The sequence below is a fragment of the Pteropus medius genome, unplaced genomic scaffold (assembly GCF_902729225.1).
Source record: "Pteropus medius unplaced genomic scaffold, Ma_sr-lr_union100, whole genome shotgun sequence".
Classification (NCBI taxonomy): Eukaryota; Metazoa; Chordata; class Mammalia; order Chiroptera; family Pteropodidae; genus Pteropus; species Pteropus medius.
The window spans coordinates 20,676,991-20,821,169 of NW_024349519.1; the positions used below are offsets into that span (position 1 = coordinate 20,676,991).

The 144,179-nt window shown below is 34.3% G+C and overlaps 1 protein-coding gene and 1 pseudogene across 1 annotated transcript; both read right to left on the minus strand.

Annotated features, from left to right (window-relative positions):
- Window positions 1-16,807: 16,807 nt before the first annotated feature.
- VEGFC (vascular endothelial growth factor C) lies at window positions 16,808-116,719 on the minus strand. Its single transcript, XM_039882593.1, has 7 exons — window positions 116,066-116,719; window positions 46,272-46,485; window positions 44,648-44,838; window positions 34,343-34,494; window positions 20,812-20,918; window positions 20,166-20,499; window positions 16,808-17,313 (listed from the first exon to the last, which is right to left on the minus strand). Exons 1-7 carry the CDS (start codon window positions 116,213-116,215, stop codon window positions 17,199-17,201), a joined length of 1,263 nt encoding a protein of 420 aa, XP_039738527.1. The 5' UTR covers window positions 116,216-116,719; the 3' UTR covers window positions 16,808-17,198.
- Window positions 116,720-135,287: 18,568 nt separating this feature from the next.
- Window positions 135,288-135,406, minus strand: LOC120618684 (uncharacterized; annotated as a pseudogene).
- Between the last annotated feature and the right edge of the window lie 8,773 nt (window positions 135,407-144,179).

Genomic DNA, 144,179 nt, shown 5'->3' on the forward strand with positions numbered 1-144,179 from the left:
ATAAATGGAGTGGATATTTGAAATGTATTTTGTTGATAATACCAACAAAAATAAGAGAAAAAATAACAATATAAATTAAATAATTAAGTAAGGTAGAAAAATAAAACAAATTATATCAGATATTAAAGAAAATGTGAATAAATCAAACTCATATTAGAAGACAAAACCTATATGTTGTTTTAAAGAAACAAGCTTAAAAAGGTGGATCAAGAAATATTGAAAACAAAGAGACAATTGCAAACTAAATGAAAAGAGTGGAGATATTAATATCAGACAATGTGATTCTTTAAGATTAAAAGTGCCTAATAGAAGAAAGAGGATATGGTATAAAACATGTCTATTTCAGTTTGACATACAAGCACATCACTCTAATGGAAAGAAATAAGTATATTCTTCATAATTAAACAAGTAGTTGAATCAGAGTCATTAACTTGTATGCTGATCATGTACACAAATGGGTGCTAGATACTTCTGTTCAAATTGTAATCATTTTGGAAAAGTTCTGATCCTAAGCAGGCTGATATTCTGGTGTCACGTTCTTCAACTTGGTAGATGGCTTTCAGTATAATATTTTCTATATAGAAATAGATGAATACTTAGAAGCAATATTTCTATTTATTTAATGCTATAAGTGATAAAAACTATACTGAATTTCCTTATTTGTCAATTGCTTGGTTTTTGAATAGTGCCTTAAATTAACTGTCAGTCCAACAAAGGTCTTGTACATTGATGCAAGACATTTCCAACATCCCAAATAAGAATGCTGTCCACTCTTTTTATTTGTTTTTTCTTTTATTTTTTTAAATTAAATTTATTGGGGTGACATTAGTTAATAAAATTATATAGGTTTCAAGTGTATAATTCAATAATACATTACATATGTGTTTCATTGTGTGTTCACCACCCAAATTTAAATTTTCTTCCCGTCACCATATATTTGACTCCCTTTACCCTTATCTACCTCTGGTAACCACTAACCTGTTGTTTGTGTCTATGAGTTTTTCTTTGTTTGTCTTGTCCATTTGTTGCTTTTAGTTTTATATCCCATTTATGAGTGAAATCATATGGTTTTCAACTTTTTCTGTTTGACTTATTTTGCTTAGCATGATAATCTTAAGATCCATCCACGTTGTCGCAAATGGCAGCATTTCACCTTTTTATGGCTAAGTAATATTCCATTGTAAATATGTACCACCTCTTTTATGGCTAAGTAATATTCCATTGTAAATATGTACCACCAATCATCTATCAAAGCTTTTTAGTTTGATATAGTCCCATTCATTTATTTTTGCCTTTACTTCCCTTACTTTTGAGATCAAATTAATAAAATCCTCTCTAAATCCAAAGTCCATGAGGTGAGTACCTATATTTTCTTCTATGCAATTTATTGTTTCAGGTCTTATATTTAGATCTTTGATCAATTTTGAGTTAATTTTGGTATATGATATCAGGTGCAGACTAGTTTTATTCTTTTGCTTATGGCTTTCCAATTTTCCCAGCACCATTTATTAGAGGCATTTTTCCCTTCATTGTATGTTTTTGGTTCCTTTGTTGAAAACTATTTGCCCATATATGTAGGTTTATTTATGGGGTCTCAATTCTGCTCCATTGGTCTGTGTGTCTGTTTTTCTACCAATACCATGCTGTTTTGATTAGTTTCGCTTTGTAGTACAATTTGAAGTCAGGCAGAGTGATACCTCCACCCTTGTTCTTTTTTCTCAGGATTGCTTTGGCTATTCAGGGTCTTTTGTTATTCCATACAAATCTGATAATTTTTTGTTCTATTTCTTTAATAAAAACCATTGGCATTTTGATAGGGATTACATTAAATCTGTATGTTGCATTAGGTGCTATGGCCATTTTAACTATGTTAATTCTTCCAATTCACAATCACGGAATACCTTTCCATTTCTTTGTGTCTTCTTCAATTTCTTTTAATAATGTCTTGTAGTTTTCAGTGTATAAGTCCTTCACATCCTTTGTTAAATTTATTCCTAGGAATTTTATTCTTTTTGTTTTAATTACAAAATTTTTTAAAGTTCTTTTTCTGAAAGTTCATTGTTAATGTATAGAAATGCAATAGGTTTTTGTTCAATAGCTTTTTGGTGGAGTCTTTAGGGTTTCCTATATAAAGAATGATGTTGTTTGCAAAAGTGACAACTTGACTTCTTTTTTCAGTAGTTCAACTGTTTTGTACTTTTTTCTATGGCCTGAGCCGAAATTCAATTGTGACAATTTAATTTCTAATTGAATCAGACTTTGTGTTATAGTTCTCTCAGGCAATATATTGAAAAAAGGAAATATTTAAATAAAACCCATGTTTTTAGTCTGAGGCAGCTGGGATTTTCTTTTTCGATATGATCTCAAAAAGTAACTTGTTGAGTTTACTTGGCTATGGAGAAAACATTGCAGACACTATGAAATTACATGGAAATGTTTGGCTTAATATAAACAGAACTATGTGGCACAGAAGCTCATGAGCCTATGGGGAATTTAAAGGTATTTTGTTATTGAAAAGCAGACTACGTCAACAGTCTGCACATACGAAAAAACAGTCAGTCAGAAAATATGAAGATTGACAACCTGTAGATATCCTTGCAGTACTTGACAGGGCACTAGACAAAGAAGGTGCTGTCTCAAGTACTGAAAGCACGGCATTTCATTTGCAATAAACGTATGGGCAGAAAAATAATCAGATTTCTTTGGTGATAAAGAAAAAACTAGTGTACTATATTAAATATTTTTCAATAAATAAATAAACTAACTGAATATTTTAGTTTTTCTTAGAGATGACAAACAAAAAAATGGTTAGAGATTTATTAAAAATTGTATAGAAACAAGCTTGACAGCTTAAGACTACTTAAAGAAAATAGCTTCGTAGCAAATGGACACATTCTGAGGTTAGATGTCTCAAAAGTTTTCTCAGAAGATCAAAATACTAAAAGGAAGATAACAAGGCAAGATAGAAAAATAAACTTGGAGATTATTTCTGCTATGGTCCTTGCTTTCAAATATAACTATTGTTCATAACGACATTATGGGAGAAAAATTACACTGTTGCCTACAGCTTATTCAACTTGTGTTTGGAAAATGTAAATGGCTTTATAACTGGAAAGGCAATTTCATGGTTCAAAGAGGTGAGAGGTTACATTCCTGTTTATTTATTATTTTTTATCCCTAGTAGCATAAGCTTTTAACAGACATCATTCAGCTTCCAACCAGACACATTATTTTGAAGTCTCCTAGGGGTAAGCTTAGAGCTGCTACTTAAAGGTTGAGCGGGGAGAGTGTGTTTTCAGGAAGTAGAAAAAAAGACTAGGTAATTTAAAGTTTCAGAGAAACTTTTAAGCCTGTTAATCTTGAGCATGAACAGCAAAGTTACTGAAAAGATATAAAGTGAGAAAATACAGAAAAGATCACTAGCACTTACACTTTTACTCATACTTACACTATTAGTTTCCTGTTCTATATTTGCAAACATTTGACTTGGTGTTTTTGTTTTTAAATATCTGATGAAAGTCTTGAAAAGTGAGAGTAAGTTTTCGAAACATCATAGATCATAGTTTGAAACTTTTAATAATGCATGCATCTATTTAAGTTACAAAAATAATTGGTTTTTTTTTCAAGCTTATGGAATTATATGACACAAACTTGGTCATTTTCACATTGTAAGTTACTATGTGAGATGAATAAATGTATATGTATTTAATGACTTCTATTAGAAATAACAATACCATATGGAAAAAAAAATAACATGAACTCTAAGAAAACTGATTAAATGCTTTGGAAAATCTCAGTCAAAACGAATCATTTTAAAAAATGTTGTTAGATCTGGGCAGCCAACTATTAATGTTTGGGGTAAATATAATTGACCACAGAATTTTTTTTTCATATTGCTTTGTAAGTGACTTTAATTTTTCAATCCCTTTTAATAAAATAAAAACTCCAAAACAGACAAAGCATTGAAGGTATTGTATATGCAAGAAAATCAATATTCATCTCCAAAGAAAAGGTCTTGTTCCTACAACAAAAGTCTAGTGAATCAGTAAACATGCATATAAAGAATAAAATTATATTTAAAGCATGATTATATTATGCTTAGTGATCCTCACTTTGACTTCTTAAATTAATCAAGCACCAACTATGAGTTCAGATTATCTGTGATAAATCCCTTCCATTCTGATTGATTTTAATCTTTCGACACAAATTGCATCACAAATAGACTCTAAAGACGCTCATTATTTTAATGTCTTTAATTTTGGACAATGAAAGTCAAGTACCTCATACATTCCATACCTATGAAAATTAATGCCAAGGGCATGTTTCATTTGACAAAGAATCTCAACTGAGACCACGTTAACACCATCATTCAGAGAGTACCATTTACTCCTTTTAACTCTGCTTTCACCAAAATTATTTTTGACTTTAACAGATTTTATATTTTTATCTGAAGATCAATAACCCAAAATTCCATTAAAGAGAAAGAAGTAATCTTATATTTTTTTTAGTAGAAACATCATAAGGATTTCTCAAAGTTACTTGAGTCGTGACTGACAAGTGCTGGTCTCAGTTCTGCAACCATATTTGAGCATCCCTACCATGCATAAGTTGTAAAGACCACTGCCAAGTTAAATCATGCTTATCCTCCACATATTGAAAGGCAAATTGTAAGATGTGACTTCTTTCAATAACTGTGTTTCATGAACATTACACAGTCTTAAGAGGCAGTGGGACTTGGGGATAAAACACCACCTTCCCTGGCTGGCATTTCATCACTCACTCCTCTCAACTTATGAACATCACCCAAAACTGACACATGATAAGTAATGTCTAGGAGGAGTTTACCAAAGGGAGAGGGTCGAAATGGTTAGATTTTTTTTTAAAGGCTGCTGTTGGACCCAGTCTTTTGCCTTCTGAAATAAAACAATAATCAGGTGAACCTGAACAAAATTGAAAGTCACAGTGTGACAGTTGACTGGACAGATCACCAAGGGACAAGGCATCTCTCTTCTTTTGTCTTAGTGTAATTTTGAGGTGACTAGGCTGATGTTCTTCCCTTTCTTCATCTTTCTACATCATTTGGAGATTATAATTTCCAGAAAATGCCTGTCAGGCAGTTGGTGGAATGATTAATAGTAAGTCTTAAGAGAGAATCCCTGTGACTTTCAGGAGCCAAGAAAATTAAAAATTAAAAATGATTCAGACTAAAATATCACAGAAGTGATGAAGAATCAAAAATAGATTGATAAAAAAGAGTAGATGGTCTTGGAAGCAACCAAGAATACATACGAAATAATACATAATAACAGATATATAGAATAAGACACACACACAGAAAGAAATAATTACTTAAAAGTATTGGTAGGGAAATTGACTAAATGATTTGGGCAAAAGTCAAATTAAACTATACACTAAAATAAATTTTTATTGGTTTAAAGAGTTAAATTTAATTAATGTGACCATTAAAGAATCACGTAGTTGTTTTATAAAAAGATTTTTTTTAAGACAAAATTATTGACATTTTAAGTCACAGATTCTCTGGCAAATTTATTTTTAAGTTTGTGTACTCCTCTGGATAGTTTTACTGTCTATACTAAATATTCTACTATTTTAGGAATTTCATATTCTAGAAACAATGAATGTCCAGTGAAATTATCATTGGTGTTACAATTTAAAGAAGCATCCAAATATGCCCACCAGGAACATCAAATGCCATTCTCGTAGGACCATGGAAGAAAAAGAGTCAAGAAAGATTTGCCTCAGGAGCATCCTGCTCATTGAGAAGAGAGCACAGGTTTGATTCACATCATAACCTCGGTCTCCTGGTGCCTTGAAGATGTTCCTTTGTGATTAATGACACCATTTTCTGCAACATTTTCATAATTGTGAAATATCTTCTAACTACTGCAAAGAGAAAGAGGCTAAACATAAATAGAATGAAAAATAGCAAATAGAAGAAAAAAACACAATTTGACTTCATAAAATGTTTGTACCTAGTTAGAGACAACATGAACTACATTACCAGGTCAAGAGCAAATAAAGAAAAAACATATGTGAACAGTAGAAAATCAAAATTTAAAAAGTATTATTGTTTTAAGAGTTTTTTAAAAATATTGATAAGTAGAGCAACTGAATAAGAATTGATAAAGACTGAATAGGATTGTCACAGAAAAAATTGTTAATATTTGAAAGCATATTCTCTCTCACTATGGATCAAAAGAATTAAAAATGAAAACAATTTAAGATTTATTTTTCAGTCATAAATTAACTGAAAAAAATTTAAAGATAGTAGTCAAGCTGCAATGAAACTTGAAGCTCTCTCCAAATGATAGTGAGAGTACCAAAGGCCACAATCTTTCTAGAAGGTAATATTGGGATTATGTATCAAGTTCCCTAAAAGATTAACAACTTTTACCCACAGAGCTTACAAATAGAAACTTTTTTTGAAAGACACTTTAATTTTTATCATCTATCTATCTATCTATCTATCTATCTATCTATCTATCTATCTGTCATCTATCATCTATGTATACAGATGTTTGAATTTCTACTATAAATGTATTTTTTCAGAAATAATACTTTAAAAAATACAGTATATAAAATAAATGATAAGTTATAATATATTTTTAATAAAATTTTTTTCATGTTATCTATAGTCTTGTATCTTCTATCTTGTGAAATAAGATTGGCTCCTTAAAATTTAGAGTTTGTGATTTTATCTCTTCTTCCCATCCTGCTACTTTTGCTCCCAATTGTACCTACCTAAAGCAAGTACAGGTTAATTCTGAAAAGGAATAGCTCATGAATCTGACTAATTTAATTAATCTTTCTGCAAAGGAGTAAACAAATATGGGGGGGTGAAATAGATTATCACATTATGACATGCCTAATTCTAAAACACATATATACAATGAATGAGGTATTGAAGAAATGTTTACTGAGTGTCTTTTACTGTAAAATCTTCTGTTGTGGCCTTTATGTACACTGTTGCACTGAATCTGAACAACAATGAAATCAATGTGGATTAAGGAATTGAGATTTAGAGACGTCCAGTGATCCTACCGTACAGCTTTGAGGAGAATCAGGAACCAAACTGTGCTCTTCCTACTACACCAGATGAATTTCTTTACAACAGTTGATTTTGGTCCATCTATTCTTTTATGCACTTTATGCTGACAAAATGAGATATGTGAAATTGATTGGGGATTACTGAACTCTAGTTTAAAAATATTGCTGTCCCTACATGTAGGCATTTTCCCAAGTGATAAGATCACTTAGAATTTTTGAATATACAGCCACATTCAAACTTTGAAATACAGTCTGCAAGATTTTTGTGATAGTCTAATCAAATTTGTGTGGATGAATATTTTATTTCAAGACCAACTTATTTCACTCATGTGTGCAGAGTGAGTCATTATAGAAGAGTATTATATAGTTAGGATAAAATAAAAGTATCATCTGAAAGTTGAATTTATTAATAACATTTAGGCTGACTTGGGATTTGCAATATGGAGGATGGTCTATATTTTTTATTAACATTATAGTAGAGTCTTGTTTTACCTTTCATTTGCCTATTAGAATTTTAAAATTATATATATACATACTTTTTGGCCTGGAGATTTTTATAGTTTTATTTTTAAATTATTACCTTCCCTCCTTCAAGCTCTCATAATTCTAAACTTTAACCTTTAACCCTTTCCAACAAACTATGCTTTGAACCACATTGACTGAGCCTTCTGTTGTCCATCTTTTAGAAAATGTACTCCATGTTTCAGAAGATCTCTATAATAATATTTTTTCTTTTGAGGAAGAAAAGAGTAAAAAAAATCAAATTTAAATCTGCTAGGAATGGATGAGAATTCCTAACATAGCTATTTCTCAGTTATGGTATATTTTCTCCACCAGCTATTTAAATAGTAGTATCTGATCTTATAAGCAAGTTATATATTAAGGACATAGTGTTGCCTCCTGTGTTCAGTTGGAAACACAGGAACAATGTGCATCGGTGGTGACATTTTCCAGATCATGTTGCTTTTAAAAAATGCAGTAAGAATTCTCTCATAGTTAATGTTTGAAAAGTGCTGCCTTAAACTGAATTACTAAGGCTTATGAGTAAAGTGCATTTTATTAGAAATGAAGGAAATCCTTCCTAAATGATATAATTGCTTAATCAAGTAGAAATTTGAATACAAAATTTATTTCTAACTTAATGTCATTAATATTCAATGCTTTTAATTTTTTCACACTGGCTTTCTTTTTCTGTCTGTATTCTTTACAAAAAAAAAATTATTACGTTAAAACTGCCCCTTATTATCTGAATATCTACCTTAATCTTTTATACCTAGCCTCTTTGTGTGCCTCTTTTTTACATATTAAAGGACAAAGAGTTGGCATTAATATCTTTAAGGACAAAGCTGCATGACCTAATTTGACAGAAAGTGTGACTGAATTCTAAAATGTATTACAGCATTGTTTTATATAATCACAGTGGTAGTAAATTCAGATTCTAAAATTTGATACTTGGCTGAATAACTGAAATTTACTCAAGTGTGTGTTCTCTCAGAACTTTGTTGCAATTTGTAAATAAGTTTGAATTTCTAGACACTTTAATTCTGGTTAAAAAGAGAATTTGGCATTTGAAAGTATCAAAGATTATAGAAATTACTTCTTGAGGGCTTATTGTGGATCAAAGACTATTCTAAACATGGACATATTTGCCAATTTTGCAATTAGTAACCAAGGAATTAAAGACTCTCTTTGAAGTCAACGTGGTGGCTTTGATTCTTGGTCACCTATAGAATGCCAATGCTGAGTGGGTTCATCAGTTTGCATCTTTTGCTTGGAAAATCCTAGATTGTTATGGTTATCTCTGGAATTCCTTCTGCCAATTTAATGACTATTTGTAAAGTCTGAAAGCATCAGGCAGTTGTTCAATATAAGCTCATTACAATATGAGGTATCTTGATGTACCAACCACAGAGGCAGATAAATTTAAGACTCAATTGAGAGCAAAACCCAGCTTGTATATGTAGTATCTCATCGTTTTTACTTACAGTACAGTTAAGCTATTTTTCAACCAGCTCTCTCAGGTGGAGTTTCAGGTATGACTTGAATGTTCTTGAATCAGTTATTCTTTCTGAAAATCTCTCTCACTTTTTCTTTAATCCAGCACTCAACACTCTTCAGGTACACTATCTGCCTTGAAATGAAGACTTTCTTTGGCCTCAAAATGTTTGATTCACATTCAACTCTTTCTTGATAATATTTGAATATAAAAGAGGAAACTGCTATGGACTGAATTGTGTCCTCTTGAATCAATATGTCGAAGCAATCTCTAACCCCCAATTTTACTGAATTTAGAGATAGATTTGGGTAACTAAAGTTAAATGAGGCCATAAGTGTAGGACTCTGATCCTACGGGCTGGTGTCCTTATATGAAGAGGAAGGGTCACCAGAGGAAAGACCATGCAAGGACTCAGAAAGGAGACAAGGCAGTCATCTACAAGCCAGGAAGAGAGGTTTCACTAGAAACCAACTCAGATGGCAACTTGATCAGGGGTTTCTAGCCTCCAGAACTGTGAGGAAATAAACTTCTGTAGTTTAAGCCCCTCAGTTTGTGGTATTCTGTTATGGCATCTGACCAGATGAAGACAGGGCACAAGTGTGTTTAAAAATAAGCTGAGTTCATACCAGCCTTCTGACAAATATCAGGGGTGTCTAGATGAGGGCAGCTTCTGTTTGTTTGCAGATTCTAAGTCCTTAGTTAAAAACGACTTCCCATAAGGGAAGAGAAAATTTGGTTTAAGAATAATGTCTCGTGGTTTATGGGGGAAGGGTTGGTTATAAATCCAGCCCAGTGGATGCTTCAGCCCAGTTCATGCCAACGCCTGTGAAATAAGTGTAATTTTTTAAAAACATGAATTAAAACCTATCTGGGTTTTCCTATACATTCTCCATTAAGCATTGTTTAGGCTGGGGCACCAGGCATGGAGGTCAAGGACTCTTCCTCTCCCGATGAGAGCACAGTGACCTTGGCTTGCTGTCAGCAACATGATGGTTCCCTGGTCAAGAAGAGGTGATCAGTGCTACAGGATTTTGGCACAACTGCAGCCATAGTTGCACCTATTGGAGATGATGGCTTTAGCAGAGAGCAACGGGTTGTTAAAGAAATTCAGTAAGGTAGATGTCACATTTTAGAGCATTCGAAAAAAGCAAAGGACCTTTTTAAAAATAAAATATTTGCCCCCAATATCTTGACACAAAACAGATAAAATTAGGGCTGCTTGGGTGGAATGAGGCATGAAGGTCTAGTGCCCAGCTTAGGACTCTGCAGAATTCACACTGGTCGTTATTGTAGAAGTGGAAAGAATATTCCACTAACGACCACTTGCCCTGGGTTTTCATATGGACTCCACCACTCCACTTCCTATCTCAGAATAAATCTTTAATAGCTCAGGGCTGCATATACTTTATTTGTAAAAATGAGAGGTCTAGTTCTATAATTGCTAGAAATCTCTTTTAGGTCTAACTGAAATTCATGGAATTATCTTAGATATAGAGAAGAGACTGGATTGTTCAAGAGAATTCTGTGACCTCCAATATCTCTTCCTTTAGCTTGAAGCTCTAGGTTCCCCAGAGCAGTGGGAATGGGCAAACCCACACCATCTGGATGAAGTGAGACTTCTCATTCTCATGTGTCCTGTGGGGTGAAGCACGACTGCTCACCCAAATATGACAGGGGGAACAGAGCTTGCCATCTCACACACACAGGCCCAAACAGTCATATAACTTGTTAGAAAAAAGATCAATGAAATTCTCACGTGATCTGAAATTCCATGTGAAAACATCTGCTTTAAATCAACAGATGGGGAAATTCTTTGTTTCCCCAGTACCTTCTCAAAAGCAATTCACCATTATGTGAATAATGGTGAATGATGTGGCATTCAGAGTGTGCACAAGTAGGGTGAAGTCATTTCATGTCAAATATCTTTTAGTGTCTTACTCTAGACTTTCACCATAGAAAACTTCAAATAACTGTCATTTATCTCATTTATCTCATTTACTTGGTAAATATCGTAATCCCATTCAAGTGCTGCTCAACAGATAATATAATTTTTGCCTTTGCCATCTTTGTTCACAAATTACAGAATTTTTTCCTGTACATTTCCAGAATTTACCACACCTTACTCATTCCTGTCCCCATAGATCATGTGACATCTTCATTTTTTTCCTTAAAATTCTAGCGCGTCTGCTTTTTCTCTCTTATTTCTCTTTCTGTCATTTTCATGTTTTTTCTGTTCTTTACTGTTTTTTCATTTTCTTCCTCTCTTCCTTTTTCTTCTCTCTTATTAGCAATCCCAAATGCTAGTCTAAATCCTTATTTACTGTGTGCCGTATCAGGAATGTGAGCTTCAAAAATATCACCAAAATTAAGAGATCCTATCTTAAAATGGAAATCAGTTTATCAGTCCAAAGCCTGGGACAGAATCCGAGGAAGTTGCGAGTGTTTGATCTAACTTTCCCAATCCTATCTGCTTCCTGTGTGCGTCTCCTTCCTGTGAGAGCATATTATTGAGCAGCGATTGCCAAAAATATTATGGAGCAGAATCATCAGAGGATGGGAATAAGGAAAGAAACAATCGGGGGTTAAAGGTCATTAAAATGAGTAAGAGATAAAGAGAAAAAAGCAGTGTCTTGGAAAAAAAAAAACTGTCAGAGAAAGGAGATATGAGGTATAAAGAATGAGGCATACTAGAGGATTCATTTGTTACACATTAGCAAGGGATCTGTGAAATCTCCACAGCAAGTATTTAAATATATGACGTTCATACTGAGGAAGAGTTTTTCTTTTTCTTTTTTAAACTGAATGACCATGTCAGCTACACAGTTACATTTGTGGAGATATAATAATAATCTCAAAAAAGGATTTCTACTTAATATAAATATGTACATTTGAATGAGAAAAATTAATTTCTAAAAAGATTAAGAAAATTCGCAGCTGCCTTAAAGTGATGAAAAAAATTGAATGACTTTAACAACACACTGCCAATATTGTTATAAAGTCACATAAAGTAGTGTGTGTTAAATATACATAATTTTTTTCTCCTTTTAAAACTATTTATACATTTGTAAAATTAAATATTTCTGATTAGGACGATTTCAAATTCTTTCTTATCCAGCCAGTCATTATTTTGTAGATTTAAAAGAAGTTTTCAATGATGTCTCACAATCATTTCTATCAAATCAAAACAGTTATTGCTGTCTGTGTGTACAGTCATATCTCATCAGATCTGATACATCACCTACCCTGCTGGGTGAGTTCGTGGGCAGCATCCGGCATTTTGACCTGTGTTCACAAATAATGCAGACGCTAAGCCCAATACCCAGTCAAGTCTGATCATCAGAACTCCAGATGACAATAGCATTAGGAGTCAATTTATGCTTCAATGGCCTTTTCTGGATGAAATACAGTATATATGCATCTGACTGAGGTTTGAAAGCAGTTCCTGGAAGTCTTAATTTTTGCTTTTTTATGAAAGTTTTTAGTTTTGTTTTTTCAAAATATTCAACAAAAGTTGAAAGAAATTTTCCAAAGCTTGTATGATCCCCTTTAATATGATTTTGATGCTTCGAGCTATCTAAATTTTTTAGAACTTAAGAAGTAGAATTAGAATTATAGTATATGAGAGACAGATTTTTTTTACTCATAATTTGTTACATGAAATGTTTTTAAAAGATCACTATTTCCTCTTAATGGGGTCACTAATCTCAAGAATGGGGCTTTTCTGAAGTTCTTTAAAATGTTCCTTTTTTTTCTTTTCCCTTCGTATGTAGTTTAGTACACACTTTGTAATGTCACAGGTGGGTCTTCAACATAATTTTAATTCAACTCCTTCCTTTCACAGATAAAGAAGTTGAGCCTCAGAGGTTTTTGGTAATTTGCTCAGATACAGCAGAAAAATCAGGATTAAGAGCCTGGTTTATAATTCCGAACATAGTGCTCCTTCTGTTATAGTATGCTTTTTATAGTTCTGAGTTGTTAGCCCTGGAATGAAGAGAAACTTTGAAACTTTGGTTTAAATTTTTTTCAAACTGTCAAGCTCTACTTATACAAGATAACACAGAGTTATTTCCCACTTAAAAATTACCCAATATACTAAAAATTCAAACGTGAACCAACATACCAGTAATTACTTTACAAAGTATGTATCACTGACTTCCTTCAACAGTTCTCTGGGTGTATTATATGCATTTTTTGAATACAATAATTGGATGTATTCAGAACTTTCTAGAATTCATCTATATAAAAATTAGATGTCAATGCTCTCTTCTTCTGTAGCAGAGTGAAATGTTATTTTTATATCATTCTCATTTTCAGTTCAAAAGGTAAAGTCTCTAAAAAGCATCCTTTGACAAACCTGCTAATGAAAGCTCAGTTCTTGGGGCGGGGTGAGTGTGTGTGTGGAGGAGCTGGGGAGGCGGAAGGGGCAGTATGGGACAGCACAGTAATGTTGTTAAAGTATGGGCCAAGAGACCTTGTCCAGCTTGTCGCCCCAGCACTTCCTAGGTAGGTGAACATGGGACCTTAACCATGTAAGGAGTTTCATGAACTTTGGCAATATGCTAAAACAATTGTGGCCATGTGACCTCTCTCACCCTGTTGTATCTGCTTCTTTTCTCTCACCCATTGAGTAAAATTCCTTCAGAAGAGGATGTCCCCGGAGAAAGACCGGAGTGCATGGAGAAGTGCATGATCCTTTCTCCTTTCCTTAGAGAAGTGCATTCTGGGTATGCCAGTGAATGCCGTATACAATCACCACTCAAACTTCTGTTTTGAGTTTATATGAATGTGGAGAACAAAAGTTATTTTTACAAATTCTGATACTGGCATCTGTGTCACTCAATCAGTTAGCCAATGTCAAAACGCTCTTCTTAAAAAAAAAAATCTGGGAAGCTACATCTTATACAACTGCTTACTTACCAAAATATTTTTTTCCTTGAATCTTTTTAACTGAGTATACAATACTAGGTTTCTAGACATAAAATTATATTCACAAAATTTCCAAGCTTCCACTATATTAACTGGTGCTACAAACTTCCAGTGTTTTCTCATCTTTATCCTTCAGATTGACTGGATTAGCATTTTGAGACTCTTGGAGAGTTTATGAACATTTTCACTGTGCTTTTTAGCTTTTAGCTGAATCAATTTTGCTAATACTCTAAGTAATTGTTTAGTTTTATCTCTAGTCCATCTTCTTAACTGGCACCACAAAAATCTAAATTATTATAATGGAGTGAAGTAAGATTTTTATGGTCCATATAAAATTGTCTGCAAGTATCTCTGGCAATGTATTGTCTTTGTTCATGTTACTTTTACTTTTGATCAAAATTATTACATCTCCAGGGACAAATTAAATGTTATTTTTCTGGCATGCTTCATGCTTTAATTTTTGGCCTAGTGATTTTTTTTTGGCTTACCCGTATATTCTGAGAAACTAATTGTCAACACATAGTTCAGATTATTTTAAAGCTGATAACATAACAGTTGTTGCATCAGGTTCTAATATTCCTTACATGACCTCATGGGGCTCATTCAAAACAAAAAATATATATTTTAAATTAGCTAAAAAATTAATATATTTAAATGTATCAAAACTAAAAATGATTGACCAGAAAATAGATTACACAATGTATTTCTGCTAACATTCTTGGTTCAAATATGATGAAAAATGATTGAGTTGAATCTAGCTCAATTTCATGGACGGTGACCATTATGCACCAGGATTTTGCCTCCCCTTGAGGTGGAACAATGTTATTTATTTTGACTCCATTTTTCCTTTTGTAAACCATCCCTGAATTTGTTCTACTGGAGAAATTTTGATAAAACTGTAGCTGTTTTCATATTTATTTATCTTTTCCTTTTGCTGTTTATTATTTATTATTATTATTATTACTATTATTATTATTATTATCACTGTTTGAAAATTACGTAGACCGTAGCTGGCACATAGAATGAACAATGCATGTTTTCTGCATAAAGGCTCAAGAGTCATCTTTACCAAAAAATAGGAAGATGGTGCATAAACGTAAAATGAGAGAATTTCAGAAGATTACTTTTTTCTCCAATATATGGAAAAAAATCTTACTTTATGGACTAGATGTTAAAGTTGTGCAGAGCACATAACTGGAATTTAGAAAACATTACATTGTTTTACAAGTCAGTATTGAAAATACTTAGTATATTTTTTGGGCATCAACCTTCTAATTAAATATTTTTAAAGAAAACAAACTATTTTATAGCAAAACGTATAGACACTAATATTTTATAGTGTACCAAGTAGTCACTTATACCATTTAAAAACGTTTTTGTTATACTAAATTTGCCAGCTTTAAGACAGGGGTCTCCAATCCCCAGTATTGGTCCGTGACCTGTTAGGAACAGGGCTGCACAGCAGGAGGTGAATGGCAGGCGAGCTAGCTAGCGAAGCTCCATCTGTATTTGCAGCCGCTCCCCAGCGCTAGCATCACTGCCTCAGCTCCACTTCAAATCATCAGGCATTAGATTCTCATAGGAATGCAAACAAACCCTGTGGTGAAGTGCCCATGCAAGGGATCTAGGCTGCATGCTCCTTATGAGAATCTAATGCCTGATGATTTGAAGTGGAGCTGAGGCGGTGATGCTAGCGCGGGGGAGTGGCTGAAATACAGATTAACATTAGCAAAGAGGTTTGACTAAACAGAGACCATAATAAATCAATTGCTTGCAGGCTCATATCAAAACCCTATCAGTGAGTAGCAAGTGACAATTAAGCTGCATCTGGTGGCAGGCTTTATAGTGGCAAGTGAGTTGATGTACTTCAGTTGTACAGCTGCATTTGGTGGCATCTGATTCTGCGTTATAGTGAATTGTATAATTATTTCATTATATATTACAATGTAATAATAATAGAAATAAAGTGCACAATAAATGTAATGCACTTGAATCACCTCCAACCTTCCCCCACCCCCAGGCCATGGAAAAATTGTCTTCTGGGAAACTGGTCCCTGTGCCAAAAATGTTGGGAACCACTGCTTTAAGAGATTTATCTTTACATAACTATAAACTTTGTTTTCTCTTTTCAGCACTAATAATTTTTATGTATTTGCTAGTAGCTATGTCACACTGGCAAACAATCAATTCTTTGTCAACAAGCATACCACTTACTGGATTGTATTTATGCAGGCAAAATATTTGTTCCCAGAATAAAGCATGCCTTTTTAAAAATGAGACAAGCACTGCAATCGTGTGACTGAAATGTTTCTTTTTTAACATGTGTGGGCACTTAAATGTTATTTCGTTTATTTTACATGTGTTCACAAAAAGACTTTAGCTTGTCAGAAAAAGCTAAATATTTGGAAAAGATTGTTTTTGATTGAAATATTTTAAAGCCATTTTCATACATACTGAGGGATATTATACCCAGTTAAAAGTCTGAATGCTCCCAGCGCACTGAATAACTTTCAGTCATATGGACGTGCTAAGCAGACCATCTTATAAGATGGTACAATCTATATTGATTCATTTGGTTTTAGATTCAAAAGTGTCATATAATAAAGTGTTTATAATCATTAAATACATTAAGAGATGAATTTAAATGAAATGTAGTAGTGACTGTAATCCCTGTGAAACTTTCTTTCACAGGATCACACATTTTCATAGCAATCGCAATCTGACATTTGGTTAGAGAAAAGGAGCAGGGGGAGATGAATGTTTCATAATATCAAGTTTGCTTACAGTGTAAGATGGTAATGGATTGAACTTAGCAGGTTATAATACAATTTTCATTTTATTTTAAACATATTTTGCATTATATAAAAATATTGATCACAGTGAGCTTTACCAATTGTTATTGCTATAAAAATGAATGCAGAAACAATATTTTTAGTGGAAATAAATTATATAGTCATTATTTTTTTCTTTTAAATCACAACAAAAAAACCTCGGCTGTTTGGTCATTGGCAGAAACCCAGTCTTTACAAGAGGTCTTTTGCAGATGAGCTCCAGTCTCTTTCTGTAAAGTTATCCACATGGTTCAGGAAACGCCGACTTTTGTCTTTGTTACCATGGTCCCACAAGGTCTCTCTGTTCATAGACAGTTCTAAAGTGGCAACACAGTTTTCCATGACAGAAAAATGACGAACTGGAAAATAGAACAATCTCAGTTCATATGTGGTCTTTTCCAATATGAAGGGACACAGCGACATACTTCTTCACTAAATGACAGTCCCTGCTCACAATGCTTCAGTCGATTTGTACATGGTCGTCTGTAACAACTAGGAATATAGAGAGAAACACACTTTTGTTAAACATTAATATATGAACTTATGCTATAGACACACTTTTGAGTTATTCTAAATTTTAAATTAGAACAGTTACTCATTTTGTCATAAAATTGTTCTCGGGTTTATAGGTTTGTAAATTGTTAAAGTTCATGCTTACAATTATAAAATTTGAGAGGAATGGAAAAACCTGAAAAAAAAAAAAAGTGTCTTGGTTACTAAAATAACAAATGGAAGAATGAGATATCAGCATTAGTTTGAAGTGCTTTCTGCTTCGTGGATGAAAGTAACATAAAACAGAAATTTTGGAAGTAACTATTTGGTCTGACAATTTAGTGTGGTCACGTAGACATGGCAGAACTCACTAGAGTCTGAGACTTGTACGGAACTCAGAGCTTGAAGCCATTAAACCCAGCCATTTTGGCAGGCCCATGGTCCTCAGCAAGCAGCCCCACCCTTGCTCCTGTGTCCCCGCTGGGCAAGCAGCTAGCTGTGATGGCGGTTCACTCTCTCTTCTCCATCTGGGCTCCAATGCTGTCTGCCGGAAGGGAAGGAGAGGGGCAATATCATCGTGGGGGTCCCTCTCCTACTGCCCTAGACATCTAGTTTCTAGTAGTGGTAAAAGGACAAATGATCAAGTAGTCAATAACATCTGAAGCACTGTTGCCCTGATGAATGGGAGTTATCTTTGAAAAAGTTTCTGAAGTGTGAGTATGCTTACTATATGGGAATGGAAATGGGTGTCCAGGGAAAAAAAAATACAAGATGACCTGACATGGATATCAAAAGTGCACCTCAGAAAAACTACAGATGTGATTTCGAAATTTCATTTTTGTACTCTAGGAAAGAAAGTACATCTAGTTAAAATGTTATTATTGTTAATTTTGCTTATAAATACAAATGCATTACTATAAGACCTCTGGTATTCCTTTACTAAAGAGGTACAATTCTCAATGACCAATGAAACTTGCTTATTAAGGCAGTGGACTAAAGTCTGCCCACCACACTTTTGGAATAAATATTAAGAGAAAATAAGGAGTATAAATATTTTCAAAATGTAAATTATCTTTTTTTTTTTTGCTTCAATATATGCACGAAAATTGGAATTACACACTTAGAAAAACGAACATGGGGGAGTTTCGGTAAATAGAAAGTCTTTATAAAACAATGTATACTATTAAGAGAAATACAATGATAGAAATCTTTTCTGCTAAGTTAATGTAAGAATTCTGGAGAAAAATATGGTGGCTGATTTATCTATGCAAGCATCAAAATTTTAAGTTTCTCAATATATACGAAGTTCACTCAGAAGGATTTAATATACAAAAAGGTTTAGTAATCTTTACTAAGATTTAATATTTATATGTGTATTTTTGTAATATCCTGGTAATTAGAGATATGCAAGTAAAACTGCAACACAGTTATTGCTCAAAATATTCTAAAGAGGAGTATTATAGAGTATTCTGAAATACTAATGGAAAAAAGTCATCAATGATATACATAGATTCAATGAAATCTCCTTATGCAGTAGCTAGTGGGGACAGATCATCAGAAATATAAATTAAAATGAGACTGCAAAACTCTTCAGAATCAAAAAGATGGATACTTTATATACTGAGGAAAAAAGGAATGACAAACATTAATGCAGATATAAAATTGTAAATAAATGAAATGTAAGGTTTGAGTCATTTAAAGTCATTTGATGAAAGAGAAGAAAGCCCAGTGAAGGTGATAAAGAAAAAATGTATGAAAACTGAAAGGACACTAGGAGAGCACGATTTATGTCAGCCAAAAAAAGAGGAGAGCTTAAAGAAAAGCTACAGAAAGGACAGCTTTGGTCTTACATAAAGACCCAATTGACCATTGGATTTAGCAAGTAAGAGTCTGAAGCTTATCAGGGAATTTTAGGGCATAAATCCCATTACAGTTGGTTGAATAAATGACAGATGAAAGAGGTGAATGAAAACGTCAAAGGCCTAAACTTGGAGCAAATTTGAAGAGAAGGACAGAACTTGGTTGCTAAAGTAGGCTCAACATCACGGGGAGATGCTAACAAAATAGAAGAAATTCAGGAACTTTTATAAATTGAGAGGAAAGGACAACAGAGTTAAGATGTTAAAGGTATGGAAGAGAGAAGACATGACTGGTGGAGCGATGTTGAAGGAACGTGGGGAGAAATGTCAAAAGTCAGATCTGGCTTAAATAGTAGCTCTCCTTATTCTCAGACTGTAGAGGAAAAAGTTCAGAGACTCACACTTAAAAGGTTTCAGTCCAAGAGATTCATTCTTTTCTTGGTGAAAAAGTTTTGAAGAATGAGTCTTGAGTAACCTTTAACAACATATTATGTCTCTAATTCCGTTAAATAGTTAGCATAAATATTTTTATTTCTAGATATAATTCTACAGTAAATGGTACTATCCTATCCTTTTAAGATTTTGCACATTTTCTGCACTTAGAACAGTTGTCCTACATCTGATGGCATCGTGGTTTTGGTGGGGGCAGGTGTGCACTGCCTGGTGTACTTTGAAAATGCTCCACAGATGATTGTCCGATGCACCTGTCCCCCAACCTGTGTTGACAGCCACGACCTTGTCCCCTGGGTAAAGGACTCAGAGTGTAACCTGAGTTTGTATCTGGTTTGGGTTCCCAGGGCTCCTTTCTTGCCCTTTGGTGAGGAAACAGTCTCACACAAGTTTGGCATTAGTTAAAAAATATCAGAATTTGTCTTTCAGATCTTACCAGTTTCATGCTAATAAACGACTGTTATTTTGATTGAGAAAACTGCTTTTAGCTGAGAAAACTATTTCCAGTAAGAGAAATAAACACAATTTATGAAGATTTCCTACCTGCATGTTTGATGTTGAAATTTCTTTCCTTTTAAGAAGCATTTCTGTGGATTTTCTGTACATTCACAGGCACACTTCCCAGGGTTGAGGGGCTGATTTCTTGGGCAGGTCCTTTTACATACGCACTGGCATGTGTTTTCATCAAATTCTCTGTTGGTCCCACATGAGTTGGGGAAAAGTTTGTTTTTACAGACGCACTGGCATGAGTCTCTGTCTAGTTCTTTGTGGGGCCCGCAGCTGGAAGGCTGAAGCCCCCCTTTGCAGACACATTGACAGGTCTCTTCGTCCAGTTCCTTGTTGGGTCCACAGATATCATGGAATCCATCTGCCACGTCTAGACAAATACAGGCAGGACAACCTTACTATACCTTACTTGGTCCCTGGTGTGGTGTGAAACAATTAAAAGCACTGAAAAACATCTTCCTTTTTATGTTTTTCATTACAGGGCTGTGCGTAAACATGGGCATGTACCTTTATAAAGAAGTTCAAAATAATACCAATAAGAAACAAAAAAGGTCCTATTTTGTAGTGACCCATTAAAAAGTGTGATAATCTGAATATTGGACATATGATTTTAATATTAAAGTATTTGTTAATCAAATTAGAGACCCTTGGTATTTAGTCTTAAAAACATCATTCTGCTTACCGTCTTCAGCACTAGAGGTAAAAATAAAATCCTGCTGAGTGAGGCATCTGCAGACTTGACTATTCCATGTGTAATTTGTGGGGCAAGTCTTGTTGGCAGCCTGGCATCTTGGGGAGACACAGATGGGTTAAGCATTAGTATAATTGGAACATAGAAGGGATCATCCCTTTTCTTACCTATGTAGTACACAATCAATACATGCTTATAAAAAATGCTCTAAAATAATGGAGTATATATGAAATGAAATATGAAAGTTTCCTCTCAAACTACTTCTACCTACATGCGCTGTCAAATTCTAATCACAGAGGTGACCACTGTTAGTGGTATAGTCTTATTTCACTCCAGATGTCTACCTTTTTAAGGCAAATACGATTATTTGTATAATCACATAGTGTTCTAGTTTTTGTGAACATAGGATAAAGCCTTTTATATTACTCTGAAATTTACTTTTCCATTAAACAATACATCATGGAGATCTTTGTATGTCATTTCATAAAGTTCCACTCCGTTACTTTTCATGGTTGCATAGTAGTCCATTAAGTGGATGTATTACTATTTATTTTATTAATCTCCTACTGGTAGCTATTAAAGTTGCTTCCAATTGGCTTTTTCAAACAGTTCTACATAAAACACCCTTATACATGTAACTTCACTGACTTATTTCTGAGGAGCAGATGCCTATAACTGTCAAGGGTCCATTAATACAAAATTCCCACTCTACACTCTACCAGAAAGGTATCAAAGAGCTGTGTTTTTGCTGTTGTTCTAGTTTTCCCTCCCTCCTTCCCACCCTTCCTCTCTCCTTCTCTCCTTTCCTTCATTTCAGTAAAAATTAAACAGCATGCTCTTCCTTTTCTTAGCTTTTGGTTTATGGCTTTAGTGTTTCTTTTTGCAAATAAAAGAAAATATGTATGTATACATTTTAGCTCATTCTGTTACACAGAAGATAGCATCCTTTAGATGCGGTTCTAAACCTTGCTTTTTTATTTAACAATATTTCCTGGAGAACATTATACCTTCCTAATAATTTTAGGTATTCTCAAGAGCAAGTCTCTACACATTAGTATTTTTGTTATTATTTTCTTGGCTAATCATAAATTAACATCAATCCACATAAAATTTAGACAGTGTATAAATTTTCTAAAATAATATCACTGTTTCTTTAAATTTACCTCCTATCTAAAATGTTAGTATTCTATCCAACAATATGAAATTGTTTAGTTATATAATAGCAATACAATTGATCCTGGTTGAATGAAACTCATATCATTTCATTTACAGAAACTCATACTTTCTGTAAATGAAAGTAAATCCATTTTGTCTATGTTGCCGCAATATTGACGTGGGTTAAGTAACATATTCCCAGGTTGATAAAGGTGGACACAATGTTGTGGCGGTCCTATTAGAAAGGCATCATTCATTTAGCTGATATGTGATTTATAGTGCCATCACCTAAGCCATTGTTTTTTTCCAGTCGTTAGTTGTAACACATTAGTGGATCAAAAAATCAACTACACGAGTTGGGAAATGCATTTTTAATGTAAAAACTGGCATGTAATAAAATACAAACTATTAGAGTGCATGTGATAAAGACTGTTTTCTGAAATTTTATTTCAATTATATATATGCATGTAAATATTTTAAAATAAGTAATATACATATACAAATGTGTACGTGCAAATATGAATATACAACCCCTCACACACAACCCCTCCTTCTTCCACGTGTAGTGTGTGTGTATGTGTGTTTATGGTTGCAATGTCAAGTGTATTTGTCTTTACTTGCATTCAGAAAAGTTGACAAAACACATCTCTAAGCTATTCAAATGGCAAAAAAAAAAGTGTCACAAATAATCTTAGTCCCTAGCCTAACTGAGATGGTGAATGATGACATTTCCAACTGCAGGAATATGTATAATGTGTCTGTGCTTAAGTTTAAAAATGTATACAAAGTTGTTCATCCTAAATAGATATGAAAACAAAAACAATTTCCTATCATCTAGTAAGGAAAAAATAGATTTTTCTAATATTTCGACATCTTCAAAAATATAAATTCAAAAGCATGTACTGTGTGTAGAAACAAATGTAGAAATAAATGTAGAAATATATTTCTGGAAATGTTATACAAAATAAGCTTTCCAGGTTTATAGAATTAAATAATGATTTCATATAATGTGGCTAAACTAACTCTTTAGTTTTTGCATATTCATGTTGAGTAAAAATATAATCTTCAGAATAACATTCTCGGTTATGTTATACCTCAAAGGTTGTACCCACATAAACGTTATATTAACTGACTAATTATGGTTTGCTCAAGGTGAACTAAGTATTTTAATTTCTAATATTCTTAAAACTTAAATTTATAGAAAAATATGACTTTAGAAGATGCTCTGTATTCCATTAAGATAACAAATGATGAAATTTAACTACATTTAATTTTTTTGATAAATATCAAAATAGAATTTTGATTTCCTAAATGCCAATGGTTGATGTCATCTAAATTTCACCCACTATGATAAAACTACTCAAACCTATTTTAGGGAAGAATATCGATCCAGACCATTTTTGCTCAAGATTGTTGTCAGAATAACAGCTGGAAGGGTACTGTATTCTTTCATTATCAGAGCCACAGAGCCCCAGGAAAAAATGTTTCAACAGTTTTATTCTAAAAGTCTTTGAATTGTTTTGTTCACATTGAGTTCATCGTGTATGGCCCTTGAATATTCTTGACAATCTAGACAGATGTTGATATGCTTACAGTTTTGCAAGAGTGGTTAAGTAAAAATGTCCTTGATATTCAATGTCATTAACTTCTTTAATACTATGTATAGAAATCAGAACTGCATTCATTTTTAAGGCTTTATATAAATTGTCTAAAATAAAAAGGAACACATTTAACAGAGATATACCTGAATAAAATGTATATACTCATCTTCCCTTATATTGATTTTTATTGACTTCACACTAATTTGTGTTCATATCTGTGCATGTTATTGTTTGCTTATGTTCCATTAGTCTACTGACTGGCAGAACAGTGGACAGGGGTTGGGGTTTGTTAGGGTATAAAAGGAACAGATGAAAATTCCATGGTTTCACCATTATTTCAGACTTAATAATTAATAGGCTAATTAAATAGTTGCATTAATATAAAAAATGGGCTTATACATCTAATTTTCACTCCTTGTGCAAATATAAACTTGTTATTTACGAAAGCTCAGTCACCTTCTGAAACTTGGATATAAAATAAGAGTCGCGCTGTTTGTTCACCAGTTGGCTAGCCAAGTACAGAACTGTTTGTTTTTGAGTGAGATGCCACCAGAACAGGGGCATAGAAGCACTGGAGAACAGATAAGTCTAGAAGCCTATGTTTTCCTGTTTTTATTTTTTGAATTTCCCTGCTTGGATAGGTTGGGAGACAAGGTTGAAAGAAGTATGGTAGGTTAAAATGATGGAAATCTAGTAGTTACTGTATTTATCAGCTTGTCAGTTTTTATTTCTATATTTAATTTGAATTAACAATTAGAACAGAGAATAGATAAGGGTAAGTAATCAAGAACTCAGTAAAAATGTCCTTTAATCATAGCCACTGGTCTCATTATCTCCTAACAGCCACAATACATTAACAGAAAAACAAAACAAAACAAAATAAAACAACAAAAAGAACGTGTTTTGAGGGTATTAGAGAGTTGATATGACAACAAAATGACTGGCTGATGCCAGGGATTGGGGGGAGGGAGAAGGGCTGAATAGGTAGGTAGAGTATGCAGGATTTGGGCATGGTGAAACATTCTGTATGATACTGTAATTATACATTTCCTTACACATTTGTCAAAATCCAAGTAATTTACAAAAAAATCCTAATGTAAACTATGGATTTTAGTTAATAACATATCAATATTGACTCATCAATTGTTAAAAATGTAATTCGAGATATTAATAATAAGGGAAACTAGGTGAGGATGTTGAGGACAGAATGAGAACTCTGTACTTTCTGCTCAGTTTTTCTATAAAAGTAAAACTGCTAACAAGTCTATTAAAATTTTTTAGAAAATGACTGGTGGATTTGGTCTAATTATATGGGAATTAATTGATAACAATCACCAATGTGTTCTGGTTGAACTTGACATTAAGCCTCACAAAATCTTTGACCTAACAGTTTCCACTTCTAGGTAACATTACTGACATGACCCCAGCGCAGAGGATGTACTAATAAAATCTTCTCAGCCATACACGCTTTGCTGTAATTTCTACCAGTCAATCAGTGAGCCATTAGAATGCTGCTTTCAGTTATTATCTTTTAGAAGGCACAAATCAGAAAGTCCAAAGGTAGGTACACTGTATAGCACAGTCACCTTCCTTTTAGATAAAAAATATGCTTCGGAGTCTATAACCTCTTAACTGAGTTTGATGGTAAACCGATTCTTATCGATAGGTGCTCATATGAAGGTGTTAAACAATATTTAGATAAAGAACTTTATAAAAAAGAGGATGAACAGACATATGAATTAAGATTTCAACAATAAATGTATATTAACATAATGGTTTTAAGCTTGCAAAGAGGATATTTTCAGGGCAGAATGCAGGTGCATGTTTTCGAATACTGGAAAAAACAAGTAGTTTCTGATCAACTGGCACAAGACCATCCCAATTTAATTGGAAGACATATTATCTCGATATTTCTGTTCTGATATAGTTTGTTAAATTAATCATGTTATTGTTTATCTTTATTTCTGGTAAAGTACATATTTGGTATACTTTTAAAATTAAAGGGAAAGAATGAAAAAATAAAATGGAAAAAAATCTTCATGGATAGTCAAGCTTCTAAGCATTCAGACTGAGGATCTGTTACATATTAAAGTTTAAAGACACTGAGCATTGAAGTTCTAAATCAAAAGTTGCCAGGACTATAAATCCACTTTGTTTCTTGGAGAAGAGATGAGTTCTCACAAGAATGAAATATTCCTTAATAAACCCGAATAAACGTAACTTCTTAGAAGCAAAAATTTTTATTTAATTTCTTAGTGAACAATATTAACCTTTTCGTAAAAGAAATGGAAAATAATAAACAAACAAAAACATATATCAGCCCCGAGGCTAGATTTATCCATTTTTTTTAATCTCTTCTTTTCCAGTCTTTCTCATGATGTGACTCTCCCCAAAAGACTGTGATACAGCCTCTTTATCAGGCTTAAATAATATATAGCCTCTATTTTTATTATCCATTAAAAATTCAAGCTATGTTGGTTATGCTGAACATTGTAATGTCACTCCTCTACCTCTAAACTCTCTATGCTACTCCACTAGCTCTACAGAAAAGGTGAAACTCCCAGGCTGGTGCTCAAAGCTTCCAAGGCACTGCCTTAAGCACTGCTTCTTCAAGGCACTTGTCTCTCAAATATGACATCTCTCTCCTTTGATTTTTCTCTCTTCCTAATATACAGTATATTGCCTCCCCTATAGTATATTATCACAGAATAAGCACGGACATTCTATTTGTTTATGTATTTATTTATATATACAATGAAATACTAAATACACAGTTATTTTTAAGTGGACATGAAATGACAGTAACATCTTATTTATTAGTAATACACAGCTATTTAATGAACAAAGTAGGCCAACAGACATCAATGTGATTAAATCTCTAAAACAAGCTGCTGAGAGAAAAAAACTGTCACCACTTAAACATAAAACTTTTAAATACTCAAAATGTTTAACATACCATAATTTCTTGTGGTATGTTAATATATCCATATGCCATAAAAATAGAAAACAAGAGTAAAAGTAATACAATTTCATAGTAGCAGTTACCTCTGGGGACAGGGGATGAAGAACGGTGACTGGGACTTTGGGTTGTATCTTAAATAAATATGAAAAAATATATTTGTTAAATTTTGCAATCTGTCAGTTTCGTTTTCATTGTCCTTTAGTATATGTTTGAGAGTTTGTTTTTATTTAAATAAGTTAAAAATGCAGTAATGGCTGTACCTCCAAAAGAATGAACTGGCTCCAAATTTAGTTTGAATCTCTGATTTGCAACATTTTCAGTTGTGTGATGCTGGAAAACGTTACTAAATCCCTCTGATTCAGTTTCTTGCACGTAATTGAGAATTTCTCTCTCTCATTCTGTTTCCTTCTTTCTCAAACACACTCTCTCCCTCTCTGTCAAGTGCATGGCAGATTATTAATAAATGAGATGTTACTTTCATTTCATGTCCTTCAGCTAATGGAGTCAGTCCTTGTCATTCTTGAGCTTTTTCTAATATTTGATCATCAAACCACTTCATCTTCCCTTGAACTCTCATTGGCTTTTGTAATATCTTCTGAATTTTGTAATATCATTCTCTCCCAGTTTTTATCTCTATTCTTTCTGAGTGTTCTTTATCAATCTCTTGCACAAAGAATTGTTTCTCTAAGTTTACTAAATATTGATATTTCACATGGTGTCATCTGCTGCTCCTCTTCTCTGATTAAGTCCTATATTTTCCTATATCTTCCAATTGCTGTAACTTCCAATTATATGCTGGTAGCTACCAAATGAGCATGCCCTTCGCTTTGCCAGTGTCGTCCCAGCTCCACATTCAAATACCTACCAAATGTTTCACTTTGATTTCTTACAGGTATCACAAATATTCAAACTACCTGTGTAAAAACTAAATTCTCTTCTTCAAATCCACATTCCTGTTTTCTTGAGTATTATCCATGCAGTTTCACCCTCACCTTCTCCCTCTTTGTTAACCCACACACGTAGTTCCCAAGTCAAATACTTTCTTCTCTTTCAAATGTCTTTCGATGTCCATTTCTCTTTCGTTTTCCATTTCCACTGCCTCAGTTCTCGCCCTTATTATTTCTCCATTGGATTATTTCAGAACCTTCCTCTCCAATTTTCTCACCTCCTGTTTGTTCCTTTAAGCCAATACTACATTACTATCAGGCTGTTCTTTCTATAATATAAAAGGTAAATATCACACCCCTAAATGAATCTTTTAGTGGTTCCTGGGAGATGAAGAAAAAGTCAATCCTTGGCATGACATGTGGCCTCATGTGGATTCTCTCCCCATCACACTGCTCCAGTCATGCATCCAGCATTCTCCTCTACCACACCAACTCCAGTCCTGTGTTACAGGTTTGACTCGCTCATGTGATTCTTCTAGAGTAGTGATTTTATCTATCTTTCTATTTCTACAGCCTAGCACAATAGTAGTACTTAGTAGGCACATAATCACTCTTTGTTGAATGACTTAATGAAGCAGAGCACAGTGTTTTACACATGTATTCTGTCATAAATATTTGTTTGTTTATATGCTGCACATGAGTTGCTTTAGTTCAGGAATTATATTATCCATTTAAAAAATATCCCATATTTCCTAATACTACACACATAAAAAAACCCAATATAAATATCTCATAAATGAATAAAGCCTACTTTGACTAAGTAAAAAAATTCTAGGGCATCACTTCTTAATCATACATGGCTCTTCATAAGAGGAGAGCCTCTACTATAGAGGCCACAGAAATTAATGGAGTTCAAGCAGAAGGAAAATATAAGAGAAAATAATTGGAAAGAAAATAATCTGTGAGAACATCCAAATGAATAGTGATAAATAACCACTTCTGCTAGAGGTACTCTCTCCAACATCTGGAATTTATGACATATTTTGGTGCTACTGATATTGAAATTTTCAAGTATTTTTATAAATACTAGAAATGCTATATGATATTGGGGAAAAGCATGGGATGAAGAGAAAGATTTGAATTTTTATCTTTTTCTGGTACTTATATTTTTAGCTGTTTAGCTTTGTACATGCTAATTAGACTCAATTATTTCATTAGTAAAATGTTAAGAAAAAAATTGCAGCCAAGACTGAATGTTTACTTTGTGTCAGGCAGTATGCTAATTTTTAATGTGAATTACTGATTATGACCATCACTGCATCACTATGAGTTTGGTGCTATTATTATCATCATTATTATTCTATTATCCTATTGACCAATACTAGGTTAACATATAATATAGTATTAGATTGTGAGAATTAAGGTCCAGATGTTATACTGTATCATGTTACCTGTAACATTTTTAATTTATATGTATTTTTATAGATGAAATGAGGAAAATGAGTCACAAAAAGTTTAAAGAACTTAGAAAAATTCAAAGAGCTAATAAGTGGAGAATGAATTTTCAAACCAGGAAGCTGCCTGCAGTGTGCACACTTCTTAACTAGTGTCTGTAATCTCTATCATCAGTACAGCCACCTGGCAGAACCAGTATGAGCATGAGACAATGTGTGGCAGATGCTTGGTGCACAGTAATATTTAGGAAAATGAAATAGTAATAATCTAAATACAACGCGTTGACGTCCTCTTTGACCTTGAATGATCTGAGTGCTGTGAGATCATGGGCAGCCAAACTCATCTTTGTCTTCTCTCATAGGATCTAGAAACATTCTTTGTCCATTTTCGAGACTCAACAATTATTTTATGAATGATTTCTTTAATTAGTGACTTATACTTCTTCATAAATAATGTAAAACGAATGGTCTGCTACTTATTGAACTTCATAACAATGTAAATATAATGCCATGCATTTGAAAAAAAAGGCATGCTTTGTCTTCCTCTACAATCTGAATAAAATTTCAAACTCTATATAAAGGAGTGCTGGGAAGCCCTCCCCAGTAAGGAATCATAAGAATCTTAAAGATTTGACTTAAAGTGTCACCATAAAGAGTTCAAGTAATCTACTGTTTTAAACCCAAACTACTTTCAAAATTATAGTAAATTAAAGGGTTTTTCTTCTTTTGGCTTTTCAAAAATCAATTTTATTGGGGAATAACTTGCATGTAGTAAAATGCTATTTTAAATTCATTGTCTTTTGACAAATTTATGTATTCATGCAACTATCATAATAAAATGATTTCCATCACCCCAAAAACTTTTCTTTGCTCCGTTCCAATAAATTCCTTCCACTCATATTTTCAGGCAATGACTGAATTGCTTTTTCTCGATCTAAATTATATTTGTCTTTTCTAGGGTTTCATGTAAATTGAATCATACACTATGTGTTCTTTTTAGCCTAGCTTCTTCATTCAGTTTAATGTTTTTGAGATCCATTCCTATTGTGTGTATCAATAGTTGATTCTTTTCATATTGCTCAGTAATGTTCCACTGTATGAATAGAATATACTACATTTGTTTATCCATTCACCTTTGATGGACATTTGAATTGTTTCCAGTTATTGGCTAATAGAGGTTACATAAACATTTGTGTACAAGTAATTGTGTGGAATTATTTCTCTTGAGTAAACACTTAGGAGGAAAAGTTATGGAGCACATTGTAAGTGTGTATTTAAGTTCATAAGCCTCAGCCAAAGTGTTTTGTAAAGTAGTTGTACCATCTCACATTTCCACCAGTGATATCTGAGAATTCCAGTTGCACCACAACCTCTCCAACATTTGAATTTTTCAGTCTTTTTAATTTTAGCCCTTGTGATGGCTATTCCTCTTAACTCTTAACAAAAGTAATGATTTGGTAACACAGCTATGTGTTTATCATATATGCATTATCATTATAGGAAATTTTTATTAAATTATGGGTCACAATTAGCAATAGGTTGAGGTCAACATTTAAAAAAGAGACACAGAATAGAAAAAAGTATTAGAGTGCCTCACATGTAATAAGGCATGCATTCATATTGGAAACAATATTATCTGTAAGTGGGTAAAAATGGGGTACTGGGGAGGAGAAATCTTAGATTTTACAATGGTTTTTGGCCCTCCAAAATCCATCAAAATCTTATTCCACAGTTTTTAATTTGTATTGGGCTTTGCTGGCTATTGCACGAGCAGCACTGGCACTGACAGATATCCAAAGTGTGTGCAAGATAAAGGCTATAAAATTATGGTGAATAAATAGCTGTGACTGGAGGACTTTCTCTTGGCCAACTGCTTGATCTCAAAGTCATACACTGAGAGGGTCCTGTGTGTGCCTGTGGGGTGCCTGTGGCTGTGACTTTTGCTTGGTCCCTGGTGCTTTTGCATCTGACTCGAGCTTTGAGAATTAAGTAGAAATAGATTATATTTATTTTATTCTTTAATTCTACAAATTTATTCAAATCATAAGTATGTCATATACTGAGAAGAAAAAATGTTGACATTAAAGATTATCTAGTATTTATACAGGTTAAACATTGTATTCTCATTTGAAGCGAAAGTTTAAAAAAATTATTATTTTAAAATTATTTTACTTTTGCTGGAAAAATTATCATTTTGTATGTTTTTAAATAATATATTTGAAAAATATTTAAAATGTATTTATATGTAAATAGAAAATTATATTAAATACAAATATATTTATGTATTTATATAAATTGCTACTTTCCATATGAAATTTGATATAGAGTACCAATTATATACGTAAATTACCTTAACTGCTTTTCAGCAAATAGTCATAAAATTATGTTCAATGTTAACATCTTTTATTTAATTATACTATATAACTATATAAATTTTACTTTGTCATTTTAAATCCTACATTGAATGAAAAGATAAGCTTTCTACTTCCTTTTTTGCATATAAATTCCAGAAATACATAAGACACATAATGGGATATAAATATGTCTGTGGGATTAAAATGTCGTCGGGGTGGTGATAAGAAAAAATGCGTATGTAAGGATTCTTAGTAGGGGCAATAATGGAAAAAGGTTGAGCAGCACTACAATGAGAAAACATTTTAAAATAATACTTTGTTTTGCTTTCATAGTTATATACGACTATACACCTACATTTAAAGTTATATAGTTATCTACTTTAAAACTATATTATTACACACAAATAGTTGTGTGTGTACTGGCTTGGAATATACAATACCTTTCTTATTGTAGCTAGTGGTAAAAAACACTGAAAAACACAGAGACAAGGAGAAGAATATTCAGAAATGAAGCTTAATGATAACAAATCTGCTTTTTAATGTCAATCTCTTAGATGCCAGACATGGTGCTTAGCACTATATGAGCATTCAGTATTTAGTTCAATCTTCTTTAAGTCTTTACATTTTATATATAAGCAAATGGAGGTTCAGAGACATGAAATACCCAATCTTTAAAAGCTAATTAGTGGCGGACCTCATTTCAGGTTGATATCTGTCTTCCTCTAAGGCCCAGGCTCTTTTTGCTGTTTTTGTGTCTTCTTAACCTCAAACAGTGTATAGTATAGTGAATAAGTAATGATGAAAACAAGAGTAAAATATGCAAATGACATGCAATATATACAGATAAATATGTTATTTTATTTAGCAAGCATTTGTTGATCAGTGTAGTATATTGTTTAGCTCTTAACTCTGCTTCACCTGTATAATAGGATAGTACTATTACAAACTTCATAGATGACTTTTGTGATGATTAAATGTGTAACAATGTATTTAAAGGGATGAAAGTGTAGTAACAGCTCAATTATTTTTAAGTGTTATTAGCTGGATATTATGGAGGATATAAACCTACCTGAAATAGTCTCATAGTTCAGTTTCACATGTCACATTTACAGACTCCTATAAATCCATGTGAGAACAAAATAAAAGCAGTAATAGCTATGAGTATTCAAGAAGCAAAGGTGGTTGTGGTATTTGGACAAGACAACTGTAGGAGAAAGACCTTTACCTGAACCCTGAGAGTGGATTGGATTTTTGGAAAGGAAGAAAAGAAAGGACCAGGGCCATAACAGAAACAAGATATGGAGCAGGAAATGAGCTTGGTGTTCAGGGTATTAGACTTTGTGAAACACAAACTTAGTGAATAAGAGGAAACAATAGACTAAAGAAAGGCCGATACCAGAATAGAGAGGTGAGAAATCTGTGCTTAATTCTTTGAGCAGTTGAAAGTCACTGCCAGTTTTTTGTCAGACGAATAAAATGCTGCCTTTTAAAGCTTACTTGTGACATTATACAGAAGTTGGAGAAATATCTGATACAAGAAAACTATTATTGACACCACTGCATTAGATCAGAAATACATGCAGAATGAAGTGGATGAGTATGGCAGTGATGGAAATGAAATATAAGTATAGGTTGGAGCAGATATCCCCTCTCCCCCCAAATAATCAAGTTTTCAGGATGATATAAGAAAAATAAGTAATTAATGACAACTGTGAGTTTAAGGCCTCAAAGGACATGAGAGAATATTACAATGAATAATGTAGAAGTAAATGAAGGAATTTAAAAAATCTTTGATTTTGTATATATTATATCTAATATAATTATAAACAGCAATATAAGATAGATTTAGATAAAATATTAAATCAATAATATGGCCAGGTCTTGAACTGTAATTCTGGGAACCATCAGCACAAAGATAATGACTGAAGTTCTTAGAATAAATGAGTTACCAAGGGAGACAGGTGAATAGACCTCTCAGAGCTACATGGATGACATCTCATATACGATAGCTTCAGGTAGTGGCTGTCTCTGAATGCATCAGCATGAATTTATTCACAGATGCCTGTAAGATCTTTTCTTTCTCATGTCAAGGAAGACAGATCTGTGTCACTCAAATTAGGCTATTGAGTTTTTCCTAAAGTGTTCCTGAAAGAGATAAGGCCTCCTATCTGTAACATTAAGTAAAGCAGTACAAAGAGATTCAATGGGGAAAAACTGCTATTTAGTGTATCACGTTTATTGCTGAATCCTGAGATGCAAGTTTTTTTTTTTTTAATTTGTAATATATACGTTTGCCCATCACTTTTTTTTATACTTTTGTTACAAATGCTGCAGTTTCATTCACATACACATTCCTTATGCACTGGATGTCCTTAAAGAATGAAGAGCTGCATCCTCTTTTTGGGGGCAGAAAGCAAAAAGTTGCTAGATCCCAAATACATAATGATTCACTACAAACTACTGGCAGAGTCAATACCTGATGCTTTATCCAGGTCATTATATATGATCAAATAAAGCATTTACCAAACCAAAATATAAGATGCAAAGGAAATTTAAATAACACATTACTTTGAATGTTAATCTGAAGTAATAGTAAGAGAAAATTCTTTCTAGCAATTAATCAATATTCAGTCCTTGCTGAAATAAAAATATGAAAAGATATATAGAGAAAAATAACTGAGATTTAAGAAAGGCAATGAATGCTAATAGATATAAAATAATTTATTTATACTTACTTTTTGTCTCAGACCAAAATCTTATCAATGTTTAAATGTTTTTAGCTTTAACATAATGTATGAGTTTGCACACCTGATTTCATGAATGTTATATATTAATAAGGCTAAATTAGAGATAGCATAAATATTGGTGGAAAGTATATTATTCCACAGAAATACTTCTTTTATTTTGTGAACTATTGTGTCTATATAGCGGGCTTCCTTGTTTCAGTTTTTTATTTTTCTGGTGCCCTATTAAATTTGTTTTCTTTTGTATTTGATGTAAAGCATTTAATAGCAAATTTCACAAAAGTCATTTTAATAAATGGTGTTCACTTGAACATAATTTTATATTAGTAGAGGATGCAGAGAAAATAGATTTAATTCATACTCACTGTGGCAGGGCTGCTGGCAGGGAACGTCTAATAATTGAGTGAACTTGTCTGTAAACATCCAGTTTAGACATGCACCGGCAGGAAGTGTGATTGGCAAAACTGATTGTTACTGGTTTGGGGCCTTGAGAGAGAGGCACTGTAATTTCAAACAACTACAAAGAAGGGACAAAAAGAAGAAAAAATTATATAGATGCTATTAAGCATTTTTATGGTAAATATTGGAGTCCCAAAAGAGTGAGATTAACTCTTTATGTTCTGTATAATATATTCAGGACATAAAGTTTTTACATTTACAACGTAAAAACTGTTTGTTTCTAATTAATATCCTTTATCAGAATACTAAATAGTTCATGTGCTTCTTTCATGTCACTATTATAAAGCATATTAGAATTCTGATAACCAGCTAATGATTATAGAGCAGAGGTGTAACAGACCAATGTGTTCAAGGAAAAATAATTATTTCAGAATTCTAGGTTATTCCAGGGTTTAAAAAGTGGCAAGGATATAAATTTCTTTGTGATATAAGAGCAAATCTACAGGCCACACAAGCTAGAAACATTTGGTTAAGTCCTATTTTACGTAAACTGAATAACAGACATAAAATACATAGGTATAAAACTTTCATTCCAAATTAAATTTCTACCTCGAAGTAGTTTTATATTTATATGAGATCTCTTATGAATTTATGCATAATAGAAAAAAACATTCATTATTTAATAGATAAAGCTTTGTGTCTGCAAATTTGACAGAGGTATTAGAAAAATAATTAAGCTTAAAATAAGGTAGGACATTTTACATGAATGTGGATTAGAGTCTCAAAATTTAGTTTCTCATTCTGAATGCCTTATTTGTGGAGAACTGCAGTTCTCTTCTTCCTTCCTCCAAAACAATGTTTAAAAACATTTAAATGAAAATTTAAATTAAATGTACAAATAGTTAGTATTTGTACATTCATTGAATTCCTAAGGCTCTTAAAATCTAAATTATTATCAGTAATAAAAGTAAAATCCTGGCCATTGCCTGCTGGATAAGATCGGTCTGTAGTAATGTAACTACAATTGAACCACGTGTTATTTGGTACTTTTATGGCAATCTGAGCAGTGCTAAAATGATGACATTCTCCAGAGCCTTGTGATTTGGCCCCTTGCTGTAATTTCATATCAACAGTTGAAGATCATTGGAAATATTTAGGGAATAGAATTAGTTGCCATTTGTCCATACTAAAGGGAGATTTATTGAGACGAATTTTGAAGAACGAAATGCAGAATTATGTAAATTATAAAATACACACTTTCTTCATTTGGAATGTATTTATTATATATTCATTTAAAAGTTCAGCTACTTTCTCAGTGTAAATGCCTTAGGAGGAGTGGACACAGGATCTCACCCTCGGGCACTTTCATTAGCAACCCCACTTATAAGTTTTGTGAACTTGGAAAAGTTGTTTAACTTCTCTAAGCTGTATATTTCTTTAAAAATCAGTAAGCTGAGGATAAGATTTGACTTATTCAGGGGACTAGTATAAAAATTACATAAGCTAAGGTATGCAAAAGTGATATGAATATTGATTACTATACAGATGTGTGTTTTAGTATTTGCATATATTCTCAAGATTCTAGGTCTTCTCCAAATACTGTCCATTCTATATAGATAACCTCAACATATGATTTCAACATATCCCAATATTATGATTTTGACCAGTTTCTTCTCTAAAAGACATTTGTTCACTCAGTTTGGATGAAATCTTTTATTAGGTGAAATGTCACACTGGCAGAAACCCATTGCACTATGTATAACTATTTTTAAAAAGCTATTCTGCAATGTCTATAAACACTATAGTTTTTCTACTTCTTAAGACATCTATGGACCCTACATTAAGAACCAGCATTACAGAAGAAACAAAGTGGCTTAGGAAATAGCAATTTTTAATATGCTGCTTATTTAATTTTTATGTTAAATAATTTACAAATTACTTATTTAAGTTCTGCAATAGTGGAAATAGTAGGAAGATGTATAGGTCAGCTTACAAACATCTAAGAATTTATGTCTTAGCAGTTAGATATCTTGTAATTAGATATAGATTATAACTGTTGATATGAAATCAGCAGTTAGATATATGTGCCTAAAGGTTAGAAGAGCCATTTGAAAGTCATCAATCTTAAAGCTGTAATTGAAGTCTCGGGCATTGATGAGATTTCTTGGTGAGATCATTCTGAACAAAAAGAGAAAATGTCTAATAATAGAACCCGGGGGAACAGGGACATTTAAGGGGTGAAAAAAGGCAAATGAACTGGTAAATATATCTGAGAAGTGTGACATGTAGAAAACTAGGAAGAGGTACCATTAAGCAAAAAAGAAAGCACAGAATGACAGGAGAGCTTCAAAAAGTTGTGTGTGTGGTCACAGGGTCAAACGTCTCAAGGAAACCAAGTATGGTAAGGATTGAGGAGACAAGTGGGTACCAGCAGTGGCTCTCAGTGGCAGGGCAGCAGCTGTAAGGACAGGAGCAGCGGTGAGAATGAAGAAATAAGAGGGACCCAATATGACCAGAGGGAAAGGGCCCAGATAACTCTGGCCACAAGGAACACTTTTGCTTATAGACTGCAAGCAATCACTTCAGGATTTGTCCTTGTCTCAAGTGACACAAGGCTGATCAGAGCCTGAGAGTGAAGGATAAGGCACTATTTAAGATAACGGCTATTGTTATTGTAGAAAAGTTAAGGATTTTTTCCCACCCTTAAGCCTCAGCAACATCATTCCTACTCTCAGTGATCACTGCCATTCCAGATTCCACCCTGGCATGCTTTCCAAAGAAGGAAGAGATCACAGTGAGCATTTCAGTAAACATGACTAGATTCAGTCATTCCTGGGTGGATAATGTCCACAATCAGGGCCTGCCCATAAGTATCACGTGTGTATTCAGGAACTGGGGCTGTGAAGAATGCTCTAGTCAGGAGGGGATGAGTTAAATGCCCATTAAGAAAGCATCTTTCTGCGTAAATAAGCCTGACTCTATACTTACAAAAGGTAGAAGAGATTTGTGTTGGTAAATACGCTCCTTAAAGAATAAAGGGACATGAGGCATTTAAAAAGTCACCATTTAGAGCAGTATTTTTTTTCTATAGGTTGAAGACATCATGTGTGTTAAAACTACAGTATAGTTTGGGAGAAAAATTACTTAGAGTTTAACTAATTAAATAAAAGAAAATAAAATTTTAATTATTGATGTTTTATTTCCCTTGTTGGAGTTTATGTAGGGAACTGGCCAATTGAGTTCAGTTAATTTCATCAAAAGGAATAAATAGACTGAAAAATTAAAAAAAATAAAATAAAACCTTTATTCCCCTGAAATACTTCTTTCACCTTCAAATTGTGAACTGTGTTTTTCAGACAGTTTCCTTAATTCTCTACTTGACTGTGTCAGTGTGGAAAAATTTTAAGGGTCCAGACAAAGATGTCTTTGACCAATAATAAAAGTAGAAATATTCTTAATAATTGAGTTTTATTTATCTATAATTTCAGAAAATTAGGAACATCTACTGAGAGTATGTTGTATGTGTGCATTAAGACATAATTGTACCTATGCTAGTTCTTGTCACACATTAAAGGGGCCTCTTCTATTTTCCAGTTTATTTCTGCACTAGTCTTAAATGAGTACATTGACTTTTTTTCATCTAAAATGATTAAATCATATTTCTACTACCTTTTTAATAAACCCAGTAAATTCTGTTTTCTTTATAGAACTGTGAATTTTGTATAGCTATACTTAATCACTGTTACTAACAGAGTGCATTAAAAATAACTTTATAATATGCATATTGTATACAACATGTTATATAAAATAACCTACAACATATATAATATATAATGATACTGTTAAATTTTAAAAGTATCAAATAACCTACAATATATATAATATATAATGATACTGTTAAATTTTAAAAATATCAAAAAAAATTTACCACAAATGCTGTTAGTGAGCAAGCACCTACAGTTTAACTTTCTTATGAAATTTGTGCTTGCTATTATATAAAGATCTGAATCAACACAACCATCATTTTCTCTAAAGAGTCAAGGTCTACCCAAACACATTAGTGTCTGAGACAACAGATTCTTTACATTTTAATAAAATAAGAATCTTTATATGATTTTTCAGACTATTTTGTGCTTTAATGTGTGTACGACAGAATTTTCTATTTTAGATTTAAAGCCAGAGTGCAAAAGTTATGTAGTATGTGCAGCATTAGCTAATAATTCCATGTATATATGTCTATTTGGTCAATACTGATGGACAATCATGACAATTATAATTTGACATTTTGAACATAATTTTCTTAAAATAGTTTTATGCTATAAAATGAATTACTCTTGAATGATAAGGTGATATTAGCTTGTATCTAATTTAGGATCTAAATAACAAAATTCATTATGACGATTGATGCTATACTATCAGCATATGCCTATTAAAAAGAATTGCTGGTTTTAAAGATCTGAAGGACTTATATAAAGAAGGCATTTAAACAAGGCTGTAAATTGAAAAAAATTCCAATTGTGTATTTTGTAAAACTGTAATAAACGAAAGGAAATGGCAATCATTTCCAACTGAGAGGTTCCCCATTGCTATCAACTGGAATTTTTTAAAAAGAATATTTAATAGTCAATTCTCACCAGCAAGAATGAACTTCAAATAAAGCAACATTTTGAAACAATAGGTTGTTTACATCAGCATAGCAACAGTTGTAAAGCAACAATTCCTATTTCTACTTATCTAGCAGGATATTCAAGAAAAAGGTGTAGAACTTCCTTACTGAGAGACCCTGGATTAACTAAATCTAAAGGAATGTTTGCGTGCATACAAATAGGAAACAAAAAATGCCTTCTTTTATAATAGCTTTACACCCAAAAATATAACTGGTTTCTCTTCAGTGCATAATATATGACCATATTTAATTTAAATATTCCAGCCTTGAGTCCAGTAATTAAGTATGGAAACAGTCTGGAGACTGTGATAAATAATTGTAAAGTCAGATAGAAACACTATGCAATATTTAAAGACATAATCCCTGAAAATGAGAAAAGAAGAAATTGAGGGTTCATTGTTGGCATTTCAACTGTGCATACCAACCACATAGCCAGCCATCTAGGGCCTATGGAACTTAAATTAGGTCTGGGAAGAACTCAAGACAGCAGATCCTAACAGATTTATATCTGGCACTGAATTAATTTTAGCGTATTATTATATATAAAATGTATATACAGTGCTATGATAATAAAAACTTCAATTCAAGAATACTGAATTATAAATACTGAACAAAATTTGTAGACATGATCACTACCCTGAATTGAAAAAAAAAAGTGGTATTTTTAATAGATGCATTAATTTTTTTCTTAAGGCAAATGTTATCCTTAAAGAAACTTCTGATAACTGGTATTGGTGTAGAGTTCTTTTTCCACATCTGGTTAAAATCTGATTTCCAACAACTGTGCATGCCATATATTAATTAACAAAACATTAAAAACAAATCAAATTCTGCTTGTTGAATACATATGAATGTCGTAAACTAATCTTTCAGATTGCTGCAGTGTTCTGTTTAATTACTCGGAGAACTATATCTGCAGTGAAAAATAACATCTCTAAGTTTCGTTCAATAGTTGCACATTTTATTTAGGTTTAAAAATTTTTTCTGTAAAAGAAAATTGTATGAGATACTCCATTTAACTTGTATAATCTGGAGTGCTTTTGCTAACATATATACCTACATTATTCCTTTATAAAATAATTTTTAAAAAGAATAGCTATTTCTTTTAAAGATGGCAATACGGATTTTTAACTAATGCTGTCCAGGATATCAGAATAAGCTAGAAGAGACCTGGCTGCCAGGCTGAGCTGGCTTCCTGAGCACTAATGAACATAGCAAAGGGGCTCCAGTTTCTTGAGCTCTAACCCTAAGATTACCAAGAAAGCCCCAGGGATTTAGAAGTTCTCTTTCATTCCTATCTTCGGTAAAAATATATTAGGTAAACACTAACATTTAAAGAACTTTTTACTCTAAATGTTTGGCTCAAAGGCAGATGACTTTCTTCTGCTTCTACTTTGGTCGTGAAATAATTGATGTTCTGCAAAATATACATACTACTTTTTGGTTATACCTCTTAAATACATATACAACTTCCCATAAGAAAATACACTTAAAGGATATGTTTATGAAAGAGGTCAAAAAGACATCCAATCAACTTAACTTTTCAAAGCGACTTAGGTATTAGCTACGGAGGACTTTGAAGCAGTTGTTATCGATTAGTTCACTTTGGAATGCTTGGTGCATATGGTTTTACTTTTCAACTAACGGCTGGCTTCCTCACACGTTCTGATAACACGCCCTTCATTGAGCCCCATAAAAGAATTTCTATGAAGCTTCCATAAAACTCGTAGGTTTTACATTACTTAAGGTACTTTGTCCTTACAATTTACATGATTCCAATTGGTTACTTTTGCTGCTAAAAGATGTGTCTGGAACTCCTTTAACAAAATAAAAATTCCTTTTTTTTCCTTCAGAAAATACAGCAGTAAGTTCCTTTTATGTTCAAAAGAAATCATCACACGTTCCCATTTATTGAAACTACATTGAAAATATCATAAAATAAACTTAGGAAAAGGTGTTACTTGAGTACAAGCTTTAACAAGCTGCAACAATAGTAAAAATGTTAAACACAAATGAGCACACTGCCTTCGGGAATTTCATTCTCTCCCTCAGTTTATAACATTCTTGATGTGTATTTTCATAAACCTTTGCACTTCTCTTTCCAACACTTTGACTACCTTTAATTACTTCATGAATGTTGCTTTTCTCTGCCAAATTGTAAGCTCCATTAGTGCAGGGTCCACACATCACTGTATACCCATTATACAGCCGAGTATGAAGTGTGCTTCACCACACTTGCTTGATTGAATTTAAATTAAAATTATCCTTTTGCTATAATAAAAATTTTGAGTGCATTCTTCAAGGGGGAGAAGGGTATGATATTATAAAATTAAAGGGAGAAACGGATGGGGCTATTGATGATGACTGAATACTGATGTTCCCCTGGCATTGGTTTTCCCTCTTCTCTCCTGATCCATGAATCCTCTAAGAGGCAACAACCACACCAGGGCCTCCAAACATTTATCAAACATTTATCCTCCCAAATCTGTGGCTAAAGATCCAAACACCACTGCAGAATTCTAGAATTTTATGCCCAAGCATTTGGTATCTCCACCTAAATACCACTCAGATTCTTCCAAATTAGCATACTCAAGACTCTAATTTTGATACCAAATGTGTTCTCACTTAAATATTCATTCTATTTAATGCCAAGTGTTTACTATGTGGCAACTACCGTGCTATGTCCTAGGGTGATAACCAAACACAAGCTTTGCTTTCATGGAGTTTAGAGCTTACGGACTAAAACCATCTGATAGACATAGAAGGTAATGATGCTAAAATGTCACCAAAATGATGCTATTGGAGCATACAACATGAGTGGAAGTGACATTTATGTCTAAGCCTAAGGATGAGTAGAAATTAGCTAGATAAGTGGAAATATGAGATGTTCCAAACATGGGGCACAGCATTGTAGTAATTTGGAAATAAGAGATATTGGCATAATTTAAGTAGTAAAAAAATTTGGGTCCTGGTGGAAAGTACTATTTGACGGGAAGAGTAGTGAAAACTGAGGGTGCAGATTTAGGCATTAGCCAGGCCATGGAGAGCCCTGTAAACCATGTTGAAGGATTTAACCTAAAGAGGAATGCCATTCAAAATACTCAGCAATTTTGAATATTTGCACCAACCTATCAGAATGATTGCCATCCTGAACAATCCAATTAGAAAAGACCAGTTTATCAATACACTAGCTGAATGCTGGCTTAGTCCCAAGAATACAAATTTTACTGAAGAGTTTTGAGCAGTATGTGATTTATTATTTAGAAAAGAAAAAATTCTCACTGCTAAAATGTGGTAAATGCATTGTAGGGAAATAAGAATGGAGGTTTGAGACCAGTTATTAGGCCGGTCCCGGTGAGTAATGAATGGCCTAGACCAGAGTGGGATCAGCAGGATGAAGACTCAGGATGGATTCCAGAGATGTTAGAAGGTAGATTTAACTGGAATTATTGATTAGGCTTTTAGTGAAAGGAAGAATAACTTGGATCGATCGACTAAATGAATGGTGTCATTTATTGAGACAGAATACTGGAAAAAGAAGATTTTTTTACTTGCTTGTTTATTTGTGAGGGTGGAGTGGGGATGGGGGAAAAAATGGTCATAACTCCAGTCTGACACTGATCAACTATGATGTCTGAGAGAAAGCCAAGTTACAGGTTGAGTAGGTAGTAGGGAAACCACAAGAGAAGTCTGAGCCGGGGATAAAGATTTAGGAATAAATCACCATGAAGAGCAGAAGAGTAGGTGGGGAAACCTGGAGTACACAGAGTCAGAGAAGAAGGTGTCTTGGGACAGAACCCTGAAAACTAAGTACCTTGTTTTCAATTAACATCAAAATTTTAATTCCAAATATCTGCAAATCTTTAAAAAAACTGCAATGCTAAAATGAAAACTACTCAGCTGTTATAATGATATATACATTTAAGAACACAATGCAAAAATTATTTGAAATAAAAGATCAAAACAAAACTGGACAACATAAACCAACAACAAAAGATAGACTTTGAACATTTTATAGGTAAATTTTGATTTTTCACATGAGTAGATGATTGAGAGGAAGCGGGTAACATTAACATGATAAATTATAAGAGTAATCCCAAATTCTATGAAGCCTGGAGGTAAAAGAAGATGAAATATAGTGAGAACTGATTCCATGTGATATAAAGGAGGCAATTTTCTTATAGAAAAAATAACATATTTGATGTTTAAGTACTGAAGATGCTGGACCAAATTCTGTTTCAGCTACGTGTACCTGAAACTTAGCACTAAATGCTTTTTAGCCCTGACACTTTATAACTTTGAAAGCCTAAACTCCTCTGTGCCTTCAACCTGACAAAGCAGTTTGTATACTGTGTGTATACACACTTGTCTCTGAATAATTTCACCCCAAAACCAATTAGGCGAATATGGGACCTAATTAGACAAATGTAGGGAATAAATATGCAGTGGTCACAGAAAAACCATTTGTGGTTACCAGAGGCAAAGTTTATTTGTTTTGTTTCTGACAATGTACTAATGTTCTGTTTTCCAAGTGTAGAGTCTACCTAAGGCACTCTTGTTGTCTATTTGGCACATAAAACATATATTTAGTAAACCAATAGTAAGAGGAATACAATGTTGACTTTTGCTCCTATAAACTACAAATGGAAGAAAAGAGAAGAGACTGTTCTCTTATTTGTTAAATCTATCAACACATTTTTGAAATATTTTCAGTTTTCATTCTAAAGGTCAAATGCCAGTTCCGAATGGAGCCAGATTACCTATGCTATTCCAACTCTCAAAATAGATTGGAAAAGCCTTTCAAGCAACCATGGTTTTGTCTTTCAGGAAGGAGTTTGCATCCGCAAGCTCAGAGCTGCAGGCTGGGCTTCTCCAAACACGTGCAGAGGCCAATGTCACACATCATTTTAAACAACACTCCATGGTGGGTCATCAGCACCGAGACGTGGCCTCTGACAGCCAGCCTCCTCTTCCACCAAAGGATTGCAGGTCTGTACGTCTGCTGTGAAAATCCTGCTTCCAAACTGAACCATAAGGGAAGTTTCTTGGTTATTTATTAGGAGCTTTACAGTTTGTTCAAAATACCCAAGATTTGGTGTCAGAATATATCCTTTGCTTTCTAAATGAACACAATAAATATGCTCAATGTGATGGCTTATGTCAATACTATTCCACTGTTTCATAGATCACATACTTGTAATTATATATATTGAATATGTAATGTGTACTGTGTCTCTATAATTAGAAGTCTTAATCATTTAAAAGTAATTTATTGACAAATGAAAATGTTTATCCTCAAAGATCAACATATGTGTGTGTAAATGTATGTGCGTGTATGTGCATGGATGTGCATACACACATTCATATGTATATTTACTATTTCCTTCACTTGGCTTTGATACCATGTATCAAAAGAGTTCATAAAGCATCATTTACTTCCTTTGTCATGTCATCAAAACCACAAAATTAAAAACTTAATTTCCCAAAGAAAATACAAGAAACTCCGAATTAAACTGTTACTTTAAAGGGACCAGAGTTTAAGCATATCACTTCCAGAGTCAAGGGCTCTGTTTGAGAGGCCTCCTGAGGAAGCTGAAACACCTACCGTTTTGCTGAGGTAGCCTGTGCTGGTGTTCATGCACTGTAGCCCCTCACTGTTGCAGCAGCCCCCACATCTGTAGACGGACACACATGGAGGTTTAAAGAAGGTGTTTGTAGCTGCTCCAAACTCCTTCCCCACATCTATACACACCTCACGTGGCATGCATTGAGTCTTTCTCCACTCATTATCAATACCTGTCGAGTCATAGGGAAGGCCAGAAGTTACACAGAAGCCACGAAGAGGGAAACAGCCCACAGCAGTTGGAAGTTGCTCACATTTGATTTTAGATTTTAAGATTAAAGTGTTACGCATAACTTTAAAAAAATAATTGACAGGATCCTAAATTGCCCGGGAATTGGAATACCATATAATATTTAACAGAGCAGCTAAGGATATTTTCTAAAATATCTAATTTCTACAACCATGAAACAAGTTGAATTACGACTATGCAGAATATTATGCCAATATTCTGCAGCACTTATGTTTGGTTTTCTTTACTCAAGAAAATGAAAATTTATATATAGATGTTTATAAGACCTGCGAAGATGAGTCATGCTCATTTGCTATAGTATGTACTCTTTTTGTGGTCTCAAAGCAAATATAAACAACATGATTTAATTTTTCTTTTAAAACTTAGATGTAAATGAGAACATGACTATAGTTTTGGACTCAATTCAAAATCACTTTCAGACAGGCTATTTGGCAATTTTGGGTAAAGTCATGGTGGTAGCTACTTGAAATGCAAGGATATTTTCCATCAACTGGGACACCTATCTTAAACTAAGTTTTTTCAGGAAAGTCAAAATTTCCTGTTTCTTTCATGTTCTCTTGGAATTCTAATTGGTTTACTTAGAGCACTGCTGACTCTTTGAATACTGCATTACAAATGATGTACTTCCTAAATGTTCTAGTTTATATATCTCACATTTCCCCTAAAATAAGAATATTGGAGAAAAGGACATAAACTATTGGTTATTCAACCACGAAGCCATTTTGTTTGGTTGGTTTTGTTCTCAAAATACTTTGCAATCTCAAACCTTCATAAAAATTAATATCTAATAACTGAAGGGAATTACTTTTTAAAAATAACCCACCAACTTATACTATGGTGGGCATTTTATGCAACATCATAATTTTTTTGTGACACTTTATGCCAGGTCTCTCAGGGCTTTATCAAAATCTAGCTCTTAAGCCAGTTACCTATGAAGCAACAAGGCAACAAGTAGTATTTGAAAAGATGATCTGGCATGGTTTAGAAATTAAGCATTTCTAAATCTACATCAGAAAGAAAATTTATGTGCAGTTATTTTGTAAGATATGGAATGTTTACATGATTAAACTGACAATGTGTAAAATATATCTATATATTTTAAAATTTTTCGATGGGATAGCACCTCAAAAAAATTAAAGTGTCGATATGCATGTATCTTTCTCTCTTTATATTTCGAGAAATTATCTTAACTACTCACAGTGAAATCACAAAATGCTATATTTTGAAAATGACATTTTCTTTACTTCCGGCCCTTAAAGCTGTTCGGTGGTACAAATACTGAAATTAAAGAACCAGGCTGGTAACTCACTGTGTTGATATATGAAGCTTATTATATATTTTCTTCCCCATACTTACTTTTTAAGATCTCTGCATTATAATGTGCTGCAGCAAATTTTATAGTGTCTTCTGTTCTTGTTTTGACATTGGGTTGTTCTTTATTTTGTTGCCAGCCTCCTTTCCGTAACTGACACTTGTACATTTTCCAGTATTCTGGGTAGAGTACAGTCATGAGTTCATCTACACTAGACACCGACCGCAACTGGTCCTCCAGATCTTTTCCTGCATAAGCCTGTCAAAGAAACATGCAAGATCAATTACTTATCAGATTGAGGGATCTGGAAACAGATGCATTGAAAAACTTTTAGGTCTAATGTTATATATGCTGGATCCCTATTAAAAATATTATTAATTATCCCTGAATTATTTAATTTTTCATGGTAAAGTATTCTTATTTTAATTTGAATATCATAATCAAAATGAAATTGAATCCCACCATTAAAATGTAATATTTAGTTTTCAAGATAAGAATTTTGTGGGATATAATATTAAAAATAATTTTGAAGTAGCTTATTTTATTTATAATTATTTTATATAAATGGTGAATTTCTAAGTTCAAAAATTTATTCAAGCTTGTATTATCCTACAAAATAAATAAAATTAAAGTGAAATCCACTCTCATGCTTTGTTTCATTTTAAGTTATCAACATTGACAAAATATAATTAAGCAGGATGCTTAAAATAAGGTCGTTTTACTGAAGCTATTTAAGAATCGATAATCACATGAAGAAAGGGATTTAAACAGCATCACAGCAAGGTTTATATATTGCAGAACCTCCAGTATTTCCAAAAAAATTGATCATAAAGATTTATTCTGGTATAAAAAAGACATGGAATAGATCACAGAGCATTAATTCTGCTTACAAATAGTTAACTGTCTATATTAGTGCATCCAATTAAGTAAAACATTCCAAATTATATTCAAGTAGTTATCATACTTAAGAAAAATATATTTTTTTCTAAATTATATGTTGTAATTATGGAAAAATGTGGCCCATTGTTTAACTTTATCTGAAATGTGAAATACAACCCCAAGTGTTGTTTTATGTTGTCATGATTATCCCAGTTTCAAAGGCTGAATATATAAGTAAATACTTGCTCCAGACCAGAGAGCTGTTAATAACGCAGGTAACTGCCCCTTACATCCCCCCATCAGGTTTCTTGAATGGAAAGCAAGAAACTTCGTTTTAATGTTTTTTTTTGAAGTACAAAGTCAATATATTTGCTTTACAAATTGAAATGCTATTTAATACAGTCTTTCACCAATTTTTGAAGTACAAAGTCAATATATTTGCTTTGCAAATTGAACGCTAATTAATAGAAAGTCTTTCACCACCACTTTTAATAATCAAGATATTCTGAAATAGATGATTTTTGTACTACATTTTGAGAGACATAATTTAATGTAGTTTTCTTATGTTATTACAAAACTTCCTACTAGATAATAAAAATGGCTATAAATTTTGGGGTTTCCCCTTTCTTCATTTATTGTGTGAATTGAGCTGATCACTTAATCTCTTTAGGTCTTGTTATGAAAATATAGTTTTAATCCATTGCCTTCTGGAATATATAGAGTGATTTTTGATATGCCATACAGCTATACAAAATATAATTCTTTTGAATAGATGGAGGGTGGGGATGGAGAGATCTTAGCTAAAATGAAAGTGACAAAAAACTCTCACAGAGTTTTCCAATTAAATGTTTATGAACTATTTGTCTCAGAAAAATCTCACATATGACACAACATTCAAGAGTAAAAAATGTTACAGAATCTAAAAGGATGATTACTGGAGAGAAAGATGATACAAGTGCACAGGTATATCTGCGGTGAGTGCTACCTGAAGGGATACATTATAAATGGCTTTTGTTTGTCTCTGTTTGCTTGACTCACCCTTGAACACAAGGAGCAACACTGGACTGTGTGATCTGTGGGTCTCTGTGGTTCTTTCCCCTGTAACTTAGCCACAATTAAAGTCAGTCAGGTTGTGACCTAAGCTGACTGCAAGAATCTCACATGAAACCGGCATGAGTGTTCGCTCTAACAGGAGGAGATGCAATACAACACACCAGTGTTATACACTGCACAATGAAAGATATGCATCAAACTTCTAAGAAAAAAGATTGTGATAAAGAGGGACTTTCAATTAAGTGTTACTTGAAGTCTTAAAGCAAATCACTTTTGCACTTTAAAATTTAGAAATAAAAAATAACTATAACAATAATTACGTATGTAAGAGCAAACATTAAGTTACCTAAAAGATCAGTAGGAGAAACATACAGCATACGATTCACAATAAAGAAAATGCAATATTAAAAAATGAACAAAACATGTTAGTAGAAAATAAAAGTTATTATATTTATATTTATAGGCTGGAAAAAGGCCTTTATAAAAGTGAATGTAAAAATAAAATATAAACTATCTGTAAGGTAGAAAACACTGTAAACAAAATAAAAGACAAATAGTAAAGTTGGAAAACTATTTGCAGTATAGATGACAGATGAAAAAGGACTAACATTTTAAAAATATTGTATTAACATGTTATTGCGAAAAAATAAGCAGGTACTTCAATGAAGAAATGGGCAAAGAACTTGAACTGAATATTCACAAAGAATAAATATATTAAAATATATATTCAGTGATGGAAAAAGTGAAGAAAACTGTAATTCCTTTCAATCATGGTGGGAATGTAAATTTGCACAGCTATTTATGAAAAATGTGCTATTTCAAGTTGAAGGGCCTTAAAAACAACCTCCATTTTAGACAGCAAATTCACTTTGGCATTAAATTTCCTATCCAATTGAAGTAATAATGTAATTATACCAGATATATGTTCAAATTCATCACAAGGCTGCTAAAATAGTGCATAATAATTGATTAAATAATATACAGTGCAAACAGAAATTAGCATGGAAAGTAATGTAATGACACTCTACGATGCTACAATGTATAATTTAGACATGAAAAGAAGTTCATAATATATTCTATGAAAAAGTAGACAATTTATACACAGTATACACAATGTTCTTAACTGTAGTACGATCTTTTCACAGAACGAAATTTATATCTGAATAGATTGTATACATGTGAGTATATAGTCTTATAAGCAGCAAAAACAATAGTTAACTTCTCCAAATTTCAGAATTAAGGCAATTATTATGTTCTTTTTTATACATTTCTGTATTTTAAATTTTAAATAATAAACATATTAACTTTTTATTACCAAAATAAAAATTGAAGAGTAATGATCTCTAAGTACATTGGCAGGCTGTACATTGTATATGCTCTCAATTCAGCTTTTGATTTACTTTACTGTTGTTGCTGCATAAAGTATAACTTTATTATGTAATTTATAACAATCACTAGCAAAAGCTATCACAGACAAACGTAAAAAAATACCAAGCAATTTACCTATTCCTACTAGACTTTAATTATCATATTTGTGTGGAAGTAAAATGAGCTTTAGTATCAAAAGTTCCATTTTTATAGACCTTATTAATAGAGTAGCATTAGATTTCATTTCTTTAAACGTCATTTTACTCTGCAAAATTAAAATATAGTTGACTTTTGAACAACATGGAGTGGGGCTTGGGGTACTGACCCCATACAGCTGAAAATCCGCACATAATTTTTGAAACTTAGTTTTCCCTCAGCATCCCCAGGGAGTTGGTTCTAGGGCTCCCCTAAATACCAGAATCTGTGGATGTGCCAGTTCCCTACATAAAGTGACAAAGAACAATGCATACCGCAAATTTAAAACAATATAGGCATTTATTGGAAAAAATCAGTGTAGAAGTAGACCCACACAGTTCAAATCCACATTGTTTAAGGGTCAACTATAATAACATTTTATTCAAAGTTTTTGGATGATTCAAATGGATATTTGCTATAAAAGCATATTATAAATTTTTTAGTCAAGGGTGGGTTTACTTGTCATTATAACATCCTGAGGGAGCAAAAGCACAGTACAAACATTGGTTTTTAGATAAATTGAAATTTTACACAATTTTGAACTATAACTTTGAGTACTGTAACAGTTCTGGGGCAGTATTTCTTTAGATCTGTCTTCTGCATTTTTGTTCTAAATGAGCATCAATCTAGAAATTGAGCATTGTCAGCCAAGAAATAAGGCTGCTCTGTGAATCCAGAGAAAGCCAAAATCTTGGGGACAGTATGTGCCAGCTAACCATGGCACATTCACATTCAAATTCTACTTCTGAAGAATTTTAAGAGGTCCCAGTAACCTAGAAATGAATTCTGAACCAGGGACACACCAAAATCTTTCAAGTGGAAGTGCTATCCACATGAAAGTCAGGTTCTTTCTCATTCTTTCTGAAGTCTTTATATTTTAACCAATGTTTTCCAGAATGTAGAGATCATTTGCTTGATTATTAATATATTCCTTTTATTTTCCAAAGAGATTTGATATGTCTTAAAACAGAAAGTGTCTTATAAATAGATATCCAACTGTAATCAAAAGCTTCAAGTATTCTAAAAATGAATCTAATTTTGCATTTTACCTTGAGGGGAACAATTAGGAGGTTCCAGTAATTACTCTTATTTAACTTCTAGTATGTGCATTTGCAAACAGCAACCTACATGACATTCAGGGCAGGATTTTGAGATGCTATGGAAGACAAAGCTGAGTGTGTAATGTCAAAGGCAAGAAGCTACAATCGGGAATAAACCCCTTCCTTGATAATTCACAAACCTAACATACATTCCCTTCTTACTCTAACAGGAGAAAGATGAAGCAGGATCTCTGATTCCAGAAGTTAGATGATGAGAAAGAGCTCTGGGGTTTCAGCTGTACTCAGTAATTTTCTCTACTCATGAAAAATCATAACATGAAATGAACACTGGAGGCATCATTGACGGTGGCCCCCAATCAACTTTACATTTTACATACATAGCTTACAAAACCTAGATTTTCTTTTGTTGCTCTGTATTGTCTGTGGTTCAGATGCCTGTTAGGGAGAAAGCACAGGTGCATGCAGGTTGTCCTTCCTCTCAAGAACTGTGATTACCCAGAGTCAATGACTACTGGGAAGCAGTAGCAGTCAATAAGGTTAAACATTAGTAATGGTCCTGGATTTGCCAATGAGTGAAAATGAGCTTTTAAAAAACAAGTCCAATGTCAACAGTCCCTTCAAACAATCTTAATTGCTGTGCTATATATAAAATTGACACTCATTTATTAGTTTTAGGAAGTTGAAAATTCATGGGGAAATGAATATGGTTGGATCATGGGAAATTTCCTCTTACCTAAAAAAAGTATATACTCTTATCAAATACTCATAACCAGAACTGAAAGAATGGGCAAAATTCATTCAAAGAAAAGGTTTGATCACACTACTGTACTTCCATGAAGTGGCCAAAAAGGCCCACAGGTAAATCTGATTATGTTCAATATATCTATATTTGGGGGGAGGAAGTGAAAAAACTTAATGTTTAAGAGGAAAATAAGGGATGTTTACATTTTTCTTAAACCGTCCATACATTATCCTTAAAAGTCTGGCTCAAGTAATATTTTATATTTAAAAATGATGAACATTGTCATGGATAATTTCACAAAATCAAGCAGAGGGAATATTATTTGGCCAAATTATCAGTTTAATAAGATATTTACTAAAAGTTTTAATAGGAAATATTTGTTGTATTATTTATCAAATATATTATCTCTTTGTCCTAAAACAAACAAACAAACAAACGAATCCTCAGTAGAAATCAATCTGTCGTAAAGAAGTAAAGTTACCAAGGTCAATAACTTTACACTACTGTTAGGTTTTCTTTCTCCTTTGAAAATAGGGTCATATTCAATCGTTAGCATAAGAGGTTGCCAAGGTTATTCTTCCCTTACAATAGCAAAGGAACTTGCTCATTCATCCCTTCTTGCTGATGAATGGAAGATGTACAACAGATGAGCTTGTGGGTCGTTCTGTTTCCTTCAGCTAACTATTCATGCTGGGTAAATTTGTAAATTTTAAAAGTATATTCTAATTGTTTTTAAATGTCCCTTTAAAGAAAAGTTTGGGCTGGTTTTGGATTCGAGAAATCATCCAATACATGGTTATAAAATTCCCTTTTAAAATTATCCTTTGGTAGAGAATCATAAATAAATATGGAAAATCAAATGGTATCCTTCTAAGAATAGATATTTGTAAATGTTTTACAGAACCTTAACAAATCATTTTACCTAATGTTTCAGTAAAGGTGTTAGATCAGGATTCTTTCATCCACAGGTCACCCATCAATCTATGTCTACACCAACCTGATGTACCACAGATAGGTAACCCTGGAAGCAGATATTTAAGTTTTAGTTTAATATCGGAAGTTTTTAATTGGAAGTTTTAATTTAATTTTGCCTAATCCTCTGAAATGTTTTATTGTAAATTTTGAAAATAATGCTATAATGAAGAATAGACTCCTTTTATATCTATTATTGATAGCATAAATTATTTATTTATTAAATGTCACTTTTTTAGTTTATCATATATATGAATTTAAAAAATCAAATATTTATTTCATCAAAATCTAAGTTGACTCTTAGAAAATATTTTAAATATGCATTTTAAATTATGTTATTTTTGAGGTAACATTCTAAATTAATACCAAATAGACAATCGGTCATATCTGCATAATCAACACAGTGGACAATAAGATTCTATACATACTGATTTCCCGCACTAAACACTGAAAACCAGCTGCTTGCCTCTTATTCTTTAATAGGATTGACTTCTGTTTCCTGCAGAATGGCAAAATGATGTCCAATTTTTTTCCAGATATGATTGCAAAAACAGCACCAGGTAGATGAAGCCAAAAATAACGAGTGCATTTACTGACTACTAAGGAAATGCCAAGGAACTAAAACTTACGACTCAAATATTCCAATGAGTGTATCATAGAGCAGTGGCTCTCAACCAGGGGTGACGTTTCCCCCCAGGGTCATTTGGCAATGTCTGTAGACATTTCAATTTCAGAACTGTGGGGGTGATGCTACTGGCTCCAGTAAGTAGAGGCCGAGAATGCTGCTAAATGTTCTAAAATGCAAAGAACAGTCCCTATCAAAAAGAATTATCCAGGCCAACGTGTCAGTAGTGATACTGTTGGCAAACACTGCAGCTGAGTTAAGAGTGGGCTCTGTCATTTATTGGCTTCAGAAGGTTGAAAATTTGCATGAACGTCACCTTGTAAAATCCCTAGCAACATCAGAATGAGTGAATGAACGGATCAAAAATACCAGCAGCAGCTGGACTTAGTAATGGTAATATTCTTAGGTAGATTTATTTACTGGTCAGGGTAACATTATTTTTCTTTTTACACAGGCATTTCTCAACAGCGTTCCTTTGTTTCATAACAAGAAGAGAACGTAGTAGCAGTTTAGACACAACCTTCCTGGGTAAGGGTAAGTAAATTAAAAATGTTTCATGACTGTTTACCATTGATTGATTATAATGTTTTTGCTGACTCTTCAACTAATTTCAAAAGCAAGTTCTATATATTTTTTAAAAAATGCTTATTCAGAAAATTAATTTGAATTAAAAAATATAATGGCTTATTATTTCTTTTATGTAAAATGTCTTTTCTTTAACATTTTAAAGATGAATTTATATTAATGCTATTTAATACTAGAATATTAATACTGCTTCTTAAAAATCTTTAATTAATGAATAATAATATTCACATGGAGAAGTGAACAAAATCATAAGGATGCAGTTTGATGAATTTTTACAAATTGAACAAACTCTTGTAATTATACCCAGATCAAGATACAGAGCACTGACCACATCCCAGACTCTTTCTGTTTTCCTTTTCAGTTATAACTCCCCAACAAATGTTACCATTTGTTACATTTCTATTTTCTACTAATATAATTAGCATTTACTGTTTTTCAAATTGTACATAAATGGTATCCTACAGCATATATTTTGTGTTGGGTCCTTTATCTCAACCTAATCTTTATGACATTCACCTTTGTTGTGAAAAGTAGTTGGTTTCACTGCTGTCTTGTTCTCCAATGTATGGATTATTGCAATTTATTTATCTAGTGTATGCTCTGCATCTTTTGATAGACAAAGTATAAGTTTTGGGGGTTAAATAAGTAGAAACAGAATTGATGGTTCATGAGATATGCACGTACTTAGCTTTATAGATATGGCCAAACCATTTTCCGAAGTAATTTTACCAATTTACATTCCTTAGGGTTGTGTATAAGAAATTCCTGGCTAAATATATTTGTCAACAACTGACAGTGTTGGTTTTTGAATTTTAGCTATTCTGATGGGTATGTGATAATATCTCGTTGTGGTTTTAATGTATAGTGCCTTAGTGATTGATAATACTGAGCACTTTTATGTTCTTTGGACATTGGTTATCCTCGTTTAAGAAGAGCCAGTTAAAAGCTGCTTATTCATTTCTGTTGGCTGTCTTATTTGTTATTAATTTGTAAGAGTTCTTAATGAATATGTGTGTTGAAATTATCTATAAAACTTGTATTTTTACACTCTTAATGGTTTTTTTAAATTTAGAATTAAAGTTCTTAATATTAATGATGTCTGAATTTTACTTTACGGTTAGTATTTTTGGTATATTCTTTTAAAAATCTTTACCTACCACAAAGTCATAAAAATATCCTATGTTATCTTCTAGAATCTTTATTATTTTATTTTTCACATGCAGACCTAAAATTAACTTAGAATTGATTTTTAAGTATAGTGTGAGGTAGAGGTCAAGATTCTATTTGTTCTCATATCTAATTGGCCCCGCACCATTTACTGAAAAGCTCATATTTTCTCCATAGCACTGCACTGGTCCCTTTGCTATGAATCATATAATTATATATGTTGGCTCTGCTTCTGGGCTTTTGAATTTGTTACATTGGTCATTTTGTCTATCCTTATGCCAGTATACATTACAACAGCTTTACATTCAATCTTGACATTAACCACATTATTTGGCTTATACCTGGGATGTCCTAAATTTTAATATCACTGATGTACACAAATACTTGCAATTTCATTTCCATCCTCTTCTATGACAATTTTAATTATGGTTTTTTTCAATAAACTTATCGAGGTACTTAATGATATTAAATAATGTAAGTCAAATGTATTGTGAAGTGTCTTGCATATATTAGGCACTCAACAATAGCTATGGTTAATAACAGCAATAGTGTCATAACAGCAGCCAAAACGTGGGCTATAATATGTTAGGGATAGTCACTAAATTACATAAAAAGTTTAATTCTCAAAACATATTTTAGTCTTAACTCATTCATTTAAAATCTATGTTGTTTGTGAAATCTCATTTTGCCCAATCATATGTGCATGCAACTTAAAATCACATAATGCATACAACAGAGATATGTTTCTAATAAATGTCTAATGGAATTCTGAGTTTCCTAGGAAAGATCATGTTTTGGAGAGCCACACATATATGGTATAATTAATACTAAGAGCATGAGTTTTGGGCACAGATAGATCTGTGTTTAAATCTCAGCTTCTCCATTTACTATTTGTGTGAACTTAGAGGCTCATGTCCCTACATGAAATATAAACACGGCTGTTACAATGAAATGAGCTACTTTGAAATAAGGTATACAAGTAGCCCAGTGCTTGTTTATAGTACCTTTTTAATAAGTGTAGATAAGGATAATATTAATAAAATCCGAAGCTTATGGTTCTCCATTTATAAAATGTAGATAATAAAAGTACCTTTAAAAGCTTCTGTGTGTATAAATAAGATAATATTTGTAAAACATACAAGAAGAAGGCTGGTACACTAGGTAGTCACCTGTCTCTAATAAGATATTTTAAATAAATAGTAAAGGAAGAAAAATTTTACAATTTTATGACTTGCAGTGAATGACTACTAGATGCCAAAGTCTGTTCTAGGCATGCCGTCTGTGAGTGAGGTCTCTCCTTTCACTGAGTTTACGTGTTAGGAATTATATGTATTTATTATATATATTTTGAGAGCTGAGAATATTAATTATAAGATTCTTAAATTTGTTCTTTCCCAGGATTTGCTAATTTTAAGGCATACCTGTTTTGTAGATTGCAGTTAATTCCATATAAACTTATTGCTTATGAGCATGTGTCTAAAGGAGTCCAGATTATTTACTAAAGTTGCAGGGAGCAGAATTTGTTGCTATGAAACAATGTTGAGTAAAACAAACTTGAATCATTTAACCAGAAGTACTGTTTCTGAAAACACAAAAATTCCATTTCACATTTCTACTACCCCTTGAGCTGGTAAATTTCTCTTTATAACTAAAATCTATTTGAAAATTCATTTCAAAGTTAGCAAAAGCATGAATTTTTATAAATTCATTCACCCATCTATGTATTTTCTATGGTACTGATTTTGGACCACAATGGCACTCTGGTTCTGGAAGAGGAGCGTGTGTGTGGTCATGTGTGTGTGTGTGTGTGTGTGTGTGTGTGTGTTGAGTGGTCAGAGTATCCTGAGGATATACACTCAGCGAATACACTCAGGCAAGCTAGAAAAATTATGAAAGATTATTGTCATATCTAATTCACCACTCAGGATTTGGAAATTTTTTTCTGACAGCAGTATCACTTACTCAGCTTTAGGGAAAGCACAAACACTTCCTTAACGATCCAGGTACTCCTACACCCCTAACTGCTTACTTTAGGAGCAACTTTGCCCAACCTGATAAAGTCCTGAAGAACAGTCTGCCTTTAGCATTTTAACAAGTATCAGAATGATTTTTTCATAAATAATGCTCACGCCAGTCCATTTACTCTATGCCAATTCATTCCCATGACCATTTCAAACCATCTCCCTAATTTCATTCCTCATTCCTTCATTCAGTTGACAAAATTGCCTCATACTTCTTAAAAAAAACCAGATGTTAAACAGCAACTCACTTACATACACAAAATCTCCCAATCTTTCTTCCTCCTTTAGGAAAAGCTAATGAAATGCTCCTCTTCACTAGCTCCTCTCCAAAGCTAGTGATTAATTCCACAGGTACTCGGACCTTGTCTGTTGTGGCGATAGCAATGTTCTACTTACTCCTTTTGTCAATCTCAGCCTGTCCCCCGAACCGCCCCCACCCCCAATTTAGCGTTCCTATTAGCATACAGACCCGCAGCTCTCTCCAATTTAAAAAATAAACACAATCACACAAACATCAACAAGCAGAAGACAGCCCTTTTTGGTCCGCATCCAATATCGAGCTACTGCCATTTTTCTGCTCTCCCTCGTAGCTTCAATGTTTTTAAAGCGCTGTTTCTATCTCCATTATCCCTCACTTCTCAGTCACCTGTCCACACTCCAACTTGGTTTCTGCTTCATTATTTGACTGGAGCCAGGACCCCACAATGTCCATGTGAGCTCTTCTGTGCCCGGTCATACTTCACCTCTGTCCTGTGGATCACCTTGCTATTTCTGCATCGAAACCTCATATGCTTTTCTCTCCCCCAACATGCTCTTCTGCTATTCCTTCTCCTTTTTTGTCAGTAATCTTGGCTGACTTCTCTTATACATAAGCCCAAATGTCTGAGCTTTCAGGGATCAGAAATAGTTTCCCTTACTCCTTGCTGAGGACCCTCATCCATTCCCAACACCGCAAAGGTGATCTGTGTCTGAGGACTTGAATGTGTATATCCAGACCAAACTTTTCCTCAAAGTTATCTGCCATTAGATTTCTCACGATTCCATTCTTATATTTCTAAAATAGAATTTATAAATATCCTATCCAAATTCATTTCCTCCCCAGTTTTTCTCACTTTATTAAACCTTACTAACCTATTGCTCTTTTAAGGCTCTGGGAATTGTACTTATCTCTCTTTGCCTTACTCCTAAATATAATCGGCAAGTACTAATAATCTTACCTCTAAAATATAGCAATTTTTCTCCAAATTTACTGCTAACTTTCTAGTTTAAACTGCCAATATCTCTTGCCTGATTTATTGTATTACCTTCATAATTGATCTCAGCTGCTCTACTGACTCCCCAAACACAAATCAGAAGAAGCCTTGATAAACACTCACTGAGTGATGCCACTCACCCATGTAATCTGCTTCAGTAGCTTCAAATAAAGTCCAACTACAAACTCTAAGGCCTGAATGATGTGGCTTCTGTTAACACTCTAATCTTATACTATTCCACTCTCACTCACAGACTGTTATTTCCAAAATTCCATGCTTTTATTTTCAATTTTAAAACCTTAGGAAAATCTGTTTCTATTATTAGAATTATATTGTCCTGGAACCATATATAGCTGATGCTTTCTCTTCAATATGGCTTCAATTGAAATATCACAGAATCACTGCAGCTCTCCTTCTACTGTAACAAAATAGCCTGATTCACATAATCAATTCTAGCACCTTGTTTGCTTTTTTTCATAATAGACATTGTAAACACTAGCTTATTTACTCTTTGTCTTATTTACTCTTATTTACTCCCTTAAGTGCCTGTTTTGTTGGCATATGGTATTGAGTGAAGGAATAAATGAAGGAGCAGGACAATTATAAGCAATTTCCTGTCATTTTTCATGTCATGGAATAAGTCTATAAATAATGCTTTCCTAAAAGCAAAGAGGAACATTAGAAAAATATTTAAGGGTAATTTAACTCAAATTTGATTAAAATTGCCAAACAGTAACTGTTGATAATGATGTATTTGTTTTCTTAAGGTGACCAAGGTTTCATTGAGGAATTTGTTCCCTGTTTAGTCTCAATCTAGAAATAAGAAAATAAACACAATTAAAAAATAAGATTAAGAAAAACAGTATAATGTTTGTATTTTAACTTACTATTTCACCACATTAATATTCAAAGTCTTGAACTAGGCTAAATCAGTAGCAGATAGTAAACAGGAAATTCACATCCCTTTAATCTGAATATTTTTCTCAATTTTATTTTCACACTCAAAAATATGGATAGGCAGATCTTAAGAAAAGTTTAAAAATCCTACCTTTTAAAAACAGAATGCAAGAAAGACAGATAGGAAAGAAAAAATGAAGGAAGGAAGGAAGGAAGGAAGGAAGGAAGGAAGGAAGGAAGGAAGGAAGGAAGGAAGGAAGGAAGGAAGGAAGGAAGGAAGGAAGGAAACATAGAGAAAGCTTGATCCAAACAGACCTCATAAAAAGTAACAAAGTAAATATTTATTCATGCAAAGGTTAATTAACAAAGTATTAATGAAGACTCCATTCGTTTTGAATTTTAAGTGGAAAATTTTTAAAATACTTCATTGCATTTTCTTCCTTTATGCAAGGTGGAATGCAAGGTGATGAAAGCACATGGCCTCAGAACTGCATTCTGAAAGTCAACAGTTTGGGGCACGAACAGGAAGGAATGAGTTATATTACGACTGAAACATTATACCTCTAACTCTTTTTTCTTCTCCCATACCATAGAAAAGTTAACGAATTGATTGCAGAACTCTATAAGGCTGCCATTGATATTGTCTTTTCCTTAAACTCTGGAATCTAATGTCCAGGACATTGGAGAATCATCTTCCTTTGTCTACATCTATAGCTCCAGTATGCAGAGCCTTACCGGATTGTCACCTACCCTACGTGGCCCCAACCATTTATTAGCTAAAAAGATTAACAGTTTACAATTATTCCTATTTCATCGGAGTGAAAGTCCTGCCACAGTACAAATTAAAGGTGAAATGGATAGAGGGGAAAAGGTGGTTGCAAAAGATCCGAAGAAAAAAAGGTACCAAGTGAAAAAGCAAAATCTGGAACCACATAGTCCATAGAAAATTTGGGAGTAGGGACCAAAGTTCAGTATTAGTCATATCACAAACATTTAATTTGTATGTCCTTTACCTTTGTGATGATAAAACATTACTGACATAACTTTCTGATGTGACAATTCTTATATCAGTTAATGAGCAATAGCAGTCATGGGTCATGACAAACATAATAAAGTAATATAAAAACTTTTCCTCTAACTGGTTTTAGTTTTTCTTAGATAACTGATGTTTATACATATGTTTTGTCAGTTTATTAATAATATTTACTGGCATCAAAGCTAAAACCAATGAGTAATTACTACACACACTTACAAGAATGGCTGTAATCCAAAGAATAATAAATCAAGTATTTGTAAGGATGTGGAGAAACTGTAATCTTCATATGTAGTTCATATGAATGTAAAATATGTACTATTTGGAAGCTAGTTTGACAGTTTCTTAAAAAATTATACACACACTTATATGACTCAGGAATTCCACTGCTAGTGAAATGTCCACATAGAGACTTGCATGTGACTGTTTAGTCACATTATTCATAATAGCCCCAAAATGGAAAAAGTTTTAAAAATCTATTAACTGATTAAATGGATAAGCAAAATGTGTTATATTAATACAACGAAATACATTTTCAGCAATTAAAAAGAATAAACTACTGATGCATACTACGATATGGATGAACCTCAAAAAAATTATGCCAAGTGAAAAAAGCCAGCCATAAAAGACAAGGTATTATATAATCTCACATATAAGCAATTTCTAGAAAATGCAAAAGTGTAGAAAATGAACATAGATTGGGGATTTCCTAAACCTGAGGGTGGGAATGGGGACTGACTACATGAACACAAGGGAACTTTCTGAGGTAGTAAAAATATTAGAGAACTAGATCATGGTGATTGCTGTATATCTATAAATCATTATCTAATTACAGTGAGCACATTTTAAGGTATGTAAATTACACTGCAATAAAGCTGTAAGAAATGACATTCTTCAACAAAATGGAGGAATAAGCTGAGGAAGAGAAAGACATACATCAAGGAAACTGGCACTCTTATACTGGAAAAACATGAAGAGCTGAACATAGGGCTTGAAGCTAACTAGTTGCTGGTGGCAGAGAGACGGAGGCCTCCTGGAGAGAGAAAAGGAAAAAATGGAATTTATAGATTAACAGCTGTGTTCTGTTACCAGTTTTCAGTGGAGTTTTATGATTATTTTGATAAATCTGGGGACTATTTGTGGTAGGGACAAGCAAACAAAAATAAATAAGTATTAGCTCCAAGGAACCCATAAAAACTTGTACAAGAAAAAAAAGTTATTTACTCAACAGTAAATAAACAACAAATATATATTTACTGCAAATTTGGATATGCCATACCTCCTTTAAGATGATAGATGGATAAGAATTGTGTATATGGCCTGGGAGAAGGCAGAAGAGAATGAATGTGTGTGTGTGTGTGTGTATGTGTGTTGGGGTGGGGGGGGGATTAAAAGAAGGATAAAACAAGAGATATGGGTCATATTCTTATCTTCTATAATAACAAGCCAATGGATAAAATATAAATGCAAAAATATCAAGAAAGTACCAAAAATATAATATGAAGGTAACTACTGAAAGCAACCATTAAAAGACTTGAAGGAGGTTGTCTCTGGAGTACAGGACTTAAAGATAGGAAAGGCTGTGGGAGGGGACAGTTTTTTATTTGTAGCCCTGTGATACCATTTTAATTAGTCCCATGTACCATTTAATAAAAAATATTAAAATTTCAATAATTCAACAATTTGGTTGAAATGCATAACCCAATATTTTAGCATATATAATTCCACTACAGCAGAAACATTTTAATATCTTCCATAATTAAGATCCAATTTTTAAACAATTTCTTTCCCTGTTACCCATCATGAATCTGTGCCAAATAATTCTCATTGTCCACTTGAGTAACTAGCTTCTTACTGAATCTATGTCTCTCCTCAAATTACTTCTTGTCTCTTCTCATTCATCGAAATGGTACCCATTATTCAAGACCACATTTACATAGTAACTTCATCTGGAATTTTTCTTCAGCCACTTAAGCAATATTTTAAAATTCATAACTTGGCTCTTGATTATTTGCTCTTTTAATGTATAGCAACTGTCATCATCATTATTCAACAAGTTCTTGCTGTGTTATCCTTGTGTGTGAGAAACTATTATTTGTGCACATGGAGACTGATAAACAAATTTGAGGACTATACCCAAGAATTTCTAAAACAAACATAATGTTTATAGTTTTAACTAAAAATAACCACTTTTATGGGTTTTCAAAGCCTCATGCGAAGTCAGTATTGACTAACTGCTTTGGGGAAAACTGAGCAAGAGGAATTGGTGAACTATAAGAACCTCATAAAATTGCAAAAGTTAAGTGAGATAAACCTAAAAGAGTGTAAAAGTATTTGAAAAGAAAACATTTAGAATTAACATATGTTTTTGTGTGTACATATATATATGTATTCACTACAAATTATATACTCATATACAAAGTTTAGGATTTTATTTATAAAATGACTATGGAGGAATATTTACCTAATCTTTATGATTATGGCTTTACGATAATAATTTTAAGAAAATATAAAAGACAATAATAACTTTACGACTTTGTAAAAAGGAGAAATTCAATAAATATAATTTGAAAAATATTCAGTTTTGTTTTTACTTCAAATGACTGGCAAGGCGACTATTTCTGATTTTGCTGAAGTGTCATCTATAGCAGTTGAAGAGATCATTCCCTGCTTTGAAAACATTTCCAGTTGCTTCCTCTGTAATGGAATTTTGCTGTTTGTTCTCAATCTATTGGGAATCTTTTTTCCTTGCAGTACACAGGTCTCTCTTCTCTTGGAGCTCCTTCCTACATCACTTAATAACTATAAATAGATTCAAGTATAATTTTTAAATCTCCAACTTCTATTAATATTTTTCAACACTAGCCTTTTGGGTACAAATGAAAATTGATGTTCCTTCAGATACTTTTCACCATTCTCTTTAATCAGCATTCTTACTCATACTTTTAGGATGGTATACAATATACATTATCCTATACCTACATTATATATGATTGCTTTGCAATCTTGTTATTTTACCATGGTAAGATTAGTGACTGCATGTTTTTAACAGTTTAAATTTTGACAAAATAACTTATTATTCAGAACAATGCAAATTTGTCCATCTTTTGGATATAAAAAGATAGAATTCTGACTCTTAGTTCCCTGACCTGGTTCTACTGTTTATACATTATAAAACAGGAAAGAGAAAGAAACAAAATATCAGTAGATATACACCACAACTACCTTTTCATTTTTCAGCACTAGATATTTTGGACAGAGGCTCTTAGAACAAATCTTCCCAGAAATTCTTATCTTTGCCTATAATTTTGCCCATTTTGATGCACAGGAAGAAATCAATGAAGAAAGAGACTGTGAACATCACACTTAAAAGCTTTCAAATGCAGACTGCTGAATGGTGACACTCTGAGCAGAATGCTGCAAGGTTTAATTTTAGATGACCTAACACTGACCTGCAAGTGTGAGGGAACATTGGGCCAAGTAGCGTCAGGCCTTCTGTCTTACAGGTGTCCATCATTTGCATCATTTTCAAAATTACTATTTGAAGGACTATGAAATTATTTCAATGAGGTATGTAAAATTCTCATAATCTTTTGAAATCTATCATATGTAAACTGGCACATTTAAATAGCCTTCTATAATATCTGAAGTAGCAAAGGCTTTGGTAACTAACTGGCCTTAATTGAGATAAGTGTACCTAGTCTTTCAAAAATCTATTTACAACCATTGTTTCCTGCTACAAAAAGGCATCAGCTCCACCTTGGAGCATCATCTCCTCCATAGAGACTCATGCCTTCATTATTTAAGTAGAGAATTTTGTAAAGGCTTTAGGCCTGAAAATTATTACTTGAATAAGGGGGAAAATACGAGAATAATTTGCACCTAAATCACTAATAAAAAACTAAAATGCTGCATGCTTTTGGACAATGATAATTTTAAATTTCACTATTTGTTGAAGTTCATTCATATTTCATGAGGTGACCATTATTTAATCTCATTGTGCCTTAATTAATTTTTCTGTAAAGAGAATATAGCAAATACATCTGCCTTAACACTTCTTGTGATAATTAAAAGAGATAATGTGTACACAGAACTCGGTATAATTCTTAGTATACATAATGAACATTACATAAGTGTGAAACTATTTTCTCTGAGGCTCTAAGAGATGTATCACTTTAAAGTTAAGTTTATTGACGTATAAAGAATGAAAGACTCTATTTTAGATATAAATATTCATTTCAATGAGACTATCTCTTGTGACTTTTAAAATGTTTCTTTTAAAAATTAAGTATTTCACAATTGTTCCAATGTTTTTCTTATTTATAAATAGGGTACTGATCATTAAATTAGAAACAATTCTTAGGTAAGCACGTAGAGATAGGAGGAAATTGTAGACTAAATATTTGTCAATGAGCTACTCAGTAAAGCATAACTCATTTTATTTCTAAGGATGCATTTTAAAATAATAATCTTTCTAATTCGACAATGATAATACTTTTAAAAAACTATCTTTTAATGAAATATAGAATGTGTCAGTGTATAAATTTTAAGTGCTTATAGAAGACATGCACTATTTACAAACTTGAATAGTAATATTAATTAAAAGACCACTTCGTCACATTAATAAATGCCATAAAAATAAAATGCAAACCAACATTTAAAAAGAATTGTAAACTACCATGAAAATTCAAAAATATGTTTTGTTAAAAGATGAGTCAACTATTATAAAGAAAGTTTGTTTGAAAAACCTTCTAAAAATAGCCTATAATTACTCATTTAACATAAAAATGTTAAATTTGGAATGTTTTTCAGATTAATAAAATATAAATTAATCCAGAACTTATTCAATGTTTCTAAAAAACCAATTTTTCTAGTATTCATATGGTTCATGTAATGCTCATAATTAAAAAAATATTTTTAAAAGGAGAAATACCTTTCTTTACTTGATAAAGGCCCCAAATAACAACATACATTTTTTTACTGAACAGAATAAATAATAAAAATAGTCTAGTTATAAAACTCCTATAGGGTAACTTTGCTTTTTTTCCCAATAAAACTCTTCTTGGAAAATCAGGAATTCTTCATAATTCTTCATAATTTTGTAACATTGTATTCCTTAGTGACTATTTTAAAATAACCTGATTCTCATTATATAATTACCAAATTTAATTTAAAATTTATTTATCTTTAGAAGCTGCTGATGAAGAAAGCAGAAAATGAGCAAAAAATATTTTGCAAACTTTGAGAGGTACTGTTCCACATTCTTTAGTTGCTGAATAAAAATTTATTGGTTATGAGGATGAAAATAAATTAAACAAAAGATTTTCCAATGTCCACTTGAAAGAATACAATGCTAGATTCAGGCAAAAGATGGGAATAAACTACAGCTTGGAATTATGAGAGGAAGGTTTTAAAATATTTTAAGAAATGAAATAAAAAAGATAAGTAATGGGTTGAAACTTTGGAATCTAGATGCCAGGCTGAGGTGAGGTTGTGTTTTGTAATTTCAGGAACTTGGATAGACAGACAACTCAGGAGAAATTTTGCATGAAGTTAGCTCTGGGCCTAAGTGCCTCTGAATGTAGCTGAAATAAAGTTTGAAGAGTTTAAAGCCACCATGTGGATCAACTTATCAAAACACATCAGACATGGAGGTTTTGGTAGATATCACATTTAAATTACGTGATGACTTGGTAGTTTCCACACTGATTAATGGCACCAACCATTTGTACATAGCTTGATGACTATGAGGCTGGACTTCAAGGTTTCTTCATCTTGTGCAGGAAATGTAAGTGAGCCCGAGGCCAGGATTAGTGTTTCTTTGCTCATAAGTTGTTTGGGGGGTGCTGCCCTCAGAGACTGTGAAAAGAACCCGGAACATGCCAAAACCATGGGTTTGAAATTGTTTTCAGAACACACACACACAAAAATATTTTATAACTACATAGACACTTTGATCAAAACCAGCCTTCTCTAATAATTGGAATATTCACAATATTTACTAGACTTTGTTCCAAATGGCTTTGGCTGTCATTGTATTTGGCATCATTTAGATTATTCAGAAGAAACTACTACAGATCATGGAGACATTTTCAAAAATAAATATTCCAAAAATGTCTTGAGCAAAAATGAACTTCTTATTTGTCCTAAGTTCAGGTAATTTTTTTCATTGCACCTTTAACAGTTAGTTATATACAGTAGGGTCTCAATACTTATTGATTTAAATGAATAACTCAGTGATAAATAGCAAGTGATGAATAGCAAGTACTAACAAATGTTTGTTGTATAAAGTTATTGATTCAATAATTAAAGAGGTCAATAAGAATTAACTGAATTTGAGAGAGAAATCAGAAAAAAAGGAAGCTGAAGAACATGCATTTAGCATTACATTCGTAATTTATCAATGTCATCACTCAATATCTCTTAAGTGTGTGTTAGCTTGTTTTTGCCCCACTGAAGAGTTCTAAGTACTCATTTTGAAACTCAAAGCTCCATTTGGATGTTATGTCTTTATGTAAAATCGTCATCCTATAGTAATTGGAAAGTTACTGAACATAGGAAAGGTTGTGTTTATTTGACTTAAATCCTAACATGGGAAATACTTCCTAGCATGGAAATGTACTTTAAAAAAAAAAAAAAGCTAATGCTAATTCTAGTTGACTTAATTGCTGGAGTAATGACTTAGTTTATATAAATCACTTTAGTGCCCAGGACTATGCCAGCTGGACAATCGAAGTTGATGAAGTCTGTACTGGGACACTCTGTAGGCACATTGAACACGAGAAATCCAGGCCAGAGTCTGGTGTGGGGCTTGACTTATCTGGTATGGTTATCTTCAGTATCACAGCCACTGAGAAACTGCCAAATTGCAACTTATTTATACTGTGTATGTGATGCTTTAGACTTCTAGTTCCCCATTTTAAATGAATAGAGTATGCCATGCCCCATATATCCTAAAACACATTGTGTTGTGAATAATAAAAAAAGATAAAGTGTAACCTTTACTTAAAAAACCATTTAATGAATATTTTGAATAGAGATTTTTGGTGCAACTATTACTGATTGTTCATAAGGGAAAAAAATCTAAACTACACCCAAGATATCTGTAAGGAAAAGAAAAGTGAACTAGAGTGATCATTACGCTTTTTCTTGGCATGCAACCATATTCGGGAAGAAAAGCTATAAACGATGTAGCATCAAATAATTTTCTTAGTTAAGTGTTCCTTTTCTTCTTCTATTTCTCCATATACTTTAAGGGAAGATCATGAGCTTGGGGTCAGAAAGACCCTGGGTTCAAACCTTAGTTCTACTTACTTTGATTTATCTTCAAATAATTATAAATAATCATTCTGAGTCTCAGTTTTATTATGTTTAAATGTGCTTCATATTAACCATCTTCAGGGTTGTTTTAAAGATTAAAATGCTCAATGTGTTCCATAACTACATATCATCATCTTCATGCATTTTGTCGGCTCGAATTTTTAAGCTGTCCAGTTTTAAAAATGACTCTAATCTTGATCAATTCTGTTCAAATCCTTCCATGATTGGTGGTGTAAGTCTTGCCCATAATAATGTGAAAGTCAAAAATTAAATTTATTCCAGCAAATATTTATTTGGTAAGAACTGGGCCAGGTGTTGGAGATGGCAGTTGGACAGTGTCTCCTAATTTGAGACAGGAATGATGCTGATATCAAAGTCACCAGAGTCAGCTAACCACAGAAGGGAGTTGAAATGCACGTAGGATGAAGGGAAGAGGAAGAATCAGCTACCGAAGGCCAGAGTTATTCAACAAAGAACTGGCAAGTAAAGTTGAAGAGTAAGACTAGGTCAAGAGGGAAGCCATGGCAAACACCAATGTTGAGAACTGCTGCCTATTCTCACTGTACATATTTTACTTCCTTTCCCTGCAAAACCCATTTGAAGCCAAAGGACTAAGGATAGAGCACACAGTTAAGAATTTGTTTTCAAAGTATTTATTTTCATTTAATAAAATACAAATTCTGAAAATATTTGGGAAAAGAAAATCTATAATAGGACGTGTATGTAGAATTTATATGCCCTGCTTATTTAAAAAATTGAAATGACATCCAATAAAAAGTTACACAATAGAATCATAAAATAAGGATAACTGATTGAAGGCCTTATAATGACAATAGACTACAAATAGGATGTAGCATGTACAATTTTGTAGTCATTATAAATTCTACATAATATATGAAAAATAATATAAAATAATATATAATATAAAGCAACATATACTATAATATAATACATGAATATAAATATTATATATAATGTTTATTATATATATGAATGAAATGCTCCAGGGTTGAGAATCTTTCCAGTAGCAATGGAACATTATTTTACATTATTCTATTGTTTTCTTCATATGAATGACAAATGTGTTTAAGCATTTACTAGTATATGTTATTCAGTGATTTTTAAAACATTTACTCTGCAAGCTAAGTAAATATCAATTTCTGAAACTCTTCATCAGACCACACCAGTATAAACATGGAACAAATACTGTTTCTGACCTGTGATCACAAATCTCCACTTTACAGTTAAATCCACAAAACCATCAAAATTTTGATTTCCAAAAATTCCTCCAGAAAGGAAAAAATAGCTACACTTTCAAGAAACCTTTGTTACTCTAATTTAAAAGATTAGTTACCTGTTTTCAAAGTCATTACTTGACTCAAAACTTTTTCAGCATGAAAGTTTTGAGTCAGGTAATGATTGGTCGTAAATAGAATTTTAATGTAATAAAAATCCCATCCTAAGGAAAAATAAATCACTTTATGTTGAAAACATTTGACAGTGATTAATCCTGAATACTCATTGCTGTGAATTCATTGACTCTGTCTGGCCATAAAGTCACTGGTTATATGACTATTTTAGTGAATAAAATTATACAATCCAGCCTCTACTTTATAAATGTAATTTACTGTGAATGAGTGAACCTGTGATGCGTGAGGCTTTGAGCTCTGGAGAATCCAGGACAGCATATACACGATTTAAGGAGAAAAAAATACCTTATTTTCTTAAAGCGTGTAGGGCTAACGTTTCCTCATGAAATATCAAGGTCCTTTTCTACTTGAAAAAGTGGCTCTCCATTCCCTTTAAAATGTAGGGTCCAAGGGTGAGGAGTGTAATCAGCCTACGGGTATAAAGTTCAATAAGACAATACCTCTTTGTTTGGGGCCTTAGGGTCAAATATGATGTTCAGCAAGACGGACTTTAGCATCTCTATTCCAATATTTTTTGGTAATACTCACATAATGATAATAAAGTTGTTGAGGAGGAGGGTAATCGGGAAGTTAATCTTGTGATTGCTGATGATGATCAGAGTTTGTGCTAGCTTTTAAAAAATATATTATTTTCCCTATGTTAGTCCTTCAAGGTAGATAATAGTAACCTTATTTTATAGATGAGGAAACTGAGGCTTAGAGTCGTTAAATAACCTACGAAGGACATATAGCAAGTGGGTAGTAAAGACAAGACACAAATCCATACTCCCATGACTTCATCGCCTTTGCTGAAAACAAGCTTTTCTCCCGGTCCAGCTATTGGGAAAATAGATAGACTCTGATAAGCACTAGTAGGCAGTACCAAGGTTTTACAGACAGATAGCCCTGAGTCAAACACTGGCAATTACCCTTGAGGAATTCTGAATGTCATCTTTTCCTTGACTCCCTGGGGAAGCTTTATCATTTCCCTTGGGTCACTCAGTTGTTCATTACTTGCTTGAACAGCCACTGCTTCCATCCTCACTATACCAGTGATTCTAAAGCTTTTGTTAAAAATATACATATATATTTCCTTTTTGCTAAAAATATTAACTCCTGGGTTAGTAGGAGGTTAATATAGGAGGTGGCTCCTACAGATAGTGATTTATTAGTTCTTCATCACTAGACAAGCACAGCCTATGGTCTGAATTTCTAGACCACTTTTTCAACAGTACCCCCTGTATGATGTGCTCAGCCTGAGCCTGCAGGAACTGTGGAGTTTTCTGTCCTCTCTGTTGCCTGCCTACTTCTGTAATAGAAAACAAGTTGCAGTTCAGATGCAGTTCCAGGAACGACCATGTTAGACAACATATAATGTAGCAAACATCCTGGCCTAACAGCAGCTAGTGTGGAAAAGTCTGGGTGGTTTTTAGATATTTACAAGTTCATCACAGGCTTGAAAAAGTCTGGATATTTTAGATACAAATTCATCACGAGCCCAAAATGTAATGTTCTGCTAAAGCTACTTTGGAGCCCTCTTGGGTCTGTCCTGGGCAGACCACAGGTAGAGCACTGTGTTCAACTGCAGCAAGCACATCAAATTAAGACAGATGGGCATGATCCATATGAAAGCAACGGTGATAGTAAGAACACTGAAAGTCAGGTCACATAAGGTGTTGTTGTTAAAGCATTAGAGATGGCAGTATGGGAAATATAAATTCAAAGGAAGATATGATGCCTCTTTGCAAATAGTCATTGTATTGACATGTGGACAACTTGTTTTCTATTACTCAGGGGACAAAGCTAGAACCAGTATATGAAGGCAAATTTGTAGTGCATTCTAAGAAATAATTTTCTAACTTCTAGGATTTTCTATTAATGCAAAGTAAAGTAGTGAGGTCAACATCATACAGAAGCAAAGTAAGTTGTGATGGAAATGGAAATGGTATGAAAGATACCTGGCCAGAGAAGGTGCAGAAAATATTAATTCCAGATGATGATATCATAGGGCATTTTCTTTTTATTAGTAACTAGCTTTTTTTCACCATTTATATGAATGAGACAAGTAACATGTTTCTTTGGCTCATCCTTCCCCCAATTAAGTCTGTGCTACCCTTCTCTTTGCCTCGAGAAAATTATTCCATGCTAGGACAATAAGTTCACCATTATGGAAATTCTAAACATATAAAGAAAATAGAGAAGGCAGTAGTCTTTGGAATTGAACAACCTGAATGTAAATATGTCAGAGAGAAAGATGTGAAAGTTTACTGCCATGATCCAGGACCAGCCAGGAATCTTCTAGACTCTTGGCTTTACAGTTCTTACTTCATTCTCTAAACTATACCAGTATTAATTTTTTTCTTTAAGGAAAAAAATTCCTTTTAATAATTTACTAACTTAAGAGTTAGTAAAACTTATTTTCTGTTACTTACTTTTGAAAATCTCCCACTCGCCCTCATAATCTTCATATTTTATTGATTTGTTTTCTCTTTTGGTGCTTATATTTCTTCTATTTCGGAAAGATGTTCAAGTTACAAAAACTGGTTAGTTGATTCTGTGACTTCTATTAAAGCAACCAAGATGAGGTTGGTTACAATATTAAAGTTCTCAACAGCACACAAAAATATTATTAAACCACTACTAAAATGTCAAGGAACCACAAAAATTATCAATGGTCACCATCCATCAGTTATTCATATAAAGCCACTAAGGTTGGGCAGATGCCAGCTGTTGATAAACTTTTGTTTGCTTAATTTATTAACCAGATGCAGAAATTTACTTATTGCTTGAGAGCTAGAGACAACTGAGGTATGCACTTAATATGTAGATAAGGAGATAAATAGTATCACTTGACTGTGCATTATGCTGCATGAAAATGAATGCTGAATAAGTGGCATGTTTTTGATTCATGGTTCTCATTTCATAATTCAAGGCTTTTACATCATGAAAATATATCATGGGATTGTGTCCTGAGACATCATGTATGAAATTCGATAGCATGGTGATATAAGCTTTGAAAATGGAATCATAAGGAAATGAGGTGCAGGTAAAAACTAATCAAGAAAGATACAAATTGAATTTATGAACTGAATATGTTCTTCTTTACTAGGAGTTGTATTAAAATAAACTGATTTGGATTATTTGTACATAAATGATGATGCCATCCTATTACGAATAATTAACAGTAAAAATAAAAAATTAAATTAGATAAAAATAAACCCACTGTTTTTGTTTGTTTCTTTGTTTAAGAAACATCACAAACAATCTTCATTTAAAAAGTCTAAAGAATGTTATTGAAAACTTTGGGTAGAAGCAAAGATTGGGCTTGTTAAGTACATCGTACAAATAAGAATCATGTTCTGCTTTATTAAGCAGATTATAAGGAAGGAGAATGGAATAGGTTTCAGAAGGGAAGAAGAAGCTGGTGTAGAACAAACAATATTTACTTTGCTTATATATACCTTGAGTTTAGCCTAATATTTTTAATTAGTAAAACAATTCCTTTGGAATTAGCAAAGGCTTTTTATATATGTATTGAGACATTTAATATGTAAACCAAAAATCCTGGACATTTTAGACTATACTAAGACTGCACCAGATTGCTTTGAATATGAATCCTATTATTAAGTGATGGGTTACATTATGAGATGATGACATATGTAAAATTTGTTTTAAAATAAGAGAATGTTTTCTGTGTTTTAATAACAACTCTTAGATAATTATTGAGGCGGCAAATAATTGCTTTATTATAATAAATAACAAAGCAAATCGACGTTATAGATAGAGCATGATTCTGGAATAAATGAAGACCTGAATCCAAGTATGAACTTTATTATTTTACAAGGTTACATGCTAGATAATCTATTATACTTGGGGCTGTTACCTAACTTCATTAAGTTTCTGTTTCTTCAACCATAAAGTGAGAACAATAATATCCATATATTTGGGTGGTTTGTGAGTTAAATGTAAAAAAGGAATTAGTACAGTGTCTAGATATTTAGGTATTTAGATAATAGTACCTAAAGTATTTGTTGAAAGAAGGAAGGAATAAAGGAGGGAGAAAGGAACAGAAAAAGAGAGGAAAGAAAGAAAGAAAGAAAGGATGGAAGGAGGGAGGGGGAAAGAAGAGAAAGAACAATTAGATGAATTAAAGTTCACATTTCATTTGTCTTTCCACTTCAATTTCCTCATCTATAAAATATGACTTACAAGATAAGCCCTATTTAACTTATATTTCATAAAGTTTAATACAAAATTATTATTAAATATAATAATGTTATTTTTTAAAGTTTCCATTAAATCATGTTAAATCATGGATCTTTCTTGGGATGGTTATTTCAGTATCTTCAATATTAAACTGGAGGTTTCCACACAATTAATGGAGAAGTTCTTGCAATTTTAAAGCATTAAACAAGCAGAAAATGTTAGACTGTCCAGACTCCTGTATGTCAGAAAATATGGGATATGATTTACATGAAAAAAAAAAAAAAGAAGCCTGGAGGGTAAACCTTCCTCTTGTGGTGTTGTGGCTTTTATATAGCTCATACTGGCACTTGTAATGAACTCCTGACTTTCCATAATCAGAGTGTAACAGAGACAAGATCTTCTGGCTCTAAAGATACTGATGCTGCCAATAATCATCCTTCCTTCATGCTGACACTTCATGGCAGCTTAAAGTCATTTAGCTATGGAGGTATGACATGCAAAGGGAATCATTCTGTCTTTAGTCAGTTCAATAGTTTTGCAAAGATGAAAACACCATCTAATAAAAGTTTTCCATGTAAGATGTAAATGTGCCCATTTTATACAACTAAAAAGGGTGCTTCTCACGTGTAACTAAGAAACATGACTTTCTCAAAGAAGGACTAGGACTTGGATAATAAAAAGTGAGGAGGTACAGCAAAAGGGCTCCGACTTCCATCTACGCCACTTACTAGCTGGATCAGTGACTTAGAAGTCTGGAATTCCTCATTTATAAAATGAAAATACTACCTATGGTCTGATGTTACTTTAAAGACCAAAACTACAGTGTACGGCATACAGTTTGTTGAATGAATGAGTTACAGTACAATTTATTGGTGGAAGGCAGAAACTAAATACATGGAGACAGGTCCAAAACAGCTAGTTGGCACTGCTAGCAACGAACTAAGATCCATAAGGAGAAAGTTTGACGTACCCTGGCCTTCCTTGCCTCTCTTCCACCTCTAGCCGGATCCTGCTGAAATGCTGTGACAGGCTGCAGTTGTAGCATTCTTAAGGGTTGTTTGATGGCAGTGTGGTTTAAAAATCAAACAGCCAATTGTTTATTATTATTTTGTTCGGGGCTTATTTTTGGTAGGGGCGGGTAATAGCAGGGGGTGTCAAAGAGTGATGTATAAACTACAGGATAAGAACCCTGAACATCAATGCTTTATCTTTAGGGCTTAAGAAGAGAGAAGTCAGCAACCACACCTTCTGGAATTCATTAGCTGTGTGGATTCCTCACCCGTGAGTCCATGGCAGCCTGGAGAATAGTTACAAAGCTGCTCAGCTGGCAGCTCTTTTGGTGGCTAGCAGCTAAGATGACCCTTTCATCAGAGGCGTTTGTTCTTTTCCGTACCCCAAAGAATGTTTGCTAATATTAAGACAGTTGCAAAGGAAAACTCAGAATACTACTTTGCCAAAGTTTTAGAAAAGCTGAAATCAGAATACAATTTTATAACTTCTCTGAAGCAGATGACACAGAGTTCAATATTTGATAGTCCACTAAACAGTCTTTATTTCCACGTAAATGAGCTGTGTTAAAACATTTCCAATTAAAGGATGGAAAAATGCAATTTAAAAATATACGATAGAAAAAGAACAATGACATTTTTCACTCTCAGTAAATAGTCAATCTTTTAACAGTTATGGCTTCTTCATTGTAAATATAATATATACTTGCTCATTTGATTCAGAAACACTGAGAAACCTATAAATTAACTAGAATAACGTGGCATAATTTATATCTTTTGAATCTTTCATTTCTGAGATAAACTCTTTGGCACTACTTTTGCTAACAAAGCCAAATAAGACTGCATGCATTATTTTGTAGCCTAGAATATACTTTCACATGGATTATCAAAATGGATTCTTACAACAAACTCCTGAGAGAAAGAAGAATATATTATTGTCACCACATTCCAGATGATGAACTTAAAGCTGAGAAATTAAACACTGACTGAGATCAAAGAGAAAGTAATTAGGCAGAATTCCAAACCAGCTCTGCTTTCTCAAATTCCAAATTCTTTCCGAAGTTCATCATCCATCTATCTATCTATCTATCTATCTATCTATCTATCTATCTATCTATCTATCTATCTATAGATATATACACACACACATACATACACACACACATATATATATATTTGAAAATTGCTATGATTTTGTTTTGTTGTTTTTTAAAATAGTGACAAACACTTTTTTAAAAATAGTGACAAACACTTTTTTTTAAAATAGTGACAAATGATGTTATATTAGTTTCAGGTGTACAACACAGTGATTCTAGCCATTTGTGACAACACAGAAGGACCTAGATGGCATTATACTAAGTGAAATAAGTCAGACAAAGACAAATACTATATGATTTCACTTATTGTGGAATCTAAAAAACAAACAAAACAAATGAACAAACAAAACAAAACAGAAACAGTCTCATAGATACAGAGAACAAACTGATGGTTGCCAGAGGGGAAGGTGACAAGGGAATGGGTGAAAAGGTAAAGAGAAACCAGACACACAAACTTCTGGGTATAAAATAAATAAGTCATGGGGATGTAATGTACAGCACAGGGAATACAGTCAATAGTAACATAATAACTTTGTAAGGTGACAATTGCTATGATTTTTAAAATACTTGGGGTGACCTTTCATTGATGTCTTTGATTAGGTAGCCTATTATTTTCCTATTACTGCTGGGGTAAATTACCACCAATTTAGTTGCTTAAAACAATGCAAATGTATTATCTTACAATTCTGGAAGTAAGAATCCCCAAGTGCTCTCACTGGGCTAAAATCAGTGTTGGCAGTGCTGTCTTCCTTTTCAGAGACCCTAGAAGATAATCCAATGGCCTTTTCCAGCTTTTGGAAGCTGCCCACATTCCATGGCTCATGTCCCTATTCCATATCCAAAGCCAGCAACGGCCTGGGGAGTCTTTTTCATACCACCTCACTCTGAATCCACCTCTACTGCCTTCTCCTTCCACTTATCAGGGCTCTCTTATGATTACACTGGGCCACTCAGATAATCCAGGATAATCATCTTTCCATCTCTAGGTGCTTAATCACACCTGAAAAGTCCCCAGTGCTACATGAAGTAGCATATTCCCAAGTTCCAGGGATCAGAATGTGGGCATCTTTGGGGTCATTATTCTGCCTACCACACAGGAAGGTTTGAGTTATCAAAAAAATATATGTTCTTATATCAGTGGGGAATGGGGGTGGATAAACATATAGGGAAACAGAAATGTTTGTTAGGATATCTACTGATATCTTGTACTAAAGAGGACTGTAATATAAATAAATTTGTCAAACATACCTATAATTCCTAAAACACAGACTGTCACATGGTCTACACCAACATATGCATTCAGAGAGAAACGCAGATTCACTTAAGAGTATTGTCTGTATATTCTATCTCTTAGTAATTCCAATATTTTACAGTTTTCACTTAGTACTTTTCATCTTTTGGTCCCAATTCATATAGATGTATATTCACAAATGCGTGGAAATTACCATACATATATGAATGGCTTAGAAGACTGTTAATACTCTGCCTATATATCCATGTCCTCCCTATTTCAAGTAAATACCAGTCCAACTTCCTTCTGCATCTGTATTTTACTGCTGGCCATGTGCTCTGACGGCCAGAACTCCTTCTGCCCCTTCTATGGCATGCTGGGATTCTGCTCCCCAGAGAAGACCTCAGTCAAAGATTAAAAGACCTGGGTATGCACATATAAACAGCCCAGCTTCCTTGCCCCTCGGTTAGGGTAACTTTGAGGTGCATGTTCTACAATGATTCCCAGAGTTCCAGGGGAATCAAACTTCAGATACTCATCAAGGTAGTTTGCTTGATAATGTCCCATTCATTGAGTCCTCTCCTATACTGTTTCATCTTATTATTTTCTTGCCAGTGCACCCTGGGATTATCTTCCAAATAAATTCCTTGCCTCAAATCCCCATCTCAGTCTACTTCTAGAGAAATCCAAGTTGAGAGAACCAAAAATAGCACGATCCCATTGATACGCACATAGTCATAGTCATATAACCATGAATACTCAACCCATAAGTTCATATTTCTATGATGAATGCATTACTGGATTGTTGTATGGCCAGCCTGAAATCGTTAGGTTGGTTATTCAGCTAAACAGACGTATTATGTATCCAGTTAACTTGTGCATGATTTATTGTTTAAATACCATATTCCTGTGCCAAAGATTATTTTGCAGATATGTTCCTTTATATTTTAACTTACTAATTAAGAATAATTAAGCACACTGGGACATAATGTAGTATGAAGGTTAAAAACCATGGGTAAAGTTCTAATGTCTGACAGAGCTGAGTTCAAATTCTGACTCTGCCACTGAACTCATTGGATAACCCTGGACAAGATGCTTACCTCCCAAATCCTTGATTTTTCAAATCTGTTAAATTATAACACCAGAATTAAACTTGTAACAATATTCTGAGAATTATGAGATAATATTTCCTTATTAATAAAATGTACTAAGTGCTTATAGACATTTTTAGAATGTCAGACATTATTCTAGGTTCTGGGAGTTCAGCTACAAACAAAACAGTCCAAAGCCCCTGGAGTTTCTAGTAGAGAGAATCAATTGCAAAATAAAACAATAAAAAAGAAAATTAGGCAGTGATAACCATAAACTGAGGGTCATGATGGAAACTGGGTGGCTACTTTAGAATAGATAGGTAAGGAAGGGAGGTCTCTAAAGAATTGGTATTGAAGCTGGGATTTCAACAAAAAAAGGAGACAGCCATGCACTTCTAGAGAAGAACATTCCAGGCTCTATGGAAAGAATGCGTTTACATGAGAAAACAGAGAAAAAAAACTGGGGATCTTGTCTTTTGAAAAGAGAGGGTGTGGCACAGTGTAGTGAGAATGAAGTCAGAGATAGTCAGGGCCAGAGCATGATAGTTCTTATTTATAGTCCATGCTGGGGAGTTTGGATTTTAGTCTAAATGTTATGGGAAGAAGCCATTGGCAGTTTGAGACTGAGGAATGATAGTATCTCACTTACAATTTTGAAAACACATCGTGGCTGCCACAGGTAGATTAGATTCAAAGATATAAAGTGTGGAAACAGACAGGACAATTAGGTTCTATTACAATAATCAAAATAAGTGATGACAGCTTAAGTTAGAGGGTAGCAGCTGAAATGCAATGAAATAGGTTTGGGAAACACTGCAGAGGAAGGGAAGTTGACTTGCACATAGAATGACTTGCTGATAGATTATTGAACAGTTTAAATAATAAGATAAAATGAAAATCCAGGATGTTTTCCTTAATTACACATTTAGTTCCTCATGCAATGTCCAGCACTTATTAAGCACTCAGAAAATGGTAGCTAAGATGATAGGCCTTGGTGGATAGACAAGAAAATTTACAGGGAGACTGGTAAATTGAGAAATAAATGGAGAGAGTATGTTAATAGGCATTAGAAATAATGACATGGATAGAAAAATTACTCATTAACGCTTTCTTTATTTCTGAGCACCATTTATAATCCATACCTACATGGTGAATGTTAAGGGTTATAAATGCTCACACATATGTACTAGTCTTGAAGGTAACATATATTAAATGCCAAATGAATGGAATAGGAAATAATGGCCACGCAGGAGTTCAAAAGACACAGGATCTCTGGATCGATATAGAAATAACATTATCCATTTCTAACCTAAGTCATGCCATGCCATGCACAGGACTGCATTGGACAATTTGATCTGTTAACAATTTAAATAGACAATAATAGAAAGCAAGATTCATACTGTTAATATAACATTAGTGAAATCACAGAAAATTAAATTGTAATGTAAATTCTAAAGTTTGCATCACCAAGACTAAAGGATTTGAAGGAGCATCAAGCAAATTTTTTTCAATACTTTATATTTTATGCCTTTTATTAACATTTCTTGTGATTATTCATCATTTTTGAGTTTGATTTTTAAATCCTTTCTTCTAGTTAAATATATCTTCTGCTAGTTTTATTATTTTCAACAGGGTTCAATTTTTTTCATACATTTCATTCCAATATGATTATTCCTGTTTAAAGAGCAATGGTCTTCTTTAATCTATCTGAAAATTAATCTAATTATAGCTTCAATATCTTTTTAGGAAATATTATTTCATTACATTTAATATATTGCCTTTTCTTTAATTTCCATAAAAATGAAAGTGTAATTTCACTGAACTTTTTCTGTAGCTCATAAACCTGAAATTATATATTCTATATCTTGGCAGTATCTTTTGTAAATTACTCATTCAATAATATACATTTGTTTATAATCAGATTATGTGCAAAAACTCTTTGTTTTTAACCTTTAGGAGGGAAGTAAATGTGTTAGACATGGTCCTATCAGAGTGAGAAAAAAAAATCTCAAATAATAGTTATTGATAGAAGGGAGGAAAGATTCATTAACCAGTAGCAAATAATACACTAATATTTATTTGAGGCCTCATTTTTAGAAAACAAATAAGCTAATTACCTAAATTTTTCTTATTAAGATTTATTCCTCATCATTCTGAGTCCTTTAGTCATCATGCTGATCTGAAATACTAAACGAATATCCAGCAGTTAAATTTATTTCCCACTAGTAAATTCATACTTAGATGAACAAGTACAAGTATCAATTTTACCAGACATGCTAAGACATGCACATCCTTTTAGTATTGGCAGCTGGTGCTAGAAAACCTCCTTCTTGCTGACTAAAGTTGAATTAAATGTGGTTATCAATCTTAATCCAAGTCTGGGAGGATATAATGTACATTAGTTAGTAGCTTCCCAAATAAACACCATTGTGGACTTGTTCCTATTTCTTGTTTTGGGTAACTTGTCCCCAGAAAATGGGCTCCTCTTCCAAACCTAGTTGTTAGAGGCCATCATATTACATTCAAATACCAGATTTTACTTCTATCCAAGCTGCCCATCTCTTTTCTCTTTGGATTTTCAGGTGCTAATCTCTTTCTGCTCTCATACTATCAGATGGCCATTACTGGAACAGACCCTTGTTTTTTTTTTTTTATGTATTTACTCTTGAGGAGCACTTACTGGGTACTACCCTAGCTTTTCTGAGCTCATCCCACCCCATCCAAACCCAGTGATTGCAGAGCCAAGATCAGTCATCTTCAAGTTCATTACCAATGAATATTTTAAATGCACTCGGAGAGTTTCCCCTTTAATGATTAGGAGATTTTCTGAAACGCTAAGAAACTCTCTCTAGAAGGACAATTTTCATTGTTACGAAAATTATCTTCCTTCCTAAAAAAGGGAAAAAAAAACAGTAAAAAGTCACAAGTGACTTGTAAAAATTTATAAATACTCAAAAAACTAAAATAACATCTCACTAAGGTAAAAACTCAATAACTATATTATACTGTTTATTGAAATTTAGAATTGAGATAAATTTTCTTCAATTTATATTTAAAAATTAAATTTGATAAGCTTCCCTTTGGAAAGACTTCTTAGAACTGGTAGTTTTGGAGTTCAGTCAATTCCCTTAGGAGAAAAAGAGGAAAAATCTAAGCATTAGGTTATTTTGAACATTACTTTAAAATGAGTGGCATATTGAAACAGTTCATATTGATATCTAGTTTTTTGCTCTGTTTTAGTTTTGCTTTACAATCTTAGACATAACATATATAAATGGTGACTTGAGTGCATATTTCTAAGTCCATTCCGCCAAGATTCTCTTTGATCTAAAAATAGAGAGGGGGGGTTCTAATTGCATAAACAAGGAACAGAAAGCTGAAAGAATTCAAAACTCTTTTTGCTATATCTGGAACATAATATGTTCTACCTAAAAGGCAGGCAAATATCTTCTAATAAAAATCCACCTCAACTTCTACTATGGGGTAATTTTCATTCATTTATAAGAATGGGGATCAGAGAAAAATTATCAGCTGTGAAAGAATACAACAGTTTCAAAAAATTCACTTTGAAAATTAGAATAACTTTTTATAAAACTAGTTCATAACACAGGAGATTATTTAAAAATTTCACAAAGAAAAACAAAAAAAGCAAATGAGAAAAGTTGAAATGGAGGTAAATATTGGACTGCTTAATTCACAATGGCAAGAGGCACACTAAAAAAATCAGTGAAGTAAAAATAAATTTTGCAAATTCAGAATTTAGAGGAAAAGAGTAAACTTAGAAAAATAGTCAGAAAAATTAGAAATATTAAAAATAATTTCAAGAGATTCAATAAATATGATAAGAATTCCATGTAAAATAAGAGGAGCTAGAGAAGAAGCATCATTTAAAGACTATTAAAGATAATAATAACATTATTAACAATAATTCCAAGTTCATGAAAGCTTTGTGGCAGAATGTTCACTTTTTACCAGTCTGAGGACTAGTCAAAATATATGAGAGCTGAATAATTTACAGATGTGTCCCAGTGGAATTTTTAAATCCAAGGCTAAGAAGAGTTTTCCATAATAAATAAGCAAATAAAAAATAAATTAAAAACATCCAAAATTGGAAATAGCATAATTACAAAAATAAAATTCTATTTTTAGATTTGTTTGATAACATAAATGCCACAGAAGAACTGAAGAATGTTCCCAGAGCTTTTTACTGTTGTTGTTGGTAGGGAGGGTAAAGTACGGGATACTGTATGCTATGAATTCTACTGCAAGTTACTTTGCCATTTCTGTGAGAACAAAGAACAGAAAAATACTCTTACACGTATAAGGATTCAAAAATATAATCCACATATTCCAATTTTTTAACATTTGTTTCAAAAACATTCAGCTAACTCAAAAACAACTGAGATAAAGAACTTATAAAATAATTTATAGTACATTCATAAATAATTTCACAGGGAACTGAGTCTAAATACATATCAATGGAGTTGTAACCACATGTATCATGTGGTTATAAAATGCATTTACATGTAAGTTACATGTGAATTGCATGTGAGTTACATATGCATAACATACATGTGCAATGTGGTAGTAAAACTGTATTCGAATTTTCATGAAGATGTTGTAAATTGTAAAATACAGTAATTTAATTAAAATACTCTAAGTCTTGATTCTCCAGTTATACCACCAAAGCCGAACATGCTTTTTGTAGTGGGGAGATACACCAAATATTTGACTTTATTTGCCAGTGAGATAAACTTAATTACAGGGAATGTTAAAATGAACTAGATTAAGATATTTTTTAAAATGCAAAAGGTAAAACATTAGTTTCACTTAAGAAGGCATATCTTCCAAATTACTAGAGAAAATGTGTAAAGAAATAAGAATTACACAGAAAAATGAAAACAGGTAACACCAAGGAGGACACAAATAAATATAAATGTGGTATGCAGTCATTAAAATCATATCCTTAATAATAGTTTAGGATATGAAAAATAGAGAATATTACATTTTAAAGGTGAGCTATAAAATAATATTTTAAGCATAATTTTATTTTCTCTGAATACAGCTTGGAAAAGTATAGAGCAAAGAATGGAAGACTCTGATGGTAATGTTATAGATAATTATTTTAATATATCTCTGTTTAAAATTACCTACAAAGATCTTATAAATTTTCTGTATTTAGGAAAATAATTCAAAATAAAGGCGATTTTAATTGAATTTTATATGTACATTTCAATGAGGTTACTAAATAATAGGCTTGTCTCTAATAGCCAGTCCCCTCAAATAAACAATTTCTCCAAGCAAAACCACCTTTTAGTGATTGGAGGATTTCATCAGAAGTTTTCAGGTTATATTGTCTATATATATTTTTTAATAAATTTGATTAGCCAACTGACTGAAGTAGCAGGTGAGAAGGAAATGTAACAAGAATTCCCCTCTATCACAAGCTTTTACTGTTTCCTTTTCTTATCCAACACACCCTCTCACAAATCTACTCTATAACTTTTTTCATACAACCTAAAGCTGTTCTATGAAACAAGCGATGAAAGAATTAGTCCTTCTCTGACCAATTTTTCCCATGCATGCAGTTTGAAAAAGTCCTATTTATTCCTCCAGAAATATGCTATTCATTAATAATATGCTATTCGAAAACAAAGAATTATTTTTTAAAGAAATGAACAAACAGCATATTGAGGCAATTCTGAATGGCATCAATCTCAGTGAGGATGTCGTTTATTATTAATCATGGTACCAGCAGCAGTTATGCACATGGTAAAATCACTCAAAGGCAGTATAAAGACATTTGCATGCCTCAAATTTGACTCAATAAGCAAGGTCAGAGATCCCAGGAATTTAATGTGATTTGTTCCCTAAAGTGAAAAGTTCTGTATGCTCCCACTATCGATCTAAACTAAAAAATGTTATGATTACTGATCTTTTATGGAATTGTCCTAAAATTGTTAGAAAGTGAAATGACACAATTGATAAGAAAATACATTAACCTCTCCTTCCTATACCTTTTTACATATTAGCAAACATTTTAATATAAGTATCTTTAACCTAGTAAAAGTTAATATAAAAGCAGCGGACATATAAACTCTTTAGTGACTATATGCACATGTGAGTTTTCTGAGGAGCAAATATAATAGTTTTATAGATGCTCCCTAAAAAACAAAAAAACTATGTTGCAGATTTATTATGATAATAGGAATCTGTAATGTTGCATATTGCATCAAAGACAACAATAAATTATTTTATGTGTGCGTAGTCTCTGCCTTTGTCAACCAGCTTCCCTGTACACATCATATACAGCCCATATAACACCCGAGAAATAAACATATATTTAGCATTTATGTTAATTATATCTTATGGGACATAAAAATAATAGAAAGGGAAGTGTTTGTAGGCTCAGCACAAGTAGATGGAGGGATCAAAGAGGAGAGAGAAAGGTATAGAATAGAAAATGAGATGACATAGTGTACTAGAATTCAGTTATAGCTGGAGGAAGTCACAAGCCTGGGACCAAAATCTAGTTAGAGACAGGTCAGAAAGTGATAAAGAGTAAGCCCAGCTGTCTCTGACCAATCTATTAGTTTTATTTAGAATAAATTTATTCATTATGACTAAACAATTGTCCATTCTTTTGTGCCAGCCAAGCTCAGGGAGGAAGTGAAAGTCTATTTCACCTTGTACCCATGACTAAAGGTACCCATGGCTGTGCAGCTGGCACCACTGCAATAGATGTCAAGCATAGACTCAGAACACGAACACGAGTCCTTAAAGTCCCCAGGTCTTATGGACAGTCCTAAAATTTCTTATATAACATGAATTAATTACTTCTAACAGTTTGGTAAAAGAGATTCCTTCTGAAAAAATGCATCCATCTATCTAACTACATACATACCTATATATATATGTGTGCAAATGTGTATGTATCTGTATGTGTGTATCTCCATATATAGTAAACATCTACTAAGAAGGTAAAGATCCTAGGTAGCCAAAAATGAAGTGAAAGAGAAAAATTAGAGACTAAGCAAGCACTCAAGTCATATTCACTCTGAGAACAGGAGTTTTGGCTGGTGACATTGGGCTGTGAAATTGATCATGTCACAGGAGACAGAGCCCAGAAGTCTTGTACATTTGGGAGCCTAGTAGTGAATCCCTATTTTAAGCTAGAACCCTCAGTGTCTACAGTGACCTCTCAATACCATGGGAAAACTAGAAAAAAATTAACATCTATAGGAGACAGCGAAGAAATTTACCATCTCAAAATGTGTTCTGGGTGAAAGGAGGGAAGAAATCTCCTTGTGACATCATCACAAGAAAGCTCTTATCCTGGACTGTCTTCTGAAACAGTCTACCTGTGTGTTTCAAACAGAGTTAAGCCAAAAAACAACTCTGAAAGTGGTCTGTATTTATAGTGTCTTCAGGTGCCTACCACAAAACACAAATTTGCTCTAGAGAAATTCATCTTCAATCCACTCAAAAACAGTTCCAAGGAAAAGAGTCCGAAGTTAAATATCAGAAAACATACCATTTCTATTCATAGGAAAATACACATTTGGGGTAGAGCATTTACAATATAATTTTACTACTTTGAAAAATGAGGGAAAATGAAAGAGCTACAGCTACAAAACATCAACATAGATGAATCAAAGAGACTTGGTATTAAGTGAACAAAGCAAGTTGCAAAGGAATGCATAAACATCATTCCAATTACATGAAGTTCAAAAGTAAGCAAAACTCAACAACATATTTATAAGGAGCACACGTATTCAACACTCAAAAGAACTGGTGATATTCTATTTTTAACTTGAGTGGTGGGACACTCATGTATGTGTTATTGTAAATCTTAAATATACATTATAGTCTTTCAAATCTCTTCGGTATTTAATAGAAACATCTTCAAATGAGTGTGTAAACAGTAATACATTGGGAGTAAACTGTTATTTCTAATTTCAGAAATGCATGATTTAACCTTATACATTCATATGGCTTCTGTATTATTTATTTGTTAAATTTACTATGTATTGGTTACTGTAATAAATTTGAACATTTTTTCCAAATGCTCCTCAAAAATCTTACAAAGTACATAGGCCTAGGAATTTGGAGAAAAAACAATCTGATTTTATGATTACAAATGATAAAACTTTCAGTGAATAAGTATCTCAAACACAGAAAGTGAAATTTAAACCATGGGCCTATCCAAAAATTTTGTTCACTTAGTCACTAACCCATGATAACTATTAAGATGGCTTATTTAGGGAATTCCACTTCTAACCACGGTGGAGCAGCTTGTGACAAAACAATGCTCCTGCTGAGAGCTAGAAATATGAGATAAAATTATAAATAACAAACACCTATTTGATGATATAACTTTAGGGGCAGCCAAGGCTTTAGTGGTCAAGAGCTTGGGTAGGAAAAAAAATCTCAGAAAAGTGAGATGACATTTTGAGAGCTATTTTTTCCCCTTGAATAATATGCTTATAAATATGTTGTTGAGTTTTGCTTGCTTTGTTCACCCTAGGGTAGGTGAGAGGCTAGGATCCAGGCAAAGAACAACAAAGAGTTTTTTAAAAAGTAATACTCCTGCAATTCTATCAGGGTGGAGAGACACAGCATTGCAGTTTGGGGTTGCAGAGACAGTCAGGATTTGAGAGGCTTGGGTCCTAGGGAGAAGGTAAGACAAGAGAAACCAGATTGACATAGTTTTCCTCCTGAGGCATTAGTTAAATTTTCATACTGTCCAAGGCAAGAAGCACAACAGCCAAGCAAAACTCTGAAAAAGTACAAGGATGTTTTCATAGAGCTGAAGAAACAAAAAATCATAGAGCTGAAGAAACAAAAAATTGGAGTTTGGGACCCACAGAGGAGGAAGGATGGCAAAAACCTATAGGCTCTGAGATGGATTTCCTGAATGACAGCTCCCTAGGAACACGAGTGAACCAGAGCAGACTGCCCATACAAAGACGGCAGACAAGCCTTGTGCCCTGTCATACTCTGACTGAACTGGGTGATCTGTCCTCATTTTACATGACTACCAGAGGATACAATAAATCTTCTCTGGAAGAAAACAGCATAATTCAGACAGTTATAAGTTTTCATATACAACATCACTTATTAAAAAGGTACTATAAACAAGCACTGGGCTACTTGTATACCTTATTTCAAAGTAGCTCATTTCATTGTTACAGCTGTATTTATATTTCATGTAGGGACAACATCAAGCACTCATTCAAAAATTTCAGTCATACTTACAAATATGACTAACAAAAAAACAGAAAACATAGACAATAAAAAAACAAAACAAAACAGATGAGCCAGATATTGAAACAGGAATTATAAAATACTGTGACTAATATGTTTAAGAAAACAGAAGGCAACATGCAGAATATTATCAGAGGAGCAAAATTTATTTTAAAAACCCAAGAAATTTGAGAACTGCAAAATGTAATAACTACAAATATATCTCAATAGATTGGATTCATAGTATTAGGACAAAAAAGAGGATTAGTGACTCGGAAGATAGGTCAGTAGAATAATTCTGGAGGAAACTAACATAACAGACATAGACAATACAGAAAAGTGACACAGAGGAGACAGTGAAGAGATCCAACATACATTCAGTTGGAGGATAGAGACCACAGGATAGAAGAATGTCTGAAGAAATAGTAGTCTGGGAATTTTCAAAATAATAAAAAACATCAAGCTACAGATTCAAGAATTGTTATGAACTCCAAGCTGATTAAATACAAAGGAAGCTACACCGAAAAGTGTAATAGAACTACTGAAATCCAAAGACAGAAACCTTTAGAGCCAAAACCAAAAATCATTCTTGTTCGAAAGAATAATAATGACAGTGGAAACAATGGAAATCAGAAGATAGTGGAAAAAGCTGTAAAATATGGAAAGGAAATAATTGCCAACCTAGCATACTGTACCCAGAAAACAGACAATGAAATGCGAAATCAAATACCCTTTGCAATAGTTTCAAAAATGTCAAATACCTAGGTACCATTAAGAAAGATATACAAGGCCTCTACACAAAAAGAAAAACTTAAAAGTTCTTATAAAAATAAGAGAGAGGACCTAAATAAAAGGCTCAAAATTGTTAATGTGCCAGTTTTATCCAAATCAATCTTTGATTCAATGCAATCCCAACATATAGAACAAAGGCAATATTAAAAAAGCTGTAAGTATGTGTGACTGTATCAAGACTTTTTGTGAAACTACAGAATTTAGGACAGTGTGATACTGATCAAAGATAAACAGGATAAAATAGTAAAACGGATAACCTAGAAAGGACCTATATGTATACAGAGATCACTTATGGCCAGGGTAACACTGCAGAGCATTGGGAAAAGATGCTGAGATAGACCTCCAAATGGAAAAAAAATCAATCCTCATTCACACTCTCCTCCCTATACAAATATCAATTCCAAGTTGATTATAAATCTAAACGTGAAAGGTAAAACAATAAAGCTTCTAGAAGACTATCTTTATGACACCGAGTAGACAAAGATTTCTTAAACAAGATAAAAAAAGTATTAACCATAAAGGAAAAAGAAACATTACATAAAAATTTTAAAAATCCAGCAATTAAAGAAAAGAAAAAAAGGCCAGTAGGAGATGGAAGAAGATATTTGCAATGTATATACCTCACGAAAGTCTGATATCCAAATCGTGTAATGAAATTCTAAAAATCAATTAAAAAAAAAGATATATAGCTAAAAAGTCCCTGTAAGACTAGAGCGTTAGGACTTCCCACTGTTGCTAGTCTCTGGGGGCTTCATAAACACCGACACCTCTATAAAATGGATTAGTCATTACATTTTTTTTTCAGTCAAAACATTTCCAGTAGCCTGACTGGTATTTCTTTGCAGAGATTTTGGCTTTTAGTTTGTGCGAAATAGGGAGCTATTCTAGGGCCTCAAATAGGAGAGAGCTGTAATGTGACTTACATTCTAAATGGATCTCTCCGTTGGCTCTGGTGAGAATAATCTATGAGGGGGTTAAACCTGGAACCAGTGAGACCAAACCCAACCACTGCTGTGATCCAGGTATGAGACAATGGTGGCTTTCACATCAGAGAAGTGGCAATAGATGTGGTGAGAAGTGGTTAACTTCTAGATACACTTCGAAGGCTTATCCAAAAGGACTGGGTTGCCTGATGAATTTGGATATGGTGCACAAAAGAAATAAGTCACAGATTGCCCCATGGACTATGACTTGACCAACTCGACTTGCTGCCATTAACTAAATTAGGGAAGGCTGTAGATAGAGCAGATTTGGTCAGGGGAGGAGATCAGAAGTTCAATTTTGGAAAATGTTTAGTTGAAATGTCTGTTAGCCGTCTGAGTAGAAATGACAAATAGAGAATAGAAAAGAGAGTTGGTTACATGCTAAAGTTCAGAAGAGAGATATGGATCAAAGGAATAAATTTGGAACTATTTAGAACCACAGATTGAGTTACATCACCAAGAGAGTGAATGGACATCAGAAGAATAGAGGACAGTGGGTAGAGCCTGGGCACTTCAATATTAAAAGCTCAGGAAGACAAACAGCCAGCAGTAAAGAAAGAGCAACCGGTGAGGCAAAGAAAACCAGTGACAACTGTGTATCAAGGAGAAGGAATGATCAACTGCTGCAAATGTTGCTACATAAAGTGACAGGGCATATTGTTTTCTGTGTATTATGATGTTTTGACATTTTAAACCTGGAAGAGACTGCCAATTCTTACAGATAGGGAAGAGCTTGGTTGGAACATGCCACTGATATGTAAACAAAGCATCTAGAGCTAGACCTCCTTTATCTGGCACAGATACTCCAAGAGGCAATATTCCTCTGTCTTAGTCATCCCAAGGCCAGGTACCAGGCAACTAGAGACCACCCGTGTAGCTTAGAGCCCTCTGAAATTATTCAAACTTCCACTCCTAAACTGTTCACCCTGCCTTGCTTTTCTTTCCCTTAGAAACCCCCATGAAGGCTGTAGCCTCAGCTTTCCCCTTGCTCCTGCTCTCTGCTTCCTCACCCAAACCTTCCCTTGTGACCCTGCATGGTATGCAGTGACCCCTTTCTGTATGAGACTTTTTTTGCGTGTGTGCTTCTCTTGGGTCTCCTCATGTGGCCACACCTGAATGATCATCTCATAAAAGAACACAGAACAAGGAGTTCTGATCATTGTACGCTGGCTTTAACAAAATGGAGGTCATTGCTTTCTTGAAAAGAGCAATGTGATATTTATATTTATTTAATATGTATTTAGCTAGCAGATGTTGCATTACTAAATGGATATATAGGTAAATTTTATTTCACCTGTGGGCATTTGATCACAAAACCTCAATAAACGACCTTTAATTAAAGGCAAGTGTGTGAACCACAGTGATGAAGTTAATGATTCTGACTGGCCCTAGAGAGGGAACTAATGCTTTATCAGTAGCTAATAAGAGGCAGTGCTTTGAATGAGATCTCTAACAATGCTGAAGGTATACATTATTTCCCCCAATTTATAGTCTATTAACTCAGAAGCATTAAGATCATATAGTTCTTAAGGTACAGTGTTAATTCAAATCCAGTTCTGATCCCAAATCCATGCTGCTTCAACTTACCGATGCTAACAATAAAATATGATAAAGTAATTAAAGATGGCATTCTTGAATTATCTGACAATCAAATCTGGCCCCTGTAGTCCCTAAAAATAGTATTTTCTAGTAATCCATGCTAAAAGGAAATTAACAAAACATATTTCTACAAAGCTTGGGAAGAAATGTCTATTTGTTAGAAATGTTTCCAGGCAACTAAAAAAAAATCTGATAGTGAACATATGATCTTGAAAACTAATTCTGAAAAACAAAATTTGACTAGGTTAAATATTCAAACTTGCACTTTTAGCTGGATCTTACTCCTCTTTTCTCATTAAACTGAAAATATTTAGAAAAGTTAAACTAACAAAAAGCAGGTTGACTTCTCTCCTAGCTACCTAATGAATTCAATCAGTATTACTGCTTAAAATTAATAGACTATAAAAAAAACTTTTTGTCAGTAAAAATTTTTTCTAAACACACTTAGCAAGTGTATTTGGCTACCCATAAAGTCTCTTTTCAGACCCGACAAGTCATTTCCAATGCAAAAGGGTAAATCCAAATACTAGCAAAACTGTTATTGTGGAAACAGTTCAAGGTATTAGTCACTAGAATGATTTTCTAAATATATTTAGCAGGTTTACTGGCTATATATGAAGTCTTTTTTCAAACTTGACATGTTATTTCCAGTGACCTGAATAGGATATTTCCTTGAGAAAGCAGAACAGAATACAGTTTCAAAGCAGACTTTCCAAACAAAATTAAAATAGTATCTAATATATTTTCAATTTAAAAATTATCTATCATAGTATACCCTGGACCACTGCCCCTGAAAAATAACAGCTCCTATTTTAGCAACAGACACTCTCCTGAGTTGTTTTAAAGTGATTAGGATATAGAGTTCAATAAAAGCTATGAGAATTCCATATATTAAGACTGTTATATAATCTTGTTTTTCCATATGATGAGGAACTTCTCCACTGTCCCTTAATCATCTAGAGTGCCTGATTCTGATTTGATTTCTGAGGTACCCATGAGACTATCCATTCTTACTCTCCCTCTGCCCTAATACAACATAGTCTCATCTTTCATTTAAATAATAGTGCAAATAACCAATAAACATGCAAAATGTACCTTTTTAAATAAAATTTACTTTTTTAAAAAAATCAGTGCTCGAAATCAAGTTAAATTCTAATATTGACTACTGTGACATATCAGCATATGTAACGATAGCCATAAGGCACATTAAAAAGAACAATTCAAAACATTAAGGGCAAGTAATTCAGTTGCAAGGAAAAATTTTTGAAATAAGATAAACTGGTCAAATTCTATTAGTGTATAAGATGATGATCTATGGAAATTAAACAAGGTAATACTCGAAGGTAAAGTACTCCTAAGAGCTGTTTTCCTCACTATTTGAAATGTCTTTTCATGTCAAATTTCCATTAAGTTTGATACATGGCCAACTTATTGACAAAAATGTGTTTAACATATTCATATGAATACAATTTTGAATAAAAAAATCAAGAGGGTAAAATATTAAGGATGATGGGAAAATTACAGAAATGTTTACATTAGCATCAGAAATGCACTAAATACATTTTTACGAGCTGTTTCCCATTTTTCTTTCTCAATGAGTAAATACATAAGACACATGAGGAGGGACACACGTGAAGTTTCTCGCATCTGGCAGAAATGCTCCACCCGAGAGAAGTGACTGCTACTTTTCCTCTGTGAGGACACCAAAGGCTGAATATATACCATGGGTTTTAGTGGTAGTGTGAAGAAATTTTAATTATCCATCTCCCTCTTATGATTTGTTTTTGTCATTATCACATGGTATGTAATCTTTAAATCAACACAGTAAAGTCAGGCTTGTGGTATTCTCTGTTATCAGAGTAGCATATGATCTCACAATAGCTGTTATCCAATTTTCATATAGACACTGTGTGAGGAAAAGAATGGAAATTTCCATCAATACCAAACTGGTCTCACAAAAGGTACCGCTCTTTGGAGAGGAAAGAATGAGCATGTTGACTGAAGAAAGCCCTATTACAGTTTACACATTAAGCAATGGAAATGAATCCATCAGAAAGAAGTCAAGTAAAATACGAAAATTTTGTTTCTAACCTTATAGAAAATAGAGTGTAAAAGGAAAGTCAATATATTAAAAATTTAAAGTTTTAAAAAATATTATATTTACTTAATTTTGTATTATTTAATTTGTCTTATACTGAAATCTTACCTGAATATTTTTCAAGAGCACTAGCTTTCCCAAGATTTTCCCTTCTCTGTTACTACACTTACTATCCACACAATAAAATTAGCAAGTTTAAATTCTCATGTTCTATAAATGTTTCATATAAGAACTCTCTCTCCAAACTAGATTTTAAATCCTTTGGATTAAAAACATTAATCTCTCAGATGCATAAACAAGGAATGCACCAAGCTTGTAAACCTGAAGGCAAAAGATGGAAAATTTTGGGAAAAAAAATCTAGAAATCATTGACACAATGTTATAAACACTGCTACTCAAAATCCATTCTCCTGTTCTTCCTTGCAAAGAGAGTTCCAATATTGTTTGAAGTTACATGTATTTTATTTCACAGCTTCTCTTGCAGCTAGATGGCCCAAAGACAGTTCTGTGCATTAAGTGTAAGTGAAAATCTAGTAGGGATTTATGATAAAGCTGTTGCTTTCCTGTTAAGGCACCTGCCTCCTGTCTCCTTATTCTTCCTTCCTTGAACTCAGACATAATTCTGGAGAGGAATCAGCCTTGTCGTAACTATGAGAGGACAAAAACCTGGGAGTCCAGGGCATTTATAGCAAATTGGAGCTCTAGGCTGCACCAGCCCATACGGGCATACCAAAGAGAAAAATAAATTCATTTGCTTAAGCCTCTACAGCTAGATTTTGACTAATGCTCTCAAAGTAGTTGGTGAGATCACCAGAGGCTGAAATAAAATTATTTTATGCTATAGCAATAGCTACAAAAAATAAACAACAAATAAACAAACAAAACACACAAAAAACATCTCCCTGGAACCAAGGAACAGAAGTATAAGAGAAGCCTTAAGAGAAGGAAACAAAAGGGAAAATAAAAGCAAATTTTTAAAAAGGTACAAAGACAACTGCAAATAGTAGCAGCTGTAAATATGGTAGAAAGAGCAACTGGAAGTAGCAATAATTCTTGTTTTAATTATAGCAATTCATTAAGAGGAGGTTATGTTTAATATACTTTAATCAACACAATAAAAATTTGAGTTATACTTAAAAATGTGAAAGTTTTAGGGGTCTATGAAATTCACCTATGAAGACAACCTCACTTCTTTAGAATACTGAATAAGTGACAAATGGCGTGTACTTTGTGGAATTTACCTGTTCACAGCACATTGCTAGGAAAAAAATAAAATCAGTGACACATATTGTACAGTTGATATATTACATGCCGTTACTTACAAATCCTGAGTACTTTAGGTCAAGACTACTTAATATATAATTTAGCATATTATTTTTAGTAGAATGAAATTGCATGTTAAATAAAAATTCTGGTTCATATCACTTAATTATTAAACTTGACGATAACTGCAAAAATTAACTTTATAAGTATTAGGTTTTAAAGGTGATAAAAGTAATATATAGTTAATAACTTCAGAAGCCAGAATCAAAGAATTCTTTATTTTTTTATTAAATTTATTGAGATAACATTTGTTAATAACATTATATCAATTTCAGGTGTACAACTTTATGACATCCATATATTCTATTGTGTGCTCGTCATCTGAAGCCTAGTCTCCCGTCACCATGTATTTCTGTTTGGGACTAAGCAACTGTGTTTAGTTATGGCAAGTAGTCTATATGTGCTGAGCTTGTCCAATGTTTATGTTTGTGGCAAAAAAAAAAAAAAAATCTTTGCATATATGAAGTGGTTACAGCATGTAAAACAGAAGAATATAAAACTGAAAATTTAAACATCAAAGAACTAAGAAATGTAAAAATATGACCAAGTCTAGAAATGAAAACGATCTCCCTATATAAACTCAGTAAGTAAAACTACACTTCATGGTCCAGATTATGTCTTAAAGAAATACATTAGAACACATGCTTTACTTAATGTTGTTTCCTGCACACGACACATCTGGATTTGTATTCTTTAGACTGTCAGGGAAGACTCTCCTTGAAGTCAATTGGTGTAGCCATAGATTTGAGCCAAGATTTAAATAACTGACATGGTCAAAGTGCCTTGAGTACAGGGAGAGCCCTGCACAAATAGTGCTGCCTCAGAGACAGTCTAACAATCTACCACATGGGGAATAACATGGTAGAAGTAAATTTAAGACATTTACCCTGGAGAGGAGGAAATAAATCCACAGCTCCAGAGGGAAGCAAGTAACCTTCGGGGAAAGGGATCCTCACGTATAAAATCTTTAATCATTCCTGGTTACTACAGGTTGGCCTGTGGGCTCCAGCTCCAAAATTTTACAGCTGAGGAAAAAAAAACCTAACCAAAGGAGAAATGTGTTTATAAATAAACTATTATTAAAATAAATAACTTAAACTAAGGTTATATATCTCTTATTTATTATTTGATGTTGAATTCTGCCCCCAAATGTTAACTTGAAACTCTATCGGCATAAAGGATTGTGCACATTTATATTTTGTGTTGGACAGAGCATTTCTTAAGAATGACTACTCTGTATGTTAGACAATCACAGTTTTGGAATCACCTCTAAACATTCCTCTCAGTTTTATAATTGCAGTTAAAACAGTTCATATGGCATCTGTAAGCACTTGTTGACAGATGAGAAGATAGGCATATATTCTATGTATTGTATTTCCAGCTGTTTAAAATTTAAATTAGCATTCTTTCCTAATTCCCATGTCGATCCTATGATGACAAATTTGGGCTTTACAAACCTAGAATCGAGTACAATTTTTTAATAGTCCAGGTGCCTAATTATTCATTAATCTGAATGAAGATATGAAAATATTTTTTATTTGCACATTTTTTTCTGTCCTGAGAATCCTCTTTTACTCTTTCTAAATCTTGTGAGAATTCTCTCTCTATATTCTCTTTCGTTACCATTTTCAAAACAATTAAAGTTGGTCAGGGGTCACTCCCAAGCTAGAAACACTTTTAACACCAAGAAGGGACAAAAGATACAGCCTTCCTAAGAAACAACTTTTATTTATTTGAAATGTGGCTACTTCTTAAAGTAGTTACAAAATATAAACATAATATTTTAAAAGAATCCATCAGGCAGGCAAAGGATGTTGGATATAAAGATTATATCCAATTTAAATATTAAAGTATTTTAACTTTAGGGGCAACAGAGTTAAAATAGTAAAGAATAGTAAAATTTTAGGAAGTCACTCTATACTCAGTAGCCAACATTAATAATTATAAAAATTTTTGTCCACAAAAGTCTAAAAGTTTTTTTTGATAAGCATAGTCTTTTTTTTTTATTATTATTAATTATACGGGATTTTCTGAGTTCCAGAAAAGATAATAAAATAGGAAGACAGTTCCTTATCAGAAAAGCAAGTTTTCCCATAAATCCCTACCATATTGTCTTATATTTCACCTGTTAGAACTATCCTATTGCAATACTAGCTGCAAAGAAAATTGGGAAATAAGCTTTTTTCTAACTGACTACACAAGACTTCAGACACAGTTTGGTTTCAACTACATTTAAAATTCCCATTTAATCCTTTGAATTACACTAAGAAAGTGAATAGGAAACAGCAGAGCTAAGGCAAGATCACAAGGCAAAAGACACAACATATGATCAGGTCTGTGACGAGAAAAAAGCAGTACTTCTGTGCTCTGAGGTATTTCACAGGTGTTGCCAAAGCCATAGACTAACCTTACAAGAACTGCAGCAAGGAAATAGGGGAATATGGAAGGAAAGAATCATATTTGCCTGATCCTGATCCCCAGTGGACCAAATCTTAGCTCCAGGGCTATCTTTATTAAATAAAATGTGATGTTATGACCCAATGTTTATGGCACAAATAGAAAATTATTAACAGGTTTTGTTTTATTTCGTTTGGTTTTGTCTTTTTGTGTATATCAGAACAAACAACTTAGACTTATTAAGTTATAAAAGTTTCATAAAGTATTACTTTTATAGTTATTAGATTATTTATCTTTTTAATCAATGTCCTAAATTATGAATAAACCTAGTTAGAGTTATTTGTTTCATTCAAAAATATTTCACACTTTGATACTTATTATTTGGCATCACTGGAAAAGGAGGTGCTGTAAATTCATTGAATTTTAAAAACCACTGCATGAGCTTTGTAATAGCTTTTTCACTGGTTAGGTAACTAGTTGTTATTTTTTGCTTAAGTCTAAGTTCTTGTTATATTTATGTCCCATTAAAAAATTAATCAGTATTATACATATGAAACTTTAAAATGTATAAAACAGTTTACACCTTGAAATTTTATAGAATTATTTTCCTCAAATTTTATCTAATACCCTAAACTGGTACACCTGAGGCAATAACTACTTGGTGAACAAAGTAATAAATATTATAAAGTGACAGATACAAATATAAAAGTCTTGATATATGTAAGATAACTATTTTATAGTCAGAATGTGCCTAGAAATATAGTTCTTTGCTTTTTCTGCCTGAAATTATAATCAAAGTCTAAGTAATGCTTCAAATTTAAGAACTTGATGTCTTTTCTGTTTATAGTTCAAAATGAAATAAATTTGTATTTTGCCTACAATTATAATCACCAAAATATTGAACTTTAATCTGAATGATACATAAATAGAAAAAAAAACATCGGGGAACAGAGAGACAATATGACTTCCAAAACCTATGGTCTAGTTGTGGCCAGCTCAGTTTCCTCATGGTTGATATATTTTTGCTGGTTAGCACTGATGGCTAAAACATGCTGAAAGTTACAAAAAATTTTTATTGATGTTTGCTCACATAATTAAAAGCAAGAAAAACAATGCTAAAAATAAAGAAAAATATATTTAGAAAAAAAGTAAATAAGTTAATAGCACACTCTTCTAAAAAAGAATGCTAGTGGAGGGAAAATTGTTCCTTATGATGCCCTAAATAAAAGTATTCTTTCTCTAAAATTTAAAGACAGTAATACCAAATTATTTAGCACTATGACATTATTCTAATCAAATTGATTCAAGTAGAAATTACCTTATTAAACAACTTTGACTAAATCATCTGGCCCTGAAAGCAAGTTATTTTGTTAAGCAAGACTTATAAGAGCTATATTCATTTCTTAATTATCGGTCTCACTGAATAGATGTCAAGTTTTAATTAGACATGACCCAGATGTATTTTAACTATGCTTCAACTCCTGCTGCAAAACATCTGCTTTGATCTAAAACATCCACTGTTCTACATGCATAGGAACTTACCTTCTCAATTTCCTAAGTGTCTCATGTTCAAATAGTCTTTCTGTCCTCATAAACTTTAGATGTACCACTAAAAAATGTCTGAATTTAAGCTGTAACAATGGAATAAATCAGTTCAACAACAAAAATAACAACAACAACAACAACAACGACGATGACTACAACAAAGGAACCGATGAGAGCTTGGAAAAAAATCTGGTTCTTCACACTAAATGCACATACTATATAAATAGCGTATACTTCTGTATTTATGGATGCAGTATATATACTAATTTTTTCAAGCCATAGACCAGGTAACATTACAATGAAATCAAAGCCACCGTAATTTAAAGCATAATTTATGCATCAAAACAGCAAGAAGATATATTGAGGTGAAAAGACAACAGAGTCTTTGGAACCTGATTTTCCAAAAGAATTTAAGTTCAAATTTAAATGTACTCAGAGAAAATCTAATCTTAATGTGAATGTTACATTCTTTGTAGGATGATATTTTACATTGCAGTACATGGTGGTATAAACAATAAATAATTACTGGCAATAGTGAACATCGGTATTTTGTAATGAGCAAAGTTGTTTGAAGTATGGTTAAAAATATTTAACTGCAAAATATTACACTAGAGTAAAAAGCTAAAATAAAGGGAAAGAAAAGAATGTGAAATTTATAAAGAAGAGTTTGTGTTATTGAAGAAGATACAAAAAAAATGGAAGAAGATACAAATAAATATATCATGCTCATGGGTAGAAAGAATCAACATCATTAAAATGGCCATACCACCCAAAGCAATCTATAGATTCTATGCAATCCCTATCAAAATACTGATGACATTCAAAGAACTAGAAAAAATAATCCAAAAATTTATATGGAATCATAAAATATCATGAATAGCTATGGCAATCTTGAGAAAGAAGAACAGAGCTAGAGGTATCACACTACCCGATGTTAAACTAATGGTCATTTAATCTATGGTCATTTAATCTATGACAAAGGAGGCAAAAATATACAATGGGGTAAAGAGAGTCTCTTCAACAAATGGTGCTGGGAAAATCAAACAGATACATGCAAAAAAAAGAGAAAGAAAATGGACCACCTTTTTACACCATATACAAAAAATAAACTCAAAATGAATAAAGACCTAAATGTAAGACAAGAAACATTAAAATTCTAGAAGAAAACACAGGCAGTAAACTCTCTGATATTGCTATTAGTATTTCTTTTTCTTCTGATATATCTCCTCAGACAAGGGAAACAAAAGAAAAAATAAACAAATGGGACTACATCAAACTAAAAAATTTTTGCACAGCAAAGGAAACCATAAACAAAATGAAAAGGTAACCTACTGAATGGGAGAAGATATTTCTCTTGATATATCTGACAAGAGGTTAATATCCAAAATTTATAAAGAACTCATACAATTCAACAATGAAAAAACAAACAATCCAATTAAAAAATGGGCAGAAGACTTGAATAGGTATTTTTCCAAAGAGGATGTACAGATAGCGAGTAGACACATGAAAAGATGCTCAAAGTCACTAATCAGAGAAACACACATTGAAACCACAATGAGGTATCACCTTACACCTGTCAGACTGGCTATCATCAACAAATGTCAGTGAGGATGTGGTAAAAACGGAACACTCGTTCACTGATGGTAGGATTACAAATTGGTACAGCCACCCTGGAAAACAGATTAGAGGTTCCTCAAAAAATTAAAAATAGAACTACCCAGCAATTGTACTTATGAGTACTTATCCAAGGAAAACCAAAACTCTAGTTGGTAAAGAGACATGCACCCCTATGTTCTCGGCAGCACTATTCACAATAGCCAACATATGGAAGTAACCTAAGTGCCCAACAATAGATGACTGGATAAAGAAGTTATGGTACATATATACAATGAAATATTATTCAGCTACAAAAAATAATGAAATCTTACCATTTGCAACGACATGTATGGACCTACAGGGTATTCCACTGAGTGAAATAAGTCAGACAGAGAAAGAGAAATACCATATGATTTCACATATGCAGAATCTAAGGAACAAAAGAAACAAAAAAACTAAATGAAAATAGACTTACAGATACAGAGAACAAAGTGTAGATTGCCAGAGGGGTGGGAGGTTTGGGGGCTGGGTGGAAAAGGTGAAGAGATGAAGAAATACAAATTAATAGTTATGGAATTGTCATGGAGATTTAGACTATAGCACAGGGAATACAGTCAATGCTGTAATGGTTGTGTGTAGTACCAGATAGGTACTAGCATAATCGGGGGGATCGCTTCACGGTTTGTATAAATGTGAAACTTTTTAAAATTTAAAAGAAAAATAAGATAATATATAAGAAAAAAAGAAGAGTTTGTAATGTGTCTGAAATTTTGGTTTATAAAGAATGTTACCGAGCTTCCAGTCAAGATGGCAGCATAGGTAAATGCTGTGCTTGCCTCCTCTCGCAACCACATCAAAATTACAACTAAATTACAGAACAGTCATAACTGAAAGTCCCCTAAGTCTAGCTGAACAGAATTCTTGCAACTGGGGACACACAGAAGAGGCCGCCTCGAGACTGGAGGTGGGGCAGAGGTGAGGAATAGGCTCATCCCACCTGCCTTCACCTTTCTGCCTGGGCTGGTCGTGATGGTTCCTGTATACTCATTCAAAATTAAGAAAACTGAGTCTCATACAGGTGATCACACAGCTAATAAGTGACAGAGTCAGATACAGACCAACAGGTGTCTGAAGTTTCCCAAATTGACCTCTTTCTACCAGGTGAAGGATGCCATTTTGACTTCTTCCTCGACAAGGATGGAGGGGCAGATGGGACGATGGAAGGGTGGGCCAAAGCATCCCTAGGCACACTGTCTGTGGGTGGACCTGAAGTTGAGAATTAGTAGGGATATCTTGGTTGCAGAGCTCCCTCCGAAGGAGCAAGGGGTCCCAGCCTCACACTGGGCTCCCCAGCCCAGGGTTCCAGTACAAGGAAGGTTAATGCCTACAACTTCTGGCTGTGAAAACCAGTAAAGATTGTGGCTGAATGAGCTGGAGGGCCATTGAAGTCATAGATATTTCTCTTAAGGGGCCTGCATACAGACTTACTTAGTGACAGACTCACTTGTTCTGAGTTCTACTACTGGGGGCAGCAGCTCGAAAGACGCCAGGGACACACAAGGAGTAAATGAATTGTCTGGTTTCTGGGTGAGGGCTGGAGGGGCAGCTATATCCCAGACAGAAATGCTAGCAGAATCCATTGTTTCTTTATTGAGCCCTCATCTTGGTGTGCAGATGCAGGCAGCTGCATCTGAGTCTCTATCACCCTGGCTAACACTGGTTGCCTTGCCCTGGTGATTCCCTGAGATCCCGCCACAGTGGACTTATGGGCCTATGCAAGTTGCTCTCAGTGGATTTCCATTCAAACTGCCAGTCTTGGCTCATGCTGCAGACTTTCCTAAAATCTCTCAAAGTTCACAAAATCCAAACAAGCAGCATCTGATCTCTGTGTGCCCCATACCTCTTGATGGGCCTTGGGTTTGCGGCTTAGCCTCTCCTAAGCACCTGTGAGCCCAACATAGGTGTTGACCATCTGTGGATTGCTTGGTGGCTCATGCAGGTGGCTGAGGCAGGGCATAGAACTGAGTCTAAACACCACCAGAGGCCACATCCAAGGACAACACACCCAAAGTGTGAACTGAGCAGGCATCAAACCTGCTAATGGAAATCCTACTACACTGTAAGGCCAGCCACTGCACAACAGCTCCTTCTTTGTAGTCATGGCCAGTTCTCACAACCAATGAGCCCAAGGGTCAATCCCTCCCACTGATGTGTAAACAGTAACCAAGGCTCAACTACAACAGAGAGCATACACAACTCAAACAAGGCACATACCTGGAGCACCTGGCTCAGGTGACTAGGGCAACTGTGTCACTGGGCCCACAAGACGCCTACTACATAAGACCACTCTGCTAAGACTGGGAGACATAGAAGCCCTACCTAATACATAGAAACAAACACAGGGAGGCAGCCAAAATGGAAAGACAAAGAAACATGTCCCAAATGAACGAAGAGAACAAAGCTCCAGAAAAAGAACTACACAAAATGGAGAAAAACAATCTGCCAGATGCAGAGTTCTAAACACTGGTTATAAAGATGCTCAATGAACTTAGGGAAAGAGTAGATGAACTCAGTGAGGACTTTAATGGAGAAATAGGAAACACAAAAAAGAACCAGTCAGAAGTGAAGAATATGATAACTGAAATGAATGCCTTAGGAGGAATCGAGAGTAGATTAGATGAAGCAGAGGATCAAATCAACAATTTAGTAAATAAGGTAGCAGAAAATACCCAATTAGAACAGCAATAAGAAAAAAGAATCCCCCTTAAGCAAAATGAGGATAGTTTAAGGGGCCTCTGGGACAACATCAAGCATACTAACGTTCTCATCATAGGGGTACCAGAAAGAGGAAAGAAAGCAGGGAATTGAAAACCTATTTGAAGAAATAACAATTGAGAACTTCCCTAATCTGGCAAACGAAACATACATACAAGCCAAAGAAGCATAGAGAGTTCCAAACAAGATGGCCCACACCAAGACACATCATCATGAAAATGCCAAAGGTTAAAGACAAAGGGAGAATCTTAAAAGCAGCAAGAGGAAAGCACTTAATTACCTATAAGGGAGCTTCCATAAGACTGTCAGCTGATGTCTCAACAGAAACTTTGCAGGCCAGAAAGGACTGGCAGGAAATATTCAAAGTGATAAAAAGTGAGGACCTATGACCAAGATTACTCTACCCAGCAAAGTTATCATTTAGAATTGAAGAACAGATAAAGAGCTTCCCAGGCAAGAAAAAGGTAAAAGAGTTCATCACCACCAAGCCAGTATTATAGGAAATGTTGGAGGAACTCCTTTAAGTAGAAAAAAAAAAGGACAAAAAAAGATCAAATATATGAGTAAGTAAATGGTAATAACTACATATTTATCAGCAATTACTTTAAGTGTAAATGGATTAAATGCTCCAATCAAAAGATAGGGTGGCTGAATGGATAAGAAAACAAGACCCTGCCTACATGAGACGGACTTCTCATCAAAAGACACCCACACACTGATTGTAAAGAAATGGAAAAAGATGTTTCATGAAAGTGGAAACAAACAAAAAGCTGGGGTAGCAATACTTTACAAGACAAAATAGACTTTAAAACAAAGGCTATAACAAGAGACAAAGAAGGATCCAGTTATCCCATTTTGGGGTATTTATTGGAAGAAACCCAAAACACTACTTTGAAAGGACATGAGAATCCATTGGTTCATTGCAACATTATCTACAATAGACAAAATATTAAGGTTACCTGGGTGTCCATCAATGGATGAATAGATAAAGAAGAGGTAATATATATATATTATATATACATATACACATTTATATATACACATTTATATATATATATACATATATATATACACACACATATATATGTATATATGTGTGTGTATATATATATGTATATATATGTATATATGTGTGTGTATATGTATATATGTGTGTGTATATATATATGTATATATATGTATATATATATAAATCAGCCATAAAAATAGAAGGAAATCTTGCCACCTGAAACAACATGGATAGACCCAGTGGGTATTGTGCTGAGTGGAATAAGACAGACATAGAAAGACAAAAGCCATATGATTTCACTTACATGTAGAATCTAAAAAAACAAAATAATCAAAACAAAACAGAAACAAACTCACAGATACAGAGAACATTTTAATGGTCACCAGGTGGGAGGGGGTTTGGGAGTACGTGAAACAGGCAGGGGAAGGGATTAAGAATTACAAATTGGCAGTTATGAAATAGTTATGAGATGTAAAATATAGCATGAGGGATATAGTCAATAATGTAATAACTACTTATGGTACTAAATAAATAGGTAATAAATTTATTGGAGTGATCACTTTATGTTATATAAATGTCTAATCACAATATAGTATATTTGAAAATAATATAATAACTGTAATTGAAAAATAAAAAAATTATTATGAATAAATAAAGTATATTTAAATGCTAAAAAAAAAAAGGTGTTTTCATACCTATCAGCACCTAGGGGCACGGTCATCAAGTGGGCTACTTTGCTTTGGAGTCAGACATTATTCTCTAAATCAGGAGTCCTTTTAACCTTCAAGGGAGACCATGATCCTGGAATTCCTGCACATTTTTCTGACTGCACACTGGACAGCACTAACTCATGTCATGGGAAAGCCAAGCACCCACATAGAAAAGTGTCAATTTAAAAAGGATAGAAAACAATGTTCCAATCTACTACCAGTGAAATCATGCAGCTTCAGAAATTCATGTACAATTAGGTCCAAATGAAAACCATAACAACAAGTATCGCAATCATATTTAGGATATTTTGGTGACACTGCATTAAAAATTGAAATTTTACATGTACATATATTTAACTGGGACTCTTTAAAGTTTAGAATAATGGCAAATGACTGCTTGGCATTTTACAGAGATATCTGTAAAATAATGGCAAATGGCAAATGACTGCTTGGCATTTTACAGAGATATCTGGTAAAACTCATTTATAACCCATTCACTAAGCAAGTATTTAGTACTTATGTATAACACACAGTGCATACAGTATAGCATATTGATCATCTGAATATCAAAGATTTAATTTTATCACATAAAGGTTTTTGTTTACAAGTTACCATTCAATTTTTGAACAGAAAAGAAATTTATATTAGTTTAAGTCAGCCCTGGGAGGAGGAAAACCATGTCCCACCCTAAGAGAGTAGAACTGATCTGAGACAAATGAGGCATATGTGTTCTCCTCCCTCCTACCACATTGCAGGCACTTTACAGAGGTGTAACACAGTTAAAATCAACGTGAAGAGCAACTTTAATTTAAAAAACTGGCATATGAATGCAAAATTTGAATTCTAGTTATTTTCCGCTAGAGGAAGCTTGAGGGTCCTTAGTGTGACTGGAGTTAGTCATGCTATGATTATCCCCAGTTAAAGACTGCAGAAGAGACTGTACGGTCAAGTAAGCATGACACAGAAATGTAACTGATTTTAAATATTTTCATCTTTAATTCACTAACTTAGGTGTCACATTATGCTGTATTACAGTAATATAAATATGCTATCATGTGGCTGTGACACAAAGGTGTGTTTTCTAAAGTAGAACATCATTCATCTCCAACAGAGCAGGCCTCATTGCTGCTAATGTTTAGGAAGGGGAAAAAAATATAATTTGCACTAAAATTTATGACATCATTGTTTGCTTAATCTGTGTATCTTAAGCAGCTTCAAAGTACCCAATTTTAAGTGTGATGGTCATGACTCATGAATAATTTTGGCCTTGATAAAATTCTAATCTGGCACGGATGGAGACACCAAAGTTAAAAGAAAGACCTAGGATTCAAAGAGAACAAACAATGAATCACTATCATCCCAAAACTGAAATCTGGCTTTGAGACAAAAGAATCAGTTTGTTTTTTTTTAGGGAAGTCATAAATATCATGACCCATAAGCAAACATAAATCTAAATAAGTGATCCATTTTTCAAAACATAAACTTGGAAGAGGACTTTAAAAAGATAAAGTAACTAAATATATACAACAGACACAAACAACGACAACAAAAAGAATTGAAAATATTCTGTGTAGGCAAAGATATTGTAGTAAAGTAAACTTTAATGGTTTAAAAGAGCCTCACATCTGGCATTTGATATTAACTGGCTAGTTTCAAGGAATTGAGTGAGAGGAAATGACTGTCCCTTTTACGGATTATAGGACTCCAATCACAGGATTCATGGCAGCTCTGTGGTCACTTCAGTTAAAAGAAAGTCAAGGATATTTTCTTAAAGATTTTCGTCTGATTAAATTTGCCAAATTTACCCACTCTTTGTTTGGTGGAATGGATGGTGGACATTGGGGGAAAGAGAAGATCATGTTTAAGTGTATGCGAAGAAAAGAGAAATACACTATTTTCTTGAAGAAAGGTTATAAGGCGTTAGCAGCACAAGGTATTTACTTTTGCCATTTCAGAGAAAGGCGTTAAGGCTTTGAACACTAGCTGGCTGAGAAAGAGATAAGCAGTCAGTTTCCTATATTCCCAGCTAGCTCCCAGGAGGGAGGAAGTGGGTCTGTCTCCAAGTGGCACCCATCATATATGCAAGAATCTTCTCCAACAACCACAACGTCAAAGTATGCTTTTTTTGGTGGCTGGGGGAGGGGGCATTTTTCATTGTATCCAAGTATTTTAGCAAGTTGGAGGCAAAAGTATTATCAATTTCATGAACATTCCTCTACACATAAAAGGATATTAAATAAACGATGTTATTTTAATCTTGTTTCTGACTTTCGAAAATAAACATAGCACTTCTATTTAGAAAAAGAAATTAGTGTGAGAATGAGAAATTACTGTGAAGAAAATCACTTTACATTAAAATTTAAACTTGAAAATAATAACACCTAAATATAAAGCTTAATTTTATATAATTATATACAGTTTAATCTTGAAAAAAAAAGAAAATGACTTAAAGATCATACTAGTATCTGCATATAGATTTGTATGGATAATGTACATGGGTATGTATAGATTTGTATAGAGAGTGTATTATCAAATTCTTTTTTATCTATACATTGGCTGAATATCTATTTACTGTTCAACCCTTGGTTCCAGATTCAGTCAGGAAAAAATTCTCTGTTTAGAAATATGGTATCTGATAAACATTCCTAAAATATTCCCACTAACATATGTATTGGAATCCTAAGGAAGTAAATACTTTAAGATGTTACTGAATAAAAAATATGTTGTTAGCTCTTGAAAAGCAAAAAACTGTGCCTGCCACTTATTTTGAATTTCTTCTTCCTTTCAATTCCAAGGTGATCCCCACCCTCAACCCCATTCCCCACCATCACCACAAGGGTTCAGTAGCAAGAACTTCGTAGTGATTACTGACTGCCTGGCAAACCTGCAAAAAGAATCATCACACAAAATCAACCATTGCGAGCAAATTAGGGCATTCAAGTAAACCAGACTCACCCTAGGAGACGGAAAGTATCTACTCCACGATTCATCTCAATGACAGCACAGACTTTGCTGGTTGCCATTATAGAAGAATTCCCCAGCAAAGCAGTGCAATCACATTTTTCTAAACAAATCTACACAAGATTAACTCCTAAACAAATCTACACAAGTTTAACTCCTGCCCATAACATTCTACCATTACATTTTCTTAATACTGTATTCAGTGAAAGTATATTTTCATCTCTTAGATATCCTGGGATGATTGCACTATAAATTTAGAATGCATATTTATATTTCTCCTGTGTCAATTAATAATATAAAGACATAAGACGTTTACACATTAAAGTAGCAGCATCAGCCTGTTCCATTAATAGAGACTTAAACTTGAAAGCACTTAAGCTTGGAAGTATTCAGGATGAGTTCATGTGAGATTATATGGCATTATAAAAATCCTGTGTATACCAAAGTCCTTTTCTCCCAATGACATAAGCATGTCAAGGAGGACAATCACCCTTTATTTCTTGACTTGATGATCTAATGGCCAGGGTTGTCACCCTCAAGGATAGACACAAATCAAATCACACTGGAGAGGTGAAAACATATCATAAGCAGAACTACAATACACAACCTCCCTATACTTAGTGATTAAACACACAAGATTTCCTCCAACTGTCTCAAAATCAAGATTATATCTGGCTTCCATATTTTAGGAACCAGGAATATTGATGGGAAGCTTACAAAAAAAATATGTAATCAATGAGGTAGAAGGTGCTAAAGAATCACTCTGAAGAATATCACAGTTACTTCATATGCCTAGGACACAGTATTCATTTATGTCTCTAGTATTTTTCTGATGATGAAGACTATCTATTTAACGAAAATGGACAGAATACTTACTATGTGCCAGTCATGGTTTTAATGAATATAAATGTTCTTTATTTCTCCAAATAAACTTATGAGATAGGCATTAATTATTGTTTTCACTTTACATATAAGGAAACACAGAGAAGTAAAGTAACTTGCCCCAGGTCACACAGGTGGTAAGTGGCAGAGGCAGGATGTGAAATCACATAGCTAGAACGTAAATACTGAAACTCATATTCCAGAGCCTTTGCTCTTCTCTACTGTGCTGCATGTCTATCTAAACAGATATATCATTGAAGCAAGTGACAGTTATATGAGTGAAACAAAAAGAAATATTCTAGGAATTATCAGAGGAAGTGTAATGCAAAGTGCATGGGTTCTGCAATCAGAAAAAGAGCTAGCTTTGATTCTAGCCTTCACCATTTATAAGTGTATGCATTACTATTGCATAAAAGGTGGAAAAATAGTAATTTGGGGACCAAGTTTTAAGGTAAAATGAATTACAATATAAATGATTAATTAAAAATCTTTACAAGTACAGAAATTGCAAAATGTATCTTTTTGATCTACTCCAAACTATTTGTCTTCTCCCCACCTGTCCAAACAAGGACAACGTTGAAGGTGAACTTGTTGTGAAGTCAGCCTCTTAAACTCTGAAGCATTGTTATTGACACAAAGCTGCACATCTGCCAACTTCCTCTTTCAGTATATCAGGTATCTTTGAGTTTAAGTAAATTTTCTGCCACACTAAAAAACACTTAAAACAGGAGCTACGAAGTAATTACACTATTTACTTGATAGTTCATTTCTGCCCCCTCTTTCTAGTCTTACTGTTAGTGAGAATACTTGTAAGTATATTTTAAAAAGAAGGGATTGCTAGGACATTTTAGAGTTATCTCTGTTTTCTCTTAATTGCCAGCTGACCTACAATTAAGTGTATAAACTATGGAGAATCTAATCTCATATGCTGTAATTTTTTTCTATATTCTCTTTTAATGGATTGTCTAAAAATATTTAGCTAGGCAAATACATGAGCCTCGGTTAGCTGTTTGAAGAATCATTAAGAGGTGAGTGTGGTGAATGTGCGTGTGTATCTAAGCATGACCTCTGTTTACACTGCTTGCTCTGTTTGGAATGCGGCCGTAATAGCAAAGATGTCTGTTATTAATATATGTTATAAATGTTTCCAGATAGTACCATGATGGGTGTTTACATAAGTCAGAAGTAGTCATCACTGTCATCATCAGAAATCAGGACCATATAAAGGAGATCAACAACCATACATGGGTGGCCAAAGGATGAGAAGAGCACAGTCACTGCCAGCCGCTCCAAGGAAGCCTGCAGCTGCAAATGGCTTCAGGGAAGCTTTGACTAGCTTCCTATACCCTTGTTTTTAGACACATCTGCACAAGGATACTGGATTAAGCTCCTTCAAACCCCATTTTCGGCATATCACTGAAGAATCTTCAGCAGCTCCTGCCACTTTCAACCCAAACTCAAACTTCGGTCATTAGTTTCCTACACTCTCCATAACATTCCTTCTGTTTTCCTTAAAGCTCTGCTCCCAGTTCCCCAAACTCCCCTGACTACATTGACATTACTACCTCTAGACTTTGCTCTCATACTTCAACATCCAAAACAGTCCTTCCTCCCTTGTTTCTGTGACCAGTAGCTGCTCGTTTTTCACAGGTGACCTTATACCAGTTCACCTTTCCCACACCTGCTCATTCAACCTCTAGAAGCCTAGCCAACAACTTCTGGTAAGTAGGGGGACTGTCTTACAAAATCTCTTATACTGTTGGTATTTATAGGTTAACTCATTTCTGGTATTTTAATGAATAAGTTTCTTGTTTCTCAAAAAACACAACATGCTTAGTATACACAGGAATCACTCATGCTACATTTGTTTGTTGTTGTTGTTGCATCATTCACTGCATTGTAATTTCCTTCCTAGAACTGAAGGTAGCACTAGTAAGAATTAATTAAAATGCCCTTGAAGGGAAGTTGTTTTAAATATGAGAATTTGTAGTAAAAGGTACATAAACCTGAAACTAATGGGTAAGGTCGAGTTAGTTAGCAGTATCCACAAGGCCTCCCTCTCTAGTCCCTCGATTTCCCTTCTAGGTGGTTATTGAGGCAGTCTGGTGACGAAGGATGACCTTTAGAAAAGAACAACTCTACAGTCCAGTCTCTTACCATAGCCCCTGGGACTGCATGAACTTCAGATCCCAGAAGTTTTCAGGAAACCCAGTGCATATACATTTTAATACTCATTCTCCACCCCCAGCAGCATCTCATAAATAAATACATTACTCTTTCTTCAGTGAGGTTTAGAAATAGTCAAACTTAGAGGATAAAGACTTTAAATAGCTTTATATCAGATCAGATCAGGGTTATAGCACCAAATAATTTATGAAAATAAGCTTTTGAATTTAGGATTGCAGAAAAGGAATCATAAATCTCTTTTAACACTGGAAAGCCACTAGGATACTATCAGCAGAAGGGAACAGTAAGAATCCACCAGCGAAATGTATTTTTAGGCAGATATTTGATTGATTCTGTGATGGATTCCCAATAAAGCAAAATGAATAATAATCTCTTCTCTCTACAATAAACTACAAACCCTGAAAAAAAGTAAATCAACTGAGTATAGGAACCAAATTATTTCTGTGAGTAAATTTTGGAAGAAAAAAATTACACAGACAAATATAAAATATTTACAGTAATTTTTAGAATTACATTATAAATCAAATGAACTATCATCTCATTGTTTAAAGCTCTCTGCTATATCTTTTCTTTTAATGTAAAAACTCATACCTTAATTTACAATTTATACAAATCTGAAGGAACAAAAATGTTTTTTGCAATAAAACGTAGGCCTCTGTCTTATTTATAGAGTGCATATCTATCAGGATTACTGTAACTGGTAAAAAGTGAAACAACATAGGCTTGGAAGTTGGTAGAGGTGTGATGCCTCTGCCAACTAAAGTCCGTTCTTTTCAAATCCAATTATTTGTGAAAGGTCATTTGGCATAGGTATGATCACAGTCTTTCACTGAAGTTATATTAGTGCAACTCATAAAAACTGTTTAATTATTGTCAGGGAATCCTGTTAGGTCTCTGGTTATGCAGCCATCATTACAACACTAGTGTGGATTAGGCCATTTATGACCTATCCTTAGTCAGAGGGGCATCATGTGGTAAACCCTGGAAGAAAATCCAAGTTTATTTCAAGATTGTCCTATTGTGGCGAATTGGGACATAAATAAACGTAGCAAGGGGCCCTCACTACAGAGTAATTGTACTCTCTGTCTTCTTGCACTCTGCTACAACTTATAGGAAAAAAGGAGTACTGCTCAGGGTCTTTAGGAAACCCTGAAGGCTCAAACTTATTATCACATTTCACTAAAAGGTGTACTATGCTGTAAAAATTTAAAAAGAAGAATTTTCAAAGAAAACAGCTGTATTCTTGCATCTGGTTAAGTCATTTGAGTCTTAGGTTCATTACCTTTAATGAAATATAATAAACATCCGTCTTATGGAGGTGTAATGAAAAAGAAAATAAAGTTAACTTATAAAGTGCTTAGCACGATACATGGCACACTTAGCACTCAGGATGTCACAGATATAACCTAATTATAATGGAAATACATTCTCTCAATATACAGAGGTATGCATGGTATCTAGAGGATGATCTGAATTTGTAAAGATCCTTTGGTTGCCAGAGGTGACCATGCTAGGGGCAAAGGAAACTCTCATTCCTCTCATACCAGCTCTTATGTCCCAAAATATCCATGTGAGAACTGGGAAACAGCACTCCAGGTTGGATCAATGCTGAGAACAGGAAGTCAAAAGACCCCTCTCTGGAGCCCCATGTCAAGAAAGAACTCTCCCAAATCCAACACCCTCCACCTTCTTCAGATCAGCTTAGAAGACCATGGTATGCCACTGATACTAGTAACAAACTGCTTTCTATAAAGCAATTTTGATGATAACTGTCTCAAGAACAAATAGCTGCCGATTGGGTGTTCACAGTTCAGAAGGAAGAACACAAAGAAGTAGAAACCAAAATGAAACATGAATTGAGCTTTTTATGTCCAAAGCCATAAATCCCCAGCATCATTCAGTGTGGTGTCAGAAATTTCTAAAAAGACAGGAGGGTGACGAAGCACCTAATCATATCCTCCAAAGGAAATTAACACAACAGCTATAGAGTCACCATTAAAGCATCAGATACATCGGAAAAGGGAACAAGAATCCAATCCTTCAGTTAAAAATCTCTGCCCTCTTCAGAAGGGGCTCTTACGGAGTCAAATGCTGAGCCTCTAACATGAATTGATAACAGAGTGATGTAAAGAGAGGAAGATCGTTCAAAGATTTTCACTTTTACAAACATTTCACATTTCCCTAATAGTGAATCTCCCTTCTAAAGATTGATGGTTGGTTGTTGCAAAAAAGTATGGGAATTTGAAGTACATCAGAGAAATGCCCTAGGTACTACAACAAGCACAGATGATGCTGCAAGTAAATGGCTAAATATTACAGCCACATTTATGGCCTCTTTTACTTGAAGAAAATTTACCTTTTCATTTCTAATGCAGGGTAATGGGAAATTCATACTGTTAATTTTCCTTTAGGAATTGTAATAATAATTGTCAAATGCTTGAATACTTTCAGTACATTATACAGCTTAAATCCTGTTGATCCTAGACAATTATTTTCTTTTAATGGGATGTAAATTTGTAAAGCTTAATTTGCTTCTCTAAAGATTCCTAAGTTTAGTAAAATCTTGAAGTGATTTAGTAAATAATGCCTTCATCATCCATGTCATTCATCCATGAAAACCAGCCTCTTCTCTTCTCTGAAATGCCCGAATCCTACAAGTAGAACCAACATTGTCCTATGATTAAAATACTGATGCCAAGGTTAATTTCTCCCACTCCCTTATCTTTCATATTAATCAGTTATTCTTGACTCACAGCATGATGGTCAAATTCCTTAAACCGGCTCAGGCCACAAACCATGGGACCCCATCCGTCTTTACAAATTGATTCTTACTTAAGAGCCTTCACTGTCACCCTACAGAATCCCTCATCTCCAATCAAACAGTTCTATTTGCCTTCTCACCTTTTCTCCCTCAGGGATCCCTGAGCTTGATGGAGTCATCTGCTGGAAATTCTCATCCAAGTTACAACTCAAGTTCTGCCTTATGTCAAGGCACCCAGACCAACGAGGCCTCACAGAGGACTCTTGGTCAAATTTGCTTATGTCTCGTAAGATGCCCCACACTTAACAGATTAACTTGCGAACTCAACAATTATATAACAAAGATGACAAAACCAACAAAGTTAGTCATTGTTATATACCATCGATCAGTGTGTCTAACGCTATCATTGTGCATGAGAATGACTTAGAATGTTAGTTAAAAATGTATATTCCTAGACCCGAGCCTAGAGATATGATTGATATCAAGTAAGAAAACAAAACAAAACAAAATAAAACAAAACAAAACAACACAACAATTAAAAACCTCTAGAGAATTCTGGTGCCTTTAGCACACAGATGGTATTTGGAAAACATCACCACTGATTAATTTGAAACAATAAGCAAAAACCAAACACATACAAAAGTATGCCAAATTATAAAAGATGGTGAAAGAAAATCTGGCATGTTGCAAACTAGTTGCCATTATTAGGAAGCTTTTTGTGCTAGTCACCAAAAACCACATGTGCTTTAATTATGTTAATTAAAAATAGCTATTCTCATTAAGGTGAGTAATGTTAATATTAAGCTAATTTACTTCTTTTGCATTTAAATTGTACATGTAGAAATATTTGAAGTTATCTGTGTAAAACAGAAAATAAGTTATATTTGTTTATTCAATAATATTTAATCTTTTAGATTATTTAATTGACACAAGATTGTAAATCTTTAAGCTTTCTTTTGTTGAGTTCAATCTTTAACAAAGGCATTTGCCATGTAAGATATGCTCTGCTTTCATTTATTTCTCTAAAAACATGAAGATCTAGGTATTTATACTCCAGTCCAACCTACTTTATGGAATGGAAGTTCTGTTAGTATATTTCATGATATAAAGTAATTCTTCCTTTTTGTTGTTGTTCTTGTAAACCAACTTTTCTCATAAAATCAAAGTCCTCAACTCCAACCAACCAGAGTAAACTCTATCTCATTTCCTGTTGGCAAATGATTATAGTTAGCAATTTAGTGCTTTTCCTAGGTTTTGCAGTTTTCTTTAGTTTGATGATAATTTTAAATTTTTCCTCTTTTTTCCCATCATGCTCAGTTAATTTTAATTATATGATAGAGAATACTTTGCTTACCTTACTTTTCTGCTGTTGACTTGCTTGCACTAACATCCTTCTGAGAAACACTTCAGGATTTTTTAGTAAGTCATACAACCACAGATAATTAGAAAGAGGACCCTAATAAATTCAAATATAAGTTGAGGAATAAGGCGATCTTGATTCCCTTTGTGATTTTACTTTCAATTTTTTGTATAGCTTTGGGGGTGGGGTGAAGTATTGGATGGCTAACCTTGGTTCATAGCTTGTGTGCTGTTTTGTATTTTTTAAATATTAAAAAAGACTTCCTAAGTTCAAATTATCAAAAATTTGCATTTATTAGGGATTATGCATATTTAGCACCTTTTTTTTTTACCTTCTGAATACTCTTCTTAGAGTTTACCTAATTCAGAGAAAATTAGCCATCAGCTCCTCTCTAGAGTTTACATCTAAAGGAGGCCCTTGTTTAGGCCACTAGGGAGAGACATGGAGTCTTTCAACCATGTCTCTTGGCAGTGCCATGGCAAGGACATAGCAGTTTCACTGAGGGCATTAATGACACATGCCCTGTCAAACCTCTACCCAACCACCAGGGAACACTTTAGTGCAGGAATAATACACTGCCTTGTGGTCTATGAAACTCGAAAAGACTAAAAGTGATGTTTCATCACATGAAAAGGAATTTGTATAACACATACAGAATATCGACCCATATTCACCATACAGAACACAAAAGATGGTTAAATATGAAAAGCAAACAAAAAGGCATAAAGATTTTCATGGCAAAGGGAAAATGTGATTATCTCACCAATAAAGACAATTTTGAAAATTAAAAATGTATTTTCTCTTCAAACTGTACGCCTACCCATAGCACACATATATAAACACAGATGCATGTGCACACACGAGCACTGCGTTCAGGACAGATGCAGCAGTGAGTGACCCATACAAGCTCTTAACTTATCAGGAAAGGTTTCTCATTTTACCTCCTATTTCGCACTCTCTTCCTGTAAATCAAAGTGAGTTATCATAGGCAATACTTTTAATAGTTTGACTTTGCAGAAACGAAGTGAATAGATATGGTGAAATCCAAGGCATTGAAATTACAGGAAGTGTCAGTGGGTCTCATGCTACATTTCTGTGGCATTTAAGGACAGGAAGACTTTCTCATGACAAGAGTTACACTTTTGTAAATATCTGCATTAAAAATTATTTTACAAATCACATAATGCACTCTGTTCTGCAATTTAACATACGTCTTTACTCAATAGGTTTTTTTCCTTGACACCTGTATCGAATTACATATTCTGATTTTTAAAATATTTTCCCCAAATTTAGAGACAAAAGTAGTTTGGTTTTTAAAAATTAGTCTTCTCAATCTTAAAACTTATTTCAAAATATAACTGGGAAGGGAATTTAATTTTTACACATTCAGTATATGTTAATCAATAAAGTGAACTCTAAGTTGACAACTTCCCTTCTTGCCATCAGTTCAAATAAAGCGTTGCAGTCCAGTTCCAGGAAGGGAACCACAAGTGTTTGAAGGGAGACTTCTTTGAAGGGAGACTTCCCATAGTATGTCGAATATGAAACTTCCTCAGGAGCTCAAAAACTCTAAGAGACCTAGTATCCACCCTTATGTCATATCTGAACTTTTTAGGTAAATATACATTCTTTAGAGGAGCATGTAAGAAGCAGGCACAAATACGTAAGTCTTTGGAAATCAGAATGTCTCAAAAGTGTCTTGACAACGTTTTTAGACGAAGTTAAAAGACCGCTTATTAAAAAAAAAAAAATTCACCTTTTTTTTTACGACCAGATTTTAGAAATGCAAAGTTTATGAAGTTGTAAAGTCACTCCTGATTGTGATCTACACAAAATTCTGTGGCATCTCAAGTTTGACCAACTTTCTCATGTGATTCTGAAGTCTTAAGTCCTCCAGCCCGGTTACTAAATTCCTTTACGTTTTTCTCAAGTTGCGCACAGCGCCTGGCGCTCCGCAAAATGGGACACTCCAGGAAAATACGCCTGGGGCTGGCTGGTCTTAACAGTCCCAGAGCTGTGTGACTCCCACCAACCTGCGGGAGAAGAGCCTCCGGACCGGAGTGAACTCCAGCTCCCCAGAGCCGCGCTCCTGCACAGACAGGTTCAAGACCCGTTAGGCGCGCCGCGGGGATTGCTCTCAAATACGTTACGTGATCTCTGTCACTAGCCACCTCCACCGGCCCTTCAGTCCTACAACTTTTTAGTAACAACTTTCCGTGAAAAAAGAGAGAGAGAGAGAAAAGTTATCTCCTAGGAAGCGTGCACTCCGCTCAGAAATTTTGTATCCAACGTACACAAGGTGACACCCGAACACACACTGCTCAGCGAGGTTCTGAATCCTCGGCGGCCCGAACCCCGCGGTCCCCTCACAGCCCAGCCCGAAACGTGCAGCCCGCACCCACCTTGGCCTCGCCCGCGTCCGGCTCCGCGTCCGAGGAGAAGCCGAGTTCCGACTCGAAGGCAGCGGCGGCGGCGGGCGCCTCGCGCGGACCCGGGAGCAGCGCGGCGGCCAGCAGGGAACACGCCAGAGAGAAGCCGCGCAGCCAGTGCATGGTGGAAGGACCGGGAGCGCGGCGGCCGGTCCCTGGCGCGGCGGGGCTGGGCGCGCGGGCGCCCGGCGCGGCTGCTCCCTGCTCGCCCTCTCCCAGCAGAGCCCCGCGCTGACCCCCGAGGGCGAGCCGCAGGCGGCGGGAGCGCGTCCGGGGCTCGGCGTTCCCGACGTCGCACGTCGCTGTCCCAGCCAGTGCCGGCGGGAGGCGACGGGGTCAGGTACAAGACTCACAGGAAACCGGACATCCGAGCTCCCTGCACTCGGGGCCAGCGAGGTGAGGCCAGGGCGAGGGCGGACGGCTCCTCGGTCCGCGTTTCTGCTTTTGCTTTTCGGGAAGAGGGGGGCAAAGCCGAAACACCCCGCGATGTTCGGCCCCTCCAACCCCCCAGGGCCCGCGTCCCCTCCTCCCCGCCCTTCCCCGAAGTAGAGCGAGCCGGGCGGCCGCGGCGGCGGGCGGCGGGGCCGGGGAGCGCGGCGGCAGCAGCGCGGCGGGCGCAGGGCAGGGCATGGCTGATGCGCCCTCTGCCTGCGCTTATGTGAGAGAAAGGGCCGAGGGAGGGCGCGTGCCGGGCCGTGCTGCCCTCCCCTTCGCTTTCCCTCGGAAGCACGCTCCCTCGAGCTCCCTGCGCCCTTGCCTCCTCCCTGGCGCCCCACCTTCCACCCACTCCTGTCTCTTCCATCCCTTCCCCCTCCCGCGGCCCGCGGCCGGAGCAGCAAGTTCAGTCCCGGGGCTGGCGGTCCACGGTCCCAGCTTTGAGAAGACGTGACCACGCTGGGCAAGAGTGGCAGGGGGCGAAAGTAGGATTACAGGGGAGGAGGGAGCTACCCTTTGTCTTCCGCAGCCCCGGGCGCCTGTCCGACTCCCCCACGCCTGGCGCTCAACGCCTCGCTCAAGATTTGGAAAACGCCCGGGAGTGCTCAACGGTCCAAGACCAAGTCATCATAATGGCGGAGACCCCGGCGGGACCTTAGAATCAGCTGCGGCTGATTAACTTAATGTTGGTCTGTTAACTTAATGTTGCCGGGTGAAGCAAGAACTACAGAAGTCCTCAGAGTGCATTGCGGGCTATTGGGATGAATGCTAATGATCCCTTGAGGATCTCAAACTTCTGGCAGATGGAGAAGAATAGGCAGAATCTTCATGGACAGTAAAAAGACAGTGTCAGTAGTGTCAGTGTCTGCAAGAAGTTGGGTTTAAAAGAGAAAGTAGCTGATAAAGAGAGACATGTGTTCAACATATTGTAGGAAGTGACATCTGCAGAAAAGTGACTGCATTTCCCCATGGGAAAATCACCCAGGAGTTGTGCTGGTGTTGATTGACCTGGCGTGGTCTCCCTCCTGGGCGCAGAGTGAACAGGTTGCAGACCACCAGGCTTGCGAGGCGTGGGGGGTGATTTCCAACAGTGTACAGATATGAAAAGTCTCCCCTAGACTCCTGAGTTACTTTTAGACACGCAGATCATAAAATCTTAGATGGAGAGAGATTATCTGATTCAACTCTACAAGTTCTGAACTCCCTTCACCAACCATTTATTTGTTTAAATATTTTCAGAGACAGGGAGCTCTCTGCTCCTGTGGCTTCCCATTCTCTTTTTGATGGCCAGGGTTACTGAATTTCCTTCCATTGCTTTTGACTTCTGGACTTCACACAAGCAATCTAACTTCCATGTGTGAGTTCTTCAAATATTTTGAAAATATCTGTTATGTTCTCCCTATGCTTACTTTCCTCCCAGAGAAATATTCTTTTTTAAATGACAGCTCCAAATTCTCTCATCAACCATAATCTAATTTTTCCATGTTCTTCATTTAGCATACTACTCACAACATGACTCAGTACTTAAAGTGTTCCAACAAGCATGAAGAAAGGGTCTTCCTTGTCCAGACATTCTGCATTTGTTGAAGCGGGCTCAGATCAAGTTTATTTTCTGGCAGCCAAATCACAGTGTTGACTCACATTACACTTAAATTCAACTAAATTCCTCAAGAACTTTTCATGTGCACTGCTGTTTAGTCACATTTACATTACCCTACATTTGTGAACTTGGTTTAGTGTGCCCAAGATTTGAGCTTGACATTTATCTTTATTAAATCTATCCTCTCAGAGTCAGTCCATAATCACAGCTTGTTGAAATGTTTTGGGATGCCGATGCCGTCAGTGTATTACTCCTCCTGCTGTCTAACTGATATATGCATATTTGATCAGTTTGCCATATTTGTCTTCAGATACTGTGAAAAGCTGTTAAAAGGAAAGAGCTAAGGACAGACTGGGATAAGATTTAAGTAGAAGCTGGAGCTTCTTTTTAACTATTTCTTGTTTCAGTGTTTCTTAACTTTGATTTCATTTGGAATACCAAAAGGAGATTTCAAGGGATTAAGAAGTACAAATTGGAAGTTTCAAAATAGTCATAGGGATATAAAGTACAGCATAGACAATATAGTCAATAATATTGTAATAACTATGTATGGTGCCATGTGGGTACTAGACTTATGGGGGCGGGAGGTCACTTAGTAAATTTTATAAATGTCTAACCACTATGCTACGGACGTCAGGATCCTTTGGGGCCTAGCATAGTGTAAAGACTGCAAAATCATTAAGATCAAAATATATAAAAAATATATCATATTAATTGTGTTACTTTATTTGAAATACAGTAGTAAGCACATATAGACTTTTTTCTTCCTCTCTCAAAAATGTTATCTTTCTACTGCTGTTATTTAAAATGAAGAAATGCTGGCAAAAAGTGAACATGACTTAGTTAAAAGGTAGACCACTTATGTCAATGTGATTTAGTTGTTCCTTCTAGGAAACTTTACCCTAGGAAAGATAAATTAAAAACTAGTAATTAAATCTACTGTTTGCCTCAGGAAATGCCCACAAATCAATATATTGAAAACAATGCTCTCGCTCTGGCAAAAAGCCTGCTTCTCAATAACAGCTTACCTATCAAGACCCTCAATTACCTGTATCAACCAGTCTTAAACTCCTAGACCATGAACTTTACCCAATCTTACCAATCCCCCACTTTGAAAGACTTCTGATTTAATACCCCTGAGACACTGCTGTAACTCTCCAAATGGTGTTCTCCCTTATTGCAGTGAGTGCTACTAAATGAAACTTTTGTTTTTTAAAAGGTTTTTTGGTGATATTTTGGGGATTCAATGACCTGCCAGTCCCACTGTTAACCAACTGCTATCTCTCCTGCTGCCGAAGCCAGGACCCTCAGTTCAGAAACAGGAGGAACCACTAAGGCCTACAGTAATGGGGTAAGTCTTATATTAGATCTCAGTTCCAATTTCTTTTTATCAAGCTACCAAATGCTAAGTGTATTTTGTCCCCTAAGATTTCCTTTTAGGGATCTTCGGATTACTTGATCAGATTTGAAAATAAGTATGCCTGGTGGAAAGCTTCCTTGTTACTAGCAACATTGCTTTTTGTCACTATTTTTTTTTTTTATTTTCTATTGGTAGTTGATAGCAGGAAGCTCATGTACAACCCTTACATTTTCCAAGAACTTCAGATTTTTCAGATTTGCCATTGGAGACTGCCTAGCCATTAGGTTGGGGAGCCCAAGGACATAAGGTGAATAAACCACTGATTTGACTATCATCTGACTTTCATGTGTTTCTCTCAGACTAAACCCAAATGTGTGTCTCCTGCAAGCTAGATTCCTGCCTCTTACATTTATTTACACACTAATACATGTGAATCTCTTTCTAAATGATGTAATTTTACCAACGATAGTTTGGAATTTCAGTGGCCATTTTTGGAAACTTTTCATAAGAACAGAATTGTTCATTGGAGAAGTGTCTTAGAATGGAAAAAGAGTAAAATTGTGAACATTCAATGATCTGTGTTTTTTTAAATAATTTTTTTATTTTTTAATTATAGTTGGCACACAATATTATATTAGTTTCAGATATACTACATAGTAATTAGACATTTATATAACTTACATATGATCATTCTGATAAATCTAGTACCCATCTGACACCATACAGAATTAATACAATATTATTGGCTATATTCCTTACGCTATAGTTTACATCCCCATGACTATTTTGTAACTACCAATTTGTTCTTTTTAATCCCTTCCCTCATTTCAGCCAACCCCCTCCCATCTGGCAACCATCAAATTGTTCTCTATATCTATGAGTTTGTTTCTGTTATATTTGTTAATTTTGTTTTTTAGATTACACATGTAAGTGAAATCATATGGCATTTGTTTTTCTCTGACTTACTCCACTAAGTGCAATAACCTCTAGGTCCACTTATGCTGCAGCAGATGGCAAGATTTCATTCTTTTTTAATAGCTGAGTTATATTCCATTGTATATATGTACCACATCTTCTTTATCCATTCATCCATTGATGGACAGCCAGGTTGCCTCCATATCTTATCTATTGTAAATAACTCTGCAATGAACATATGGATTCAGATGTCCCTTCAAAGTAGTGTTTTGGGTATCTTTGGATAAATACCCTGAAGTGAGATAACTGGATCCTTCTTTGTCTCTTGTTATAGCCTTTGTTTTAAAGTCTGTTTTGTCTTGTAAAGTATTGCTACCCCAGCTTTTTGTTTGTTTTCACTTTCATGAAATATCTTTTTCCATTTCTTTACTATCAGTGTGTGTGCGCGTCTTTTGATTGGAAGTCAGTCTCATGTAGGCAGGGTCTTGTTTTCTGTCCATTCAGCCACCCTATCTTTCGATTGGAGCATTTAATCCATTTACATTTAAAGTAATTGCTGATAAATATATAGTTATTACCATTTTCTTGTTTATATATTTGATCTTTTTTCCCTTTTTAATTCTTCTTAAGGGAGTTTCTCCAACATTACCGGTAATACTGGTTTGGTGATGATGAACTCTTTTACCTTTTTCTTGCCTGGGAAGCTCTTTATCTGTTCTTCAATTCTAAATGATAGCTTTGCCAGTAGAGTAACCTTGGTTGTAGGTCCTCACTTTTTATCACTTTGAATATTTTCTGCCAGTCCCTTCTGGCCTGCAGTTTCTGTTGAGACATCAGCTGACAGTCTTATGGAAGCTCTCTTATAGGTAATTAAGTGCTTTTCTTTTGCTGCTTTTAATATTCTCCCTTTGTCTTTAACCTTTGATATTTTAACAATAATGAGTCTTAGTGTGGCCCTCTTTAGATTCATCTTGTTTGAAACTCTCTAGCTCCTGGGCATGTATGTCTATTTCCTTTGAAGTTTTCTGTCATTATTTCTTCAAATAGGTTTTCAATTTCTTGCTCTCTCTCCTCTTTCTGGTACTCTTATGATTGGAATGTTGGTATGCTTGATGTTGTCTCAGAAGCCCCTTAAACTATCCTCATTTATTTGGTGGGAGGGATTCTTTTTTCTTGTTGCTTTTCTGATTGGATATTTTCTGCTGCCCTATCTTCTAAATTGTCGATTTGATCCTCTGCTTCATCTAATCTATTGTTGATTTCTCTTAAGGTATCCATTTCAGTTATTCTTTATTTCTGACTGGTTCTTTTTTATGTTTTCTATCTCCATTTTTATGTTTCCTATTTCTTTGTTAAAATTCCCTCTAAGTTTATAAACTCTTCCTCTAAGTTCATTGAGCATCCTTATAACCAGTGTTTTGAACACTGCATCTGGCAGATTGTCTCTATTTTGTTTAGTTCTTTTTCTGGAGCTTTGTTCTCTTCGTTCATTTGGGACATGTTTCTTCATCTTTCCATTTTGGCTGCCTCTCTGTGTTTGCTTCTATGTATTAGGTAGGGCTACTGTATCTCCCAGTCTTAGCAGAGTGGTCTTACATAGCAGGTATCCTATGGGGCCCAGTGACGCAGTTGCCCTGGTCACCTGAGTCTGATGATCCAGGTATGTGCCTTGTATGGGTCGTATGTGCCTTCCAGTTGCAGTTGATACTTGGTTGCTGTTTGCACATCAATGGGAGAGATTAACCCTCGGACTGATTGGTTGTAAGGACTGGCCAGTGACTCTAGTGAAGGAGATGTTGTGCAGGGGCCGACCCTACAGAGCATGATTTGTTTTAGCAGGGCTCTGATACCTGCCTAGTCTGCTCTTTGGGTGTGTTGTCCTTGGATGTGGCCCCTGGTGGTGCTCAGGCTCAGTCGTATGTCCTATCTCAGCCACCTGGCATGAGCCACCAAGCAATCCGCAGATGGCTAACACCTGTGCTAGGCTTTGATGTGCGTAGGAGAGGCTAAGGTGTAAACTGAGGCCAGATACTCAGCAAGAGGTATGGGGCACACAGAGATCAGATGCTGCTTGTTTGTGTTTTGTGAACCTTTGAGAGGTTTTAGGAGAGTCCGAAGCATGAGCCAAGACAGGCCATTTGTATGGAAAAGCCACTGGAAGAAGTATGGGTGGGCCCACAAGATGGGTGGGGTAGAGTCTCAGGGAATTATAGGGTGGGGCTGATGGTGTTAGCTAGATTGATGGAGACTTAGATGTGGTGGCTGCCTGTGTCACCTGATGGGAATGAGAAGGGCTCAACAAAGGAACAATGGATTCTGCCAGCACTTCTAGGGTAAAGCTGCCCCTCCAGCCCTTGCCCTGAAGCCACACAATTTTGTTACTCTTGATATGTCCCTGGTGCCTTTCAAACTTCTACTCTGGTGCTGGAACTCAGAGTGAGTGAGTCTACCAGCAAGGAAGTCTGTGCGTGGACCCTTTAAGAGGAGCTCCTGGGACTTCAGCAGCCCTCCATCTCTCTCAGCCATAATTCCACTGATTTTCACAGCCAGAAGTTTTGAGGACTTCTCTTCCCAGCACTGGAACCCTGGGCTGGAAAGTCTGGTTTGGGGCTGAGACCCTTGCTCCTCAGGAGGGACCTCCACAGCCAAAATATCCCTCCCGATTTTTAACCGCCGCATGCCAGTGTGGGACCAGCCTATTCTGCATTTCCACCCCTCCTGCCGATCTTGAAGTGGCTTCTTCTGCATGTCCTTAGTTGTAGGACTTTACAGCTAGACTTTAGGCGATTTTCTCTGATGGTTGTTCTGTAGTTTGGTTGTAATTTTCATGTGGTCATGAGAAAAGACAAGCAAAGCTTGCCTACTCTGCTTTCTTGACCAGAAAAATCAATATTTTTTTGATTGATATGAGATAGCTTGTAAGAGAATTTCATTTTCCATAATTGCCTCTCTAAATATTCTGCGGAATAGGCAAATAAAAAACGCGAAAGAGGCTATTTCTCTTTTATATCTGCCCACATCACAACTTGAACCTAAAAACTTTTATCTTCCTATTCTTCTTCTTCCATTCTGTGTTCCTCTATTATCTCTACTCCAACATTCTTTCTAACTTCCCTTTCCTTCTAGCCAGCCAGAAACTGAAAGCCTAACTTGCTCTGAAAGTTAACCAAATCAGAAGAAGACCCTTATGGTGGATCTTAAACCCTGATCGTGGTCTGAACTGAGAGTATTTTTAAAAGACTTTCCAAAGCCTATGTAGAACAGAAATTTAGAAAGTGATTTGCACTTCAAACCCTTGATGAATAAAACTAAAGGGAAAAAAAGGATGTGGGAAATCAATAGAGCTGCATGAATTGTGTATCAAGCATTTAATTTTCCATTAACCCTTTAACTCCCAAAGAATCTTACTGAGGAATATTCTTTGTGACACAACACCTATATTGGGGTGTGAAAAGAGTTATTGAAAAACATCACATGAGTATAATCTCTGTCACCTTCAAAATGATTGCTTGGTGTCACCAGAAGCCTTCAAGTGGAACCTTAACAACATTTTAAACAAAATTACTCACCCCCAGTATGACAAATTGATCACCGTACTTTATCAACATTGGTGAGAAAATTTATATTAAGATTGCCAAGGAGGTCTCTGGGTGCACGTTCCATCTACACCAGATTAATCCTGGTAAAACTGTAGAGATGGGCATAGACAAGAACTCAAATCTAGGGGTGCCTTTGAACACTTAGAAATGGGCTCATACAATTATACCTTACCATGGAGTTTGAATATCCTAGTAACATATGCTAATTTTCAAGGTGGATTAAAACTTTGTTTACCAGAAAGGCGTGGCTCTGACTGTAGCAAAAACGTTGCTTGACTTTGTATTTTCAACCTGAGAAATTCCAACCTCTCTCTCCACTAATAGAGGCATTCATTGTATTGGAATAGTTGCTAGAGAACTTTGCAAAGCCTTGCTATTTATTTAGAAATGTTATTGTCCCTATCATTCTCAATCCTCATGAAAAGTAGAGAAAGTCAATGGTATTTTTAAACTGGAATGAGCACTCATTGACTCTCATCATAACAGCACATCATAGATCTTTACTTAAGGTTGCATATTTCACCCTCAGTTTTGGACTCTGCCTTTCTTTGGGCAGATTTAGCAGAACACCACAAGGGATTCATGCAATATTATCAGTCTTATCACCAACAAATATGAGTTGCATTTTCTTAATATTCTTCCAAACAGCCTCTACATGACCTAAAAAACAGAAACTTCATCTTCTGGAAAATACATCATTAAAAAAAAAAAAAAAGCCTAGGACCAACAATAGAAAAGAGCTCTCATGTAATTTTGACCCCTAGAACAGCAATTAAACTCAAGAAAGTAAATACCCATGTTTGTATTTGCCTGGTAAAGAACACAAGGTTTAACCCACTGACAACAGGATTGATATTCCTATAGGAGATTTAAAATTATGGGTTCTTCAGAATTTTTTAGAAGCAGATGGTCTTTGGATGGAGAGAGTGTCCGCCATAGATCTTTGTGTCAAAATGTCAAGACAAAGCCAGCTTCCACCAAGATGTACGGAACTAGATTTAGATGACTATGGCTATGCTTGAATCTGCATGCTTTTTTTCCTAATCTTTAGTTGTTTTCTTTCATGATTGTAGGCTTAAGGTTCTGGATAGTTGACCAACAATTGTTATTTCTTAACCAGTGAATACTATTTGATACTGTTTTCTCTATCTTTAGTCATAACTTGCTATGACTCAAATACTGGGAGAAATATATTCATGGTTTGTCCAAAAAAACAATAAAGCTCTGTGTTTTGCACACATTTCCCTATGAGTGCCAACCAGTTTGTGCCAGTCCTTTGTTTAGAAATATTTGGTTTCATTCACAATTGGACTCAACCATGAACAAGCTTGTTATGTGGAAGAGAACACAACAGGACAGGTAACCCAAATCAAAACTCCTTAGAAAGAAATGCTTCTGCTTCCACTGAAACCACACTCAAAGACCATTTCTCAGAGATAACGTCTGTAAACAAACTTTCCTGGAGGAAAGATTCGGAAAGGGAACAAGGAACAGATGGTTTGTATTTAAGACCTGTCTCACATTTACAGACCTCACGAAGAAGGCTTACTATGGAGGTAACTCTCCATTGCCTATCAGATTAACCCCGAGTGACCTTTAGTGAACTTATCTTCACTGCATGGGGGTTTATGTGACTACTAAATCAGTTAATATATGTAAAGAATCTAAAATAATACTTGGCAGTTTAACAATCTCTCGATAAATTTTGGATACAGCACAAATAATAATTATAAATTACCATATAGTTGTGTTATTCCTGTCTGATATATTTGTTTTTTATTTCTTCCTTACATTTGTTATATTTTTTTCTGTTTTTAACCTTGTATTTAAATGATTTTTCAAATGGATTTAAAATTCTAACATCTAGTATCTTTTGTTAAGCATATTGAAAATGTTATTTTATTGTATTTCTCTATCAAATATTACTACCAAGAAATCTGAGAACAATAATAGTTTATAGCTGTATAGTGTCTATCATGTGTCTGGCTATATTTTTATGGTTTTACATATATTTAAAGTATTTAGTACCTTCAGCAACCTGATGACAGAAATCATTATGATCTGTATTATATGAATGAAGAAATTGAGCTATAGAGATGGTAAATATCTTGTTTAATGTTTTAGAGCTAGTGTTTTTCAGACCCTGGATTCAAAGCAGTCTGGTTCCAGAGTCCAGGAGATTAAGTGCTACCCTCTGCTGCCTCTTTAAGAATGTTGAGATGATGCTTTTCCTTGTTAGATAATCTGCCTTTTCTTGTAGACTTTTAGAATGGTCTCCTTGTCTTTGACATTATTAAATTTTAGTATAACATGTCTATAGTGATTTATTTGTAACCACTTTGGCACACTTTGGGTCCTTTCAATCTGAGTGCCTGGAGGTATGTGTGTGTATGTGTATATATGTCTGTGTGTGTCATTTCTGTGAAATTATGGGTCATGTGTCTTCAAATAATTTATACAAACTGTTTTCCCCTTATGATTTTTAGGACATATATACAGAAATTGACATTTTTACCTTTATTCTCATGTGTTAACTTTTGTATTCAGTCCATCTATTAATCTTTTCCTAATGCATACTAGAATTTTCCCCTGATTTTGAACTTAATTTTCATTGTTTATATCAATGATTTTTCTTTCTCTCTATGCATATATACAGATATAATTTTTTCAATAATACATATTATATAATTCAGTTTTTGACATTTCCTTATGATTATTACCAGGATTATTGAAATTCTGCCATTCATCAATTGTGATTACACATCCAAATTCTGCCTCCTGCCTCTCTGGTTTTCTCTCTTCCTCTTTAAACCCACTTGAAGTGTTTGGGTATTCCAACTCATACTTTTACCCACAGGCTTTACTCTATAAATTTCTTCATCCTTTCCATTGGTCTTTCAAAAACCCATAATTGCTTATGTTTCTCTATGCTTAAATCCCAGCAACAGCTCCCTATTATCAACAAGATGAAACACATGCGTGTTTGCATGGTTGATTTCTCCATAAACTGCTCTCCACCCTCCCCAGCATGCTCTGTCTTCTAATATTAAATCACTTGGAATTCTTTGAATAAACTTTGCCTTCGTTAATGTCTAGCACATTTTATGTCCTAATAAGTGTTTCTTTAATGAGTAAATATGACTACCATTTAGTATGTTAAAAATAAACAGTGAGATTTCAGTTTCTTCTAATGGTGGAGTGGGTTGGTCAGACTAAGCCAGCTGCAGGTAGCAATTATAAAATCTGTTCCATTGCCTAACTCCCTCAAATCCCTCAACTATTTGAAGTCACTGAGAGAGTTTCCAAAATCAGACGAAACTGAAGGAGTGTCTATTCTTGAAAGACAAACTGAAACAAACCTGCACTACGAGAAATACTAATAGAAGCTTGCCAGGCTGAAAGAAAATTACACAACAGATAGTCACTTGGATCTAAAGGAAGGAATAAAGATCACCAGAATTGTAAATATGTAGTCAAATATTTAAAAATTTAAAAATATGTAAACACACATATAATTTATTAATTTCTTTAACAAAGCAATAATTATAACATTGAGGGAATCATGATGTGAGTAGTTGTAGCAGATATAACAATAGCACGAAGAACAAATATAACATTACTATACTATAGCAAGGTTTCTTTATTTTATATCAAATAGTACAATATTAACACTAAGTAGCTTGTGTTCATTTAAAGGTACATATTATAAACTCTAGAAGATCCACTTTAAAAATAACAAAAAGCACTGAAATGCTAATTGAGACATCAAAATAAATACTAAAAGTTTAATTTTCTCAAAAAGAAACCAAATAATGAGGAACAAAAAACAAATAAGAACAAAAGAAAAAAAATAATACAATGTCAGACCTAAATCAAATCATATTAATAATTATATTAAATATAAATGACTAAAAACTCCAATAAAGATTTTTAGATTGAATAAAGAAGCAATACCCAGCATATAGAAATGTTGTCTATAAGAGACATACTTTAATTAAAAGAACACAAACAGGTTGAAAGTTAGAATTTGGGAGAAGATATGCCATATAGACTCTAATATTAAGAAAGCTGGAGTGGCTATATTATATGTTGGGGAAAATCAATTTCTAGACAAGTGTTACCAGAGGTAAAGAGGGACATTGAAAATGGCAAAAGGATCAGTGCATCAGGAAAACTTAAAAGTTATAAATATGTATGATCCTAAAAAGAGCTTCAAATTACTGACAGGCCAAAAGAAAAGTAGACAAACTCAGAATTATTGTTGAAGACTCCAACACCCCCTTTTCATTAAAAGAAGTAGACATAAGGAATCAGTAATGATATGTAAGATGTGAATGATATCATTAGTCATGTTGGTTAATTGACATTATTAATCATGTTGGTATATGTATATGTGTGTGTGTGTGTATAAACATTATATATATATATATATATATATATATATATATATTTTTTTTTCCCCCAACAACTGCAGAACAGAAATTCTTTTCAAGTGAATATGGAACATTCACCAAGATAGACCATATCCTGACGCCCTAAAAATTAAATTAAAAAATCTCCCAATACATACATTTCAAAAGACTGAAATCTTATAAAGCATGTTCTTTGAGCATAATGGAATTAGATTAAAAATCATTAGGAGGCAATATCTAAAAAGTAGAAAAGTCCAAAATTTTTGAAAATTTAAAAAAGAATACATTTCAGAATAATTCATGTGGGTCAAAGAAGAAATTAAAGGAGTAATTAGGAATTTATTTTCTCATTAGGAGAATAGATAAACCAATTGTAGTATATCCATCCATACAATGAAATTCTTAGCGTTAAAAATGAATTATCAATACATGGAACAGCCTGAATGATTGTCTCAGGCTTGCTTTGAATGAAGAGCTGGTGTAAAACAATCTAGAAAAAATAAATTCTGTGATTCCATTTATGTGAAATTCAGTAACAGGCAAAATTAAGAAGAAAATCAGAACATTGGCCTTGGGAATGGGGAATCATAATTGAGAAGGAACATATAGACATTTTCTGAGGAGATGGAAATGTTCTATATCATGATGGGTTTGGGCTACAAAACTGTATTTGTCAAAATTTTACTGCTAAAATTTCAATGCCTTTTTGTGTGTGTAACTCATACCCAAAATAAACGTATAAAAAATAGTAATAGTTATTATTCTTACCCATAAAGTAATTATTATTATCCTTATTGTTAATATTATTGTATAGGAAGTGGGAAATCAATCAAAATATAGATGAAAGAATGATAGACTTTTTATAATTATTGAAATTGAGTAATGGTAAGTGGATATTGTTCTGTTTACCTTGTATGTGTATGATATTTTCTATAATTAGAATATTAGACAACACATAAACAGTGAAATCTCAGACTTTTCTTTTTAGCACCATTCAGAAATTAGATCGTGAGAAAAGTATTCTCAGAATTAACACAAGGGAACATTAAAGACTTTTTCCTCATAAATTTCTTTTGCGGGTCTAGGCATTTTTCTGTTTTGTTTTAGGAAGCTGTTTTTGTTGCTAGTGAGTTGAGGTAAAAATCTCAACAGTAACAACAAAAACTAAATTAATAATCTAATGATTAACTACCCAAAATTATTATGATGAAATATTCCAAAATAGACCACATACACATTATGAACAAATCCACCCAATATTTCATAAAGCTAATCTGACCCTTGGGAAAGTTCGGGAGTATGCTGTTTTTATTACATTTTTTCCCCATTTTACAGAGACTAGTATATGGTACAGAAATATAACCATTGTGAATGGTTATGTCTAGAAGTATTAAATTTGTCACTGTCACTTCAGCCCTGTGGAGGCCTCATTCTATTATGAAAGTGAATTAGATTACACTGACTTTCTTGTTCCTCACAATTCATAACAATTGCTGCCCAGTGTATAATTCTGTTAAAGATGATGTCAAATTGAATATATAATTCTAGTTTGCGAAATTTAAGAGTATGTTTTATGATTTTTGATTTCTAATTGTTCAACTTATACTTAAGCCATAGTCACTACTTGATACCTTATAACTAAGGACTAAATTGTAACTTACTTACCAAGGACCAACCTTAAGTAAAATAGGCACCAGATAGAGTCAAAAAATAAATTGACATGTAACAGAACCAGAAAAAATTAATGGGTCATCATTTTGGCAACAGATTGTGAGTCACGATCATTATTTATAATTTACTCGTTCTGTGTTTTATTTTTACTTTGCCCTCAGCACCCCAGCTGGCCAGGATTCATTACCAGATGATATGACCTAAACCTTTATTCCAGCAAATTCTGAGCACTTTTTGGTTCTCCTTGTATGGGGTTGTAATAGTCTTCAATTAACTTTTTCTTTTTTCTTTTCTTTTCTTTTCTTTTCTCTTCTCCTTTTCTTTTCTTTCCTTTCTTCTTTTCTTTTTTTTCTTTCCTCTTTTCTCTTTTCTTTCCTTTCCTTTCCTTTCCTTTTTCCTTTCCTTTTTCCTTTTTCTTTTTCTTTTTTCTTTTCTTTTTTTCTTTTTCTTTTTTCTTTTCTTTTTTCTTTCTTTTCTTTTTCTTTTTCTTTTTTTTTCTTTTTCTTTTCTTTTCTTTAAGACTTTACAGAGAGGATAGTTTTAGCCTTTATTAATAAAATTGAGGAATATATTAGAGATTTACAAACACTTGTCCCATATGCATAAAGCCTCCCATTATCAATATCATTTATTTGACGGTATTTTTACCAAGGATGAACCTCCATTGGCACATCATAATTATTCAAAGTTTATAGTTTACTTTAGGGTTCACTCTTGGCATTATACATTCTATGGGTTTGAACAAATGTACAATCACATGTACCCATTATTATAGTATCATACAGAGTACTTTCACTGCCCTAAAAACCTTCTATGCTTTGCCTATTCATCTTTCCCACTTCCACACCCCTGGAAACCACTAACTGCCCTTTTTTTTTTCAGAATTTTGCTTTCTCCAGAATGTCGTGTAGTTGGAATCATACAGTATGTAGCCTTTCAGATTGGCTTCTTTCACTTAGTAATATGTATTTAAGATTCCTCCATGTCTTCATGGCTTGATAGCTCATTACTTTTTAGTGCTGAATAATATTCCATTGTCTGGATGTACCACAGCTTATTTATCCTCCTAAGGGACACCTTAGTTACTTCCAAGTTTTGGCAGTTATGAATAAAGCTGCTGTAAACATCTGTGTGCAGGTTTTTGTGTAACATAAGTTTTTGGCTCCTTTGGGTAAATATCAAAGAGTACTATTTCTAGATCATATGATAAGAGTATGTTTCAATGAACTTCTTACCCTCAGATACAGTATTACTAGGAGGTACCCTAGAACCTCAATATTCAAAAGGTGGCCCTCCAACCCAGCGGTCCCCAACCTTTTTGGCACCAGGGACCGGTGCTCCTATGAAATTCTAATGCCCAATGATCTGAGGTGGAGCTGAGGTGGTGATGCTAGTGCTAGATGCAGATGAGGCTTAGCTTGCTCTCCTGCTGCTCACCTCTTGCTGTGTGGTCCAGGGAGGAGGCGGGGGGGCGGGGCACGGCGTGGAACCCTTGCTCCAACTAACATCCTGAGCATCATCTAGGAGCTTGTTAGAGATTTGGGACCCGATGCCCTAAACCATACCCATTCAATCTAAATCTGCATTTTAAGCAGATTCCCCAGGTGGTTTATACATGTTAACTGCCCTTAGAGAATTATTGGAGTTCTTGATGTAGAGTTCTCTGCCTCTATTATGCAGCAGCAAGCCTACTTCCCCTCTGTAACCCTTATGCATCGTCATCAACATGGTATCTCTTAGTGGTCACTTTTGCTTTCTACTTCTGAGACACCTTATACAACATAGGAGTTAGGAGTGCTTCAGGTCTGAGGCAGAGTGGCAACTCTAGGTGGAGAGAATTGAGGGGTTGATAAGCCCTCAGATGTCCCCACTATTACAATAGGCGTTTGACATCTCTTTTGCTTAAGGCAGTATTGTTGAACCTGCACTCTGTAAAATGTTGGTGTGCCTTGGAGGGTCCTCGCAGCTGCCCTTGAATGTCAAAGGCAGAGTGAAGGCTGGCTGGACTCCAGATCCATAATGCCTCAATCAGGGCAGCTCCTTCTGTGTCCATCTGATATATTAGAGATCCATTTAAGCTTTCTTTGGAAAAACAAAACAAAACAAAACAGTTTTTGGTAAATAAAAGCAAAAGTTAAAAATCTCTGGCTTGACACATAACCAGAAGCCATTAAGTTAATACAGTTCTCAGGAGAGGTAACATATTAACCCATTATCACTTATTGCTTCCGGAAAATAATTCAGTTTATCAGATTGGTTACTAAGAGAGATCAGGGTGCTGAAAAGTTAGTCTAGAAAGTTAATTTTTAATGGTAAAAGGCATGGCAAGACTGACCAAACTTTAATAATACAGAAACTGGATAATCAGAGAATTATTTGCGGAGGAAGCTAAGGGTAAGAAATAGATTGATTAAGGGGATTGTGTGAGTGTGTGTGTGTATGTGTGTGTGTGTGTGTGTGTATGTACACAGATGTAGATAAAAACTAAATTTGTCTTGTCTTGGATTCAATAAACAGTATCACATAGTACTTTCTTTTTAAAGAACCACAGAAGGAATTTTTCTTCAGGCTTACTATTAGAAAAACACATCGTTTGCCAAAGTAACTGGTTTATTCTTATCTTATAGTCACTATGAATATTTCATCAGATTGTGTTTCTCTCTTTTCTCTGCCTGCTATAAAGCTCATTGCCAAATATTTGACCTACCTCGGGCAGCGATGAAATAAAATTTGTATTATTGGCCAGGCTTTTCCTCAGCTTTGTGTTGTTTCACTACTATTTTCTCTCTGTTCCCTGGCCCTCCTTGTCCCACTCTTAAACTGATGCTATATATCACTTTAAATTTTTACTGCGCCTTTTTTTATCACTGTTTGTTTGTAAAGATTAATTATGTCACCACAATGAAAAAGGTGACTATGCCAAAGAAAATACTCTATGAAATAATTATTTTTAGAAACCATGTTTGCTTTTAATATGGAAATGGACATATACAGAAAAAACAAGTTTGTGTGATTAAAAAGGGGGTACTGTTCTTCTTTGTGAATATGGGCCATGACTAATAATTGTGAGAGTCATTTTAAAAGACTGGCTATATTGGAGGTTGCAGCTTAAAATCAGCTGACGTCCCAAATCAGACACATGAATTCTATTATATATTAAGTTTAATTGGGAGTTGTATATGTAGTAATATATATTATTTATGAATTTATTTTTTATTTAGAATTTTAAATTAATATGTAAAATGATCTGTAACAGAAGGTACGAACCCAGCTTAACATCCTCTTCTTAGGTACGAAAGGATCTAAGTATAAATTTATTTGAGAACGAAGAAGCGGGAGTGCAGGTCAATAGAATAGTGTTAATTGTGGTTTCAGTATTAGATTTTATAATCCCACACCAATTCAAACCCAGGATCAGAGAAGGAATGGGGTTGCAGCTTATCCACAATATTTGGTCCTAGCCAGCACTCATCTACTTTTCGTAACTTCATGTTTTCGTTATGTCATAAGGCTCTATATCAAGACCATAGGGGAAAACAAAACTAGCTCTGGCTTTTTATATCTCAGCATTCAGTAAGAAGAAAGGATAGAAAATTATCTGAAATCATTTAAGCTTCTAGATTAGCCTTGTTCATGGAAATATAATGTAAGCCACATATGTGAGCCACAAAGGTAATTTTAGATTTTCTTGTACCCATCTTATAAAAAGTAAAAGATATTTTTTTACCCAAAATATACAAAACATCTTTATTTCAACATGAAATTAATATAAAATTATTAAATTGGATACTTATTTCACAGCCTTTTTATTGTACTAAGTCTTCAACACCTGGTGTATCACAGATATTGATAGTCATAGCACATCTCAGTTTGAACTAACTACATTTCAAGTACTTAGTAGCCACGTGAAGCTAGTGGCTACTGTAATGGACAGAACAGTTCTAGACCATTATTCTGCTGCCCCAGTGGTAAACCCACACCATCTACCAATATTTTTTTCCTAACTGCCATCTACTATTTCCGAAGGAGGTCCGCAATGATTAAGGACTTTGTATAACAATTCACAGTTTCATCTTTTACTCTAACTCTGAATTAGATATATGATTTCAATGTTTATGTGGGTAAGCAACTCACATTCTAATGTTCAGTTCCTTGGTCTCTTCAAATCAAACTCATTTCATCTCTCTTCGGCTTCCATCATCGTCTCTTAGGACAACATCATGGAATTTGCATTCAAATGAAACCATTATACCCCTAAAGTCTTATACTTCCGATGTGCCTCTCTCAGACCACAGCCTCCCATTCTTGCTACTTGGCCAGCCCCTCATCTCTGCTCTTTGGCCACATGGAGGGGACAGCTCTCAAACCCTCCACTTTTTCCCTTTAGCCCTTCTTTTCTGCCCAGTCACATTTATTTACTAACAATGGTACAAGTTCAAAGAGCCAAGTCTAAAGATGGTCCAAGGAACATACCTTGCAGAACTAAAAGTTGCCTCCAGAAATGTGATATTCCCTCAGAATGGGTGCTTTGCCTGTGTTTTCTTTGTTTCCTCTTTACTAAGAGACCTGCCCCTACACTATTTTACTCCAAAGATGCTCAGATATATCTACATACTAGAAATAGCTCAACTTAGGTTTTATCTTCCATGTGTCTCCATACACCCTTGCTGTGTGATTTCCATCAGCTCCATCAGTTTACATAGCATGCAGCCTGCTAGCTCCAGTAACAGCATTTGCAGTCCTGTCGTATCTCTTTAGTTCACATATTCCTTGTCTCTCATTTGGTTTCTCAAGATGTTGTTGCCTACTCCCAGCTCTTCTTGCATTTTCTCCCTGGCTTAATGTCTTTACTATCAAGGAGCTAGCCTTTGACAGCTTTGTTACTTCACCCTGACCTTGTGCCTTATTACCAGTTTCAACTTCCTCTCTTTCAGGATGAGGTCCCACATGAGAAATCTCAGTTATCTTTCCTGCCTACCAATCTCTGTTGGGATTTCCTCAAAAGGAGGAGGAAATGAGATCTTGGTCCCTTCTTTCGTAGTCAGTTCCTTGTTCTTTTGCAAAGTTTCTTTACTTGTTTCCAGTAAATCTTTTTTTCTTTTTTTTTTTTTTTTTTTTTTTTTTTTTGGCGAGACAACCCTTGGTTGACCGCACAGATTGCAAGGACCTTGTCCACTTACAATCCCTTATTTTTTATTTTTTATGCCTACAGCATCTGGTCTTCTTAGGTGGTCTCCCATCCAAGTACTAACCAGGCCTGACCCTGCTTAGCTTCCGAGATCAGACAGGATTGTGCTTGTACAGGGTGGCATGGCTGTAGACCTCTTTCCCAGTAAATCTTGAGTTGCTCTGTATTTCAAAGAGTGGGGCAGTCAGCAACTTTGTCAATGCCAAAAGTTTATTTCTTTGGGCTGATCGTTTTACCTACCAGTGTTCTTTTTATATGCAGTTGATTAAAAATTTTATTCTCTTTTCTTGGAAACTATACACTGTATAGTATACACTATATTGTCCATACGTGGACATGACTTCTGTTCAGACGGATTTGAGTATTATTTGACATTTGGTTTTTCTTATTGAATTAAAATAAATATTCTAAAATAAGATAAGGGTCTTATCTCAAAGAAAATAAGTGAATGTGATGTCCTGCCTTCTAAGTGACTATTATATTTTACTTTTCGTATTTATGTACACTGAGGAATGGATAAAGTGTCACCTGCAGTTAACCATAAGGATGCATTTTATCTAATAGCTCTAGCAGAGAATTTAGAGCATTTCCCCTGAACCACAATCAAGTGGTGTTAGTGGTGCTGGACCTACCAGTTGCATTCACATTGGGTCACTCCCCATGTGTGTAGCAAAACAATGGAACTGTAAAATGAAGAAAGAACAGAAATCTCTGTAGCATTTCCTCCTAGAGTTTATAAAGGCAAAGAAAAAGTGGAATTCTCTAAACCTGTCGCCAATGAAAAATCTGAGCTTAATTCTGTTTAGTAAAGAACAGGAGAAGAAGGCTAATCTTGTTTTCTAGACACTCAACTCTCTTTGCTAGGCTTTTTTACTTCACATTTTTGCCTGAGAGTCTCTTAAAGAGAAAATCATATTTCAAAGTGACTCTTTAGTGATACAAACACAATCCTGAATACATCAGTGTCACAGTAATTGTGTTCAAAATTAACGATAAGCTGAGCATGCACTGAATGCCTTTCCTCAAAACGGCATTAATACTCATAAGGCACACAGTTTTAGTGACATTCACTGGTATTTTATCTACAGCTATGACAAGACAACCATGTTAAATAGAAATATAAAAAGATATATAAATGATAAAAATAGGAAACATAGATTTTTCTTAAACATTTATGGGCATCAGAAATGTTCCATGAAAATTTCGATTCAGCTCTCTTTTGCTTTTAGTTAAATATCAAATCAATGGGATAAGCATTTCATTACTGACTGGTGGATTTTTATATCACAAATTAGTGTTTCCTCTTCCCTGGTTGCCAGCTTCATACCACCAGACTTGTTAAAGGTCAGCCAGCCAGCCTGGAACTCATATTTCATTGAGCACATTTTCTCTTCCGAGTTGTGTATCACTCTACCCAATGTAGATAAAGAACATTTTAATGCTATTGTAAGATAAACTCCATTGTTACCTTAAAGTTGATTGATAAGGTAGAATAAGCAATTAATTTAAGAGTGTATTAAGTCCTATTTTATCAAAGATCAGATTCTTTGGATTAAACATAACTGAACTTGAATCAGAGCTCTGCCTGTCTCTTGTTCTGTGAATTTAAGGGTGTTATTTGTTTCTTCTCTTTAGAAAGTGGAGGGAAAACACTAAACTTTGAGGCCAACTGACCACTGCTGTGGACTGAATGTTTGTGCCCCGTCAAAAGTCGTATGTTGAAATCCTAACCCCCAAATGGTAATGATATTAGGAGGTGGGGCTTTTGGGAGCAAGTTAGGTCATAAAGATGAAGGCCTCATGAATGAGATTAGTGATCTTATAAAAGAGATCTCAGAGAGCTTGATAATGTTAGGACATAGCAAGTAGGAACCAGGAAGCAGTACCTCACCAGACACTGAATGCTCCTGTTCCTTGATCTTGAACTTCCCAGACTCCAGAACTGTGAGAAATAAATGTCTGTTATTTATATGCCACTTAGGTAATGGCATTTTGTTATAGCAGTCTGGAGGGGAGAGACAACTGCTTATAAAATTTTTTCACACTGTAACCAAGGTGCTTTTTAAAAATAAAAATCAAATATTTATTGGCTTGTTTAGAATACATCAGTTAGTTTGCATCACACTTAGAAAAAATCTGACTTCTTCCCCTAAACCTCAGAGCCCTCTGATCTGACCTGGTACTTGCAAACTTCTCGTCCACCACTCTCCCTGTCAGTGACCATATCTTAGACTTCTTACCTCATTCCCACTATTTATCAATTGCAGGAGGCTCACGCCTGCTTTGGACAGCTTTTTACATAGCCTATGCATGCCTGAAGCCTTCTTGTGTTTCACTTGGCTAGTCCTCCTTTCCAGGTCACAGCTAAACTAAGCCTGGGCAGCTCCATGGTAACACTGCCTGCCACTGCCTAGTTTCAAATACATTTTCAATTAAATGATTAGCACAAAGATTATTAGCAGTCCCTCTCCACTAAAATGTAAGCTTCAAGAGAGTAGACACTTTTAAAATGAATTGGCATATACCCAGTAGCTAGCAGTACCCAAGATATCCAGAAATCATCCAAGTGGTACATTTGAATCTTACTGGTTCTATTTTAACTCTGGCTGAAATGATGTGACTGTGATCAGAACAGCGTTTAGAGTGGGTCATCCGAAATTCTGAGTGTAGTGTAGAGAGTGACTGGGCAGTATTTGGGACACGAGAGCCGATCAGTGAGAAATTTAGGATCAGAATAAGATGTAGAGTGGCACTATTTGAAACCAAAGAAGGTAAAGAGTGTAAGAAGTTCACAAGGTAGTTTTGGGAACTATAAGTGATGGCTACCACTGACCATTCCTCAGAGCCTGGGGTAATGAAGCAAGCAGAATCCCATCATAGCTCCATCATCACTGCTGTGATGGGATCCCTGAAACTGCTTTGGTCAGACATAATCCAGCAGTTTAGACTTCACAACCAAGGACCTCCTAGTTTATGAATCAGACACCATTCACACTATGGTTTTCCTGGCATGGATCCATGTTATGAGGGAAAATTTGAGAGTAATTCCCCAGTTTCTTAGATTAGGGAACTGGTCCCTGCCTGCTCCCCATCACTGATGACACCCCAACTCCAGGGAACTTGTTAAAAAGTAACTATTTTACTTTTGCCAGAACTTTGTCAGAGCAATAAATTTTTGTGCTAAGTATGTTTGAGAATACTTAGAAATAAAATAGGAGTGCTGATGAGAAGAATATCTGGAATACGGTATATAAATTCTTATGTGCTGGAAGACACACTAGGAAGTAAGTTGTGCAATCAGTTTAATAAATATTTGCTAAGTTCTTATATAAATAATTTGGTTTTCCAGGGGTCACAGAGAGTTCTCATGGGAATGTATAATGGGATAAAAATGGATCCATAGAAATGGAACATAAAATTAATTAAAATAATTATCCATGAAAGTAACTTAGCTGACTTAGCAAGTCAGAACTATACCCCACAAACAAATGCCTTAGTTCTTTATAAGGACTTTATTCTCCAATAATATTGGCCTAAAGCCCTAAATAAAATTTGGTTAAAAAGTAACGCAGATTACTTTTTTGTTTGTTTAAAAAGTACTCTTAAATTGAATGTTACAAACTGTTTTGGAAAAAAAATAAAACTGTTTTAAAAATTGGCAAAATTTTTATTCTGAAGTTAAGACTTTTCATCAAATAGTTTACATTGCTATTTTAGATGTTTGCTTTTGAAAATGAGTTTGCTCTCTTTACATGCTATAAAGCAATATGATCCCAAATCAAATTAAGTTACTTCTTTGTTTTCTCTTTAGTTTTAAAATTTAAAACTCTTGATATTTATTATAATTTTCTCCTTCATAGGGAATTGTCACTGCATAGTACCCAGTAGATGAAGAGCTGAATGTGCTGTGGGAGAGTTTGGGCAGAGTTTGGGCTGGGTCCAAGAAGAGTTCAAGCCCAGAGCAAAATCCCTGCCTCACAATGCTGACAGAGGGAAACAATTAAGCTTCTTATGTCTTTGCAGTGATTTCTGACACTAGCTACCTGGAGCTGGGTCATACTTCATGGGTTAAGGACACAGTCCTCTACAAAACTACTCTCACTTCAGGTCCAGCCCCAAGTTCAGACACCAGCCTAGGCTATCTTCACTTCTGACAAGACGCTAGAAATTTGGGAGTTCCCACTACCCTTTTACGTTTGATAATTCACTAGAATGACTCATATAACTTAGGAAAGTGCTATACTTACCATTACAGTTTTATCATAGCAAAAGACTATAAATCAGAACCAGCCAAAAGGAGCTATAGGATGGGATCTGGGGGTAGACAAATGTGAAGCTTTCATTTTCTCTCTCTCTGGAGTTTTCAATGGCAATTACCTGCTTGGGCACTTCCATTTGTGATAACATTCAAGAGAATGCCAATCAGGGAAACTCACCTATGCTCAGTATCCATAATTTTATTGGAGCTTCATTACATAGGCATGATTGACACACAGCACAATGCCCCAAACCTCTAATCACATGGTTAATCTTTCTGGCCATACCTTCCTGGTAATCTCATTGAAATTGACTATCTAGGGGCTCACCATCATTCCATGAGTCACCTTGCTAACACCAACTATCCAGTGTGGTCCCAGGGACCCAGCATGAATACAAAGATACTCCTCTTACTTGGGAAGTCACAAGAACTTAAGGCATCCTCTTAGGAAATGGCAACAAAGATCAGTCAAATTCTTTATCACATAGACTTACACAATTAAAAGTCTCTGAGTTTTTGAATAACGGGTTCAATATTTTGATGGTCTCTTCTTGTCTTGTTTCTCTTAATAATCACCTATAACCCTCTTTTTCTGACTTCTGCCTTCTTCTCTAGGTTTCTTAGTAGTGACATCTAATTTGTTTTCTTCCTCCAAGACTCAGAAACCAGGAAGACAACTAGATAATACAATGAATGACACTTACTAAAAAGCACTGCCCAGTAGGTGCCATTCTAAGTGTTCTACACATGTCTATTTGGTAATCATCACAACGATCTTATGATATACATATTGGTACTACCCCTGTATCATAATCAGATTTGCTGTATATATCAGAAAATTAAAACAAAACTAGTAATAATAACAAGAATGGCTTAACTGCATAAGAGTTTATGTTTTCAAGGAGAAAAGGTACAGAGGTTGGTGATCCAAGACTGCGAAAGTAACTCTGTGATATAGAGAACATATTCTTCCTATGTTACTTTTCTACTATCTGCTGTTCTTCATCATGCAGATCATGATGGCTGCTCCAGTTCCAGACATCACTACTGCATTCTAGGGATTGGGTTGGAAGATGTAGATGACTTCTCCATTTAAAAACAATTTTCGAAAGGGCCATACAGCATATATGCAGATCTCTGATTTACAAAAGAATAGTCACAATACTACACCTGGTCACAAGAGAATGAGAACCAAAACTGTCTACTCACACATTCAGCCTGAACAATGGGAACAGAAATCATTCCTTACTATACATTGACATGATCTTTCTATTCTGCTGTCTTCACTAGCACTTTTGTTTTTACTCTTCCAGGACTTCCCAAACAAATGTTTAGATTATTATATAGGAACTTCCCTAAAGACCCTTAGTTCTTTTACGGAAAGTATTAAGAGACAACGTGCACCATAAAATTCTTCTTTTAATTCCTCTCCTCAAAGTTTTAGTCCTACCGTTTCCATCAACCCAGGACTGTTGTGTCTTGACTTATACCCAATTGTAATCAAATCCTTGATATGAAAAACTTGCCTTAAATCAAATTTCTAATTCTTTTTGAGATGGTATTCACCCTTACCATGTAAGCTAAATTTAACACTGCTCTACCATTTCTCTCTCTCTCTCTCATCATCTATTTATCATCATCATCTATCAATATCCATCTGACATCTATCTATATTTGATTTCTGTGTTGATATTTGAGAAGCCAACTATTGTCAAGAGGCTTGGAAATACAGTCTCTACTTGGGTGTATGACTAATCAAAATAAAATTGTGGTTTTGTTACTGAGGAGAAGAGGATACAAGTACTGAGCTAGATAACTAACAATTCTCTACCACTGAAACACCTCATTTTGCAGAACATTAGCTTGAAATACACAAGTAACTTTGAATAAGTAGTTCACCTGTAGAAAAATCTCTGTTTTCATAGGCATAATTTGTCTATGTATTCTAAGGGTAATATCTATGTATAGTAGTATATTGTCTGTTGATTCAACTAATGGTAATTATAGTCTTGAAAAGGGTAAAAATATAGGGGAAGTCTAAAGGAGAATAACTGCACTGGACTTTTAAAAACAAGTTTATCTCATTTAGAGAAATAAGATCTTTCAGAATTAGTACTTTACTCAATATAAATTAACCAGAGTACTAGAGTACTAGAAGGTAAAATTTATACTTATACGAAGGAGGAGAAATAAAAAATTTAAGGGCTTAAGTTTATTTTGAAGAGACATGTAAAGATAGATTAAGGGTCTTGGGTGGGAGTCCAACATAGTGTTAGCAGTATGGGTGCCTGAGTAAGAAAATAAATTCACAGAACACTCATAATTGTGTCTCCCTTCTATAATGCTACTGAGCGTTTATGTCCTCCCTCTTTATAAAAACTGTGTGTTGTGAGTGCTATACGTGTATGTGAACCTCATTAAATGCAAATCTCTGTTGAGAGTAATATTTATGTTTCTTTCCAAGTAATTAAAAAGAAAACAATACAAATAAAGTTCATAAGGTCTAGAGAACATATTAAGTAAGTGTTTCCACTCCTAATTGCTTCCAGTATCTACTAAAATTCTAAAATGTTCCCTCCTTTTAGTAATAAGCAGGTTAAAATTAAACTTTTCAGTGATAAGAAGATATTCCTATGTTAGGTCTGTGTATCCCAAATTCTGGTAAAACTATGGTATGGTAGCTTAGTTTAAAAAAAAAAAAAAGGACAGAAGTCACTTTCTGTGTAATTAAAGAATTTCTAGACTCGAAAGAATGTGTTGAAAAGCCAATGGGAATATGTAAGAACTATAACGAGCAGACCTAAGCCTTCGAGAAGGCTACAAAACTTCCAGTTCCACAGTTACAAAATAAGGCAAGAGAATGTGGCTTTTTAGCGATGCCCTCCTTCAAAGGCACTGACACATACATATTGATCAATATATAGAATATGTTTTCTTTAAAATTTATATATGTACGTGTGTGAGTGTATACACACACACGCACATGTATATGTATATACACACAAATATATGTTTAGCGTGATGTTTACTTAAGAGAAAGTTCAGGTTATATAACAAACCCTTGACCAGGTCATATTTAGCTATGAGTATGAGATGTAGTTAATTTAGGTTAAGACTGTTCCTTTCCAAGCTCCAAAAAAGAAAAAAAAGAAATTGAGAGTGCACTCTTCTTCATGAGTATATGAGATCATTATTATTGAATTAATAGACACTTCTACTCTTACTACAAACTGTAAAGCACCCAGTGCATAATGCAAACAATGCAAGGGTTTTTAGCCATTATGAAATTTACTTTGTGTGTGCTGTTTTGAATTTAATGTTTTTAATTTTGTCAAATTCTTTACCAAAATATTTTTAAACCTTTGACAAAAATGCTTATATTCAAAGTGTAAACCAAAGACACAAAGGCCAAGAACCACATGTGGAAATGTAAAACACACATTAAAAAAAAAATTTAAAAGAATACCTATAATACAGAGTCTGATCATAATTTTAACTTTTTCATTACTAATACATCTATAGTTTATCATATAATGAGATACAAAAAACAAGAACTGAATTACTGGAATTCTAAAATCGGTTTAAAGATCACTTTTATATGTTTATACCAACACATTATATTTGTTTTTTTATCCATAAAATGTTGTTAAAAATGAACTATTATAGTCAGAAATATGGACCAAAAATTTATCTTTGGCATGTTTTTGAGATGAGTCTATTACATACTTTACATACATTCATGCTAGAATTACTTATTTTGTCATATGTTTTTAATATTTTTAGAATATGTCAGTGACTGATTTCAGAAAAAAAGAGGAAATTATTCTATACAATGCTGTTTTCTATAAAATGTTCTATAAAATTAATTCAATATTTTCTTGACTAAAAAACAAAATAATAGGATTTTAGTAAAATAAAACAACAAAACAACAACATAAACATCTTAACTAGCCTACAGAAACCTTCGACTGGTTCATATATATGTAAAGATTTTGCTTAGAGAATGTTAGAGAAAATGGTTCTGTAAAGAATTCAGAAGTTCATCCCTTTGTAAAGCAACAAAAATCCTGGCAAAAACTGTCAGAATCAACATTCTTAGAAATCTGTAATCTAACCAATAGCTTGCAGCAACCAGTAGAATGCTTAAATTAAGAAAAATAAAATGTTTGAATCTCACTAAGAACACAGAGCTTCGTGGTATTTTTACCCTGGTCCCATTCCCTACTCATCACCTTGGCAGTGACCTTGAAGGTAACAGCCCACATTCTTGGTACAGATGCCAGTACAGGAGGGTGCAGAATGGACTTTATTGGCAATGAACTGTGGCTGAGTTTTTTTGACTTGTATGGTGGCTCCCTGGAGGACTGGCTAAAAGGGCAATGTTTGTCAAAAACATTTACATGTAAATGTATTACTTGTTGCTGCCTGGGACAGTGGATGAAAGTTGAAGTTAAAAAAAAAAAAAAAGGCTAAGCAAACAACTTAGGAGGTAAGTGTGGGGAAGTGGGGAAAGAGATGCTTTGAGGAATAAGAACTTAAAAAATCTCTGACATATTCCTGAGGATCTATAAGGCTATGCACATGCCCAGAGCTGTGCACTTATTTGGTTAGGAAAGACCAGAGACGGCTCTATACTCACACCTCTGGCT

Bases quoted from the DNA above. Each gene is read 5' to 3' on its own strand.
- VEGFC (XM_039882593.1), bottom strand. From the start codon at position 116,215: ATGCACTGGCTGCGCGGCTTCTCTCTGGCGTGTTCCCTGCTGGCCGCC. The intron at 20,919-34,342 runs GTGAGTATGAAT...TGTCTCCCCAAG, and splicing joins CTGCCAGCAGCCCTGCCACA to ATGCCAGGCTGCCAACAAGA. The intron at 17,314-20,165 runs GTAGGAAATCTT...CTATATTCCTAG, and splicing joins TTTCAACATCAAACATGCAG to TTGTTACAGACGACCATGTA.